Below are 134047 nucleotides of genomic sequence, written 5' to 3'. Positions count from 1 at the left end.
AGGCACCCGTGTGAAGGAGGAGTAGCAATGTCATTTAATTCTTTGGACTTAAATGCCAAAGGCACATACTGATCTATCAATCTCTTTTAATTTGTGTCAGCGAATAACTTCATTGGGCGTTCCCAATTTTTGTTGAAAGCAAATTCTTAGAAAATGGTGCTCTTTACCACCGAGCTCTGCATCCCTTCGTGAGGATTTGGCCTTCCCTGGTGCTATGTTCTTTCATGCTTGAGATGTCTAGAGTGGTATCTGTTTTCCTGGCTGAACTCAAACCAGAGGTCTCGGCGAGATTGAAGTCGTTGCACTGTGGGAGCACAGCACCACCCAGTAGGAACATCATGGGAGCCACAGTGCAATTGTAAATTTCTAGTGACCACATTAGAAAAAAATAAATAGGTGACATTGATTTTTAAATATGTTTTATTTAGGCTAGTGTATCAAAAATATTTATATTACTTGTTGGAATATCGTTTCAACAAGCAATATAAAATTATAGCAGGGAGAAGAGTGGTTTACTGGGAAGCTTGCAACAGTGAAGCAAGGCAGGCTGCAGAGGGGAGGGAGAAGACCCACTCAGAGCATGCCGAGTTTCGGACCCTTGTCAACAGGTGGCCGATATCTAACATCGCCTATTTCATCCTGGAGCTCCAGCCACCTCTGACCTCTTCCCTCCATACACAGACATCTCCTTCCCTGCAGTTTCTTGAATTTTGGTGCCCTCACCTTCTTCTCACTGCTTTCTTCTTAGCAATTTCCTTCATATCCAAAGTGCAAACTGCCACCTTTGAGCAGTGACCTCTGCATCTGGAATTGCAAGACATGGTTATTTCTGAACTCCAGAATTTTCAACAGCTCACTGCCTATTCCCATGCGGGTGCTGACATGCATCCAAAACGGAAATCAATTTCCTCTCCCAACCCTGAATCCTGCCCCTTTCCTTATGCTGGTCCCTCCTCCAATCAGCCATTTGTTCCTGGTGGTTCTGCTTCCTGAATAGGAATAACGTAATAAGTTACACATGTGAGCTCTGAAGCTGTACCACCTGGGCTAACCTGGTTCTGTGCTCACTAGCTGGTGACCTTCGACAGGCCATGGACGACTAAGCCTTAGTTTCCTCATCTATTAGATAGGACCTACTTAAGTACTGAGCCTCCTCTAGGGAGTTATTATGAGGCCTAAATGTCTGTGTAGTGCAGTGCTCCGAGGCACGTGGGAGCAGGGCAGCAGGAGCGCTGACTGTGCCCCCAATGCACCTGCCCATGTAGCCGCTAATGTCATAGGATTCTTTCGGTATCACTTCACCAGCTAGAAACCTCCGTGGCCAGCGGCGCCTCTGTTAGAGTTTTGCTCAAGCCCACTCGGCCCAGCAGGTTGTGCTCGGCTTGCACTACCGACCCAGATCCCATGCCTGCCAAGGGTGAGCCAGGTGCAGAGCAGCAAGGGGTATGTGAGCAAGCGAGCATGAGGTCCAACCACTGCGCATACCCAGCTATGCAGCTGCTGTGGTGGGGCAGGCAGCTCCAGGTGCCTGCACAGCTGCCGGCTCCATGTGCCTGCACAGCTGCCGGCTCCATGTGAGGCTGTGGCTGGACCACAAGTACCACAAGTGGCTTCCACTGCAGGCACCAGCATCTGGACAAGGAGAACGTGGTGGGGCTTACACCTGTAATCCCAACACTTTGGGAGGCCACAGTGGGCGGATCACCTGAGGTCTGGAATTCGAGACCAGCCTGACCAACATGGTGAAACCCTGTCTCTACTAAAAATACAAAAATTACCCAGGCATGGTGGCACTCGCCTGTAATCCCAGCTACTTGGGAGGCTGAGACAGGAGAATCGCTTGAATCCAGGAGACAGAGGTTGCAGTGAGCCGAGATCATGCCACTGCACTCCAGCCTGGGCAACAAGAGCAAAACTCCATCTCAGAAAAAAAAAAGAAAGAAAGAAAAAAAAAGAAAAAAGAAATACCTGAGGCTGGGTAATTTATAAAGGAAAGAAGTTTAATTGAACCACCCGAAAGCTCAGAGATGTCAGGAACCACAGCGACCCAAAGGGGGGTTACAGTGTGTCACAGCCCTGGCTCAGGGAGCCCCAAGGTCTGGGCTCCCAGAAGGGCCACAGCTCTTCTGTCCTTCTTATCACCCACAGCGTGGCGAGTGGGGGGTCGTGTTTCCTGGGCAGCGTGTTTCAGCTCATTTCTGTTACAGCTCTTTTGGTCCTGCTGCCCCACACTGGTCCACGACTCCTTGGCTGACCCGGCCCCACCACTGCTTCCCATGGCATGGGGTGGCCATTGGGTGCCAGCAGAGGGTGGGAGGGCTATAGCATTGTAGCTCTGGCTTGGGGAAACCCAAGGCCTGGGCCTCTAGAAGGGTCACCACTCTTCACTCCCTCAGTCAGGGAGCGTGTCACCACCGCAGATCAGCAAGCTAGCCAGGAGCCTGTTACAGCCATTTTGGCGCCCACCTGCAACTTGGCAAGCTAGCCAGGAAAGTATGACAGCTCCTTTTGCTCTCCCCATTCAGCAGGTTCCAAGTTCTTGTCCCATGTCCAGGAAGAATGAAGTTAGGCAGACAACTGGAGGGTGAGCAAAGCAGAGAACAGCTGACCAAACAGCTCTCAGTAGAGAGGAGACTGGAAGTGGGTAGCTCCTATCCACAGGCAGGTATGGGCTCAGAATGGAGGAAGTACATGTTGATTGGTCCATATGCAGGAGGAAGTGTGTGCTGATTGGTCCATGGGCAGGCCTGGAAAAAGCACCACTTGATTGGCTGAAAGGCATCAAGTAGGTTCTCTCTCTGGATCTCTGACTTCACCCAGAACTGGCATCCTGGCCCGGGAGCTTCAGGCTGTCCCTGGCTTGAAAGTGGGGTTTCACCAGGGACCTGCCCCTTCCCACCTAGGAACCTGTCTGTCTCCCGCTGCCATCACCACTCACGGGGAATGTGCCCTTCCCCAGCAAATAAACCACTCTCCTCTAGAACTCAGCTCAAGCTTTGCCTTATAGGGGTTTATTTCCTGAACCCCATAACCCTCATTGTAATGCAATCTCTTAGCCCTCTACCACAGGCCTCATTAGCTCCTCCATGTCAAGCACTGCGTCATCCTTAGTCCTATATCCGTGGCGTAAGACCTGGCACATTTTAGATGCTTGAAGAAAATATTTTCTGAATAAATGAAGGAATGAGGCATGAGATCATCTGTGTTCTTAAAACCTTACAATGTGGTTAATGAGAAAAGGTTTGTAGAATTAAAGTTGGACCACATGGCAAGGCAATATCAAACTAAGTTTCAAAGTATATAAAACTTGGCTAAAATATCTTTGATAAAAATATAATATCTTTTTATTTTTTTATTTTTTTTTTGAGACGGAGTCTCACTCTGTGGCCCAGGCTGGAGTGCAGTGGTGCGATCTCGGCTCACTGCAAGCTCCGCCTCCTGGGTTCACGGCATTCTCCTGCCTCAGCCTCCCGAATAGCTGGGACTACAGGCGCCCGCCACCACACCCGGCTAATTTTTTTGTATTTTTAGTAGAGACGGGGTTTCACTGTGTTACCCAGGATGGTCTCGATCTCCTGAACTTGTGATCCGTCTGCCTCGGCCTCACAAAGTGCTGGGATTACAGGCGTAAGCCACCGCGCCCAGCTAATTTTTGTATTTTAAGTAGAGATGGGGTTTCACTATGTTGGCCAGCTGGTCTCAAACTCCTGGCCTCGTGATCTGCCTGCCTCGGCCTCCCAAAATGCTGGGATTACAGGCGCCCACCACCACGCCTGGCTAATTTTATTTTTTGTATTTTGTTTAGTAGAGATGGGGTTTCACCGTGTTAGCCAGGATGGTCTCGATCTCCTGACCTCATGATCCGCCCACCTCAGCCTCCCAGAGTGCTGGGATTACAGGCGTGAGCCACCGCACCTGGCCAAAAATATAATATTTTTCATAGTGAGCCAAGCATAGGGTTTACAGGGTTTTTAAAGTTTAGTTTATTTTGAATTGCACAAGTAACACAATCACATGGTTCAAACTCACATGGCAAGAAGAGGTATACAGAAGAGTCTTCTGCCACCCCCTGGACACACAGCCCGCGGCTCCAAAGGAAACCATTGTTATCAGCTTCTCAGAGACCCCTTCCCTGCCTATATAAGAAAATACAAGATTTATAATTTAATTATAATAATTGCAACATGGAAAATCAACTAAACCAACAAGAAGTCATTAGCTAGGAACGTCATGGAGTCCTAGTTAAAATAACCATTTAAAAGCCAATCTGGGCAAAACCCCACAGTGCGGGGCAGCTATGAGGGCTCTGTCACACCAGCAGGGGGCCCAGAGGAGGGGTCTCCAGGGCCACACAGGGCCTGACCCAGCAGAGTGAGCCACTGGCTCCAAGAAGGAGAGGAGTCTCTTGGGCACATAGGAAGCTATATCAGTCTGTTCTCACACTGCTATAAAGGAATACCTGAGGCCAGGCACAGTGGCTTCCACCTGTAATCCCAACACGTTGGGAGGCTGAGGTGGGCGGATCACCTGAGGTCTGGAATTCGAGACCAGCCTGACCAACATGGTGAAACCCTGTCTCTACTAAAAATACAAAAATTACCCGGGCACAGTGGCGCTCGCCTGTAATCCCAGCTACTCGGGAGGCTGAGACAGGAGAATCGCTTGAATCCGGGAGACAGAGGTTGCAGTGAGCCGGGATCATGCCACTGCACTCCAGCCTGGGCAACAAGAGCAAAACTCCATCTCAGGAAAAAAAAAGAAAGAAAGAAAAAAAAAAAAAAAAAGAAATACCTGAGGCTGGGTAATTTATAAAGGGAAGAAGTTTAATTGACTCACAGTTCTGCATGGCTGGGGAAGCCTCGGGAAACTTACAATCACGGCAGAAGTGGAAGCAAACACACCCTTCTTCACAAGGTGGTAGGAGACAGAAGTGCAAGGAGCAAAGGGGAAAGAGCCCCTCATAAAACCATCAGATCTCGTGAGAACTCACTCACTCTCATGAGAACAGCACAGAAGAAACCACTCCCATGATTCATTTACCTCCACCTGGTCTCTCCCTTGACACATGGGGATAGTGGGAATTATGGGGATGACAATTCAAGATGAGACTGTGGGTGTGGACACAGCCAACCACATCAGAAGCTGGTGCAGAAACATTTTTTTCCTTTTTGCGGTTTTTGTATTGTATTGTCTCTAAACGTTTGAACCTGGGAAAGGTGGATGTGGATGTTTGATCCCACAAGTACAGTAACTACAGAAGACTTGAAAGGGCTCGGCAGCTGGGAACCCACATTGCCCCTGCCTGGGTGCTGGGCCAGCAGCCCCGCATCACCTCCTGCTAACCCAGGAGGCACAGCCACACTTAGGGAGAGCTTGGGAAGGGGTGGAGGGTGACAGCTGGGGGTGCTGAGACAGATACCACCACACCTGGTATCCCCAACAGCGACGGGAGGGGAGTGGGGGGGCGGCCGGGCTCTGCGGTGGCCTGTGTGGCCCGACGGTGAGGGGAGGGCAGTGGTGGGGCCAGTCGGGCTCTGCAGTGGCCTGTGTGGACCAGGGCCCTCTGGACTGCGTGGGAGCTCCTGTTCAAAGAAAGTGGTTTTCTTCCCCCTCTTAGGTTGTAATTCCTCTTTAACATGATCCCCGGTGTTTCAATAAAGGAATCTTCATACACAACCTGCAGTTGTGACCTAGGGAAGACTGCAGGGGCAAAGGTGAAGAGGAAGGTGAGCAGCCCGCCCCCATCCCCCGGGGGTCCTCGGGGAAGACAAGGCATGGGTCCAGGGATGCGGAGCTCAGGCATGGGGCGTGAGCTCAGGGGTATCTCCTTAGTGGTTACTCAAAGGAGAACAAGATAAACCGTCAAGGGCAAACGTTTTCAACCATGGCTGCCCATGAAAACTACTTGAGCTGCTTTAAAAATACTAAAGGCTAGGCTTCCTCCAGGCCAACTCAATCAAATCAATCAGTTCAACCAGGGGATACCCTGGGCGTTCATATTTTTTAATCTTCCCAAGTGATCTTAATGCACAGGTTAGAAGAAACTGATCTCAGAAAACATGTAAAAAGAGGAAACGTGAATGACTCAAGTATAAAATCAATAAAGCTGGCCGGGCGCAGTGGCTCAAGCCTGTAATCCCAGCACTTTGGGAGGCCGAGACGGGTGGATCACGAGGTCAGGAAATCGAGACCATCCTGCCTAACACAGTGAAACCCCGTCTCTACTAAAAAATACAAAAAAACTAGCCGGGTGAGTTGACGGGCGCCTGTAATCCCAGCTACTCGGGAGGCTGAGGCAGGAGAATGGCCTCCCGGGAGGCGGAGCTTGCAGTGAGCTGAGATCCGGCCACTGCACTCCAGCCCGGGAGACAGAGCGAGACTCCATCTCAAAAAAAAAAAAAAAAAAAAAAAAAAAAAAAAAAATCAATAAAGCTGAGGTTCCTGCCCCAGGCAGAACCTGAAACAGAATCAGACTGCGGGATGAGGAGCTCCTCAGCACCTGCCCAAGCCAGAAGTCAACGCAGGACAATCACTGTCCTCTTAAAGCTCACAGCATGACTGAGAAAGTGGACACAACCCAAGTGTCCCTCAACAGACAAATGGACAAACGCAGTACGATCTATCCTCACAATAGAATATGACTCAGCTGTAGAAGGAATGAAACTCTGACACCCCTACAGTGAAGACAGCCCTTCAAACATCATGCTCGGTGAGAGAAGCCAGACACAGAGGTCACAGATTGTACGACTCCATGTATATGGAATGTCCAGATGCCTCTAAAATCCACAGAGGCAGGAAGCAGATTAGGTGTTGCCAGAGACTGAGGAGAGCAGATGGGGAGTGACTACTAATGGCTGTGGTTTTGGGGTGACAAAAATTATCTAAAATTAGATAGTGGTGATGGCTGCACAACCTTGTGGGTATACTAAAACCACACAATTGTATGTTTAAAAGGGTAAATGTTATGGTATAAAACTGTATCTCAATAAAGCTGTTATTAAAAATCCACGGCCGGGCGCGGTGGCTCACACCTATAATCCCAGAACTTTGTGAGGCCGAGGTGGGCGGATCACGAGGTCAGGAGATCGAGACCATCCTGGCTAACATGGTGAAACCCCGTCTTTACCAAAAATACAAAAAAATTAGCCAGCCATGGTGGCGGGCGCCTGTAGTCCCAGCTACTCAGGAGGCTGAGGCAGGAGAATGGCATGAACCTGGGAGGCAGAACTTGCAGTGAGCCAAGATCGTGCCACTGCACCCCAGCGTGGGCGACAGAGCGAGACTCTGTCTCAAAAAAAAAAAAAATTCATGACCAGGCATGGTAGCTCAGGCCTGTGGATGGATCACCTGAGGTCAGGAGTTCGAGACCAGCCTTGCCAACATGGCAAAACCCCATCTCTACTAAAATACAAAAATTAGCCAGGTGTGGTGGTGGGCACCTGTAATCCCAGCTCTTCGGGAGGCTGAGGCAGGAGAATCGCTTGAACCTGGGAGGCAGAGGTGGCGGTGAGCCGAGATCATGCCATCACACTCCAGCCTGAGCGACAGAGCGAGACTCCATCTCAAAAAAATAAATTACTTTATTAAAAATAAATAAATAAAAATTCACCAGCATGAGTATGAATAGAGAGGAGCCAAGGTGGGGATTGGGACCTGGTGAACTGAGAGGGAGGAGGTGCAGTGCTGGTGGCACTGGGCACAGTCACGCCTGTATCCATGGGTCTGGCCTCGGGGACAGAGCCAGAGTCCTGGGTGGTGCCACAGGGCGGAAAGATGTCATAAAGCCTTCCTGAGGGTCGTGGTATCTAAACAGACGCGAGAACAGTCACTGTCAACCCTGAACAGAACTTAAACTCACTGAGTTCTTAAAACCGAAACGCCTAGCCCTCCCCAGACCAGTTAAGTCAGAATCTCTGGCGGTGGGCTGGACAGAGGGATTCCATCGTGTAGCCAGAGTGTACGTTTTAATCTGCCGGGGGCTTGAAGCTGGGAGAGGGGCCCGCCAGGCCGAGGGCGGCATGTGAGTGCCAGGCAAATGCGGGCATCGCTAGCATAGATCGCCAGCATAGACTGGCAAGGGGTGAAACACGCTGGAAATAGAAACTGCCACTGGGGTTCACACCAGGAAGCTGGGGTTTATTCAATGGGTGGTGGAATCTCTCTGAAGTATTTTAAGAACAAGTGTGACGTGTCTCTGAGAAATCCCTGGGGGCAATGGAAAGACGCACTGGGCCAGGTAGGTGCTGGTGGGAGGGACCCAGCCAGGCGGCCATGGGTGACAGGCGTGACTCCCAGCCAGGAAAGTCCTTCCTTGGATGCTGCACTGAGGAGTGAACTCTGGCTGCTGCCTCCACCTCACAGCAGGCAGGGTCTTCACAGCCACTGCACGCCCAAGACTGCTCAGACCAACGAACTAAAATGTCAATCTTTAAAATGCCTGAAGGAGACCAGGCTTGGTGGCTGACACCTGTAATCCCAGCACTTTGGAAGGCCAAGGCGAGTGGATCACTTGAGGCCAGGAGGTCAAGACCAGCCTGGCCAACATGGTGAAACCCCGTCTCTACTAAAAATACAAAAAATGAGCCGAGTGTGGTGGCGTGTGCCTGTAATCCCAGCTACTTGGGAGACTGAGGCAGGAGAATCACTTGAACCCAAGAGTCAGGGATTGGAGTGAGCTGAGATTGCACCATTGCACTCCAGCCTGGACAACAAGAGCAAAACTCTGTCTCAATTAAAAAAAAAAAAAAAAAAAAAAAGACTGGCTGCGGTGGCTCATGCCTGTAATCCTAAGCACTTTGGGAGGCCAAGGTGGGCAGATCACAAGGTCAGGAGATCGAGACCATCCTGGCCAACATGGTGAAACCCCATCTCTACTAAAATCCAAAAAAGGTTAGTCAGGTGTGGTGGCACGCGCTTGTAGTCCCAGTTACTTGGGAGGCTAAGGCAGGGGAATTGCTTGAACCCAGGAGACAGAGGTTGCAGTGAGATCGTGCCACTGCACTCCAGCCTGGTGACAGAGTGAGATTCCATCTCAAAAAAAAAAAAAAAAGAAAAAAAAAGATTGATAGTATACACTAAGCAATGATAAGAATTAATTAAGATAAATCCATACCTATGTAAGTTACAATGGAATTGTAGAACAGGCCGGGCGCGGTGGCTCAAGCCTGTAATCCCAGCACTTTGGGAGGCCGAGACGGGCGGATCACGAGGTCAGGAGATCGAGACCATCCTGGGTAACACAGTGAAACCCCGTCTCTACTAAAAATACAAAAACTTAGCCGGGCGAGGTGGCAGGCGCCTGTAGTCCCAGCTACTCGGGAGGCTGAGGCAGGAGAATGGCGTGAACCCGGGAGGCGGAGCTTGCAGTGAGCTGAGATCCGGCCACTGCACTCCAGCCTGGGTGACAGAGCGAGACTCCGTCTCAAAAAAAAAAAAAAAAAAAAAAAAAGAACATTAAGCTATTTTTTTTTTTTTTTTTTTTGAGACGGAGTCTCACGCTGTTGCCCAGGCTGGAGTGCAGTGGCGCGATCTCGGCTCACTGCAAGCTCCGCCTCCTGGGTTCACGCCATTCTCCTGCCTCAGCCTCCTGAGTAGCTGGGACTACAGGCGCCCGCCACCGCGCCCGGCTAATTTTTTGTATTTTTAGTAGAGACGGGGTTTCACTGTGGTCTCGATCTCCTGACCTTGTGATCCGCCCGCCTCGGCCTCCCAAAGTGCTGGGATTACAGGCTTGAGCCACCGCGCCCGGCCTTACATTAAGCTATTTTTAAAAGCCTAAAACCTTTCAGACAGAAAAGACAGATTGCTTAAAGAGGTGTGAATGATTTAATAATTACTGGGTGTGAAGATTATTACAAACAACAATCATCAACAGTAAATACCAGAAGGCAAGTGCTGGAGAAAAGTAACTGCCAACTCAGAATTTTATAACCAGCCAACTAGTTATTCAAGGAAAAGGGCAAATAAAGACATTTTCAGTCCTTAAAAGACCAAGGGAATGAGTACCCAGAGACTCTCTGTAAAGAATTATTAAAGAAGAAAAGTCAACTCAAGGAAAGGTATGGAATCCAGGAAATAAAAACAAGCACAGAAATCGCTGATTTGCACCCTGAGATATTATTAACAATAACTATAAAGTGATGATGACATTTTGCCTTGAAAAAGATTGGAACTAAAACTCCGGAAGAACACACACTGAGTTGTAGTGTCTATGGTCCTTTGTGTTTAGAAGGACAGATACTGAAAGACTTTAACCAATCAAATAATATAACCTGAAGCTTCCAAACAGCAAAGGAAAAAAATATATCAAACGCTATCAACCCAAAGGTAGGAAAGAAGAGCAAGGAAGCAAAAGAAAAGGTAAAAATAAAACATCAAGTAAGATCATAGAAATAAGTGTAAATATGCCACTAATCATAACTAATGTAAAAATATGAAATTCTTAATTTTAAAAAGAGATTAAATCAGATAACATAAATTCCAGCTATGTGTATCTTATTCAAGATATAATTAAAACAAAGCTGCACAGAAAGGTTGAAATAAAGGTGTGAAAAAATACCATTTAAGTACTAATTAATGGAAAGCTGGTATGGCAATATTAATATTAAACAATATAGAATCCTAGGCAAAAATATCTATGGAAAATAATGAAGGGATAATAGGTAATAAATGAAAAAAAAATCCATCAGGAAGATAAATTAATCATGAATCTGTATGCCCTTTACAACCAAACCTTAAAAATATGAAATAAAAAATGAAAAACTTACAAGGAGAAATAGATAAATTCTCAATCATCACAGCACCTTTTAACATATTGCAATCAGAAACTGAACTATGAAGCTACAAAAGATTAGTAAAGCTAAGGAAAAGATGAGTAACACAATTAGCTCGATTTAAAAAAATTGATAGGCTGTGTGAGGTGGCTCATGCCTGTAGTCCCAGGACTTTGAGGGGCTGAGATGGGTGGATCATTTGAGGTCAAGAGTTTGAGACCAGCCAGGCCAACATGGTAAAACCCTGTCTCTATGAAAAATACAAAAAAATTAGCTGGGCGTGGTGGTGCGTGCCTGTAATCCCAGCTACTCAGAAGGGTGAGGCAGAAGAATCGCTTGGACCCAGGTGGCAGAGGTTGCAGTGAGCTGAGATCGCACCATTGCACTCCAGTCTGGGTGACAGAGTGAGACTCTGTCTCAAAAAAAAAAAAACCCAACAAAACAAAACTATAGCCTCTAGCAAGGCCAACTAAGAATAAAAGAAAGGAGACACAAATTACTAATATCAGAAATCAAAGAGGGAACATCACTACAGATCCCATGGACATTAAAAGGAAAACCAGGAACAATGTTATGGTTACAAATTTGATAACTTAGATAAAACAGACCAATCTATTGAAAGATATAATCTTCCAAAACCGCACAATAAACAGACAATCTGAGTAAGTCTATAATCTAGTAAAGAAATTGAATCAATTAATAACCTTCCAAAATAGAAAGCACCAGGTCAGATGAGTTCATTGGCAAATTCTACCAAATATTTCAGGAAGAAATTATACAATTCTCTACAATCTCTTTCAGAGTAGAAGCAGAGGGATGACTTTCTAGCTTATTCTATGAGACTAGCATTACCCCAACACAAAAACCAGGCAAAGACATTACAAAAAAAGAAAACTATAGACCAATATCTGTCATGAACATAAATGCAAAAATCCTTAACAAAACATTACCAAATCTAATTCAATCTTGTATTAAAAATTATACACCATGCCCAAGTAATATTTTTTTTTGAGTCTTTCTCTATTGCCCCGGCTGGAGTGCAGTGGTGCAATTTGGGCTCACCGCAACCTCTGCCTCCCGGGTACAAGTGATTCTCATACCTCAGCCTCCTGAGTAGCTGGGATTACAGGCGTGAGCCAACACGCCCGGCTAATTTTTGCATTTTTAGTAGAGACTGGTTTTCACCATGTTGGCCAGGCTGGTCTCAAACTCCTGACCTCATGATCCACCCGCCTTGGCCTCCCAGAGTGTTGGGATTACAGGTGTGAGCCACCATGCCTGGCCCCAAGTGGGATTTATATCAAGTAAGCAAGGCTGACTCAACATATGAAGATCAATTAATGTAATCTACCACATCAATAGGCTAATGGAGAAAAATCACAGGATTATATCAATAGATGCAGAAAAAAGCAACTGACATTCATTCATAATAATAATTTTTTAAAACTCTCAGTAAACTAGTAATAAAAGAAACTTTCTTTTGACTGGGTGTGGTGGCTCATGCCTGTAATCCCACCACTTTGGGAGGCCAAGGTGGGCAGATCACGAGGTCAGGAGATCGAGACCATCCTGGCTAACAGGGTGAAACCCCATCTCTACTAAAAATACAAAAAATTAGCTGGGCATGGTGACACGCACCTGTAGTCCCAGCTACTTGGGAGGCTGAGGCAGGAGAACTGCTTGAACCCCGGGAAGCGGAGGTTGCAGTGAGCTTGCAGTGAGCCGATATCGTGCCATGGCACTCCAGCCTGGGCAACAAAGCGAGACTCCATCTCAAAAAAAAAGAAAAAAGAAAAAAGAAAAAGAAACTTCCTCTTATCCAGAGATGGTGGCACATATCTGTAGTCCCAGCTAGTCAAGAGGCTGAGGCAGGAGAATTGCTTGAACCTGAGAGGCAGAAGTTGCAGTGAGCTGAGATCACACTACTGCACTCCAGCCTGGGTGACAGAGCAAGACTCTATCTCAAAAAAAAACTTTTTTTTTTTTAAACATTAGGCATGGCAGTGTGTAACTGTAGTCCCAGCTACTCGAGAGGCTTAGGCAAGAGGATCCCTTGAGCCCAGGAAGTTAAGACTACATGAAACTATGTTTGTGCCATTGCACTTCAGCCTGGGTAACAGAGCAAGACCTTGTCTCAAAAAAAAAAAAAAAAAAAAAAAAAAAAAAAAAAAATCCATAGGAAATAAACGACAAAACTCTGATGACTGAAATCAAAGAAGAACTAACTAAATGGAGAGACAGGATTGATGCTACCATCTTCAAGTATTACTATAAAGCTATAGTAGTCGCAGTGTAGTACTGGTAAATGAAAAGATAAATAAATTAATGCAACAGAACAGAGCCCGTAAACAGACCCAAATAAATACAACCAACTAAACTTTGACAAAAGAGCAAAGGCAATACAGTACGATGGATGAACGATAGTTTTTACAACAAATGGTGCTGGAACAACTAGACATCCACAGGCAAAAAGTGAATCTAGACACACATCTTACCCCTCACAAAAATTAACTCAAAATGGATCATAGACCTAAATGTAAAATGCAAAATGATAGAACTCCTAGAAGCTAACATAGGAGAAAACCTAGATGACCTTGCGTGTGGCAACGATCCAACAGAGGCATAATCCCTAAAAGAAATCGTTTATACACTGGACTTCATTAAAATTTAAAACTTCTGCTCTGTGAAGGACAATATCAAGAGAAAGAGAAAACAAGGCACAGAGCAGGAGAAGATATTTGTAAAAGACACATCTCATACAGGACTGTTATCCAAAATATACAAAAAACTCTGAAAACTTAACAATAAGAACACAAACAATCCAAACAAAAAATGAGCTAAAGATCTTAACAGTCCCCACACCAAAGAAGAGATACGGATGGCAAACACACATATGAAAAGATGTTCCACATCATTATGTGTTCAGGAAAACAAATAAAAACAACGATGTTATACCACTGCACACCAACTACGATGTCCAGTCCAGAACGCTGACACCACCAAATGCTGGCAAGGAAGTGGAGCAACAGGAACTCTCCTTCACTGCTGGTGGAAATGCAAAATGGTGCAGCCACTGTAGAGGACAGTTTCCTTCTCTTCCTCCTCCTCCTCTTCCTTCATTCTTCTCCTCCTCCTCCTCCCTCTTTTTCCTTCTTCTCCTTCTCCTCCTCCTCTTCCTCCTTCTCCTCCTCCTCTTCCTCCTTCTCCTCCTCCTTCTTCTTTTTTTTGAAGGTCACTCTGTCACCAAGGCTGGAGTGCAGTGGCACTCCACTCAATAATGTCATAGCTCACTGCAGCCTCAACCTCCTCACTGGGCTCAAGCAATCCTCCTGACTCAGTCTCCTGAGTAGCTGAAGGCATGCCCCACCATGCCTGGCTAATTTTTAAATTTTCTGCAGAGACAGGTTCTCAATATGTTGCCCAGCGTTTCTCACTCCTGGCCTCAAGTGATCCTCCTGCTTCCTTCAGCCTCTCAAATAGCTGGGATTACAGTCGTGAGCCACCACGTTTGGCCCAGTCGGTGGTTTCTTACCTGATGAAATATATTCTTTTTTTTTTTTCCCCAGACAAGGTCTTGGTCTGTTGCCCAGGCTGGAATGCAGGGGTACAAACATAGCTCACTGCAGCCTCAACCTCCTGGGCTCAAGTGATCCTCCCACCTCAGCCTCCCAAACTTCTGGGATTATAGGTGTGAGCCACCATGACCAGCTCAAAATATACCCTCTTACCATATGATCCAACAATTGTGCTCCTTAGTATTTAACCAAAAGAGTTGAAAACTATGGCCACACAGAAAACGTGCACAGGAATGTTTATAGCAGCCTTATTTATCATTGCCCAAACTTGGAAGCAGATGAGCTGCCCTTTAGTAGGTGAGGTGGATAAGTAGACGGTGGCACATTCAGACAATGGAATATGATTCAGAACTAAAAAGAAATGAGCTATTAAGCTATGAAAAGACATGAGCTGTAAATGCATATTGCTAAGTGGAAGAAGTCGATCTGAAAACACCATATACACCGTGTGATCCCAACTATATGACATTTTGGAAAAGGCAAAACTATAAAAACAATAAAAAGATCACCCACGATGCACAGCCTCCCACTCACACACATGAGCACAGACGCACGCACACAGGCACATACAAATGTATTTGGCCCGTGAAGACAGAGCTCCCCCGGCACTGTCGTGCAAACCGCCTTGTACATAGTAGGTGCATGTTTCAAATGTTGCTGAATGAATGGAGAGCACTAAACAGTGTTTTGGTTCTATTTTATATTTTGAGAAAGTCAGTGAGATGCTTCACAGGTTGACATTCTCAAAGCAAGGGAATATGAGTGTAGAACAAAAACTTCCTAGCCAAGCACAGTGGCACATGCCTGTAATTTCAGCACTTCGGGAGGCCATGACAGGAGGCTGCTTGGGGCCAGGAGTTTGAGACCAGCCTGCACACATAGTGAAACACCTGTCTCTACAAAAACTAAAAAAGTAGCCAGGCATGGTGGCGTGCACCTGTGGTCCCAGCTACTTGGGAGGCTGAGGTGGGAGGATCACTGCAGCCCAGGAGTTTGAGGCTGCAGTGAGCTGGAATTCTGCCATTGCTTTCCAACCTGGGCGATAGAGGGAGATCTTGTCTCAAAACAACAAAAACAACAACAACAAAATAACAATTCCCCAGAGCTGTTTCCTACACTTGACCAGAAAGAATGAAAAGACTTTACATAGCTGTTCTGCCTTACAAAACATATTTTGTTAGCAACTGATGCTAGTATCTACATATTTAGAGAATTATGATGAGACACATCCAGTGCACTATCTCTGGGCAAATTTTTGGAAGAATTATTGCATAATAAATGATCCAAGAAGCTTATGCTATTATGTTTTAAGTTAAAATATTCATCTAGAGATGGACGTGGTAATGCACAAACAACTACAGTTTCAGCCATGCTTCCTTTCGGCCGGAACCGCTGTCTTCCAGTAATTCGCCAAAATGACGAACAGGAGGGGAAAGGTGAGAGGCTCCCGATAGATGTTCTCTCGGCCTTTTAGAAAACATGGAGTTGTTCCTTTGGCCACGTATATGTGAATCTATAAGAAAGGTGATACTGTAGACATCAAGGGAATAGATATTGTTCGAAAAGGAAGCCCCACAGGTGTGACCGCGGCAAAGCTGGGAGAGTCTACAGGGTTCCCCAGCATACTGCTGGCAGTGTTGTAAATAAGTGAAGGGCGAGATTCCTGCCAACAGAATTATGTGCGTATTAAGCGCTCTACGAGCCGAGATGGCTTCCTGAAACGTGTGAAAGAAAATGATCAGAAAAAGAAAGAAGCCTAAGAGAAAGGTGCCTGATTCAACTGAAGCTCCAGCCTGCTCCAGCCAGGGAAGCACTGGGTGTGGGAACCGGTGGGAAGGAGCCTGAGCTGCTGAAGCTATTCCTTGTGAATTCATGACATCATAGGTGTTACAATAAAATAAAATCAAAGACCTCTGGACTGTAAAAATGTTTGTCTTCATTGAGTAGAAGTGTGGCGTCCTCTCCCCTACAGAAATATTTAAACCAAATTGTAATTGTGTCCTAATTATGTAATATCTTTACTATTCAAATTTAATAGATTAAAATCTACTCTTGAAAGTTGTGAGGTGACTTATTGTGCAACGAATTACTCAATTGGTTAGAAAACGGCCAGATATTATTTATGAAATATCTGTACTGGTTTGAAGATTGTCCCTCTAAATCATTATGGAAGGAATTAAATAATTTACAAAAACATATATATATATAGTTCCAGCTACTTAGGAGGCAGAGGTGGGAGGACAGCTTCAGCCCAGAAGCTTGAGGCTGTAGTGAACTATGACCGTGCCTGTGAATAGCCATCACATCTCTTAAAAAAAATCATAGATAAAAAGCTTTCACCTTTCAACTGAGGGTTGAAGAAGCTTGGAGAATCATGGACAAGCGGAAGGGAATCTTGAGCCAAAGGGGTTGTTTAATAGTCAGCATTGTCAGAAAGGTTGCAGAGAAGCAGAGCACCCATCCACTGACGGGGGCTGCCTGCAGGGAACAGGGGGCCCCGAGAGCTGTACCTTTAGTTTGTTTAACTAGAGAAATGGTCATCAACAGTTGTCTTTCAGTGTAGAGACTGGAGTTGGACTTTGTAGGCCCTGACTGTGTCCATGTGGGCCACGGTGATCCTATGCACTTCTCTGTAAGACTGAGTTAGCCCCGAGGCAGCGCCATCATCCAGAACCCAGGCCATCAGCCTGTACTCCCCACTCAGGTGAGATTTAGATTCTAGGAAGCTGTGAGCATGTGCTGTGTGCATGTGTGTGGACTGTGTTGCGTGTTATACTGTTGTGTGTGTGTTGTGTTGTGTGTCCTGTTATCATTGTATTGTATGTATATTGTGTTGTATGTGTGTAGTGTCTTGTGTGTTGTGTATATATGGTATAATGTTGTATTGTTTTGTTGTATTTGTGTGGTAGTGTGCTGTTATATGTTGTTTTTTGAATGTGTGGTATGTGAATTGTGTATTGTGTGTAGGTATGTTGTGTGTATATTGTCTGTTGTGCACATGTGTGGTGTGCTCTGTGTTGTCTGTGTGAATGTGTGTGATGTGTATTTTGTTGTGTGTATTGTTTTGTGTGTATTGTGCGTTATGCATGCATGGTGTGTATATATCATTTGTGTTGTGTGTCGTGTCTGTAAGAATACGTGTGTTGTGTGTTGTGTGCATATTGTGTGTTGTCTATGCATGTGGTGTGTGTGTGATGGTTCTCATGAGAGACTGGGAACTGAGACCAGCCTCTGCTGTGTCTGATCCAAGTGTGGTTCAGACTCCGGTCCCTGTCCCTGTTGCGGGAAAGCCTGTGGACACTGGCATGGGGCTGCGGCGTCACCCGGCCTGGCCTGTGGACACTGGCATGGGGCTGCGGCGTCACCCAGCCTGGCCTGTGGTGCCCTTGTGGTTATGGAAATAGAAGGAGCCAGGCCTGGACAGGGGTGCCATCCACTGCATGCTCCGTGAACTGCAGAGCCCAGGTGTGCATGCTGGGTGCAGATGAGGCCTCCACTGTGGGCCTAGAAGTCCTTCCTGCCCACAGGCCTGGGCTTGCAGGCAGAAGACATGGATGCAGCTGTGGTCGTGGGTGTGGACTTGGAGGTGGGCTGGATGTGAAGCCAGAAGCTGGCCTGATTTGGGCCTCATCTGGTATCAATTATTTCTTTCTGTATTACGCTTCACTGACACCCAAGTCTTCAGTCAAACCTTGTTAAAAGGCACCATGTTGCTTCTCACAAACACAATGTTGAATAAAAGCAGCCAGACACAGGAGAACCCACTGAATGCTTCCACTTACATCAAGCTCGGAATCTGACAAAACACATCCGCAGGGCGAGGCGTCAGGAGCACAGTGACCCCCGGCAGGGCAAGGGCAGAACCAGCAGGGGCATGAGAAGGTGCCTGGGGCTCTGACGTTGCTCCCTCTTCTAGGTGCTGGTTACACGGGTGTGCTCGGCTTGGAAATTCATCGAGGCGGTGAAATGGGATTGTGCACGTTTCTGTCTGCACCCATGCTACCGTGAAGAAAAGACACTGCAGGGCCTCATTGTACTGTGGAGAATGAAGGAGGCCCCAAAAGGCCAAGTGGAGCCCTGGGGGAAGTCACTGGGGAAACACAGGCCCAACAGATGCATGACCTCAAAAAGGTGGGGGTAGCCAGGCACAGTGGCTCATGCCTATAATCCTAGCACTGTGGAGGCCGAGGCAGGAAGATCACACGAGCCCAGGAGTCAAGACCAGCCTAGGCAACGTGGCAAAGTCCCATCTCTACAAATATTTAAAAATTAGCCAGGTGTGGTGGTGCATGTCTGTAGTCTCTGCTACTAGGGAGGCTGAGGTGGGAGGATCACTTGAGCCTGGGAGGTTGGGGCTACGCTGAGCTGTGTTTGTGCCACTGCATTCCAGCCTGGGCAACAGAGCAAGACCCTGTCAAAGAAAAAAAAAAAAAAAGGCAGGGGAGTGCAGGGCCTTGTTCTTGGACAAATGAGTGGCAAATGCTAGAAGATACTGAATAGCCAGGTATGTGAGGAAGGAATCTGGGGTTGGAGAGGGGAGAGGCACCTTGGACAGTTAGGTTGGTGAAGCTTCATGTCTTAAATGATTTGAGGATTTGAGTAGAAGAGAAAGTGTAACACTGTTGTCGTCCTAACCTAGTGGACAAGGCGGGGAGGTTGCCACATTCTGATAGAAGGTGAGGACAGAGAGTGGACGTGGTGGCTAACGATTGTCCTGTGAGACGGGCCAGTGCTGTCCTAAGTGCTTTCCAGGGATGACCTCACTTTATCCTCAGTTCTGCCTTTGAGGTAAGGACTACAGCGATTCCTGCTTTGCAGAGGGGGAAACGGAGGCAGAGAAGTTACTTGACTTGCTTCAGGTCCCGTTGGGCAGAAGCGGGGCTTGAACCTGGGGGGTCTGACTCCAGAGCCATGCTCCACCCCACTGGGCCTCCCTGTTTCCCAGACTTGAGGTCCTGCAAAATGGAAACGTAGGCCATCTGGAGAGGTGTTTCTGTTTAGAGCCTGACATGTACACAAATACAAAAAGGTGACTTTATCCTTAGTATTTCTTGCAGGGCACGTTGGCTCACAACAAATTATCTTGGAAAAAAAAAAACATCTGACAATGCCTTAATTTCTCCTTCATTTGAACAGCTGCTGCCGACAGGATTCTTGGCTGACAGCCTCTGTGAGCACTTTGATCCCTCATCCCTCTGCTCTGGCCTCCAGGGTTCTGATGAGAACTCAGCAGTTCACACTGCGGAGGGGATGAGTCTTTCTCTAGCTGCATCGTCTCTTTCAGCAGTTTAACTAAGATGTGCCCGGGTGTGCCTCTTTCCAAATTAGCGAGTTTTTGCCCATTATTTCTTTCCATGTTTTTACTGGTGCTTCTCTCCCTCCTCCCCTTCTGGAACTCCCACTGCACGTATGTTAGGTCCATTTTTCTCTATTCTTTTTGTTCCTCAGACTGGATATCTCGACGGACCCATCTCCAAGTTTGCTGATTCTTTCTTCTGTCAGCTCAGATCCATGGGTGAGCTCCTCTAGTGAATTTCACATTACACTTATTTACTTTAAACCCCAGGCTTTCTGGTTACTGTTTTTGTAATTTCTCTATATTGATCTTCTCCGTTTTGGTGAGACATCATTCTCATACTTTCCTGTAATGGCTGACATGATTCCCTTATTCCTGCGAACACGTTAAAAGTTGATTCAGGGTCTTGTCTTGGTCCACATGACGTCCAGCACCACGACTTCCTTTGGGGCAGTTTATCTACCTTTTTCCTGTGTGTGGCCCTTACTCTGCTGTTTCCTTGCATGCCTCATCCTTGTTTCATCGAATCTGGACATTTAAGATAATATAGTCCAGTCTGGCCAACACGGTGAAACCCCATCTCTACCAAAAATATAAAAAATGAGCCGGACGCGGTGGCGGCGCCTGTGGTCCCAGCTACTCGGGAGGCTGAGGCAGGAGAATGGCGGGAACCCGGGGGGCGGAGCTTGTGGTGAACCAAGATGGCGCCGCGCACTCCAGCCTGGGCGACAGCGCGAGACTCATCTAAAAAACTAAAAAATAAATAAAGATAATATAATGTGGCAACTCTGTAACAAGATCCCTCTGCCTCTCCCGGCTGTTGTTGGTGATGGTTGTCACTGTTATTGCTTTGTGTTTAGTAACATTCTTGGAGTCTCTGGAAGCTGTGTTGTCACACGCTGCCTCTGAAGCCTCTGCTGCGTTAGCTCACGTGCCAGCTAAGGATTGGAAGGATTTCTTCGAATACTTCAAACCAGTTGGTCTCCCAACTGGTTGCCAAGGGGCCCTGTGTATGTGCTGGGTGCCTTCAACCTTCCAGCAGGCACCTCACAACTCTCTCTTAGCCTTCACTTCCTGCTTGCTCAGAGCCTCCACGCCAGCCAGAAATGAGAACTCTTGGAGGTCTTTCCTGGGGATGTGCACAGCCTGGCACGTGCATGTGTCTAGCACTCCAGCAATGCCAGAGTTTTACAAAGCCCTCCGTGGACAGTCTCATCCCCTAGGTTTTCCTTTCAAAGTGTTGGGTTGGCCTCTTGTTTGTCGCAACTGCTATCACTGCCTCAGGCAGCTGCCATGTTAAACAACTGCCACCGATTTTCTGGATCAACAAACCTGGAGATAGAGTTTTCCTGGGAGCCTGAGAGTTCAAGTAGTAACAATTCCCTGGGGATGGAACTTTTGGAGGGCAATAAGCTCTTTCTTTCCCCTCAGGAGGCAGCATGGCTGCTGGTCATCTCTGCTATTGTGCTTCTAAGGCTGCTGCTGTATGATTTTTTCCATATTTTTCAATAGCTATTGGCATTACCATATACAACACAGAGATTTGTACATCCAAATATTTTCCAGATTTTTTTTTTTTTTTTTTGTGATGGAGTCTCACTCTGTCGCCCAGGTTGGAGTGCGGTGGCACGATCTTGTCTCACTACAACCTCTGCCTCCCCTGGTTCAAGTGATTCTCCTGCCTCAGCCTTCCAAGTACCTGGGATTACAGGTGCGCACCACCATGCCCAGCTAATTTTTTGTATTTTTAGTAAAGACAGGGTTTCACCATGATGGCCAAGCTGGTTTCGAACTCCTGACCTTAAGTGATCCACCCGCCTTGGCCTCCCAAAGTACTAGGATTACAGGCATGAGCCACCACACCCGGCCTCCAGATTTTTTTTTTTTTTTTCAAGAGATAGGGTCTTGCTCTGTCACCCAGGCTGAAGTACAGTGACACAATATAGCTCACTGCAGTCTCAACATCCTGGGCTCAAGAGATCCTCCCATCTCAGCTCCCAAGTAGCTGGAACTGTAAGTGTGCACCCACCATGCCCAGCTAGTTTATTTTTATAGAGATGAAGTCTCACTCTGTTGCCCAGGCTGGTTTCAAACTCCTGGGCTCCACTGATCCTCCTGCTTCAGCCTCCCAAAATGCTGGGCTTACAGGTGTAAGCCGCCGTGCCAGACCTCCCGAAACGCTGGGTGTACAGGTGTGAGCCGCCGTGCCCGGCCTCCCGAAGCGCTGGGCGTACAGGTGTGAGCTGCCGTGCCCGGCCTCCAGAAGCACTGGGCGTACAGGTGTGAGCCGCCGTGCCCGGCCTCCAGAAGCGCTGGGCGTACAGGTGTGAGCCGCCGTGCCCGGCCTCCAGAAGCGCTGGGCGTACAGGTGTGAGCCGCCGTGCCCGGCCTCCAGAAGCGCTGGGCGTACAGGTGTGAGCTGCCGTTACAGGTGTGAGCCACCATGCCCGGCCTCCAGAAGCACTGGGCGTACAGGTGTGAGCCGCCGTTACAGGTGTGAGCCGCCGTGCCCGGCCTCCAGAGGCGCTGGGCGTACAGGTGTGAGCCGCCGTGCCCAGCCTTCTTTGCAGAGTATTATTATTGGGATTTCCAGGTAGACAATCTTGTATCTGAAAATGAGTCTTTGTAAAAATTTAGAGATAATCTTTTTTCCTTTTATATTGTGTTGCCCAGGAGGTTGAGAATAACAGTAAACAATGGCAGACTTCCTGGGTGTTTCCAACTTTCACGTCTCAGTTGTTTCTCAGAGGAGGATGCCCTTGGCTTTTTCTCTCAATAGTATCCATCTGGCTCAGCAGTATCTACTCTTTAGTCATCACTAAAAACTGTTAGTAGGTATACATCTTTTTTTAAAATGGAAACTTGTTAAAAGAGATGAATTATATATTGGTCTGCCAAACGTATTTATTTCTTGAGACAGGGTCTTGCTGTCTCGCCCAGCCTGGAGTGCGGCAATGCAATCATGGCTCATTGCATCGACTTCCTGGCTCCAGTGATCCTTCTGCTCAGCCTCCCGAGTAGCTGGGACCATAGGCATGCGCCACCATGCCTGGCTAATTGTATTTTTGGTAGAGACAGTGTTTTGCCATGTTGCCCAGGCTGCTCTTCAACTCCTGACCTCAAGTGATCCACCTGCCTTGGCCTCCCAAAGTGCTGGGATTACAGGTGTGAGCCCACTGCCAAACTTTATACATTTATTCAACAGACATTTGGTTTACCATGTGCCCAGAACAGTGATAGGCGACCAGGTAAAGATTTAAATAAAACTCACATAATCTCTGCCCTTGAAAGTTTATAGTCCATGTAGGAAAGTTTTAAATACAACTAAATTGTAATTATGTTAAATGTGGTGAATCAAAGTAACACAGGCCGGGGTGGTGGCGTAGGCCTGTAATCCCAATACTATGGGAGGCTGAGGTGGGGGGTCCTTTGATCCCCCTACTGCACTTCAGCTGGGGCAACTGAGCAAGAACCTGTCTCAAAAAAAAAAAAGAAAGAAAGAAAGAAAAACAGAAAAAAAGAAACACGTGATGCTAAAAAAACTCACAGGACACTGAGATCAACTTTCAACTGAGAAGTGATGGGGAGTGGATGTGAGCTGGGCCAGTCATGGTAAGAGTCTGTGTGGAGGTGCTAGGGAGGGGAGAGGAGCAAGTGTGGAGGTGTGGGGGGCGGGGGGAGAGACAACTGTGGAGGTGGGTGGGGGAGGAGCAGGTGTGGAGGTGTTGGGGGGTTGGAGCAAGTGTGGAGGTGCTGGGGGTTGGAGCAAGTGTGGAGGTGCTGAGGGGGTTGGAGCAAGTGTGGAGGTGCTGGGGGGGTTGGAGCAAGTGTGGAGGTGTTGGGGGGAGGAGCAGGTGTGGAGGTGCTGGGGGAGGAGGAGCAGGTGTGGGGTGCTGGAGGAGGAGCAAGTGTGGGGGTGCTGGGGAGAGGAGCAGGTGTGGGGGTGCTGGGGAGAGGAGCAGGTGTGGGGGTGCTGGGGGAGGAGCAGGTGTGGGGGTGCTGGGGAGAGGAGCAGGTGTGGAGGTGCTGGGGGAGGAGCAGGTGTGGGGGTGCTGGGGGAGGAGCAGGTGTGGGGGTGCTGGAGGAGGAGGAGCAAGTGGGGTGCTGGGGGAGGAGGTGTGGGGGTGCTGGGGGAGGAGCAGGTGTGGGGGTGCTGGGGAGAGCAGTTGTGGGGGTGCTGGGGGGAGGAGCAAGTGTGGGGATGCTGGAGGAGGAGGAGCAAGTGTGGGGGTGCTGGGGGGAGGAGGTGTGGGGTGCCGGGGGGAGGAGCAGGTGTAGGGGTCCTGGAGGGAGGAGCAGGTGTGGAGGTGCTGGGGGAGGAGCAGGTGTGGAGGTGCTGGGGGGAGGAGCAGGTGTGGGGGTGCTGGGGAGAGGAGCAGGCGTGGAGGTGCTGGGGGGAGGAGCAGGTGTGGGGGTGCTGGGGAGAGGAGCAGGTGTAGAGGTGCTGGGGGAGGAGCAGGTGTGGGGGTGCTGGAGGAGGAGGAGCAGGTGTGGGGGTGCTGGAGGAGAAGCAGGTGTGGGGGTGCTGGGGGAGGAGCAGGTGTGGGGGTGTTGGGGGGAGGAGCAGGTGTGGGGGTGCTGGGGGAGGAGCAGGTGTGGAGGTGCTGGGGGAGGAGCAGGTGTGGGGGTGCTGGGGGGAGGAGGAGCAGTTGTGGAGGTGCAGGGGTTGGAGCAAGCGTGGAGGTGTTGGGGGAAGGAGCAAATGTGGATGTGCTGGGGGGAGGGGCAAGTGTGGAGGTGCTGGAGCAGGTGAGGTACTTGCAGGGAGGAGCATGCCTGGGGGTGTTGAGTGGCAGTGGGCGGGGCCGTCTGTGGGCTGTTGAGTGGGAGTGGGCGGGGCCGTCTGTGGCACTGGTCAAGGTATGGTGGATAGGGGTCCCAGTGGAAGAAGAAACTCAGCCTTGGGAGCCAGGAAATGCTCTTGGTCTTGAGCAGCGGCACACAGCCGAGTGTGATGTGTCTGAAAGATCCCCTGGCTGTTGCATGGAAAATGGGGCAGGTAGGGGAGAAAGACTGAGAAATGGAGAGGGATGGTGGCTTGGACTGAGGCAACAGAGTTGAGGTGGACACATTCTCCAGTTAGGGCTCAAGGACTTGGTGCCTGCACGTGGGCTGAGGCAGTGGGAGGTGGCTGGTGCTGTCCGGGTCTCAGCTCCAGCACCAAGACAGATGATGGACAGACAGACGGACGAAGGGTGTGCCTTGAGGTCTCCATGTGACACAGAGGATGGGGGTGCAGTGGGATGAACTGGTCCTGAGCTCAGAGAACATCTGTATCAGTGACATACATCTGGAAACCAGGGTATTGATGGTATTAAGAACACCACATAAAAATAAAAAGTGATCAGAACCAAAACCCACATTATGCCAATATTGAGTCTGGTTGGAGGAGAAGACAGTGAAACCTTGGGAAATGGCGGGTAACGTGCAAGGAAAATACAGAGGAAGGCGATACAGAGGCCAAGGAAGGATGGCCCACAATCAAGGAGAAAGGAAGTGCACGGTGTTAAATGCCGAGTGGCTACAAGGAAGAGCACAAGGGCTCCACTCAAGTCGACCCCGACCACCAGTAACGAACGCAGCAGGAAGGGACAGTCCAGTATCACCCTCAGTGTGTTCCAACGTTCAGGCGTCTCGGCAGCCCCCGCGGCACTTCTCAGCGCCCTGGTTAAAAACACATTTCAAGTCTATTTTTTCTACACGCAATTATCCTTTAGAAGAGCTGTTTTCGACATGCAGAGTATAATGTGCTGGGCAGAGGAGAGTCACACTGAGCTGGGAGCAACAGGAAGGATGTCAGCTGCTCCGATGTAGCTGCTCGGAAAATGCGAGTGGAGACAGCAAATGAAAACAGTGCATGGCGTCTCCTTTCAAATTATCTGACTGCACACTGAACACCTCCCTTCAAAAGACACAGAAAAAACAAATCACGAGTGAGCTAACGTAAAAGTTTTATTGAATAAATACATGCACTGTCATGTGAAATTAGTTGAACAGAAAGGACATTCTCTACTTTTTAACCTGCACCCCCCACCGTTGTTCTCTATTTGCAGTGGGGGGTCCAGCTGGAGGTGGAATAAATGCGGCAAACACAGAAGAAAACACACAGCTACACACAGGTCTGCATTTGGCTTAGGTGCCTGAAAAAGAAGGGCCGACCTCTCGATAAAGAATGTCTGTAAAAGGAATTTTTACCGTGCAGAATATACTATCATGGTAAATACAGTTACAAGGCTGCTTCTATTTTATTTATTTTTTGAGATGGAGTCTCACTCTGTCGCCCAGGCTGGAGTGCAGTGGCGCGATTTCAGCTCACTGCAACCTCCACCTCCTGGGTTCAAGCGATTCTCCTGCCTCAGCCTCCTGAGTAGTAGCTGGGATTACAGGCGTGCACTCCACCACCACGCCTAATTTTTGTATTTTTAGTAAAGACGGGGTTTCGTCATGTTGGCCAGGCTGGTCTTGAACTCCTGACCTCAGGTGATCCGCCCACCTTGGCCTCCCAAAGTGTTGGGATTACAGGCATGAGCCACCAGGCCCAGTCAGCTGCTTCTGTTTTAATCTGAACTTGGAAACACCTTCCTACTTTTTAAGGCACAGGATCAGGATAAGAACCCACACGTACGAGCTAACAGAGCTGCACTTCAAATTTACCAAGTTAATTCATTTTTCCCTTCATTGGCTTGACTCAAGGTAGAAAAGTTAAAATTCCCTTTTCTTAGATAAACTAATTATTTAAAACTGAAAATTAACATTCTGAGAACTCAAGAGTGTCTGACATCACTGGGATCCTGGAGTGCTGAATGTGGCCTCGAGGGTGTCTTCTCCCCTCCACCTCTGGGAGGTACTTCAGTGCCTCAGAATCACCCCCTTTCCTTCTTTCCTTTCTTTCAAAGAGAAAGGAGACGGCTGCTGGAGGCCAAGAACCTCCAGGCACTCAAGGCCCTGGAGACAGCGCTTCCGACTCCACTGCCTCAGGGCAGGCACGGGGCTGCTTAACCTTCCTCTGGGCTTGTACCTTTAATTGTGTCTACTCTGCCTAAGTGCTTAAATAAAGCCTTCCATTAAGCAAAACACACCCGGAGCGGGTTACACACAGGACTGCAGAACTCAGATGGATGGGATGCTGGTAAAAATTACTGGCATGCTACAATTTCGATGAGTGCTGCTTCTTTATAGATTACGACAGAAGACTTTCAACAGACCTGATTTTTAAAAAACTTTCAACAAATCTAATACTATGGGAAAGCAACTAGATTTAATGTTATTACCTGTCTTCCATAAATACCATAAATGTTTTGTGTGCATACGCGTACATGTGTGTCTATAAAGGTACTGATATGCTTCCCAAATAATCCTATATACTAACATTGGAAATGGTTTATCAAGAGGCTTTACAGTCAAATGTCATTCAGTAGGAGACAGACTATACTGGTCTTTATGATTACATGAAATATGCTGTGAAGCTACAGACTCATTCTAAGTAAACCCATGGTTCAAAGTAGAAATTATAAATGGAAACAAAATTAAAATCTGTTAGAAGGGAGGGTGGGGAGACAGCCACCGGCCAAGGGTAGGTTACAAATGGAAGCAAAATCGAAATCTGCTAGAAGGGAGGGTGGGCAGACAGCCACTGGCCACCGGCCTCCGTCACAGGCACTTCGGTTTGTTTGGTCACGTGAGTTACCCACAAGTTGTGTAGTTCCATTAAACAAGCTAAGAGCTCCAATTTAAATTACAAAGCTCTATTTTCCTTAATATATTTATACATAGTTTTAAGATGTTCTCATGGCTATGGAAGCCATTTTCAGCATACAGCTTATAATATACACTTAATCATCTACATATGTGCATCCTTTCTTTACAGACACTGCAACAGAGCCTCACCTCACAGGAGGTCTGGGGGACTCTTAAGTACATAAACATGCTTTTAATAGTCTAAACAGAATAAAAATTGCATAACAATATCCCAATATTAAGGTTAGTCACGGCATAAAGTGAGGCAGCCTGGGAAGTGACTGCTGAGAACAGCGGGGGCCGGGCTCACAGCTGTGGTGCCCCCAACCCTGGTGGTGGCCAGTGCACATTGGCTCACACGTCCCCCATCCTATGTGTGAGGTCACGCTGGCTGCTCCTGACTATAACGAGATCGAGCTTCCAATTTTTAATGCAATATCCTGTCTACTCATCCCAATTTACCTCACAAGCTTTAAAAGGGCAGCGTGCACCTTCCTTTTTTTATAGGCTGGGAAAACATTGAAAATTAACCGCTCATGACTGACTATTTGACAATAGCTTAATTGCTAACATGGAAAGTCTGTTCTTATAGTCTAGGAAAAGTACAAGGTGTCTGTATACTGTTTCATGAGTAAGTTACAACAGCAATTAAAATAAACATAAGATTTCATTTTTATATAAGAAATTTCAGATTAGTATGATATATGAACCATAATTCTCTTAATATCTTATATTACTCAGTTATAAAACATTTTTCCTCATAAGCCCTTCAACTTCTCAGTAATACATCCTTATATTTATGAAAATGTTAATATTTTGAATACTTTATTTCATCATTCATAATGGGCAGAAACATACTAACATTTAATAATCTTTCAGCTTTTTAAAAAGAAACACCACAAAATAGGTCACTGAGAACTTTTTGCCGCAAAGATGAAAATGATTATTTGTCACAAGAATTTAATAAGTTTTAGAAGAAAATATATATATTTCCTTGATCTATTCCTTCTGAATTTAAACCAGCATGTAAAGATTATAAAAAATATAGAGTCTATTTACATAGCATAGTATACCTCAGTGATATATAAACAAGGCCATAGTAAAGCACAGACACATCCGGCCCCTACGGACACAGCTGAGCAGAGTCCACAGACACAAGAGCTACCACCACCCTATTGCACGTTGTAGGAACTGGCGAAACCCTAGAGGAAATCCAACATATAAAATTTAATGCTAATATTGGCCAAATTTGCCTAAAATGTCAACAACTTTATAAAACTATTAAGGTATGTATAACTAAATCCATGAAATTATAAAAATAACATTGGTACGTCTGTGACGGGGTGTTCCGGGCAGAGGCTGAGGAGCTATGCTGGAGGACCCGTCCTGCCTGGTGTGGCTATGTCATCACCTGAGGCCTCGTCCCGTCTTCCGTGAGGTCATACCTGAGAAAGACAGTGACAGGAAGGTGGTGACGGACACAGAACCAAGTACGAAAAGCCTGTCAGATACGTGTCGGGTTCCGCCACTGTCTGTGGGGGACACTACCCACCGGGCGGGGAAAGTGTTTTAGCTACATGCTGGGGTTCTCTGTCTGTAGCAGGGACACTCACCACTGGGTCCAGCCTTTGGCAAGTTCTTCAGATGCCAGAGCAACCAATACCTGTGGGTTTTAAAAAAATAGTAGTTAAAGTAGGCTGGGCTGGGGGCACTGGCTCCCGCCTATAATCCCACCACTTTGGGAGGCCAAGACTGGAGGACTGCTTAAGCCCAAGAGTTTGAGACCAGCCTGGGCAAGACAGTGAAACTTTGTCTCTACTAAAAATTAAAAAAAATTTATCTGGGCGTGCTGACATGCGCCTTGGTCCCAGCAACTCGGGAGGCTGAGACAGGGATTGCTTGAGCCCAGGATTCGAAACTGCAGTGAGCCATGATCGTGCCACTGGACTTCAGTCTGTGCTTCTAGAGACCCTATCTCTAAATAAATACACAAATACATAAAGTAGGCTAAGGCGATGTCTTTTAGATCTTTTACCACTTCTTCTCATCTCTCTCATCTTCTGTCTTCGTCTAGGAATATGGACTCTCCTATTTTGAAGGCTCTTGTTTTTTTAATCTTTTCTACCCCTGTGAGCACCTGTAAGTTATATGGCTGAGTACATCTAAGAAATTCTTCATGCAACCAGCAGTCTTAAAATTCAGCTATGACAGAATATCAGTGGAGACGACTCACAGGAGCGTTGGCCCACGTGCCCTCCATGGCAGCACAGCTGACGAAATGATGCCTGGGACTCAAATCTCCTCCTCCCTAACTGAACTCTACTTTCATTCTTAAATAACACACCCACATGCCAAAGTTAAATGTGAATATGGACAAAGACTAGAAGAAATTCAGATAAATAAAGCCAATGAATTTCAGAAAAAGAGCAGAGCCGTCAGTTGAGGAGATGGAATTGTAAGAGATTATTTTCCTTCAATGTGATACTTGAACAAAAATTTGAAGACTTAAAAAAAAATCTTCAACTAGAAGTTCATGGTATTAGTATAGTTAATGAATCAATAATCTGAATATGTAAAAACAATTAAAATAACTTAAAATATTTTCAGAAAGCACAGATGTTTTATTGACTGTCTTTATAGCCCACGATTTATAAACAAGCACTGACCTCGTAAGTTCACCCTTTCCGCTTGCACAGATACGGTCTCAACACTGCACTGCAGGTAAATGTTCAATTTTACAAATCGCAGGATTTGTTTGGCACTTACTTTGCCAAGGAGCCCTTTGTCTTTGGACAGGAAACCGCCGCTGTTCTTCACGGCAACGTCGAGTGTTCTCCTCTGCACCTCTGGTAACGAAACACTGAAATCAAAGCTGAAACAGGAAACGAGAGCCTTACTTAACTTTATCCATCATTCTGTTGTATTTTCTCATAACTAAAAATGGCATTTCTGCTCATGAGATCATTCCAAATGTCATGTTTATTTTTTATTGTAAAACTGAGTTCTTCTACCTAATGTTTTCATCTGGCATTTCAGGAAGACTCAAAAACCAACATTTTTTTTTTGTTTCCCACACATAAAAGAAGGCTCTGGCACCCACAGATGTCTGGGTCCCACAGTCCCTGGCTCACTCATGGGTGGGTGAGGAGCGTCTCTGAACATGTCTGACTCTTCCTGGGGGTTAAAATATGGGATAGTGTTGACAGAACAGCAGTTCCAGAACAGCCCACTCACTCAGGCTTTCCAGCCACCTGTTCAGTCTTCAGGCCCTATTCCCACCCTCTCCAATAAAAAAAGTACACGCCTGCAGCTTCGCAGGAGGGACAAGGCCTCCAAAGCCCTTGTGATGCTCAGCCAGACGCTGCACTCAGTAGCCTGCAGGGCGTTCTCCTGGGGGCTGGCGGGTGCCTGCCCCAGGCCACAGTGCTGGAAACCCAGATGGGCAAGTGGAGTCCCCAGATGCTTAAATGCCTCGAATGGATAGGAGCACTCTGCACAACCTCATCAGGGGCTGATGCAGGCCTGCCAGTTTCTGATGTGTGTTTTACATAAAGCTACTTGTATGAAAGTACAATGAATGCGGAGGATGTTTAAAGATGCAATGTAAACTGAATTAGCAGATAGCGACACCATACAACTGTATTATTATCATTTCCCAAAACATGGGTGGGTTTCGAAGCACCAGGGGACAATTATGTAAGATACCAAATTGGTACAGATTGGCGGCTCTTTAAGTGGGGGCCAATGACCCCTGGGGGGGTCTCTTGAGACCCTCTAAGGACATTGCCAAATCACCCTGACCACAGAAGCAGACTCCAGCCTCTCAAGCCAGACCACTAAAGAGATGAGCAAAAATGCAGAATAATATTATTCTTTTCATTATTATGTGTTTTATTTTTGGAAATACAGTTGTTTTTTCAATATGTCATACTTTAAGATTGTTGGGGCTTATGTTATTTTAAAACAAAATTAAAAATAGATGTATCCTTAAATTTTCAGTTTTAACTGATAACATAGTTAAGTGTCAACAGACAGAACCCCCAAAATGTCAAATAGAACCCCCAAAATGTCAACAGACAGAACCCCCAGAATGTCAAGATACAATCCCCAAAATGTCAACAGATAGAACCCCCAAAATGTCAACATAACCCTCAAAGTGTCAACAGATATAACCCCCAAAAATGACTTCTTCAGGGCCATCAATAACTTGATCTTTATTTAACCACTAGTCTCCGTGTCCACAGGGTTATAACTTGAATTTACTATATTTAGAGCTTCTACATAAAGGCCAAAATGCTTATTTGAGACGTATGTTTGCTGAAATTTGGTTTCTGACTGAACTTCTCAACAGCTGATTTATGTGCTTCGGCCATTCAAAGGCACCATTTAGGGCCTTCTTAATCTGCCACTTCAACCAGGCAGTCTATCTGCGGCTGGATAAAATATCGTACCTTTGATCAAACACGGGATTTAACGTTTTCTTTGATACGTGTGTTTTCCTCCTTCCTGACCGCCTCTTGTCTGGTAATAAATACATGCGGACGTAGGGGTCAGAGCCGTCTTCAGAGAAGGCAATGAGGTTTCTTACAAACCAGAGGAGACAAGGTATTAGGATCAAGAAAAAGAGAATTAGCAGCACATTCAGATGTGCTTTATCAAGCTTTTATTTCGTGTGTATCTAAAAACTGAGAAGTAACAAGGAACAGAATGTGCGAGGTGCTTTTGCCTCCCCTGATGGCTGCCTGGTGGTGTCTCCCAAACTCCTTTCTTAGTGGCTTTCTCAGCGGTGACTTCGGCCTTCATTTCTCGAGCCCAGAGTTTGGAGGACGTTCTAAGTCCTTGGTCTCTGCTTGTAACAGAGTGATGGCTGTTGTTCCACAATGCTTCTGCCATTTTCTCTCTCAGCCAAGCAAGCCAGGCCCCCAGGAGACACCCACAGACCTGCCTGGGCTGCTCGCCTCCACCCCACAATGCCTACTCCTCCAGATGGGGGCTGCTCCTTTGCCAAACGCGGTCAAGTGCCCAGCTGCACGGGCCCCCACATTCTTCGCTTGCTGACTGACCCCAAAGTCTAGTAGGGATTGTTTTGCTAGACTCCTCTCAAACAGTATACCCCACGGTCATTATCTTAGTGGCAAGAATATACGAACTTCTCAAGAGTGATGTATTGAACTCTACAGTTATATAATCCTTCTAAACGGTACTAATTTTAGTTTCCTATGTTTCCAACAGCTACTTATAAGCTCCAAATTTTTATATCGTATTTTAAACCACTAACGGGACAGAGAAAATGGCAATAAAAGGAAAATAGTTCATAAGCCCACAGTATCATTGCTAACCAAATGCAATTAAAGCAAGTCACCTGACTTTATACTTATTAAAATAATATAACGAACAAGTTAAAATAAATTTTTCCTGATGAGGCCAGTCATGGTGGCTCATGTCTATAATCCCAGTGCTTGGGAGGCCAGGAATTAGAGACCAGCATCTCCACAAAAAAATTAAAAATTAGCCAGGCCCGTGGCTTCCACCTATAGTCCCAGCTACTCAGGAGGCCTGGCCAACATGGTGAGACCCAGTGTCTACTAAAAACACAAGTTAGCTGGACGAGGTGGTGCACGCCTGTAATCCCAACTACCCGGGTGGCTGAGGCAGGAGAATTGCTTGAACCCAGGAAGCAGAAGTTGCAGTAAGATGAGATCGTGCCACTGCACTCCAGCCTGGGGGACAAAGTGAAACTCTGTCTTCAAAAACACACACACACACACACATATATATTCCTCCTGCTCTAGGCTACACATTTGTACAGTACGCTACTGTGCTGAATACTACAGGCAATTGTGACATATTTATTTTTTTTCTTTTTGAGACAGAGTTTCGCTCTTGTTGCCCAGGCTGGAGTGCAATGACGCAATCTTGGCTCATAGCAACCTCTGCCTCCTGGGTTCAAGTAATTCTGCATCAGCCTCCCTAGTAGCTGGGATTACAGGCATGCGCCACCACACCCGGCTAATTTTGTATTTTTAGTAGAGACAGGGTTTTTCCACTTTGGTCAGGCTGGTCTCGAACTCCAGACCTCAGGTGATCCGCCCACCTCAGCCTCCCAAAGTGCTGGGATTACAGGCGTGAGCCACCGCACCAAGCCATATCTGTCTATTTAAATACATAAAACGTACAGTAAAAATATGGTATGATCTTAGCGGACCGTTGTACTTCGGGAACCAAAACGTCATGTGACACAGGCAGTGTTGACACCCTTTATGAGCACCGTCTGTGGAGGTTTAATTGCTTTGTCCTTTCTAAATGAAACATAAATGGATGTTTGATAATCCCAGAGGTGGGTATCTGCATCATCCTATCCAGCATCCACACTCGGCAGCAACGCAGCAGGCGCGTGGCGACCCCAGCCCCCACCTGCAGGCATGCACGACCACGATGAGCTTGTTTCTCTGCGAGCTGTGCCGAATGGTCAGCTGGATCTGCCCCAGTGGAGACTGTCCCAGGGTCGTCCCACTGTGGGAAAAGAGCAGAAAGTCACCAGCTTGCCTGAGACTGGAGAACGTTGTGACTCATTGGTCTACTGTACAAAATAAGATAATTTCTATTCATTTAGACAAAAAGAAGTCAAATTACCCATGAACTTAAATATAATTTGAAACTTCTGGGTACAAGTCAAACAGATGAATATTTTACTTGAGGCCTCAATATAAATTAATTATTCAAAACTGACAGTTGTGGTTTTTTTTTTTTGAGACGGAGTTTTGCTCTTGTTGCCCAGGCTGGAGCGCAGTGGTGTAATCTCGGCTCACTAACCTCCACCTCCTGGGTTCAAGCAATTCTCCTGCCTCAGCCTCCCGAGTAGCTGGGATTACAGGCACCTGCCACCAAGCCCAGCTAATGTTTTGTAATTTTAGTAGAGACAGGGTTTCACCATGTTGGCCAGGCTGGTCTTGAATTCCTGACCTCAGGTGATCCAGCTGCTTCGGCCTCCCAGGCGTGAGCCATAGCATCCAGCCAACTGACAGTTTTTTAGTTAGGGTCCTGAGAACTAAAAATAAAATCCTAAGCCCCCACCCCCCTCCCACATGAGTAGACCCAGGGGACCCCAGAGAAACCTTAAACACTGAGTTCCTGACCACAACAGGACGGGACGTTATTTATACCCACTCCCTTCGCAGCTCAGACGCAACCACTGACTGGCATTAATGCTACAACAGAGATCACAAGGCTGAAGGAACAGACTCTTTGTGGCAATAAGACACCAAACTACAAAGACGACCTGGGGCCATGCCAGGCAAGGGTAAGCCTCACACCCAACACTTACAGAATCAACTGGGTTCTACCAACCACCAGGCGTCTCTTTCTCCAGCAGCTAAACAAGCACTGGCCTCGAGAGCAGCAGTGTTCAAGCAATCACAGCCTGTCCTGATCCAGAGGCTGACTCACTGACCGCTGCTTCACTGGCACTAACTGCAGCTTTGAATGACGAGCGGCTGACTTCAGAACTTCCTCCTGATGGCCGACCCTGACCACAGACTGCTGCTGGCTGCTCTAGAGAGGCTGGGCACTCTGTGGCATTCCCAGCTCCTCCTGGAACCTGCTGAGGACATGCGCTCCGCACAAAGCTCCTGCCCTACCCTTCCGGAGATGCTTCCGGACTCAGAGAGAGGCTGCACTTCCCAACCTGTCAGGCTGGCCGGCCTGCAGGCTGCAACCCGCTAAGGAATAGTCTCCTTTCTAAACGTGCAGATCTTATGATTCACCAAGTGAGCACCCGAGGTTGAAACCACACAGTGTCCTTAGTACAAGCGTCACCTCTGTGGTCCTTGTTAAGCAGTTTCTAGCCTGTCCTACCCGAATCTGCGTGTCCCATCTCAAAGCCTCATGCAAGTCACGTGCTCTCTTCCCATCTGAGACTGCAGCGCCCTTCCTTCCATTTCTCTCTGCTCAAGGATGGAACACAGACCCCCAAAATGACAACCGGTCTTGTTCAGTGGCCCCTAAGATCATTTCTACTTCCCAAATTGAGCTCCTGAGAAAAAGTCGTTCCTTGTTTAAAATTCTATTTCCTTCTGGAGCAAGAGAGAAGGAATGTTTTCTTCTTTCCAAAATAGTAGACGTGAGAAAGCATGAAAGAAAAAAGTGTGGCTCAGAGGAGGGTGGCTGTGCAAGCCCCACAGTCTGCGTGTGCTTTTTCTAACAGCTCAGAAGCAAACATGCTTCCACCTTTGCCTCCGTTTGTTTTACTATTTTCTTATCACTCGACACACCTCTTATAACTCCACACACGGAGAACTATTTCAAGGGTCAATTTTGTTTCTTCCACCTAGAGGAAAAGGTTAACATCTGAAGCTTGTGATAGCTACAGATGACTTTTTCCTCCTTATCCAAAGAAACCCTTCACACACCTATAAGTCACGGGGCTTAAATAAGGGGCCAACACAGACATCCAAACACAAACCCAAGAGACTGTGCGGCAGCGATGGGATCTGACTGCGTGAGAAGAGCAGGTTCTGTCCTCGCACAACGGGGAAGCCAGGGCTTCTCCGGGCCACAGCGAGGCCTGCAGGCCAGCTCTGCATCTGTCTTCCTGGCAGGAGCCCAGGCACACAGCAGCGTCCCGGCGCTGCCTCCTGTCTTTCCTATTGTGAAACCTATTACTCCATCACGTTTTAATCTTTAAATGACTAAATCCTAGAAAACCGCAGGTTTTATTTCCAAAGTCCAAGACGCAGTGAGCACAACAGCAACACAACCTTTAGTGCTTTCAGTTAACACAAGATGACGCCTCCCTCCCACAAGCACGCCGGCCTCGTGCTCTGCTGCGTTTAACCCACTCCCCCAGGGTGGGCGGCACGTGCTCTGCTGCTGAGAAACAACATGGCTGCACTTAGTTACTTTTCCAGCTGCCTCAGCCGCTGCCGCAGCTCCTGGGTGGCGATGGGCAGCGAGATGTCCGAGGCGATGCTGGGGGTGGGCTCCTTGGCCGAGATGTGGCCTGGGGAGGCCAGGAGGCTGGAGGAGCTTCTGCCCAGGTCGTGCAGCCCCTGAGGGCCGGCCTCAGGGGGCTGGGCCTTTTCTTCCACACCAGGCTTATCACTGCCCCCAATGACTGGTGTGGATGGAGCTGTGTTGCTGCCGCCAGGGCCTGGAGACCCAGACATATGAGATTTGACGGATGTTTTCCTCCCCTCTTTGGACACAGAGGGCCGTTTGACTTGAGCTGAGTGTTGGTGGTCGGGAGGCCTTTCTCGCTTTTCCAGATGGAGCACCTAGAGGTGGACACAAACACAAACATTAAACTTGGTGACCCTGTAACATCCTAATACTGGAACAGCTTGGGATGTCTTTATCTGCAAACATTTCTTTAAAACTTAGCTCAAACTTTTTTTTTAAAGGAAAGTTTAAGTAACCAAAGTATCACTTCTGTGATACAAACACCACTTTTTCCCCTAGAAATGGGGAGACTCGCTAAGCTGCACAGGCCGGAGTGCCATAGCTGTCCACAGGTGTGACCATTGCGCACTACACCCCAAGCTCCTGGCCTCAAGAGAGCCTCCCGCCGCAGCCTGCTAAGTAGCTGGGGCATCGCACCTTCAGGCTCTGGTGGCAGCAACAGGGTGGTGGCAGTGATAAGCCTGGACGGTGTGGAAGGGCAGGCCACCCCCTTGAAGCTGACCCTCTGGTGCCACACAACCTGGGCAGAAGCTCCTCCAGCTTCCCCAGGCCACGTCTCAGGCAAGGAGCCCCCCATGGCACTTCTGTGTATTCCTCTAGTCTCTTCCGTTTGCACATATTTCTATGCAATTGTGGGAAAACGTTTTTACTTCAAGAGCCCAGAGTCGTGTTTCCTCAACAGAAGACCAAATTCCATATTCAATAAAGGTGGTTTCCACCCAGCGTCCCCAGAGGAAGGAAGAAAGTCCGGAACCCTTGCTATCCAGCAAGATTACCCTAAACAACCTGGCATGAGTGCAGGAACAGGGGTACCCGCAGGACCCGGGGTCTCCCAGTTGCTCCTGTGTGAGCACAGGAGCAGGTGGTACCCAAAAGGCCTGCGGTCTCCCAGTTATGTGGTCCCTGGGCTGGCTTGAGCAGAGTCTACACCTTGTAAATCATTCCACTCTGGGGTGACTGTGATAGCTTAAATATTTTTTCTGGTTTTAGGAAATAACGCCGCAGTGAACATCTTTATGTTCCTGGTCTCCCCACACTTTGTATCACAAAACAAGAGTCAGGTTTCTAGAAGAAAGGCCAAGGAGCCTTCAGATGAATGGCTCCGGGATGCCGCAGCTCCCTCTGGAGAGGTGTGCAACACCCCCAGTCTCTGCCGGGGGCAAGGAGGCTGTTCCCATTGCCCTCTCAACAGAAGTCATTTGTTTTAATTTTCTAAAAAAGCTGGCTCTTCATTTTAATTTGCATTTCCTTGATTCATGAATTTTAGTGTTTCTCCATATGTTTGCCAGTTTTACTTTCAACATTTCCTTAGCTATTTACAAATGAATCACCGTTTATTTTGAACAAAAAGTATTTTTTTCCTGTAAGTTCTACTGTCTCATGGAGTTTTATTAAATTATCTCTTCTGAACAACCTTTGAAAAGTTAAGACTCAGGAGAAAACCTTGTTGATACCAACAGTAACACTTTCTGGGCCAAAGGATAACGGTAAGGTTGCTGGGTTCACAGGAAAGTACTGTGAGTAGCTGTGGGCCTGCTCAGGCAACCTGGAAATGTGGCCTGTTCTATGGCTAAGTCCTAGCCTTTGTCTTCTCCCCGGAGCCCTCTGATACCCAGCAACAGTGTCTCCTCCCTGCACCGGCGCCCTCCTGTGGCCCAGAGCTGCAGCCGACACAGACCTTTCTTCACCGGCCTCATGCCCGGGGCCCACAGGTATCCCTGCCAGCACCGGCCTCCCCATCCCCTATGGTGTTCACTGCAGGACGACACAATACCCAGAGGGCAATCTTCATCTTGATGGTGCTGTTTGGACCCGAGTTACTGAGCTGGAAGCGCTGGTTCAGGGTCATGTCCTCACTGGTAAGCAGCTGGCTGAGGGGGACCTTCAGGTTCCCCAGGGAACACTGGTGCTGCTCGTCTCTGACCTGCAAAACACAGGGTAGAAACACTGGCGTAACTAGGATCATGTCTGCAGAACCTTTCTACGTTTTCTAAGCTCCTGACCTTTTGTTCTCAGAGATAGGAACTTAGAAAATGTAGAAAGGAGCCAGGTGGGGTGGCTCACACCTGTAATTTCAGTACTTAGGGAGGCTCAGATCACCTGAGGCCAGGGGTTCGAGATCAGCCTGGCCAACATGGAGAAACCCCGTCTGTACTAAAAATACAAAAAATTAGTCGGGCGTGGCGGCACGCACCTGTAGTCCCAGCTACTTGGGAGGCTGAGGCATGAGAATCACTTGAACCCGGGAGGAGGAGGCTGCAGTGAGCCGAGATTGCACCACTGCACTCCAGCCTGGGTGACAAAACTGTTTGAAAAACAAACAAACGTAGAAAGGTCCACAGACAATATTAGTCTGTAAGAAAGATATTTTTAAAAACCCAAACATATTTCAGTCATATTCTCTTAAGTAGTGTTTCCATAATGATTAACATGGTACAAAACCTCTCCCGAGAAAGACACAAAACACTGTTAACAAGCAAAAGATCTGCTATTTCCTCATTATAGATCACAATGAGCACAGAAAGAAATAATGTAATAATAACAAATGAGAAAAGCAATAATGACAATAATGACCAATCGGTTAGGAGAACCCTGGGTTAATAGGCAATAGTCTACCTGTCTTTTAACCCCTGGGAAAATGGTGGCAATACACATTCATAATGATATATAAAGTTTCTACTCATGACATTTATGGAGACAATACATTTCAAAGTGCCTTTTAAACCTTCTCTATTCAAAATCCACATTAAAGAAAATTTATAGCATTTGCTTTAAATGCAAGGTAATTTTCCTATTAAAAAAAAAAATAGAGGCAGATCTCACTATGTTGTCCAGGCTGGTCTCAAACTCTTGGCCTCAGTGATCCTCTCATCTCAGCCTCCCAAAGTGCTGAGATTACAGGTGTGAGCCACCATGCCCAGCCTCTTTTTCCTGAATAATAACCCTCCACATTATTTCTGTAACAGGAATTATTCCTGTTAGATGGCTGTAATAGAAAATAATTTAATCAAATAGAGTAAGAACTCTGAAGGTTTCTCAGGCTATACAAAAATGGTCAGAGAAATTAACCCATAGCTACTCAGGAAAACCTAAAAGCTTGATTGCTTGTTTCTTTTTAAACTAAACTATAATCACAAAAGCAATTTTAAATGAAATAACTATGACAATGTTTGTAGAACTTTAAAAGCTATTTTTAAAATCCGAAGTCCAGTAAGCATAGATTATTTTGAGAATATATAAGTGCACTTTATGAAGGAAAAACCAGCTAGACAAAACACAAATCCTTTTGTACAAAACAGAATGTAAAAAAGTATCAGGTTGCTGCAAAATTAATTGCAGTTTCAATGGCAAAAACTGCAATTACTTTTGCACCAACCTAATAAAACGACCAACACAGAATAATGAGACAGGGCCAGGCAAGCCCAGAATGACCAGGTCTCCTAGGCCCAGCTGTTCACACACACCTATCAAGAGAGGTTCAAGATACAAGAAACAAAAACAGAGGCTGAGAAAAAATATAAATTCAGAGATTTAAACACCATGCTCTTCATACCTGATACAAGAAGTAGTCTGAGAATTAGTAAGGTCCCAGAGGACCTGAGCAATGCCACCAACCACCCTGACCTACTGACATTCATGAGATACTCGCCAACACCAGAAAGGCACACAGCCTACAGGTGCATGTGGAGTGTGTCCTAGCACAGGCAGTGCTCTGGGCCATAAAGCTGGTCTCAAACATAAAAGGGCTCATGTCATACAAAGTACGTATTCTGATCACTATGGAATGAAATTGGAATCAATAATAGAAAGATAAAAAAAAAACCCAAAACATATGGAAACTAAGTAACACACCAAAATAACCCATACATGGGTCAAAGGAAAAAATTGAAAGGGAAATTAAGGAAATAATAATAATCAAAAGGAGACATCAAAAGAAGAGAAAACAAAACCACAAGTCAAAATTTGTGAGATGTAGCTAAAGCAGAATTCAAAGTGAAATTTATTGGAGTAAATGCCTACATAATAAAAACAGAAATGTCTCAGGCTTCTTCTTTAAGAAACTAGAAAAACAGAAGCAAACAAGACCCAAAGTGGGACTGAAATTATAATGATCGTAGTAGAAGTCAATGAAATAGTAAAAGAAAAGCAATAATGACAATTAAATAAAAAATTGGTTCTTTGAGAAAATAAAATCAATAAACATCTTGTAAGACTTATTAGGAAGAAAGAGAAGACAGGCCAGGCACGATGGCTCATGTATGTAATCCCAGCACTTTGGGAGGCCGAGGTGGGTGGGTAGCTTGAGCCCAGGAGTTCGAGACCAGCCTGGGCAATGTGGTGAAACCCCGTCTTTACATACACAAATACACACACACACACCCCCCTCCAAAACACAAACATTAGCTGGGTGTGGTGGCATGCACCTGTAGTCCCAGACACTTGGGAGGCTGAGGCACACATACACACATACCCAAAACACAAAAATGAGCTGGGTGTGGTGGCATGCACCTCTAGTCCCAGCCACTTGGGAGGCTGAGGCGGGAGGACTGCTTGAGCCCAAGAGGTCAAGGCTGCAGTGAGCCATGACTGCACCACTGCACTCCAGCCTGGGTGACAAAGTGAGACCCTGCCTGAAGAAAAAACAAAAAGATTTATTAATAAAGCACCAATAATAAAGACAATGTGATACTGGCATAAAAACAGAAATACAGAACAATGGAACAGAAGGAATTCCAGAAATAGACCCATACATATGGGCAACTGAGTTTCTGGAAAGTTCCTAAGCTAGTAAGTTAGGGTAAATAATAATCTTTTTAACAAAGACTAAACAACTGCACAACTGCTGAACAACTACACGGCCATATATAAGAAAAAGAGGCTGGGCACAGTGGCTTGCAATTGTAATCCCAGCACTTGGGGAAGCTGAAGCGGGAACATCTCTGCTTGAGCCCAGGAGTTTGTGACCAGTCTGGACAACACTGTGAGACTCCCATCTCTACAAAAAACAAAAAAAATTAGCCAGGCATGGTGGTGTCTGACTGTAGTCCCAGCTACTCCGGAGGCCAGGGTGGGAGGATCGCCTGAGCCCAGGAGTTTGAGGCTGCAGTGATCTGTGATTATGCCACTGCACTCCAGTCCGGGTAACAGAGTGAAACTCTGTTCTCAAAAACAAATAGGCCGGGCGCGGTGGCTCAAGCCTGTAATCCCAGCACTTTGGGAGGCCGAGACGGGCGGATCACGAGGTCAGGAGATCAAGACCATCCTGGCTAACACGGTGAAACCCCGTCTCTACTAAAAAATACAAAAAACTAGCCGGGCGAGGTGGCGGGCGTCTGTAGTCCCAGCTACACGGGAGGCTGAGGCAGGAGAATGGCGTGAACCCGGGAGGCGGAGCTTGCAGTGAGCCGAGATCGCGCCACTGCACTCCAGCCCGGGCGACAGAGGGAGACTCCGTCTCACAAAAAAAAAAAAAAAAAAAAAAAAAAAAAAAAAAAAAAAAAAAACAAATAAAGAGGCGGGGTGCGGTGGCTCACGCCTATGATCCCAGCATGCTGGGAGGCCAAAGCAGGTGGATTACCTGAGGTCAGGAGTTCAAGACCACCCTGGCCAACATGGTGAAACTCCGTCTCCGCTAAAAATACAAAAAATTAGCCAGGCGTGGTGGCACGCACCTGTGATCCCAGCTACTCAGGAGACTGAGGCAAGAGAATCACTTGAACCCAGGAGGCGGAGGTTGCAGTGACCGAGATCGCACCATCGTACTCCAGCCTGGGCGACAGAGTGAGACTTCGTCTCAAAAAGAATGAAAAATTAAAAAAGAAAACCCCCCCAAATGTCTTACAAATTCAGTATTCAGAAGACAAATAACCTAATAAAAAAGACAGGCAAAAAAACTGAATAGACACTTCACCACAGAAAATATACAGACTAACCAAGCATAAGAAGGTGCTCAACGTCATTAGTAATGACACTGAGACCACCCGGAAATACTCCCATATACCCACTAACAGCACAGCACCGGATCCGGAAACACTCCCATCTACCCACTAACAGCACAGCACCGCACCCGGAAACACTCCCATGTACCCACTAACAGCACAGCACCGGACCCGGAAACACTCCCATCTACCCACTAACAGCACAGCAACGCACCCGGAAACACTCCCATCTACCCACTAACAGCACAGCAACGCACCCGGAAACACTCCCATCTACCCACTAACAGCACAGCAACGCACCCAGAAACACTCCCATCTACCCACTAACAGCACAGCAACGCACCCGGAAACACTCCCATCTACCCACTAACAGCACAGCACCGACCCCGAAACACTCCCATCTACCCACTAACAGCACTGGACCCGGAAATACTCCTATCTACCCACTAACAACACAGCACTGGGGAGACGTGGGGCCAGCTCGACTCACATGTACTTCGGTGGGAATGTAACGTGGCACAATCTCTTTGGAAAACAATTTGGCAGTTTATTAAGAAGTTAAACATCAACCTGCCAATATGCTCCTGGGCATTTTACCCAATAGAATGAAGGCGTATGTACACACAGTCTTGTATGTGATATTCACAGATTTATCTGTAATAGGTCTAAACTGGAAAGAGCCCAATCTTTTATCAATGTCTTATTCATGGGTAAATGGATGAGCAAATTGTGGTATATCCATAAATACTACTCAACATAAAAAAAAGACAAACTGTGGATATATGCAACAACACAGGTAAACCTCAGAATAATTATCACCACAGAGACAACAAGAGTACATACTGTATAATTCTATTTATATAAAATTCTAGAAAATGTGAACAGTAATCTACAGTGACCAAAGGCAGGTCTGTGTTTGCCTGGGGCTGGGGGAGGTCCGGGTTACAGGTAGAACAAGGGAGCTTAGGGGACGGATCTACCGGTTGTCCTGATTGTGGCAATGGATCCCCAGGTGTATACACGGGTCACAACTCGGCAAATTGTACACTTTAAATAGTCAATGATATTTCAACAAATTGGTTAAAAAATGCAAATAAAATACCTCAACTTCAAGGTCCTGGCGCTTGGGATTGTGAATGAAGAAAGTGAAGTTTTCCTCCCACACTGGTTCATTGGTTTTGTATCGAATCTGGAAGAAATATCCAATTAGCTCTGTGACATTTTCTGTGGGAAAGGGCTACTCATTTTATGTGTTTAGAAGCTTAGAATGAAAAATAAAAAGAAAATAAATAAAACAAAAAACTAGAAGCTTAGGTTGACCTTCATTAAATTCCAAGACATGTATTTGCGGGTACACACTATTATATATTGACTATGGACGTGTTGAAAAGATAACGAGACGGTCTAAAGCATTTAGAGTGTGTCATGAGGCCCCGGCTTGTGTGCCCACAGATAAAGGCTTCGTGTGCGTGGCCTGGCCTCGGTTCTGTAATGACTTCTGAATCCATGTAATAGCGCCTCCGCACTGAGCGGGGTGCTGCACCTGGGCATGTCTCTAACACCGTTAACAGTTCAGTGAGTGACGGCCTCTAAATTTGGGTATTTCTTTTTTTTTTTTTTTTTTTTTTTTTGCGGGGGTTGGGGGACAGAGTCTTGCTCTGTCACCAGGATGGAGTGCAGTGGTGCAATCTCAGCTCACTGCAACCTCTGCCTCCCAGGTTCAAGTGATTTTCCTGCCTCAGCCTCCCAAGTAGCTGGGACTACAGGCACACATCACCATGCCTGGCTAATTTTTTTTTTTTGTATTTTAGTACAGACAGGGTTTCACCATGTTGGCCAAGATGGTCTCGATCTCCTGACCTCGTGATCCGCCTGCCTCGGCCTCCCAAAGTGCTGGGATCACAGGCGTGAGCCACTGTGCCCGGCCTAAGTTTTGTATTTTTAGTAGAGATGAGGTTTCACCATATTGGCCAGGCTGGTCTCGAACTCCTGACCTCAAGGGATCTACTCGCCTCGGCCTCCCAAAGTGTTGGGATTACAGGCATGAGCCACCACACCTAGCCGCTAAAGTTATTTTTTAAAATGAACAGTATATTTCTTGCTATTTCAACTAGCTGGTTATCTATCGAATGACTGATTTAAGAAAAAAAGAGATGAAAAGCCCTGGTCTTGATGCCCACACTATCACACAACTGAATGTGTTTGCAACCTGGTATCCCCAGGTGAGACGGCAACACGGACAACACCCGCATGACAGGCACCAATGCTGAGTCTGGGGGCCAGTGCCTTACCTTGCTCTCCTGGGCCGTGTGCCCAACTGACATCTGGACAACAGGATTTGGGTTGCTGCTTATTTTCTTCCCTGACTACCCAAAACAAACAGAAAACAGACAAAATAAACAAACACATTTTGAAATGGGTCTTAACTAAAAATGAAATTACTGGCTTATATAAGTAGTCATTTTTATTTATCTCTGATACTTAAGGGAATATCTGAAACAATTTAATGGGAAAACATATGCTACACACACCCCAAACCATAACTACAAAACTTTCTTTTGCACACAAATTTTAAAGGTTAGGGCCTGGTATTTTTATAGCCAACTACTTTGGAAAACTGAATCTTCTAAAAATTCTTAATGTTAATTACAGTTTTCGAAAGTTCTTTTATTTACAAGGATAACGAAAACGAATAAAGTGCAATTAATGGAAACCAAAAACCTTGAGGAAAGACAAATGTAAAAGAATGTAAAATTCAGAATATTTCTCTGGTGGGAATAAAAATAGTATAGCGTGTCAGATATATGGTTTTATGTTCTCAACTTAGCGTCTTCTGTTTGAGCATTTTTAAGCTTTCATATATCAAATCTTGCTTACCAGCTGCTAAATATTTTTGACTGGAAGAATAAACATCAGTTTAGAATCATATTAAAATTAAGCAGATACAAATATGAAGAAAAAATTCAGGAACAGGAAAAACGGTAAGAAGTGTACATGAGCACAGAGCTGATAGGAGAAAATAGTGAAACAGCACATACGTGTGACATGAGGTTTATTTATAACTTAGCCCCACAAGAAGATGCAGTTAAATGTCTGTGTTAGTGGAAATTAATTAGAAGGTTACAAAAATGTTTTTGAGTTAAATAATTTTAGAGTCAAACCTCAACACTACAGCAATGTCAGAAACAGGTGTCAAAATCCTATCATTATCGAAAGAAATATTACTAGCTCAAACCTACTGCGATAATCTATTTTCTGGTTCATCTTTCGGATGTGAATTCTGCAAAATGAAATAAGCACTGTTAAAAAAGTTTTCAAGGCTACAGATTACTGTGGCAGAGAATACTAATTTTCCCCCTAAGTTAATTTTCTCCTTTTTCCTTTAATATTAGAATTCCCAAGTTTTAGCTGAGCACAGTCCTCTGTAAATAAAGATTTTGTTGGCGAACCTCCCTCGCAGTCAGGCACGGCCAAGTAACTAAGTTCTGGCCTCACAGGAGGCTGTGTCCCCTCCGGCCGGAGCCACAGGTAGCTCATGGCAGACCCCCAGGCCAGAACCCCCTGACTTCAGGGGAGATGAACTACTGCTACTTCTAAGTCAGTTCTATTGTCACAGATACAGAAGCCAAGGCTGCTCCTTAACTAATAATATAAACACTTCATCTCTGAAAAAGTGGTCACCTGTTCCTAGAGATTGACTGCATCTTGTCAATTTTAAAACGGATACTTTTTCCCCCCAACTTTCTAACATCTCTAAAAACAGAATGAATCTTAAATCGATAATATACACCTTTCTGGGGAGGCTGGCAGTAGTGAGAGCTGTCGCTGCCCTAACCAATTTATTTTGCTTCTATTTGCTGTTTATACCTGTCAGTGATATGATAAAACTATTTATCCTAAGCCTAAAATTCTCCAAGTATAAAATAAACACTGTCAAAACTTAACGGCATTTAAAATCTTAGTGGTTCATAAAATAATGATGTATCTTAAAATGGATGATGTTTTCAATTCTATGAAATAAGGTTAAATCATTAAGTTTTCTACTACAGTGCAATATTCAAAATACATCAGCACAAGTCAAAGGGACAAAGTATAATAAAAATATAAGGGTTAAGTCAGACTGTCTTGAACTTAAACCTCAAATCTATTTATCACTTGATTATTGAGACCTAAATACTGCATCTATCTGAACCTCAGTTTGCATGTTTACACAATGGGCATTTTTGGAATCTAAATTAGCTGATTTAATAACATATCAATTATAATATAATTATCCTAGCTACACTGGGTGCTTTCGTATGTATTATTTTATTTAATGTATTCAACAATTCCATGAAGAGGATACTACTCCTTCTATCCTACGAATAACACAACAGAGTGGATGAAGTGTCCTGTTGGAGGTCACACTGCTTGCTGAGTAGTTGGGGTGCAATTTAAATACAGTCTGATTTCAGGGCCTTCAGCCTTAACGTTATGTTCTCAGGTAGCAAAGAAGAGTCTTGATGTAATTCCTTCCAATGTTCTGGAGGGCGCAGTTGTTTCAACTACTGTGCTAACTAGTACTCCACAGGAGGAACCTCTACTAACCCACACCTTATCTCCCTGGCACAGGACAAAGTGAGGGTTCGCAAACACCACACTATAAAGCAGACTCTGCCAGTCTCCTGCACTTTTGAAATCTAACTCATTTTTTCCAGATGAGACTGGATAAAAACAGTTCCTGTTTCTTTAGGACAGACAGAATTTTCTTTAAATAATTACATTTAAAATTCTCCACATCCTCCCAAAATTAAAGCCTAAAATGTTCAAAGAAATTAAAGAAAAAAAAATAAAACATTAAGTCCTAAGAAAACTTTTTAACAATTTGCCAGAGAACACACATGGATGTCATATTTTAGGGAGTGGAGCTTAGTTTTCAATAGACCTCATTTAATGAAATTGAAAGCTTCTCAAAAGATCTATCACCCAAACCCAGCAGCACCAAAAGCCATGACGTTGGTGACTCAGAGACGACCCTAACTCAACATATTGGAAGAGGTGATATTAAAATGCATATTCACAGTTCACAAGGCATACCTTTAAGTCATGATTTAAACATCAGTTAAGATTTTAAGTAGAACTTCTATATCACAATTTTCACAAATTCAAATCCAATTAAAATAGATATTTAAATCACCTTAGAGTTGCCTAAGGCCAACAGGAAAATAATCTAATTTGTCATACAGTACTTTATAAAATTTACCTTCAAAGCTGACTTAAATTAGTTCTAACTACTAATTATTGGATAACAAAAGTAAGGTCTCTTCCGCTAGACAATTAGTTACTATATAAATATGGGAGGTAATTTGCCAATAAACTTATGAGACAAAGTATCATCTCTTTCAATATGTTTTCATTAACTCTATGACCTGAAGGGAAAACAGTTTACCTTTAAAGCTCTCTGAACTGCGGTCTTCTTCAAGACATCAGGGTTAAATTCTAATGGGTTACTCTTTCAAGTCAGAAGAAAACGAATACGCCAAGGGTTAATAAAACATGCAATGAAGTTTATGTAAGGTTAAAGACATGAGAATTTATGGGAATAAACAACAAAAATCTTTAAACAAAACCACTAGAATTACACAAACAACCAAACGCCATCTATAAAATTCCTTATGCCAAAGACTTTATCTTAGAATGAACCTTTAATCCATGAATATCAAAAGACAGCTCCTTATCCCCTACGACTAATATTCTTTTACTACACCCACCCTCTTGATTCTTTGTGATTTCAAAAATACAAGAGTGGGACTTTAGGAAAGGGTTCTATTTACTATTCTCTGCTGAATAAACCCCTAAAATGCCAATCATAATGAAAGGTTTTATTTGAAGCACAATCAATGGGCCACAGCCACCCAAGTCACTCTCAGGCCAGGTCAGGTCCTGGAACAGCTGCTGAGATGCAGCTTCCCAGCCACGCCCAGCAGAGGAGCTACTCCTCTCTGCTCCTTGTCCTTTTCAGGGGTAGAAGTCAGGCTGGCTGCATCCCCACAGAAGCTTCTTGGGCTCTAAATATAGTCCTATGATTATGGGTTTTATGTTTACTTTTATTGATTTTTTTTTCCAATTTGTTAGTTTCTTGCCCTCAAAAGGACAAGACTGAGTTGTTTTGCAAGCTCCTTCTAGGACTAGTATTCAAGATTAAAGAATTTATCATTTTAGTTGTAATTAACTTCAAACTTGTGACAAGCTGAACTGAATGTTTAATTTTTTTTTTTTTTTTTGCTAAGCAAAAGATTTTATAATGAAGAAAGATGAATAACTAGCCTCTCAATCTTCCATGACTGGCAGGCTGGGCCAGGAGAGAAGATGGAACATGTGGCCAGGCAGGAATTCACATGACCCTAAAGCTGCTGGTGGAGCTCTCAAAAGTCCCTGGATCTACTGTGTCCATATCTGGGTGGAGCCTGGACAAGCGCATCCTTCACACACTTCCCAGGGGCTCATACACAATGAGGATGGGAACTCTGCTGCCCAGAAGGACTCACATTCTTCAGATATACTACAAACCCTTCCTGAAGCTCACTTTTGGATAGATATGGCCTGTACCAAAGACACTTATTATTCTAACATGCATCAAGTAAAGTAAAACAAGGAGACAGGCTGTGGCGTGTAGGTAGGGGTTGCAGAAGAAGCTGTGTAAGGTGGTGGACAGCTGTGTGGCTCTGGGGATGAGGCAGACTAGATCACGCAAGTGCTTCAGGCAGGTGCCCTCTCGGGAGGCCTCTGGAGTTACCCATCTTGCAGCCATGGGCCACTCACCATCAGGAAGCAGTGGGAGCCACCTGTGTTTTTTGTTTTGTTATTTATTTATTTATTTTTTTAAGATGGAGTCTTGCTCTGTCACCAGGCTGGAGTGCAGTGGCGCCATCTCGGCTCACTGCAACCTCCACCTCCCGGGTTCAAGCGATTCTCCTGCCTCAGCCTCCCGAGTGGCTGGAACTACAGGTGTGCACCACCACACCCGGATAATTTTTTGTATTTTTTTATTTTTTTTTTAGTAGAGATGGGGTTTCACCATGTTGGCCAGGATGGTCTTAATCTCCTGACCTCGTGATCCACCCACCTCAGCCTCCCAAAGTGCTGGGATTACAGGTGTGAGCCACCATGCCCAGCCTTTTTTTTTTTTTTTTTTTTTTTTTTTTTAAATGACAGCCAAAATAACTTGCACAAAGCTCCTAACATCATTAGGCCTAGGGGCCTCCACAGTGGTGGCTATTATCCAGCTAGCACTGTTATGTTTAAGGCATCAGTGCAAATACCACTCATCTCAGATGAATTCCATATACAGACTGATGAATCTATAAACTTAATAAAGTGACAATAAATGCACTTTGCACTAGGGTGGAGTGGACAGGAGGCGCCAAGCACCCAAACTCTGGGCCCACGCTGAGTTCCAATCCCAGCTCTGCCACGCACTGACCCCGTACCTGGGAATCTCTAGTCTGTGTCATCTGGGTTCTTGGTGTCTTAATTTCCTTATCTGTAAAGTGATAATGAGGGTCTGGGGATTAAACATGTAGCACCCTGGGACCCCTGCCTGGCTCCTGGAAAGTGCTCAGTAAGTATGCTGTCATATCAGGCTTAAGATGCCAAAGCTGGCCACCATAAGTCAGAGAAAGTCCTTCTTGTTCAAGCCTGAAATTAAAACCCAGGATTTCATCAAAAGAAGGAGGGCAAAGAGTCCACACTATGAAGAGGTCGTTTCCAGCCTGGGAGAAATTCCTGTTGTCCTAAGTTTGCAGATGGGGATCGCTGGTGGTAATGCACTCCTGGAAGTGGGATTCAAGGTGCTTTTGAGCAGGTAGGAAGTAAGACAGCACTGGGTTGGTAGCCATCAAAGCCTTCACCAGTGACAGCAAGGGTCTCAGCCCTCTGGGGAGAACTGGGGAAGCACTGATCTGGCTTCATGTTGAAACCCAATGGGTGGAGAAAAAGTTCAAATTTGTTTTACAGAACATCTTAGGTGATGCATATGTTCTAATAAGGAAGTACACTGTGCAACTTGGATAATGCTGCAGGAAAGCTGATTTTGGTAACCCTCCTGATACGAGGTCAGAGGTATTTCCTTTCTGCAAAAGGAAGCGGTTGCAGAATGGGAAAAAGCAACTTGGAAAAGCTATTGGAGATAAACTAACAGTTTACACAGTGGAGCTATCTTGTCATGTTTATACTAGTCTATGATGAAATTTTCTGCTATCACCAGAAGCAAAAAATTATTTTCTTAAAAGTAACAGAATATGCTGCTATTATGTACCGCTGACCTCATTTTGACTTTAAAAAGGCCTTAGACATATATGAGTAGACAGCCAGAGAGACCACATGGTTACCATTTACTATTGGTGTGACTCTGAACAGCTTACCTAACCCTTCAGGGTCTTGATTTTCCTCATCTGTAAGATAGGGCAAAATACCTGTTCTTCCAATGAGAAGACTTGGACACGGGGCAGGGAACATCACATACTGGGGGCTGTCAGGGGGTGGGGGGCTGGGGGAGGGATAGCATCAGGAGAAATACCTAATGTAAATGATGAGTTGTAAACCAACATGGCACATGTATACCTATGAATTGAACCTGCATGTTGCGCACACGTACCCTAGAATTTAAAAGTAAAATTTAAATAAATAAATAAACAAAATACCTGCTCTTCAAGTTTTGCCCCTTACTCTTCCCCTACTTTAAAAAATAAGAATAGGCCGGGCGCGGTGGCTCATGCCTGCAATCCCAGCACTCTGGGAGGCCAAGGCGGGTGGATCACGAGGTCAGGAGATCGAGACCATCCTGGCTAACACGGTGAAACACTGTCTCTACTAAAAATACAAAAAATTAGTCAGGCATGGTGGTGGGCGCCTGTAGTCCCAGCTACTCGGGAGACTAAGGCAGGAGAATGGCGTGAACCTGGGAGGCGGAGCCTTGCAGTGAGCCGAGATTGTGCCACTGCACTCCAGTCTGGGCAACAAAGCGAGACTCCGTCTCAAAAAAAAAAAAAAAGAAAGAAAGAATAAACTGAGAATGCATAGGGAAATCCTTTGGAAATAGAAATGAAAACTCTACAAAAATGCAAAGCGCTATCAATACTCTATTAAAGGACAACTGGGCTGTAAGAATCTCACTGTCGATTGGATGAAGTCTGACCTTCTAGGCTAATGACTAAGACGCTGTGGCCCCCTGTGGCTCTGAAGCAGGTGAAAACGGCTCTCTACTGAAAACACAGAGAACAGAACAGGAATCCAGACATACAGACCACAGGCAACATATAATGAGATGGGAACAAAGATACACTTAATTATCCACTCCGGGAAGTTCTTTATGTGTCTTAAAAGAAAGTGAATCACAAACTTAATAGTTTTCTCCTCCCTTAGGAGCTCTGGGTAAACCATGTGAGTGAAGGCAAATTTTTATTTAAAAAATGGGTGAATTTCTATCTTCACGTGACCATCCCCAAGTGAACTGAGAGTTGATTACACAGCAGGGTTTTCAAAGAAGGCCCTAGTTCCGACTCTCGCGTGTTTGATCAGGCAGGGATAGCAGGCCAGGCATGGTGGCTCACACTTGTAATCCCAGCACTTTGAGAGGCTGAGGCGGGTAGATTGCCTGAGGTCAGGAGTTGGAGAATAGCCTGGCCAATATGGTGAAACCCCGTCTCTACTAAAAATACAAAAATTAGCCAGGCGTGGTGGTTCGTGCCTGTAATCCCAGTTACTTGGGAGTCTGAGGCAGGAGAATCACTTGAACCTGAGAGGTGGAGGTTGCAGTGAGCCGAGACTGCGCCACTGCACTCCAGCCTGGGCAAGAAGAGCAAAACTTCATCTCAAAAAAAAAAAAAAAGGAGGCGACAGTAGATTTTAAAAGAGTTTTGTGAAAGTTTACCAAAAAATTTACATCTCACATTGAGATGAACCACAAGAAAATGAATTTTAATCATTATGGCTTCATTTCTTCCTCAGGAGAGGTTTTTTTTTTAACGAGCCAGCAGCAGCTGAGGAATGGAGGACCGCTTCTCTACTTGCCACGGTTGTTCATCTCATGGTCAGATGTTCTCTCCAATGTTACAACAGTGTTACAGTTCATAAAACAAGCACAAAATAAATAAATACACAATAATTAAAATCATGCAAGAAAATAAAAGCATGCGACATCAGTCCACCGCCAGCCAACTGCGTTAGAAGTTCCAGTCCACATTCTGGCAGTTTCCAAACAGACAAAGGAAGAAAGAACCCCGGAGGACTCACAAATAGTGCTCTATAGACTGAGGCGGTATTTTCACAAAACACTAGTCCCGACGCTCGCCTCTCTTTTAAGTAGCCACACCCAAAGTTTCCCTCGTAGATGCTCTTAGGGCAGTGGAGCCAGGGGAGAAAGCAGAGAATGGTGGATTGTAGTCAATGAGAGCACCAGGAGCACCACAGACAGTGCAGAGGCAGAGCCAAAGAACCCCACAGCTCGTGGGACGCCCCATAATCCAGCGCTGGGCACGCCACGGCTCTGCAAAGATCCTTTGCCTCTGACGGCCACAGCACATTCCATGCACAAAGTGCCCTTTTAACAGAAGATCAATACATTCTCTTTGGGTTGTTTTTGTTTTGTTTTGTTTTTTTGCTTATGTGACATTATTCAAATTTCAATTTAATGTGACAAAACGCACAGTTCTAAAGAGGCCTAATCCTTTGTAGCCAATTCACTGATGCTATTCTCTCTACCCTAACATAGAAACACTTCCACCAGGCATTACGGAAGCCTTTACAACAAACATTACCATGGCTAAAAGCAACAATTCTACTGTATAGAAATTCTGTGGAAAGATTAAATACGTAATGAAATAACTTTTTCCAAATTGAAATCGTAACAGATAAAGTCACAGACTTTAGACTGGAAGACTGATCAAATACCAAGGTAAATACTTTAAGAGAAATATAAGAATTCTTTTAGGAAGTTAAAATCGGTCAAGAAAGCTTCATTGAAATAAACAGTGCAATTATATACAATTACATACAACAAAGAGTACAATCACATCACATCCTCCCAGTATGAAATATAAGTGATCAATCATATCTTAATTGTACATCATTTTAAATAAAATGCACTGGTGCACAAATATTTACTTCATTTCTGTGCAAAGCTCAAGGAAATGCACAGTTCTCAGAACGTGGAAGGTGCTGGAGGAAGCCAAGGGTGTGCATCTCGTGAACTATGGAGTGTAGTCTGACCACGGCAAGGCAAGACTACAGGGGACTGAAAGGCTGATAACTTAGGTCCAGGGTGTGTGTTGAGAAGGGAGTTAAACGCTTCTTTGCCTTCTTGTCTATCTCCCTGTAAACACTGACAAAGGGAGACAAGACACAGGAAGACAATTTATGTACAAATGCACTTGGGGGATGAGTATTTACTGTAGAGAGGCATTATGCAATAGACAACTGGGGGAGGAAAGAAACTTCTGCACCGGGTGGCAACAGTCTTTCTTCCAACAAAAGTGGCTGTGGACATGATGAAATAAAGACTGAGTGCCTACTCAACAAGTGTATGGGCACTCCAAAATCATCAAACAGGATGACATGACTAAGGACCACACCACTATCCTCACTAGCAGGGTTGAAGGTAGGATGACGGGAGAACACACTATACCTCACAAGATTGAATTAGTAAGATCTTCCTTCTCTGTGGTTACAGTTATTACCTATAAAATGATATTTTACAGTTTTTCTCCACGAATGAACAATTCTGATACAAACAAAAGTATATGCTTCTAGGCAGAGTGTCTTGTATCTGGCAGTAGGTCATTCCGAGACATGGCTTCCTTTTGTTCTGCAAGAAACATCCCAGGCACCCAGAGGCCGGCTCGCTCGTACAGCAGCACCGTTCTGCCACCTAATGTTTACCCCAGGGATTGCCAAGGCCCAGCAGCTCACGCACGGCCCTGCGACAGCCAGGATGAGTCTGGATTTTGTAATCAGAGCTGCTTCATTTTATTCCCATTCCAAATAGAGACAATTTCCATCCTAAGGCAACCAAGTTTTAATACTTAGTGATTTTCTAAGGAGTTATCTTCTCCTCTTAACCACTATTCATCTTCTTTTCCTATATACTGGATAAATCCAGCTAAATGTATAAACAGAAATGTATGTACTCCCAGAGCAAACACTAACTTCTCCCTCTCCACTGCCACTCTCCTGCACTTGGATGTGAAGTGAAAACACACGACGAGAACAGGTGACACAGAGTGCTGCCAAAGCAGTGGTTACGAGCAAGAGCAGTTGCTGGGAAATAAGCACCCAAAGGTGTTACCACTGTGTTACCTACCGGAAGGTTCCTTGCTGAATCCAAGTACAAGATCAGCAATGCAGAAGAAAGACCATCGTTGGCTTGGTCTTTGTCAGCTCTGATGTCTGTTAGCACCTAAAAGGATAGGAAAAAAGCCTTAGCAGCCATGTTTCCACAGGATTAGAGACCGTTTCTGTCTGATTGTATCATGTTGATTACGCTAAAAATAAGAAAGGTGAGAAACCATCCAATCCATGCAATAGAGACAGAACTAAAACAATAAATACCTTTTAAATAACAAGACTATTATTCCATATGTAAGTCAATTAAATGAAGCACTCAGGTGATTTCTGGCTCTACAAATCCCTGCACTTTAACAAGCACAAAACCGAAGATCTGATAAAACAGGCATGAATGACCTACACATTTCATTTCTAAAATTCCATTATCTTTAATTTATCCCTGATACTATTGTACTGACTTAATACACAATAAGGAAAATTACTGCTATAACTGCTAAAAAAATCAAGTAGCAACACAACTGAAAGAGACCGATCTCAGTTATGAGGAGTAGTTGGTTAGGTAGTTTTCAAGAGAACACACTCCACAGCACCTTATCGAGGTTTGATGCATTTGGCATTAACGTGAGCCACTCCAGTCTCAAGTGTAGCTTCCCCTTGGGAACCTCGTCCAGAGTGAACCACTGAAGAGAAAAAATGTTTATGTTCAGCAAAAGTTCTGAATCAAAAATCCAAATTAAACTCAGTCTCTACAAATGTTCCATGCTGCTCACTAACCGTGAGGCATCCACAGTTCTCAGTAACATGAAGGCTGAGCCTCACCATATCCAGCTCTACGCTGTGGGTGCCAGTGACCGCACGTTTGGAGGTGATGACAGCAGCAGGGGTGAGCAGACCATTCTAAGTGCTTTACACGCACCAACCCCTCGACCCCAACGGAAACCCTAAGCAAGTACTAGTATCATTCCTAGTTTACACATAAGAATTCAAATGTTTTCCAGCACTATCTAGAGATAGTAAAGTCTTGTATGAATAGACTTCTTTTTTTTGAGATGGGGTCTTGCTATGTTGCCCAGGCTGGGCTCAAGTGATCCTCCTGCCTCAGCCTCCCCCACAGCTGGGACCACAGGCCTACGCCTGTGTCTGCAGGCAAGCATGCTCCACCAATGGCATTTAATGGAATGTACAGGACAAGAGATAATACAACATTGATTCCAAATACTGAATTTCAGTATCAAACGATTTAATCCGCTTGTTCTAATTCATCACTCTATACTAATAAAATAGTATACTCTTGTATCAGCTTAAAAGTCACAAAATAATTAATCAAAGATGCTCCTCAAACGCTAAGTGATAGACGCCATGAGCAGGACTATCCATCCAGTGCCTGGCACACTCAGGAAAACAAGATGTCATGGCCAATGAATGCTGAACACTCAAGGCAGGGAAACGTGTGATTATGAAAGCAGCAGAATTTAACATTTTTGTTTAATTTTTCTTCACTTATCTAAATCTTACCCATCTTTTAGAAGCCACCACAAATGTTTTCTTTTTGATTCTTTTTATTCTGATAGCAATAAAATGGTGGAAATCGAGTCTCCTTGCCATGAATTCCCACTGTCTCTACAGGCATCTCTCACGAGAGACGCCTCACTGGCCGCACTGTGCCTTCTCCAACCACCTGAAAATCTCCATCACTAGGGGGCATCTTGCACATCCCTGCCCTTACTCCTGCAGGGAATTGCTTGTTTGTCTGCAATAACGTCAGTTTATGCTTCATATCCGTAAGGATTCCCAGCATATGGTAGGTACTCAACACGCACCTGAATGGACTCTTAAATTTCTTTCTTTCATTTGTTATTTCTAAAAGGCCTAAATTCTTAGTATTTGTGACGTAAATGCCGTTCATGTCATACTAATTAGGATTCCTGCACTGTGTGATGGTGAAGGGGTGGTTCGTGGCCGCTCCGGCACAAGGCAGGGACTCAGTCAACAACTGTCAATAAACCAACACTCCAGGGAAACTTACTTCATCTAAAAGGCGCTCCTTTTCAACTTCAATGAGATCAATCATAAGACTATAAAAATAACAATATGACAACTTTAGAACATAGAAACACATTTCTTACGGAAACAACTTTAGAACATAGAAACACATTTCTTCCTGAAACAACCTTAAGCATTTGTCTATGAACAAGCACTCCAGAAATGCAACATAACGCTAATAATTTATCAAGGAACAGACTATTCTTCCACAAGCTTCCTCCAGCTCACCCCCAGTGTCAGGAGAGTAAGAGTGAGGTGGAGTTTCTGTGAGCTCAGAATACTGAGTTTGACCCAGCTGAGGTTAGAGTTGTAAAACAAAAACACAAACAACTCATCTTCCCTACAATGTTATATGCATCAAAAAATGTTAAAAGCATCTCAACCCTCTTATTTTATACATCCTCTCGGTAGGGTTGTGTGTTACTGTGGATTCCTCACTTGCACAGTGAACGCTAACCTCACCTTCCCCTACCCTTGCTTCAGGCTCTAGACCCACGTTGCACCGAGCCCAGTGGACGCCCTTGCATCGAGCCCGATGGACGCCCTTACTCGGTGCGTCCGAGAGGAGGCCCATTCCAGTTCCCCTAAACCTCCTGTACTTCCAAGATTGGCACCACCCGAGGATGCCAGATACAACTAGATGGCACCTGATCTATCCCTGTCCGGCTTAAAATCTCTCAACTGTTCCTAGTTGTCCTAGGAAGTCTTATGAACTCTGAAGTCAGGCCATAACATGCAAGGCCATTCTTCATGAGGTATGAACCTCTCCAATGTATTCTATCCTGCATCTTTGTTGCCACAATTAATTCAGTCAAATAGTAACTTAATTAGGTTAAATTAGAAATAATTGATATTATTAACAAATGGTGGTCAAACAACCATTTTAAAAGTTTATTTTTAAAGCTATACTAGTTGTTCAATTGAAGTGAACAAATCAATATTTATTTTCCCAATGTGAATTACTATATCCTGAAAAAATTAATCCAGCAACTCAAAAAACTTAAAAAACCCATTTTTGCAATCTGGAAGAGAACTCTCCACTAGAACTCAGCACGGGGGAGGTTCTGCACGTAGCTATTAAGCCTTGTAAAGAAAGACAGTGCCCCTCAGAAAGAGTTTTTAATTTATTTAACTTTAATTAACTTAAGGCTAGTGGCTGCTGTAATGGACAGCACAGATCTAGCAGATTCACTTCTCTTAAATGTGAAACTTTTAGGAATCAAAATGTTTTAAGAAATCCAAGGTGAAACAATTGTTGTATCTAAGAACCATTTAATGAATATATAACAAGCATATAAATGTATTTTAAAACATATTTTTGATTATTTAAAAAAAAAAAAAACCGACCCCATGCCCTCCTCCAATAATCACGAAGGGTTTTAATTACCTTCCTAAAAAGTCATCCTTGTCCGGGTCCTCATCAAAGAGCTCAATCTCTAATTCCTGTCCAGGATGTTCGTACACTAAAGCCTGAAACATCAATGGTGAGCAGTTAAGCGCATTTTTACTAATAGAGTCATACACGGAGTATGATGACTGATGACTGTGGTAAATATGACCATGTACTTTTCTCTCGTGGTAAATCCTTATTTATTTATTTATTTATTTTTGGAGATGGAGTGTCGCTCTGTCGCCCAGGCTGGAGTGCAGTGGCACAATCTCGGCACACTGCAACCTCCGCCTCCCGGGTTCAAGCGATTCTCCTGCCTCAGCCTCCCGAGCAGCTGGGATTACAGCATGTGCCACCACATCCAGCTTATTTTTGTACTTTTAGTAGAGACAGGGTTTCACCATGTTGGCCAGGCTGGTCTTGAACTCTTGACCTTCAATGATTCACCCACCTCGGCCTCCCAAAGTGTTGGGATTACCAGTGTGAGCCACTGCACCCAGCCAGTAAATTCTTTTTAGAACACTTATTTTTTTATTGTCAAGTCACACACACCTCTTGATGCGGGAGGTCACTGAAACACCTGCCACACAGTAACAGTCTACTATGCTTGTTTCTAGGGATCCCGGACCGTGTCTACTGCGCTTGTTTCTAGGGATCCCGGACCGTGTCTACTGCGCTTGTTTCTAGGGATCCCGGACTGTGTCTACAGCGCTTGTTTCTAGGGATCCCGGATTGTGTCTCAATAGGTCAAGTTCAATCACTCCAAAACAAGGTCATGGTATGTCACCACAAGCTTGGTGCAAGGCAAGAGACAGACCAAAGATCCAGGACACATCGCTCTAGTCCTGAAGTGGCTCCACTCAGATGCTATCTTGGAATAACCACAAGTTGTCTGCTTAGCACCACTCAGGGTAAGAAACTGGCAAGAGACCAGACTGACAAAGGAGTCAGGGAGAGGAAACCAGTGGAGTATAAACCGTACGACTGTCCTGAAGGGCAATTCTACAGATATATCAGTCCTTTAAAAACTGGTGAAGTGTAAATCACGCGACTATCCTGAAGGGTAATTCTACAGATATTTCAGTCCTTTAAAAATGCATAACTCTTGATCCAGCAATTTCACTTTAAAGAGCTTTTATCTGGGGAAAACTTGGCTGAGTGAAGAAAGAGACACTCACATTCTACTTGTACAGCACTGTTTGTAATGCCGACCTGAATGCCCTAGGCCTCTCTGGGTAAACAGATGAAGGTGTCTATTCAATGGAATGGTTATTAAAAATCATGTAGATCTCTATTCATTGACATGTGAAGATGTCCTAATTTTTTAAAAAACTTGCAAGGAGGTATATAACTAACCTCATTTTTGTGTTTACTGCATTAATAACTGCACATAACATTTTATACTTAGAAAGACAAGCTACTCACGTTATGAAAAATATTTTGCTGATCATTTAGTATGATAGCATTACATAATTAAGGTTTAAAACATTACCTGTTGACATGACAAGAATGTTGTGTAGTAGGGAGAGAAGGTACGACACTTTTTAAATTTGAGAAATTAAACAAGGAACATTGAAATGATGGCCTAAATTAGCCACAGTCCCACATGACCATGCTGGAATGAGAGCTTGGCCACCCCGCTCAGGGCTCAGCCCACCGCCCCAGCGACACAGCGGACACGACACCCTACCTCATAGACTTCATTCCACTTTGGACTGAGGTTCTCCTTGATGACTTTGCTTTGGAAGATTTGGTTGCCAACTCTAATGATTCCATAGGGGTCTGACTTTCCTTTGACAAGTCCCTTAAGGTAAGTGTCTTTCCCCTGAAGGTCCTGAGCTTCAATAAAATGTATCCTTAGAACACCCTGAAAAGAAGAACAAACTGAAGTTTAGACCCTTGGCTGGCTCGTTTAACTGGCGTGGAAGATAGCTACGTGTCTGGCTCTGTCTCAAGAACTGGGCATGCAGAGGGAACAAAGACCCTCCTCTGGTGCCGATTACGTCCCAGCAGCAGGGAAACGCAGTAAGCATGTACAGGAGAAGCAGGTGCTGAGAAAAACAAGAGCAGGGCAAGGCAGCAGTGCCCGGGTGGGGCTGGCTCAGAGGAGAACAGAGGGGCTTCTGGAGTGATGACCCCTCCACAGAGACACGAGGACGGGCAGCCCCACGCGGCGCTCCTGGCAGAGGGATGCCGAGTGCAGAGGACCCAGCACAGCACTGTGCTTATCTCAAGGAGGCTGGTGACACAGGCCACCAAGCTGTACTAGATCCTGGTGCTACAGTGAGTAATAACACGAGAGGTTGTATCAGACCTGTCACTAAGCATTAGACATGCAGTAACTATGCTGTTCCATTTTTAGAATAATCCTATGAAATAGTGTCATTAAACTTATTTTAGAGAGAAGAAAACTGCAACTTTGAAATATGTATTATTCATAGACTTCAAACATACTCTTGGCCAGACGCGGTGGCTCACGCCTGTAATCCCAACACTTTGGAAGACTGAGGTGGGCAGATCACTTGAGGCCAAGAGTTCAAGACTAGCCTGGCCAACATGGCAAAACCCCATCTCTACTAAAAATACAAAAAATTTAGCCAGGCATCGTGGCACATGTCTGTAGTCCTAGTTACTCAGGAGGCTGGGCTGTAAGAATCACTTGAACCCAGGAGGCAGAGCTTGCAGTGAGCTGAGATGGCGCCACTGCACTCCAGCCTGAGCGACAGAGCAAGACCCTGTCTCAAAATAAACAAACAAACAAACAAACAAACATAGTCTTTTCCCTAAAATACTGTTTTATTGATAAAAGAATAAAAAATTCCCTCTTATTTCTTCCAAGGCAAACAAAGATGTTCAAGTCACCTTTTGGTAGGAAGCATTCTGCCCCTACAGATCCTTTTATAAAATTACAGAGTGATGGCCGGGCGCGGGGCGCGGGGACTCACGCCTGTAAGACCAGCACTTTGGGAGGCCAAGGCGGGTGGATCATGAGGTCAGGAGATCAAGACCATCCTGGCGAGCACAGTGAAACCCCGTCTCTACTAAAAAACAAAAATTAGCCAGGCATGGTGGTGGGCCCCTGTAGTCCCAGCTACTCGGGAGGCTGAGGTGGGAGAATGGTGCGAACCCGGGAGGCAGAGCTTGCAGTGAGCCGAGACTGCGCCACTGAACTCCAGTCTGGGTAACAGAGCAAGACTCTGTCTCAAAAAAATAAATAAATAAATAAATAAATTACAGAGTGATATTCCTCATTCAATCAGCACAGGAATACATGTCCCTCCACAGAGGAACACACTTCAAAAACTCGAAGCAGCTCTTGTTTATATTTTCATACGTCTAAAGCTGGGATAATCTGGCCACATCTATTGAGGGCACTGGCTGTTAAGCCCATGTAGCTAAGGGCAGCCAGATCCAGGCACGCTCAGGTGCTCACCTGTACTCAGAGCATGAGAGACTTAGGTGCAGAGGAGCACGAGGATTTCTACATGTAAAGGGATTCCTACATTTCCAGAGGTGAGAGTCAGAAGTTAAGGAAAAAAGACATTCTTTTCTAATATACAGCATCACATTAAAGCTGTTGAATGCCAATGATATAACCAATTTGAGCACCAAATTAACTGGCATATTGTTACTTTTAAAAAATATAAGGATGCCTCTGCGTGTCTGTTAACTTGTGCACCATTATTTAGATCTAATTAAACCAGAAAAAGTAAAAAGGCATGAGGAGAAAGCGATCTGCTTCTACTTCAGCGAACAACAACAAAAAAAAACAATATACCCACTGAAACAAGACCAACTTACCACGTCCTGTTTCAGTAAAAATAAATAACGTGGTGTGCACTGCTTACTACAGACACCACCACGATGGTAATGCTCACTTGGCTTCTGGAGTCCAAAGTCCAGGTAGACTAAATAGACATGGGATCCAACACCTGAGTGACTGAAAAGCTCTCCTTAGCCCATGTGAGATCCTTCACTCCACCCACCCCTTCCACAGTCAGCAGAAGGAATCTCATGTTCTTGACTACCTTGCAGGTATTTATTTCGTTTGCTCAAATGAAGGTGACATCAGTATCTGCAACCAGCTGTGTGTGCGGTTGCTGTCCCATTTTACAGACAATGAAACTGTGGCCCAGCTACGCCAAGTAATGTGCCCACAAAAGCAAAGCTACAGCTAAACTCAGGAGCTGCGACAAAAATCTAGTTCTGTTCTTTCCATTTTATCCAGGTCAGCTGTTATATCAGTGCTGCTTCTACCAGGTTACTCATTAAATGGCTTCAGAGGCAACGGAATTCTAACAGCTGAGAGAAAATATACGAATTATTATACGAAGCTCTCATCATGACTGCCAGGAACACTGGTGCCTGTCCATTTTAATAAAAGGGCTGTCCATTTTAATAAAAACAAATGCAGTATGTGCGTCTGAGGTAACTAAGATGTCTGTGCCATGTACCTCTGCAGATTTAAATCTCTAGCGGCCCCTCTGAGGAACACAGCTCTGGGGGGAGAACCATCCTGCTGTCTCTGCGATGAGCTTCAGGGTCAGCGCCCATCAGTCAAGTCTCTTAAGGAGAGTGGCGGACGAGCAACAGTCAAGGCATCAAGACCCATGTGGCAAGCTGGCCGCTGGAGACACAAAGAGTCACGGCACCCAATGCCACACCCACAGGCAGCCAAGATCTGTCTTTCAATGTGAGTGGATGCCAGGACACGCTTACCTTTGGTACAGGAAACCGCAACTGAGCTATTTGAACTTCACTGACAAGTGGAACGGTGATTCGATTGGGAAGCACCAGATAATTTGATATCATATCCGAAATGATAGTATCTGATAAACCACTGTTCGTCGGGAGACAAAAAGAGCAGAAGGACCATCAGACATGCGAACACTTCTCTCAACACCGACAACAGACTTACCACGAATATGATGTAATGTCCCACTTATTTACAGAGTAGGAGTTACCTCATTTCTCCCGTGCAGTATTTACAACCCTCATTTCAATACTTTAGCTGTGATACTACTATGGAGACTATGATACAGAATTTATTTGTAGAACACAAGGTAAAATTCTAGTTATTGCACAAGTAATTGTGGTTTTTGCAAATAAAATGGCAAAAACCACAAATACTTTTGCACCAACCTAATACACTTCATAATTTCCTAAACAACATTTAATGTATTCCTACTTCATCGCAGATTGTATACTTATTTACTAAAATACACTTCATTGACTTTTTTAACATAAAATATTTCAAACATACATATATAAGTACAGAGAATAACATTCACTGGCCCATTCTTGTTTATACACACACCCCATTTCTCCATTATTGTATACTCGCCCCCATTGAAGGAGAACTTACTTTGTTCTCCCTTATCCATTATCCAACACTTTGAGTATTGAACACATTAATAATTTTGAAATACATCACTGCACAGCAAACTAAGTAAAGTGAATACAATTGCTTAGGCTAAAGGAAAAAATATACTTGCTTTTTTTTTGAAACAGAGTTTTGCTCTTGTTGCCCAGGCTGGAGTACAATGGCATGATCTCAGCTCACTGCAACCTCCAGCTCCCAGGTTTAAGCAATTCTTCTGCCTCAGCCTCCCAAGTAGCTGGGATTACAGGCACGTGCCACCATGACTGGCTAATTTTGTATTTTTAGTAGAGACAGGGTTCACCATGTTGGCCAGGTTGGTCTCGAACTCTTGACCTCAGGTGAACCACCCGCGTTGGCCTCCCAAAGTGCTGGGATTACAGGCGTGAGCCACCATGCCTGGTCAAAGATGTACTTTTAATATATCTTTTTTGGCCAGGCATGGTGCCTCACGCCTGTAATCCCAACACTTTGGGGAGGTGAAGGTGGGAGGATCGCTTGAGCCCAGGAGCTGGAGACTAGCCTGGGCAACACAGAGCGAGACCCCCTCACCTCTACTTAAACAAACAAACAAACATATATGTATCCTATTCTCTAGGGTAACCGTGAGAATTAAATAATGCGTACGTGGCAGCACTTTTAAAAACATTTATAAACGTTAAGTTTCATTGCTGTATAACACCTTTACCTGAACTGTGAAGTTGCAAAAGTACTTTGCTTCTCGCCAGTAAAGTTTTAGATGCTAAAATTATTAACATAAATAATTACAAACTAAAATAACCACTGAGACAGTGATAATCATGAACGTTCAACAAATAAAGTCCAAGCACCCACTGCAGGACAGTATCCACATGTGATGACCCAGCACCTCAAGGACTTTTCAGTTTAATATGGAAAAAAAACTTGAAAAGCCCCCCAAAAGAAAAACCGTATATAACACTACTCTACTTATGAACAGGTCAGTTATTCAGACAGTTAATACTCCCACAGAGATTCGGAGGGCTTCAGCCAGCAGACGCAGGCTGTGTGTTCACCATGCAGGGGCAGGACCCACCCACCTTTCTCCCACACAGACTCCCGGCCTCGGAGGCCACAGCAGCTGACAGAGCTCCCTGGGGGGGGCCCTCGCTGTGCCTCCTCACCCCACCACGCCCCGCACGGCCCTGAACTGTCGGGGTGTGGATGCTGCTCCCCTAGGTCTCCACAGAAGCGTCTCCTGTAGTGGTTACTTTCTTGGGAGTCACTATTTCCCTGTGTGTCCTTCGGAACCACGACTGCTCATCGCCTGTATTTTGTTTCCACCATAATCTTCGCCCTTCTCACGCCTTCAACACTCAGCTCAGAGCAGCGTATCAAAACACAGCAGATATTTAACAGGGATAGCCCAAAGTCATGGTGCAGTGAAGGAATTCAGGCATTATTCTTACACTACAACGCCTGGGGTTTCTTTTTATAATCAATTAATATAGCATGTGGATGCTCATTTTATAAAGATTGGTACAAGATTTCATTATGTTAAGTTCATATTTATTTTTAAAATTTCTTTCTTTTTTGAGACAGAGTCTCACTCTGTTGCCCAGGCTGGAGTGCAATGGCGTGATATTGGCTCATTGCAACCTCCACCTCCCGAGTAGCTGGGATTACAGGCGTGTGCCCACGCTCAGCTAATTTTTGTATTTTTATTAGAGATGGGACTTCACCATGTTGGCTAGGCTGGTTTCAAACTCCCGACCTCAGGCGATCCACCTGCCTCAGCCTCCCAAAGTGCTGGGATTACAGGTGTGAGTCACTGCATTTGGTCTCATAGTTATTTAATAATCACTTTTATAACCTAAGAGTTGCTATAGCTGTGATTTATTTGATAGACTCAGTGAGAACTAGTAGCCCCAATTTTACATACATACCTATTAAATTTCAGTACATAACATTTATGTAAACATAATTGTATTATATAAAATCGACATAATTGTGTATAAATTATGTATATCTATATATATAAACTCAGAAGAGATATTTTTACATCTCCCTTTTATACAGCAGCCTATTTTTTGAATGGTGTATGTGTATTTATCTGTTATATAAGGATATATTTTTAATGACATAATTCTATATATAGGAGTATATTTTTGTATTACATATATAAAATTTACATAAAAGACAAGAGGAGCTGGGTGCAGTGGTTCATTGTATTACATATATAAAATCTACATAGAAGACGAGAAGCTGGGTGCAGTGGTTCATTATATTACATATATAAAATCTACAAAGAAGAGAGAGAAGCAGGAGCAGTGGTTCAAGTCTATAGTTCCGCTACTTGGGAGGTTGAGGCAGGAAGAGCCCTTGAGCCCAGGGGGTTGAGGCCAGTCTGAGAAGCATAATGAGATCTCTCTCTAAAAAAATGAAAAATAAAAATAAAATTGCTAGAAATGACTACTGTATTAAAAACAGCCAACATATAGGCCGGGCGCGGTGGCTCAAGCCTGTAATCCCAACACTTTGGGAGGCCGAGACGGGCGGATTACGAGGTCAGGAGATCGAGACCATCCTCGCTAACACGGTGAAACCCCGTCTCTACTAAAAAACACAAAAAAAAACCTAGCCAGGCGAGGTGGCGGGCGCCTGTAGTCCCAGCTACTCGGGAGGCTGAGGCAGGAGAATGGCGTGAACCTGGGAGGCGGAGCTTGCAGTGAGCTGAGATCCGGCCACTGCACTCCAGCCTGGGTGACAGAGTGAGACTCTGTCTCAAAAAAAAAGAAAAAAAAAAGCCAACATATAAATTATTAAATTGAATGGAGCTATACATGTATGTATCTCTGTATTTACGTGTGTATGTGTGAATGACTTTTAAATAAAATGAATCAGGGATCAACTTCCCCAAACTGCAGGCTTGCCGAGGCAGAAGACATTCTTCGACTTTGCCCTTTCAGGTTGCCAGTATTAATACAACGCTATTTACAGAGTAGATGCTCAATAATGCTGTTTTATTTCAGTACTCCTGTGATACTGAAGGGAGGCAAAATCAAATACTTTTTTCTACACTGATGTGTGTGAATGTTTGTTCCATTTGGCTAAACAGTATCTACTCCCCCTACTTCTAGTGAAAGTTTTTGCTTTGGGGGATACCCCCATTCATTGGAGTTTTTTCACACAAGTTATCCATTTCTTTGCCTTCTGTAGGAATGTCCTGGAGATTGAAACCTGATCGTCGGGAGTCGCAGGAATCTGTCCAAGGGTGGTCTTTGCACACACAAGTCAGGCCAGGACCTAGGGGGAAAGGCGACTAAATCCGCAGACTAAAGGCTTATAGCTGCAGGCACAGCAAGAGCCTGCCTGAAAACCAGCCCACAAGGGACACGCCCACTCTACATGGGTCAGGAACTGGAGAGAGAGCCCTTACGGTGCCAACATGGCTCCATCTGAAACCCCTCAGAGGACACGTCAGCACTCCAGCTGCTGAGCAGGAAACAAGCACAGGCGTGTCCCATGCACGAGCAGCTGCGACCAGCTCAGAGCAGGCAGTGGGCGCCCATTGTTGGAAGAGTGAATAAACTGCTTTTTGAAAATATTATTTACTGGCCAGGCGCGGTGGCTCATGCCTGTAATCCCAGCACTTTGAGAGGCCAAGGCGGGCGGATCACCTGAGGTCAGGAGTTCAAGACCAGCCTCACCAACATGGCAAAACCCCATTTCTACTAAAAAAATACAAAAATTAGCCGGGTGTGGCAGCATGCGCCTGTAATCCCAGCTACTTGGGAGGCTGAGGCAGGGAGAATTGCTTGAACCCAGGAGACGGAGGGTGCAGTGAGCTGAGACAGCAACACTGCACTCCAGCCTGGGCAACAGAGATTCCATCTCAGAAAAAAAAAAAAAAAAGGAAAGAAAAGAAACTTACTTATTTACCTACTTAAGACCACTTGAGTCAGGTTTGTTGCTTGCAACCAGAATCTTAATGAACTCTTTAACCAATCTTTTAAAGTCGTGCTTTCTTTCCGCAGATCTTTTAAAGATCACAGCAATTTTCTGTATCCAGTAAACTACAGCACCTAAAAAGGACTTTTATTATGACTGTGCTTCAGATAATTAAAGTCCTAATTTTTCCCTAATAATGAAACAAAACTCTTTAGAAAGGCCATTTCAGAGGCATAAACAAATATACGGGAATAAAAAAATAGTCTGAAACCAAGTTTCATAATTTTCTAAACTATTTTAGGAAAAACAAATCACACTAGAAAATATCCACTAGAAACATATAACTTTAACCCAAAGGTGATGTGTTTTAACTTTCAAAAAAACCGGTAAAGTCAGCAAAAGCATTTAGAGGCTGTAATTTCAAAACTTCCTATTTGGGGGTGACCAACAGGTCTGCCATCCACAGCCCCATGCACTGTTTCAGGTAACAGGACCATGGTAACTAGAATGACTCCTTGTCTCTGAGCAGGGATGCACTCTCCAGGGCCTCAGATGCTTGTTACCCAACGTTTTTCTCCTGTTTTAGACACTAGATCGCTGTGTAATAATGAAAGGACTCCCAGTGAAATGATATGGAACTTCAAGTTCCTCACCTCTCACACTGAAGAGTACTGGCAAAGTCCACACTGTCCCCAACCACTTTCAAAAAGGAATGGAATAAAGGTTTAAAAAAAAAAATGCGGAAAGGGTGGGGTAGCCATAGGCTGGAGAGACCCTGGAAAGCATTTCCTTTTAAAGTTTCCTTTATTGTTTCTGAGAAGATAAAAAAAAAAACAAAAAAAACAAATTGGCAAACTGGTTTACAAAATATTAAAAGGCCTCTACTTTTCTAAAATGCCAAGGCCAGCAAGACACCTTGTGGTGAACAAAAGCAAATGAAGACTGAGTGCTCAGCTGGCACTCCAGAGCCCTCCTGCCCTGGCCCATCACTTCCCAGCAGCTCCCTATGGGCAGAAGGAAGCCCCTGTGCCTCTGCTTGTTTCCACGACGGCCTGTGGAGAAGGCACCCATTCACCTGGCAGACGCAGGTCTTAACCATTCTCACACTATTGTCAAGACATCGAAAATGCACAACACGCCCTCGAATGCTAAGCCTTGGGGACCAGACATGAGACTTACTTCAATCCAGGGATATCCAGAAGATTCGTCAGTCCTGTCCAGTTAATTTCTAAAAGCTGTTTTAAAACAAGGGCAAAATATTAAGATCCAAACAATTTCCAATTATCAAATCAGGTGCACACAGACTTGTCTCTTTATAGACAAAATGTGTTAGTACACAACACAGACTCACACACTTCATCCTTCGTGATATATCAAGGACACCTCTCTTTGGTAGTACGTGGAGACCTGCCTCTTTTTGTTGTTTGATAATGTCACAGTTTTTGCTAGTAAAATCGTAAAATAATTTATTTACCCACTCTCCTGTGGATGGACACTTAGAATTTTGACAGTTTCTCTTTATTGTAATTACAAATAATGATTCAGGGAATGCCTTTTTACATACCTGTTCTTGTATACATATATAGACTAGCATTCCAAGAGTCAGATTTTGGGGTCAAAGGCTTATATTCACTTTTTTTTTTTTTTTTTTTTTTTGAGACGGAGTCTCGCTCTGTCACCCAGGCTGGAGTGCGGTGGCCGGATCTCAGCTCACTGCAAGCTCCGCCTCCCGGGTTCACGCCATTCTCCTGCCTCAGCCTCCCGAGTAGCTGGGACTATAGGCGCCTGCCACCTCGCCCGGCTAGTTTTTTGTATTTTTAGTAGAGACGGGGTTTCACTGTGTTAACCAGGATGGTCTCGATCTCCTGACCTCGTGATCCGCCCGTCTCGGCCTCCCAAAGTGCTGGGATTACAGGCGTGAGCCACCGCGCCCGGCCTATATTCACTTTTAATGTCAATAGATAGTACCTACCTGCCCTCCAAAAATACTGTACCCATTTACATTCCCACCCAAAGTGTATGAAAATGTCCTTTTCACATACCTCACCAAAAATAATACTAAAACCCAGCCTATCTGGCAGTTAAATAACGGACTTTATCATTGTTTTACTTTGTATTTTCCAATTAGCAGACCGTGCTCTACCCATTCATTCGACATCTGTGTTTATCTTAGAATAATTCCCATACAGTTAACTAACATTCCATTAAGTAGATGTTGGTTGGTAAAAACTATTGATTAGAAATACTGCTTTTCCTATTATGTTCCTTTAACAGCACATAATAAAATTACTTGTGCTCCATATTTGTAGAAGAAATTCTAAGTAAAATTGCATGATCTCAGTCACGCATATAGCTGAGTAACAAAACTGCTTGAATCCCTTTTTGCTTGCAAGCAAATATAAAGTGGAAGAGTCAAGATTCTTACAGATAGAACTAAAAAAAAAAAAAACCAAAAATTTTTAAGACCTTGAAAGGCTAAGATTTCTCAGTGTAACAGAAATGAGATATAAATACAAAAATTAGGGAGGAAAAAATAGGCAACTAATCTTCAAACTGGACTGCAAACATCAGTATCAACCTATGCTTTACTTCCCCCTTAAAATAAATGTTTTTCCCTAGTCCACCCATTGAACCACCTGGCTAAACCTCTACATCTAAATCATATGAATATATTTATAAACATTGACTGAAGAGCTCATTTTCCTTTCTCATTTCTCTCACAGAACTTAAAAAGGAACAGGTACTCCCTGCCACAACAAAATATTCTGGTCATACAAAAATACCTGTTATGAGGAAACTAAGATTTAAGAGGGCATCGTAACAGGATTCTATCATTTAGTTCTGAAGGTTGTTACTCCTGATCACAAATCTACTTCAGGAAATAAGAACATATCAAAGATGCAGCACAGAATCTTGCACTCGACTCAGGTTCAAATGCAAGCACCTTGCACAGCGCACCATCAGAGGATCCCCAATGGTGACTGTTCCATCCGCAGAGCCAAGAGACACAGGAGCCACGTGAACTTCAAGAAAGGGCGGCTGTGTCAAGGAAAGCGGCAGGTAAGCATCTAAATAAAATCAGATGAGGCCATTGTGGTTAAAAGAACAGTAAAGAGAATACAATTCAAAGATGCTATTTAATAAAGAAATAAAGAATTTTTCCTACACAGCCATGCCTCGGCGATATCGTGGGCTGGGTTCTAGAGCAGTGCAGTAAAGGGAATATTGCAACATGTGAGTCACACACATTTTTTGGTTTCCCAAGGCATACAAAAGTTATGTTTAAACTATAGTCTATTAAGTGTGCAATAGCATTATATCTTTTAAAAAATGTACATACCTTTATTTTAAAACACTGTATTGCTAAAAAATGCTTACGATCACCTAAGCCTTCAGGGTGTCACAATCTGGCTGGTAGAGGGTTTTGCCTCAGTTTTGATGGTTGCTGACTGACTAGGGTGGTGGTTGCTGAAGGTTAGGGTGATTGTGACAACGTCTTAAAATAAGACAACAGTGAAGTTTGCTGCACTGACTGACTCTTCCTTTCAAAAAAGATTTCTCTGTAGCATGCCATGCTGTTTGACAGCATTTTACCCACAGTAGAACATCTTTCAAAATCGGAGTCATCCTCTCAAACTCTGCTACTCCTTTATCAGCTAAATTTATGTGATATTCTAAATTGCTTATTGTCATTTCAACAATGTTTGCAGCATCTTCACCAGGAGTAGATTCCATCTCAGGAAACCACTTTCTTTGTTAGTCATAAGAAGCAATTTCTCATCCTTAAACTTTGATCCTGAGACTGCAGCAATTCAGTCCCCTCTTCAGGCTCCACTTCTAACTACAGTTCTCTCGCTGTTTCCATTCCACCTGCACCTCCTTCTTCCACTGAAGTCCTGAACCCCTCAAAGTCATCCATGAGAGCTGGAATCAACTTCTTCCAAACTCCTGTTAATGTTCGTATTTTGTCTATTCTCACGAATCACTGGTGTTTTCAATGGGATCTAGGATGGTGAATCCTTTCCAGGAGGTTTTCGACTTACTTTGCCCAGATCCATCAGAGGAATCACTGTCTGTGGCAGCTATCGTCTCACAAAATGTAATTCTTAAATAATAAGACTTGAAAGTTGAAATTTCTCCTTGATCCCTGGGCCAGAGAATGGAGGAGGTGTCAGCAGGCAAGAAAACAGCCTTCAACTCCTTGTGCACCCGCATCAGAGCTCCTGGGTGATCAGGTGCACTGCTGATGAGCAGTTATGTTTTGAGGGACTCTTTTTTTTCTGAGCAGCAGGTCTCAACACTGGGCTTAAAATACTTGGTAAACCAGTGTGTAAAAAGGTTTGCTGTCATCCAGGCTTTGTTCTTCCAGGTATAGAGCACAGGCAGCATAGATTCAGCATGATTCTTAAGGGCCCCAGGCTTTACAGAATGGAAAATGAGTGCTTACTTCAACTTAAAGTCACCACCTGCATTAGCTGTGACAACAGTCAGCTTGTCCTTTGAAGCCTTGAAGTCAGGCACTGACCTCTCCTCTCTAGCTGGGAAAGTTCCAGATGGCATCTTCTTCCGGCAGAAGGATGTTTAATACACATTGAAAATCTGTTGTTTAGTGGAGCCACCTTCATCAATGATCTTAGCTAGATCTTCTAGACAACTTGCTACTTTACCTTGCACTTTTATGTTACGGAGATGGCTTCATTCCTTGAACCTCACCAACCTCTTCAAACTTTTCTTCTGCAACTTCCTCACCTCTGTCAGTCTTCATCGAAGTGAAGATAGTTAGGACTTCGCTGTGGATTAGGCTCTGGCTTAAGGAAATATAATGTCTGGGCTGATCATCTCTCCAGGCACTAAAACTTTCTCCCTATCAGCAAGAAGGCTATTTCTCTATCATTGGTGTGTTCACTGGAGCAGCACTTTTCTCTTCCTTCAAGAACTTTTCCTTTGCATTTACAATTCGGCTGTTTGGCACAAGAGGCTTAGCTTTCAGCCTGTGCTGGCTTTCAACATGGCCTCTTCACTAAGCTTCATCATTTTTAGCTTCGTTTCTTTTTTTTTTTTTTTTTTTTGAGACAGAGTCTTGCTCTGTTGCCCAGGCTGGAGTGCATTGGTGCCATCTTGGCTCACTACAACCTCTGCCTCCCAGGGTCAAGTGATTATCCTGCTTCAGCCTCCCAAGTAGCTGGGACTACAGGCATACGCTGCCACGCCCAGCTAATTTTTTTTTTTTTTTTTTTTTTAAGTAGAGACAGCTTTTCCCATGTTGACCAGGCAGGTCTTGAACTCCTGACCTCAGGTGATCCACCCAGCTTCTGACTGAAAGTGAGAGGTGTGCAACTGTCTTTCACTTGAATACATAAAGGCCACCGCAGAGTTGTTAACTGGTCTAACTTCAATATTGTGTCTCAGGGAATAGGGAGATCCAGGAGAGGGAGAGATAGGAGAACAGTCGGTCAGTGGAGCAGTCAGAAGATACAACATTTACCAATTCACTTGGCTGTTTGATATGGTTTGGCTCTGTGTCCCTACCCAAATCTCATGTCGAACTGTAATCTCCACGTGCCGAGGGAGGTACTTGGTAGGAGGTGATTGGCATGGGCAGTTTCTCCCACACAATTCTCATGATAGTGAGGGAGTACTCGCGAGTTCTGATAGTTCTACAAGTGGCTGTTTCTACTGCACACTCTCTCTCTCCTGCCACCATGTCAGACGTGCCTCACTTCCCCTAAGTTTCCTGAGGCCTCCCCAGCCATGCAGAACCTCAAGTCAATTGACCCTCCTTTCTTTATAAATTGCCCGATCTCAGGTAGTATCTTTACAGCAGTGTGAGAATGGACTAATCCGCCCTCTTACACGGACGTGGTTTGTGATGCCCCCAAAATAATTACATTAGAAACGACAAGGATCACTGACCACAGATTACAGTCACAGACATAATAATAACGCAAAAGTGTGAAATACTGCGAGAACTGCCAAAACATGACACAGAGGCATGAAGTGAACACATGGCACGGACAGGCTTCTTTATCACAGGGCTGCCGTAAACCTTCAGCTAGCAAAAACACAGTATCTACCAAGTGCAATAAAGCAAAGGACAATAAAGCGAGGTGTGCCCTGAACACTTTCATCTTAAATGTCGTGGTCATATTTTATACGTCAGTCCTGTTACTTAAAGAAAAAACCACCTAGCGTAGTCTTAATAGCATTAAGGTACAATTGTTTTATCCAGGAAGTTTTGGGAAACAGAATTAATAACTCTCTTAAGAGCATTTTTCAATGTCATTATCTTTCAAGGAGAAGTCTGTAACGTAGAATACTTGAAATTTATGTTATAATGAGATTTTAATATGTTCCAAGCAGCTATGTGGTATTTTTGGACTTGTTAAAATATTTGGGTGAGACAAGGACTGACTTTAGAAAAAGTCAGTATAAAGCTAATTTTAGTTGGTGATTTTGGACCTGTTAATATATTTACATGAAACAGACACTGGCTTTAGTCAAGTTAATTGTATTATGGATAAAAATGTAAAAAAAAAAAAAAAAAAAAAAGATAAATGTAACTAGTTGCAGGCTACTAAAAAAATGTACAAAGTGGATGGAGGAAAATAATGAAAGAATCTCCTCCTATTCCTGAAATGTCACGTTCCATATTATTATTCCACGTGGCAATCTGAAAACCATTTCCATCAGCAGTGTTAACATCCTACTCACTTCACCAGAACTGCAACCCAGAATGATGGCACTGTCTCTCCAGCTAACTGACTCATCAGGCTTTTGCAGGATGCAATGCTCTTCCTCACCAAGATTCAGAACCACAGATCCGAAACATGTTCACAGCTGATGCAAGAAACCTACTTTTTTATATCGTGTATAAAGGTGCTATGAAAAATGACACCACACCATGTGACTGGCTGGCCTCCAGTTTTTTTTTTTGTTTTTTTTGTTTTTTAGCATGCTCCCAAGAAAAGTATCTACTTGTTTAGATTAAAAGGTATGTTTCTGTTTGAAGGAACAGAAGATGTAACTTTACAGCTGACAAAACCGCTAGCCTCCTGTTAACATGAAGACTTTAAAGGCCTGGGAGGGGACTGACATAAACGTTTTGCTAGATTGTAAATGATAAAAACTGCCCAAAGTTGGCAAGTAAAACCTCCATAAATGGGTAGTATTAATGCTCTTCTTGTAGGCAAACTATCTAGATAAAACTTCCTTAAGGCTATCTAGAAACCTGAAAGGTGGCTTTTTGACTATCAAAACAAAAGATCAAAGCCATCAAATATAGGAAGAAGTTTCTATTTATAGCAAAGAGCACAAAGGGCTATGGGAGTAAGCTCAAAAACAAAGCAAGAGAGCCAGGTGTGGTGGCACAAGGACTGCCTGCGACCAGGACAGTGAGGCTGCAGTGGTGCACTCCACTTTACGATTCTTTCTGGGAACAGTCACTGCACTCCAGCCTGGGCAGCACAGCAAGACTCCATCTCAAGAAAAAAAGAAGCCAAATAGACATACATTTTGAAAATTACACATAAAACTAGGTTAAAAAGTGGGTCTTCAAATTTAGAGTTAGTCCTAGAACTGAGAAAATCATTTATTTTAGTTTCACAGTGAAGAAAACTAAGACCTAGAGGAAGAAATCTTATCTGTAACTTTTTGCCTTTCACAACTAGATAAGCCAAGGACAGAATGAAATCCTCATCTTTTCACTGGACCCACATGGGACATTGATTTTTAAGGACGGCTGTGCAGCTGGCGCTGCGGCCCCTTCTGCTCTAAACCGACCAACCTGCTCCTGTCTCTGATGTGTCTCATCTTGCTCACTGACTTCTCACTTGCTTCGAAGTCTCTCTCCGTGGAATGACGGGCAGACAGCCCCAGCTCATATTTGCTTCTAAACCTAGCGACCTTGACTCGGGTATTTGCTTACAGAGGCTGTGCAGAGCTTATAAACAGGGGGTTCCTGGCCCTGGGGTGGGGAGGGGCAGTCCTCTGCTGCACAAGACCCACAGGCACAAGACATTTAAATGGTCAGCATCCATCTTGGTTTCTGCCACTAAATGGCAATAGGGGCCCCAGACCCCATTATTGTGACACCCTAAATATCCATTTCCAAATCTGTCACTGAGAATGACTATCTACGAAAGAGACCATTCAAGAACAAAGTTTCTAAACTTTAAACTACAATTTGGGAGATTTTAGAGAATAAATTTCCATACCAGAGGCATCCCTACAAAAGTTTCCATTTTAAATATACTCTGGCTTTTATTTTCCTCACGAGTAATACGGGAACAATCCCATCCTGTGGGGACTAAGTCTGACAATGCACAGAAGCCATGAGCCTGGCTCCAAGCCCGTCGCCTGCGACCGCAGTCATTACCTGAGGGCTTCCTTCCCTGGAAATCCCTTTGAGCAATTAAGATCTTTCTCGCCACTCTCAAAGACTAGCACATGTGCCACGTAAGCATCACAGTGAACATTTACCCTTTTACTTTTGAAGTTCTGCCCCACTTTAATCTCAGATGAGAAACCACCTATAATCAAAGCACAACTGACCAAACATAAACCAAACAAAAAGAGACTATTTCTGACCACTTGTCTTAGAATCATTTCAGAAAAACAACTTCATTATTTTGTCTAAAACAGAACCTCAAAAAGAATATTAACTATCAACGACAGAGTATTAAAAACGCAAAACAAGGCAGTTTTAGTATAAACTTGTCAGGCAACGGGGGGCATGCCAGCGTAGGCCTTGTTGAAAAGACAGATACATTTAAGTGCTGCTGAAGTTCAGAGAAACTAATCGTCAGGGAGGGAGGAGCAGGAATTGTGGAAGGAAAGGACTCTGCTGGCTTTTGAAAGGAAGAGAGATTTGAATGCAAGAAAGAAGGTGCCAAGCAAAGGGGTCCCCATGTTGAAGGTACTGAAAGGCCTTTCCCTGGGCATGGGGAACGGTGAAGGACCAAGAGCCAGAGGCTGGAATGACGGACGGAGAGAGTGGGAAGACAGAAGGAGCACATGTGTGTATGAGAATGTGTGTGAGGGGAAGAGTGTGAGAGGCTAAGTGTGAATCTGTGTGAGAAACAGGGACAGAGAACTAATGTGAGAATGACCGTGAGGAAAAATAAGTGTGAGAATAAGTGAGAATGAGTGTGTGAGAACATAAAAGCAAGTGTGAGAACGAGTGTGAGACAAAACATGTGAGAACAAGTACAAGTGTGAGACGAGTGTGAGAACAGAGTGTGAGAGGTGTGAGGAGCGTGAAAGAACACGCGTGAGAGTGAACAAGTGTGACTGAGGACGAAGTGTGAGAGTGAACTAACGAGTGTGAGAACAAAGTGAGAGGTGTGAGTGTGAAAGAACAAGTGAGACCAAGTGTGAGAGAGAACAAGTGTGACTGAGAATGAGGTATGAGAGGTGTGAGTGTGAAAGAACAAGTGAGAACAAGTGTGAGTGAACTGAGTGTGAGAACAAAGTGTGAGGTGTGTGAAAGAACAAGTGTGAGAGTGAACAAGTGTGACTAATGAAGTGTGAGAGTGAACTAACCAGTGTGAGAACAAAGTGAGAGGTATGAGCGTGAAAGAACAAGTGAGAACAAGTGTCAGAGAGAACAAGTGTGACTGAGAACGAGGTGTGAAAGGTGTGTGAAAGAACAAGTGAGAAGTGTGAGTGAACGTGTGAGAACAAAGTGTGAGGGGTGTGAGGAGCGTAAAAGAACAAGTGAGAACAAATGCGAGGTGTGAGTGTGAAAGAACAAGTGTGAGACTGAACAAGTGTGACTGAGAACGAGGAGTGAACTGAGTGTGCGAACGAAGTGTGAGAGGTGTGAGTGTGAAAGAACAAGTGTGAGAGAAAGTGTGACAGAACAAGCTGTGAGAAGTGTGCATGGGAAAGAACAAGTGTGAGAGTGAACAAGTGTGACTGAGAACGAGGTGTGAGTGAACTAACGAGTGTGAGAACGATGTGAGAGGTGTGAATGTGAAAGAACAAGTGAGAGAACAAGTGTGACTGAGAACGAGGTGTGAGAGTGAACTAACGAGTGTGAGAACGAAGTGTGAGAGATGAGTGTGAAAAAACAAGTGAGAACAAGTGTAAGTGAACAAGTGTAAGTGTGAGAACAAAGTGTGAGGTGTGAGGAGTGTGAAAGAACGACTGAGAACAAGTGTGGGTGTGAAATCTGAGTGCTGAAAGTATGAGAATGTGTGTGAGAACGAGTGTGAAAGAACAAGCGTGAGTGTGTGAGAATAAAGTGTGAGGAGGAGTGAAATGAGAACAAGTGTCAGTGAAACAGCAAGCATGAGAAAATGTGAGAATGACTGTGAGAACTAGCATGAAAGTGGGAGTGTGAGAACAAAGCGAGAATGAAAGAACATTGTCACACACCTGTGTGAGAATGAATGACAAAGAATGAGAACATGTGAAATAAGTGGGTGAGAACAAAGGAAAACATATGAAAGAACAAGCGAGTGTGAGAACAAGTGTGAGAATGGGTGTGAAAATGTGCATGAGAACAAGAAGTGTGAGAACGAGTATGGAAGCTCAAGCATGTGTGAGAACAAGTGTGAAAATGTGTGTCCGAGACAACAAATGTGTGAGAATGAAAACGTGTGAGAACAAGTGTGTGAGAATGAGTGCGGACAAGTGTCAAAGAACAAGTGTGAGTGTGAGAGCAAGTGTGAGAGAGAACAAGCGTGTGGGAAGGACAAAATGGGTGTGTGAGACAGGGAGGCTCCGAAGCCCAGTCTGAGGTCCACACGAGGGCATCACGGAGAAGCCACCAGCAGGGCCCGATAAAGGCCTGGCTTTAGAAGGCGCCTTTGGAAAAGCAACTAAAATTAGCGTGCCCCTCCTTCCCCACTGACACGTGCCTCAGGATGCTGGGAGCCTCCGCCTCTGGAGGATTGAGCTATTTCAGGAAACTGAAAAGCCAGTGGAACACGCATTTCCAAAGGACAGGAAGTCACCTCTGAGCTGTTGTGACTCTTCTATGAGAAACAGAACGTGTACCGTGGTCCATGATCAGAAAGCAATGTCAGGTTTCAACTGGAACGACACAGATGTATCCACGTATTTCATGAACAGCACAGGTGCCCCTCTTCTCTCCACGTTCTGTAGTCCCTCTTCTCTCCACGTTCTGTAGTCCGTTGTGATGGGTGTGGTAATGTTTACAGTTCCAGGGCAGCCACTGGGCACCTGACCACGTGCTGTATGCCTGGCGTCCTGGCTGCATCCAGCTCCACAGTTCAGAACAAGAATCACCTGGAAAGTCTGTTGGAAATACAAACTCAGGGCTCCCACCTTTCTCCAGTTTTTTATTTAGCGGATCTGGGCTGTCAGTAAAGTTCAAAAATGTTTTTCTTATGTTTGTAAGTCCCAGGACTTCTGAGAGCTTCGTTCTTGACCACACAGGAGAGCTGACATCCTGAGCCACCAGCCAGCCTGAAATCCCTCCCTCCAGGCAGCTCCGAGGGAGGAGAGGCAGGAGTGAGCTGAACTTGAAGGAGGACGAGTTCCCCCCAAAACAAGTGAGATGACTCCAGCCAGATCCTAATGAAAGGCCACAGGCCAAGTGTGGGTGAGCCAGAGAACCACAGAGGTGTGCATATCACGTGGCGGCACCTGCATGCCCGGTGTGCAAAGACAGCCTCAGGGAGGACACTGCCCATCGGGAGGAGCCCGGGAGGAGGCAGCTGCCACCGTAGAAGGGCACAAAGCAAGCCCCACCCCACCTTCCACCTTAAGGGACAGAAGCCATGGGGGAGAAGCACCTTGAGGACCCACTGCAGCTGGGGAGAGGTCCCTTAAGGACGTGGTAGGACAATGTCCCAGGCCAGTAGAGACCCTGTATTGCTGGGGCAGGTGCAGGCTCTGTCCTGCAAAAGACCCGCCAAAGACACAAGGCACAGGGAGGAAGGGGCAGGGTCTCTGGGAGAGCTCTGGCCCCAAGACTCAGGATGGACCAGGACAACAGGAAGCTCCTCTGTACCCCCTCTACTGGGGGTGGGCAAGACTGTCCAAAATAATACAAACATCAAACCCAGAAAGTCAGATCCCAGAAAGTCGGAGAAAACAGCAGGATAAATACTGCAAAAACTCCCAGTTACGAATGTGTGCTCTGAGTCTGTGGATGTGCCTGTGGCCCTGACTCTGGAACTCACTGCAGCCTCATCTGCAAGGTGGTAAGAATGGGCTTCAGGGAGCCCTGTTCAAACCTCCTACCCACAGCTGGTCCAGGGGTGGGTATTTGATCCAGCTGGAATGGGGAGGGAAGAGGAGGGAGAGGCCGAGGATGCAGGAAGACTCAATGCTTTCTCTAAGTGCTGGCAGGCATGCTATTCCACACGTGGACTGCATTACCAGATGAAGCTAGTCTCAGAGGAAGAGGAGAGCGAGCAGAGGTGGAGACAGTCACAAAGGCTTTCAAACTCCTGGTTCCATTCTGTTCCTGAGACTCAACTGCAGTCCCCTGTACACATGTCATGAGACACCAATCTATGCTATTTTTATTTTTTAAATAAATACCTCTCCTTTTTAATCCCCATTTCCTTAAAGCACATCAATTTCTGGAGTCCTTGGCTAATAGGATTCAATTTCTTCTCATAACAGAAGACACTGTTTCCATTATACAGAGGAAGAAACGGAATCTATGGTTCAAAAGATGCCAGCAGGCAGCACCTCCGCATTGGGCTTGAAGCCCCCGAACGTGGGTGGATGAACATGTTTGGGGTAAGCCTAGGACCTCTACTCGAGGGATAAATCTGAACAAGACTAAGGGCTCTGAAACACCTCTAAACTGTATGCTGCCCAACAACTACCCCGTGAGGGTGCCTCCCCGTGCACAGCCAGTGGCAAACACGTTGTTCCAGTTCTTATCAGAACACTTATCCAAGCTTTTCTCCTTACCGGTAATTCACCTCTAGTGGCCGGGTGCGGTGGCTCACGCCTGTAATCCCGCACTCTGGAAGGCCAAGGTGGGTGGATCACCTGAGGTCATGAGTTCAAGACCACCCTGGCCGACATGGCGAAACCCTGTCTCTACCAAAAATACAAAAAAATTAGCCGGGTGTGGTGGTGGGCGTCTGTAATCTCAGCTACTCAGGAGGCTGAGGCAGGAGAATCACTTGAACCTGGGAGGCGGAGGGTGCAGTGAGCCGAGCTTGCATCATTGCACTCCAGGCTCGGCGACAAGAGTGAAACTCCGTCTCAAACAAAAAAAAAATCGCCTCCAGTGTCAGGACTAAACCTACATGTAGGAGAAATATTTAATTTCTTAAAATCTGAAGGTTACTATGTGTTAGGTATTGTACTAAGCAGCTTACATTCATTGACATTTAATTTTCAGATTTAATTGTGTGAAGTAGGTATTACTGTCATCCCCATGTTACAGATGCGAAAACTGAGGCTTAGAGAAATAAGCTGTGCGAAGGCTACAGTAAGAGGAAGAACTAAGAGTGGAAAACCAGGTTGTCCAACACACATCTGTCACTCAACCATGGCACTGTGCTGCCTTCTTCACCTACACTCCAACTTCGTCACTTCAGCAATGTTTAGGGTTTTTTTCCTTCAACAAGTTCTACATTATAAAAACTAAGCAAGCCAACAAGTAGAAAAATGTATAAAGGTTTCGTAAGGGTTTCTAAATCATCCAAACAGTAAAAAGAAATTTAAAAAACCACAAAATAAAAACCCTTCTGGAAATATCTTTCACCAGGATAAGGAGGAATTTCTTGGCAGCCAGCAGAAAACCCTGTTCTCATATTTTCCAGTAAAAGAAACTGAAAAATTTCCTTTTCACTGAAGCACACGTTTGATGACTTTACTCACCATATAAGGAAATGAGTGATTCTGCACTTTTCAGCCCCATCCTTCTTTTCTGAGCACTAAATTTCATTTGGAAGTTAATATGTTATTTTAAAAGTACGGTCATCTATGGAAGATCCAAACTAAGAGCACTATTAAATTTTGAAGAAGATTTAAAGATTTGGATTTTGCTACATTCTGCCACTTTTTAAAAAGGTCTTTCTCTAAATTATTAAAAATGTCCCTGGCTAAAGATGGGTAAGTTAAAAATACTTAGCAGTTTGTTAAGATTACTGAGGTTTTTTTGGTCACTAATGAAGCTGGTTTCTTAAACATACTGGACCTTTAATAACTGGTATGTGAAAACAAACAAACAAACATGAATTTTAAATCTTATGAATCTCTTAACTTCCTGAATAGTAAAATTTAATTTTAACAGTAAAATTTGACAGAGATGACCTAGGAGTTTTTGGTTGTTCCCATGTTTCGTGTACTTAAAATCGATTCAAAATAAGCCCATTTATTTCAGTAATAAGAAAATCAGAACAATTATTTTATTCATAACAGAAAGTGATGACACTTAATTCTTTTGTTTTTATACAGAAAAAGTACAACCTGTAGTAAACTAGTTTTTGACAGGTGTATATAAACCCGTATTTTAAAAGCCAAATAATAATTTTTAGTAAGTTATTTGAATCAAATTATATGAATTAACATTCCTACTTTAAATTACATATGATGTTGAAGGTACCTACATGCAGGACTCATCAATGGCACATCTTGCATCATTCATTTACCAAACTCTAAGGAGACAGTTATGATCCTTGCTTTCAAAGAGCTAACAATAACTGTGCAGAAATTGCTGAAAGTAAGTGAAACAAAAGGGGTGAAGAAAGCCTTCTGTGGCAAAGGAAAAGGCACAGGCAGGGAGTAGTGAGGTGTGGGTTGATACAGACAACCATATGGGCAGTGTGCACCTGGAGAAGATGACCCAGACCACAATGAACACGGAGGGCAGCTAAGGGAGACGCTGGCCAGAGGCTACAGGTGCCCAGAGGAGGAGGAAGGAGTCTGTTTGGCAGGAGTAACAGTTCTGTTGTCTTGGTTTTGTGGGAAATAACAAATAGTATTTATTAACAAATAATAAATAGCATTAAAATAGTATTAACTTTAAAAAAACAACAACAACACAGTATACGTTCAGCATCCCTAATCTAAAAATCCAAAATGCTTCAGTATCAGAAACTTTTTGAGTACTAGCATCATGCTCAAAGCAAATACTCACTGGAATCTAACGCAAATACTACAAAACCTGAAACACATCTGGTCCTAAACATCTCCAATAATATTCAACCTGTATATGAAACTGTATGTACAGTTCATTAAACACATCCCAAATGAGGAAGGAGGTGCATGCAAGTGACGGTAGCCCTTATCTCTGGAGGGGAGAAAAGGGAGGTTTACAGGTTAGTCTTCTCAACAAAGTGTTCAGGAACATGAGCACTGTATCAGACTAAACTGGATCTGTATCCAGGCTCTTATTAGTTGTGTGACTTGGAAAAATAAGACTTTCACAATCTCAGTTTCTGAACAGTAAAAGAAAACAACGTTAATATTTAGCTATAGAGTTATGAGGATTAAATGAGCAAATATCTATAAATCATATTCAGTGAGGTGGTGAATAAAATGTGAGCTAAGACCTACACTTCTGAAGAAGTCCACGTTTTCAAATTTTTGTAACATTTTTATAATCAGGAAAGAGAGCTGTTTATCAGGAGATAAGCTATCAGTTAAGGCACAAAGAAATACAAAAAACTCCCACAAGATTCATGCAACAGAAAGGGACAACAGCGAGTTGATAAAATTTTGTTTCTCCACTTTATACATTCTTCCACGGGTATGTATTTTTGTCACCGAATGGGAAAATAAAAATGAAATAAATATTGACTTACTGGTTTCCTAAGGAAGAAGATAGACAAAGCTCCAACTAAGGGCATATCTCCAATCAACGGTTCCAGAATCACCCGCATGGTACCATGAATCTAAACTCAAACAGGAAACCAAAATATGTAATAGAAAACAATTCTCCTGGGCCACTTAAGGAGTTTGCTCGCGCATCTTAGTAACTTTTGAGCACTTGACTTCTTATTTCTCTCAACTATGACCTACAGTTAAAAACTGAACGTCAAAAAAATTCCAAGCTAGAAAAACTTCCTAATTTTCTTTCTGAATACAGCTTAGAGAACTTTAGAAAACTGTAAAATTAAAACAAAAACCAAAAAACTTACCTGGATACTTTTCACACCAGCTCTACAAAAATATCGTTTGATCTCCAAATCAATCTCACAATTTCCTACAAAACTAACAAAGAAAAAATTCTGCATTACATAATGTGAGTGAAATGAACTACTCTCTTCATCACTATAGACCTGCAAGATGTATAATCTGAATAAAATGATAGTAAAGCAAGCAAATAGATTGTAGGTAAAAATAGTAAAATATGGCCCATCAGATTATAGTATTTTACCGCTCCAGGTCTTCAGGCTGTTATCAGATCCAATACTGCTCTGACCTTGGGAGGAATACTCCCAATCAATCAATCAATCAATCAATGGTTGTGGTTGTTGTTGGTCTTACATATAAAAATCTTAACTAAATAGAAATGTCGATGTTCAAAAGAAGATGTAAATAACAAACTGCAACTTCTGAAGCAGACTTTTGATGCAATGTAGTTTTCTTTACCTTATAAATCTGATGTTTAAAACATTAAAAAGTTTAATTTTATTTCACACAAATAAATTTCACATCTTGCTTCCCAATCATGAAAAATCTCTCAGTGCCCTAGGCCTCTATGACACCAAAGACTAGAAACAGTGCATCTGTTTGGGGCCTCAATTTTGCTCAATAAGTAAGTCATTTCAGATATTAATATGAAACAAACATAACGCTATAAGGCAAGATATGCATCTATTTTTAATATAAACATGAAATGTCAAACACTTTTTGCGTGGGTTAGTGTAGGACCTGCCCCGACCCTCGGCCCTGGAGGCAGGATGTCACACTCTGACCTGACAACGTCTGTGGGGAAGTTTGATAAATCCTAGAAAGGGAATGTCTAAGCAGATAAGCAAAATAGTAACGAAAGGAATCTGGAATAAGTTTCTTCCAGTATTTATTGTCCTGGTATTAACGCCAAGGCCTACAGATTCTTCTCATTGAGAATTACTCTCTACATAGTTGGTAAAATCACCAATAACCTGTTACAAAACTATAAAAAAAACTTTCCTTTTCTTCATTCTATGACTTGATCATTTTCTTTTCTTTTTTTTTTTGAGATGGAGTCTTGCTCTGCTGGCCAGGCTGGAGGGCAGTGGCGCGATGGTGACTCATCACAACAGCCGCTATCTGGTTCAGGCCATTCTCCTGCCTCAGCCTCCCAAGTACCTGGGATTACAGGTGTGCACCACCATGCCCAGCTCACTTTTGTACTTTTAGTAGAGATGGGGTTCCACCATGTTGGCCAGGCTGGTCTCGAACTCCCAACCTCAAGGGGTCCACCCGCCTCCGCCTCCCAAACTGCCGGAATTAACAGGCATGAGCCACTGCACCTGGCCTTGATCATTTTATTTTCTAATACTTTTCAATTATTCCTTCCCCATCTCTACTGCCTGCCAATTTAGTTAAAGTGCTTGTCTGGAACTCACAACAAAGCAGAATGCATATTTGTTCAGAGACATAAATCTGAGCGGGACACTCGGCACATGTTATGGGGGCTAACCATGAAACCAGACTGCACCTTCAGAATGGCGTCCACTGACTGACGGACTCAAACTTGCTCGGTGCTGGCGACACTGGATAAGCGCACAAGGCTCCGACCCTCATGAAGCCTGGTACCAGCCCAGTGGGCCACCCTCCTGGAGGTGGACCGTCCTCCTGGGGCACAGCCTGACCTGAGACATACGTGGGTGTCCTCTTTTATTCCACTGATGACAATGGTGTTTGCCCTAGCACCAAATATTTTAAAGAGGCAGATTTTTCCATATTAGATTAAAGAAAGTCTATGCTTCTTTCTGAAATAAAGGTAACTTGGTACCAACTTTGTACATTCATTATATTTAAATACTTTGGAAACTCAATGACCACTTTAATAAAATGATCTTTAGTAAAGGATCAAAAAAAGCACACAACTCTGAGCTGCTAGACACCACGTGTTGTTCTGAGTGCACAGTACTCACTGGGCACCACACACAGTGTGTTGTGAGGCCCCACGTGGAGCAGGAAGCCCTGAGCAAGCTCAAGGAAGAACGAGGATGAAAGACAAGAGAAGCCCACTTTTGAGCCACAGCCCAGGGGACACAGCGAGACCCTATGGGGGGTGTGGGGGGAAGGAAGCCCATTTTTATTATGCTATGCATGGTAGCTGGCAGCTCTTCAATTTCTTTGTTTTCCAATGTAAAACACTGTATTAAAATACACAAAAATTTGGCAGGGCATAGGTGGCTCACGTCTGTAATCCTAGCACTTTCGGAGGCTGAGGCAGGTGGATCACTTGAGGTCAGGAGTTTTAGACCAGCCTGGCCAACAAGGTGGAAACCTTGTCTCTGCTAAAAATACAAAAATTAGTCAGGCATGGTGGCATATGCCTATAATCCCAGCTACTCGGGAGGCTGAGGCAGGAGAATTGCTTGAATCCAGGAGGCGGAGGTTGCAGTGAGCTAAGATCGCACCATTGCACTCCGACCTGGGTGACAGAGACTCCGTCTCAAAATAAATAAATAAATTAATACCCAAAAACCTACCCTTATAATCATTTTTAAGTGTGCAACTCGGTGGTACTAAACACGTCCGTAACATGCAACCGTCACCACCAGCCATCTCCAGAACATTTTTCAACTTGCAAAATGAACACCCTTTCCCCATTAAACACTAACTCCCCATTCCTTCTGCCCCCAGGCCCTGGCAACCACCATTCTGCTTCTGTGTCTATGAGTTTGACTCCCCCGGGCACCTCACACAAGTGGAATTACACAGACGCTGTCCCTTTGTGTCTGGCTTGTTTCCTTCAGCATAAAGTCCTCAAGGTCCAGCACGTGGCAGCCGGAGCAGGAGTCCCATGTTTTTAAGGCACACAGGCATATAGGCCACATTCTGCTTATCCATTCATCGGCCCACACAGACTTGGGCTGCTTCCACCTTGTAGCTATTGTAAAAAATGCTGCTAAGAATGTGGTTGTGCAAATATCTGCTCAAGTCCTGGCTTTCAATTCTTTCAGGTATGCACGCAGAAGTGGGATTTCTGGATCACATGGTAATTTTACGTTTAAGGTTTTGAGGAACTGTTTCCACAGCAGCTATACCATTTCACATTTCTACCAACAGCGCACAAAGGTTCCAATTTCTCCACATCTCACCAACACCTGTTATTCTCTGGGTTTCTTTTGATAGTAGCCTTTCTAATAGTTGTTAGGTGGTATTTCATTACCGTCTAGATTTGCATTTTCCTGATGGTTAGTGATGGTCAGTATCTTTTCACATGCTTACTAGCCATTTGTGTATCTTCCCTGGAGAAATGTCTATTCAAGTTCTTTCCACATTTTTGAATAGGGCTGTTTGATTGTTCTGTTGTTGAATTTCAGGAGTTCTCTATATATCCTGGATGGTGACTGCTTACTGGATTTATGACTATAGGGAATGCATTAAATCTGGGATTGCTTTAGGTAGTAGTAACATCTTAACAAGATTAAGTTTTCTAATCCATTAATTAAGATAGAATGTTTTTCTATTTATTTGTACCTTCTTTGATTTCTTTCAGCAATATTTTAGTTTTCAGTGTACAAGTCTTTCTCCTCCTTAGTTTATTCCTAAGTATTTTATTCTTTTTGATTCTATTATAAATGAAATTGCTTCCTTCATTTTCTTTTGGGATTGTTCATTGCTAGTGTATAAAAATGCAATTGATTTTAGTGTGTTCACTTTGTATCCTGCTACTGTGCTGAATTTATTTCTTAGTTCCAAGAGTTCTTTTTTTTTTTTTTGGTGGGATCTTTAGGGTTTTCTACATATGAGATCATCTCAACTGTAAAGAGAAAGATTAATTCCTTCCAGTGGGTGCAGTCACTCATGCCTGTGATCCCAGAGCTTTGGGAGGCCAAGGTGAGTAGATCGCTTGAGCTCAGGAGTTAGAGACTAGCCTGGGAAACATGGTGAAACCTCATCTCTACAAAAAAAATACAAAAATTAGCCACACATGGTGGCATGAACCTGCAGTCCCAGCTACACGGGAGGCTGAGGTGGGGGGACTGCCTGATTCTGGAAGGTCGAAGCTGCAGTGAGCCAAGACTGCGCCACTGCACTCCAGCCTGAGTGATAAGGCAAGAACCTGTCTCAAAACAAAAACAAAAACAAAACCAACAAACCAAATATATACACACACACACACGCACATAAAATGTCTTTCTTCCTTTCCAGCCTGGGTGCCCTTTATTTCTTTCTCTTGCCTAACTGCTCCAACTAGAACTCCCAATACTGTGTTGAAGAGAAGTAGTGAAAGAGGGCATCCTTGCAGTTGGTCCTGATTTTAAAGAAAAAGCTTTCAGTTTTTGACCACTGAGTAAAACTTTTTTTTTTTTTTTTTTGAGACGGAGTCTCGCTCTGTCGCCCAGGCTAGAGTGCAGTGGCGCGATCTCGGCTCACTGCAAGCTCCGCCACCCAGGTTCATGCCATTCTCCTGCCTCAGCCTCCAGAGTGGCTGGGACTACAAGCGCCCACCACCACGCCTGGCTTATTTTTTTTTTTTTTTTTTTTTAAATTTTTATTTTTTTGAGACGGAGTCTTGCTCTGTCGCCCAGGCTGGAGTGCAGTGGCGCAATCTCGGCTCACTGCAAGCTCCGCCTCCCGGGTTCACGCCATTCTCCTGCCTCAGCCTCCCGAGCAGCTGGGACTACAGGCGCCCGCCACCGCGCCCGGCTAGTTTTTTCTATTTTTAGTAGAGACGGGGTTTCACCATGGTCTCGATCTCCTGACCTTGTGATCCGCCCGCCTCAGCCTCCCAAAGTGCTGGGATTACAGGCGTGAGCCACCGCGCCCGGCCGCCTGGCTTATTTTTTGTATTTTTAGTAGAGACGGGGGTTCATCGTGTTAGCCAGGATAGTCTCAATCTCCTGACCTTGTGATTCGCCCGCCTCAGCCTCCCAAATTGCTGGGATGACGGCGTGAGCCACCACACCCAGCCCACTGAGTCTAATGTTAACTGTGGGGTTTTCTTATATGGTTTTTATTATGTTGAGTTAGCTTCCTTCTATTCCTAGTTCATTCAGTGTTTTTATCATGAAAGGGTATTGAATTTTGTTAAATGCTTTTTCTCCATCAACTGAGATAATCACATGATTCGGTTTTTTCCTTTTAATGTGGTGTATTACATCAACTAATTGTTGTACGCTGAATCATCTTTGCATTCTGGGAATAAATCCCACTAGGTCATGGTGTAAAATCTTTTTAATATGCTGCTGAATTCAGTTTGCTAGTATTTTGTTAAGTGTTTTTTTTAATCAATGTTCATAAAGAATATTGGTCCATAGTTTTCTTGTAGTGTCTTTAACTTCTTTTTATTTAACACATTTTATGAATGGCAATTATCGAGGCTATTAGAAACTGAGACCCAGAAGGTAAATAATATTTGGATGTCTAACAAGAACTCCAACCGACAGCAGGTAAGACGTGTGCTCTCTGTATCCTCCACCTTACAGGTGCAGCTAAGTGACATTACACGCCATTAACCATGACACAAATACAACAAATAAAAACTTACCTAATCTGAAGGTCCAAAATAATTTGCCTTTTGTCTACATTTTCAGTATATACCTTAACACCATTGATCCTGAGGGGCTGAAATAAGAAGTAGCTTATTTTAAAATACAGAGGTTAAAAAAAAAAAATCAAACCTTGTAACACAGCATAGAGATAAAGAGAACAAGCTTTAAATTTCAGACTACAACAGGAATTAAAATTCTGCCTTCATAACAGAGTGCGGCTTGATTTTCAGCTATTTAACCCCTGTTCCTCAGCTTCCTCACCTGTGATCTGCAGAAAAACAATGGCCTCTGTTTCATGAGATTACTGTGAAATTAGGCGACAAAATAAATGTCAAGACAGTAGAGCATGCCTTGCCCACAGCAGTTAATAAGCACTGGGCATGACTGCTGTTGTCAGCACATGTAACGATACATATGTGCTCTTTTCAAGCCTCTTACTCTCGTCTCTTCGCATCTAACTTGACCCTTTTCCAGTACTCCATCCTAGTACTACCATGTTTGAAACATAACTTCCTTTCATTTATTCTTTATGTCTCAAAATTTTTCATTTCTTAAGACTTTCATGTCCCGGCGTGACAGCTCAGGTCTGTAATTCCAACACTTTGGGATACCAAGGCAGAGGATTGCTTGAAGCCAGGAGACTGAAACCAGTCTGGGCAACATGGTGAAACCCTAGCTCTACAAAAAGTAAAAAAAAGAAAAGCTAAGATGGGAACGCACGCCTGTGGTTCTAGCTACTTAGGAGGCTGAGATGGGGTGACTGCTTGAGAGCAGGAGTTTGAGGCTACAGTGAGCTATGATTGTGCCACTGCACTTCAGACTAGGCAACAGAGTGAACTCCCATCTCTTAAAAAAAACAAAACAAACAAAACGCTGGGCACGATGGCTCAAAGCTGTAATCCCAGCACTTCAGCAGGCTGAGGTGAAACAATCACTTGAGCCTAAGTGTTTGAGACCAGCCTTAGTGGAGACCCAGGCATGGGGACACGCACCTGTAGTCCCAGCTACTCAGGAGGTTGTGGTAGGGGGAATCCCTTGAGCCCGGGAGGTTGAGGTTGCAGCGTGTGGTGATCACGCCACTGTACACCAGCCTGGGTGACAGAGTGAGACCCTGTCTCAAAACTGAAAGCAGCACCTTACTTTTAGAGTACTACTGCTTACTCTGACAAGTTTGAGTGTATTAAAACCACACCTCTCACCTAGCTGTCGAACCCAACTCTAAGCCTTTACCTGAGAGTCTAGACACCTCCTATGCTCCCAAGTTCCCAGGCTTTTTCTTTATGGCACTAGCTAAGCCATGTACAGACTGCACTAAAAATATAATCACCACATTATGCTAATAAGTGAAAATGGGGCAGGCATGATGTACATCAGATAACATACTCCCCAAATGACACTGAGATGAAGGGACCAACCCCACTCCAGATGACTGGGCATTACCTAACGAAGGACAAACACCAGAAGGCAACACTGCCGAGCTGCCCGAGGTCTTGGTCAGCACACAGTCTGGCCAAGGGCCCTGCACAGGACTCCGCATGCCATTCTATGCGTCCCTTCATCAGAAAGCCTGGGTTTGCCACTTGTAAGACATTGGTACAGTAGGTGAAAATGCCAAAGTTATCTTTATTGAATCAGTACTCCTCTTAATACTCTTGCTATTCTCCAAGGCCTTCTTATTCAGCTGGTATCAAACTTAACGTGTGTGTGAAGGAACTCAAACATAATTAAATTATTCCTAAAATAAACCCAGGTGAGCTTGGAATTTTAAATATCCACAAACATGAACATGCTGTAACTTAGGGCATAACAGGCTAAATGTGGCCCTTGGCCTGACTCTACAGCCCTGGAGCTAGGATGGTTTTCACTTGGCTAAAGGGCTGTGAAAGAAGGGAGGGAGAGACAGCAGAACAGTGTGCCACAGAGACTTAAGGTGGAGTCAGAGCTAAAACATGTATGACTTGGCCATGTACAGACAGAGCATGCAGCCCCTGCTTTACAGCATTTAACTTGTCACTGGGATTTTAACCTGCACTCACACGGCACTTTAACTTGTAATTATGTTTTTCCCCATCTGTGGTTACCATTTTAGGTGTTGAAGGTAAAGTCAACACTGAAAACGTACTACAGGCATCCTGTGTAGAGACACGGGCTCGTCCTGCAGGCGTCCTGTGTAGAGACACGGGCTCATCCCACAGGCGTCCTGTGTAGAGACACGGGCTAGTCCCACAGGCGTCCTGTGTAGAGACACGGGCTCGTCCCGCAGGCGTCCTGTGTAGAGACACGGGCTCGTCCTGCAGGCGTCCTGTGTAGAGACACGGGCTCGTCCTGCAGGCGTCCTGTGTAGAGACACGGGCTCGTCCCACAGGCGTCCTGTGTAGAGACACGGGCTCGTCCTGCAGGCGTCCTGTGTAGAGACACGGGCTCGTCCTGCAGGCGTCCTGTGTAGAGACACGGGCTCGTCCCACAGGTGTCCTGTGTAGAGACACGGGCTCTTGCACAGGATGGCCACGCCTCAGGCATGCCACAAGAAAAGCAGCAGCACATACAGGCAGGTGTCACATGTAAGGCTGCACAGGAGGCACTGGGTCTGGAGTAACTGCTTCTGAGACAGAGCATTCTCTGCACATAGAAAGTCAGCTCTGACGGAGAAAGGTGGCCAGCACCCTGGAGAGCATGGGGTGGACACGGGTGCCCGCTAACAGGTGACAAATACACAGTGGCCATGCCAGACCCTCCTGCAGCCACATCTATCACAACCCTGAACCACACCGTGCGGGGATGTCTGTGTGCTTACTCTGCTGTGCGTGCACCAACATGTGCGGACTGTGTGTGTGTTTATAAGAACTCTCACGTTCTGAGTCTTTAGGCATATAAAAAAATGTTACCTTGGACTGTTGCTACTTAAACACTGATTTAAAAATATAAAATAAAAAGAAAAACTTCCCATGATCAACTAAATGTACACTTGAGGCTTTTATGAGAAGTGGTATTAGGAAGTAGAGCTTTCCTTTTTACATAATGTGACTCCGTTAACAAAATTCGTCTTTCCTTCCACCTACGTAATGAATGGTGTACCTACCTTACCAGCATTAGAGTCATTAGTTTTGTTTTTTAACATCCCGAGAGGGGTAAACACCTTAAACATGTCAATTACTGCACATTTAGCATGAATTCACGTATCAAACTCTCTCACAGGAAAGACTACTTAAAACTAGCGCGAAAAGGGCGTGCTGACAGAAGAACATGGAGCAGAAAGACACGTGAGGGGAAAAAAGTCAGTGTTAAAGAGAAGCCATGCGACGGAGGCTGACATGGCCAAGAGAGCACCTCGGACAAGAAGGCAGCAGGACGGCCTCCCGGCAGATGGGAAGGGGCAGTGAGGGTTAGAGGGAAGCAGGACGGCCTCCCGGCAGAGATGGGAAAAGGCACCGTGGCAGGAGGCAGAGCCTGAGTGACAGAGACGGGAAGGGGCACCATGGGCGAGAGGGCAGCAGGACAGCCTCCAGACAGAGATGGGCAAAGGCACCATGGCTGGAGGCAGAGCCTGAGTGACAGAGATGGGAAGGGGCAGTGAGGGCAAGAGGGCAGCAGGACGGCCTCCTGACAGACGGGAAAAGGCACCGCGGCTGGAGACAGAGCCTGAGTGGGAAATGCAGGTACACCCGGTAGACCTTCTTGGTGAACAATTTTCCTCAGAACATAATTTGAAGCTGTCTGGTTTTTGAAATAGGGTCTCACTCTGTCACTCAGGCTGGAATGCAGTAGTGCAATCATGGCTCACCAGTCTCGACCTCCTGGGGCTCAAGTGACCCTCCTGCCTCAGCCTCCCGTGTAGTCCGGACCACACACGTGCACCACCACACCCAGCTAACTTTGAAACTTTTTTGCAGAGACGGGGTCCCACTTCGTTGCCCAGGCTGGTCTCTAGCTCAGGTCTCCCAAAGTGCTGGGATCATAAGCATGAGCCACTGGGCTCATTGAAGTTGTTTAAAAAACATACATCCAGCTAGTTGGGAGCCTGAGGCAGGAAGATCACTTGAGCCTAGGAGTCTGAGGCCAAGCAGGGCAACATAGTGAGGCCCCCGTCTGAAAAAAAAAAAAATGGAAAGAAAATGTGTTTTTTGGCTGGGCGCGGTGGCTCACGCCTGTAGTCCTAGCACTTTGGGAGGCCGAGGCGGGCGGATCACGAGGTCAGGAGATCGAGACCGTCCTGCTAACATGGTGAAACTCCATCTCTACTAAAAATACAAAAAATTAGCCGGGCGTGGTGGCGGGTGCCTGTGGTCCCAGCTACTCGGGAGGCTGAGGCAGGAGAATAGTGTGAACCTGGGAGGCGGAGACTGCAGTGAGCCAAGATAGTGTCACTGCACTCCAGCCTGGGCGACAGAGCGAGACTCCGTCTCAAGAAGAAACAAAAAAAAATAAAATGTGTTTTTCATGTTTTCACAGCAGTCTGACTGTGTGCACATGTGAGGATACTTAAGAGAACACCACTGACCTGCTGGCCCACGTCGACCTTCGTGAAACTAAAGGTGCTGAGGTGGGTGTTTGCTCCCCGCACAGCTGGTTCTATAGTTTCTCGAAACAACTTCTCTATAAATTGGCAAATGAAAGGCCACATGTGTTTTACAGTCTGGAAAGGAAAAAGAACTCAGTGTAAACAAAATGCTATAATGCATGACACACACGAGTGCTCGTGAGAAACTCTCGCAATGGACCAAACCTGGTTTTGAAAATAAAGAGGGGGGAGGATCTTCTTGTTATGCAAAATCAACATGATCTAAATTCTAAAAAGTTATTAGAAAAACCAACTACTGATTACCTAATACGTTGCAGGAACTAGTTATTCTGGTTAAATATTCTGTGTAAGTATGTCAGCACATGTAAAGATTTCTAAAAGTCCTGTGGTTTCAACTTGTTGCTGAAAACAACAGTAATATTTATAGTTCTTCAACTGTATAAATATTAATAAGCACCTATATTTTTAATGACAAATGAACTTCCAGCACTTTAAAGTGATCATTATCAACATCTGAGTTCACTGTGTAGCCCTAAAGATGCACGAAATACAGAGATAAAACAGATCTAATTCAAGGTATACTGTTCTAAAAACATAACCTTTAAAAAAATGATTGCTGGCTGTGTGCAGGGGCTCACGCCTGTAATCCCAGCAATTTGGGAGGCTGAGGCAGGCGATCATCTGAGGTTGGGAGTTCGAGACCAGCCTGACCAATATAGAGAAACTCCATCTCTACTAAAAATACAAAATTAGCCGGGTGTGGTGGCGCATGCCTGTAATCCCAGCTACTTGGGAGGCCAAGGCAGGAGAATCACTTGAACCCGGGAGGTGGAGGTTGCGGTGAGCTGAGATCGCGCCATTGCACTCCAGCCTGGGCAACAAGAGTGAAACTCCATCTCAAAAAAAAAAAAAGGATTGTTATCGATTATTCAGTTTCTTGTAAGTTATTTCTTTCTTTGTAATGTTTCTTAAAACTTATGATTATTATAAAATAGATTTGAGCCCTGGCTGTTCAGAAAAGAAGACACATGGCCAGAGATATAAATATGCACATGCCTATACTTTTCTCAAGTCAAAGAGACAGTTCTCACTCTCTGGAAAGAAAAGAAATGCATTTGTTATGACTGAGGTCTTTGGGGAGCAGAAGCCAACCCACTAAAGTCCAAACGAGCTCAAATGTTACCAACATGCAAATTCCCAAATATGGAAAGATGGTATCTCATCCTCCAATTCCACTGATAGACGGTATTTGGTATACTCTAATCTTACCTTATTTAGCCATTCTGCTCTTTCAGTGTCTGGAAAATGAACCTAGGAAGAAAATACACACATATGACTTATTAACTCCCAACAACTGTAAATAAAATGTCAAGCAGGCAATTTCATATTCCCATCATATGTCCTATGTTTACATGATGCTTCTTTAAAACACTCTGCTCTAAAGCTTTGGAAACTGGTCTCCAAGGAGGGAAAGTGAAATGTATGGCACCCCAGCTCTTTACATTCTGAGAACATGATGAGCAGAAAATTCGAGTGTGGAAAATGCCATCAGAGTCTTCCCTGCACCCCACTGTCCAGAGGAAATTCACTGGAATCTGAAACATCATAGATTATACAAAACTGACCTTCACCTTGTTTAAAAAAACATGCTTCTAGTTAGTATATTATCATCATGTCCTGGAAATTTAGGCTGAGCCTCTACCCTGCCCAGGTCAGCCATGGTGGCGCAAACCTGCAAGTCCCAGGTACTTGGGAGGCTGAGGTGGGAGGATCCCTTGAGCCCAGGAGCTTGTCTGCAATGTGCTAGAATCATGCTTGTAATTAGTGCTGCACCCTAGTCTGGACAACATAATGAGACTCCACAAAATAAAGTAACAAAATATAAACTAAAATAAAATTCACTCTTTCCTTTTGCTTTTCTCTTTTGGCCCAAACCAGCCAAGAGACACTCTTCCTTACTTGGCTCCCCTCTGTCCCGTCTCCCACCTTCACCCAGATGGGGATCCCCCTTAAAATTCTGCAGGGAGGGCCTGGATACTGGAGAAGGGTTTGTACAGGAGAAAAGAAACCTATTTAGGGCCAGGTATGGTGGCTCATTCCTGTAATCCCAACATTTTAGGAGGCTGAGGCGGGTGGATTACTTAAAGCCAGGAGTTCAACACCAGCCTGGCCAACATGGGGAAACCCCGTCTCTACTAAAAATACAAAAATTAGCAGAGTGTGGCGGTACCCGCCTGTAATCCCAGCTACTTGGGAGGCTGAGGCAGGAGAATCGCTTGAACCTGGGAGGTGGAGGTTGTAGCTAGTCGAGATTGTGCCACTGCACTCCAGCCTGGATGACAGAGGGAGAGTCTGTCTCAAAAAAAAAAAAAGAAAACCTATTTTAAAAAAAAGGGGACTGGGCGCGGTGGCTCACACTTGTAATTCCAATATAGTGGGAGGCTGAGGCAGGAGGACTGCTTGAGGCCAGATGTTCAAGACAAGCCTAGGCAACATAGTGAGATTCTGTCTCTAAAAAAAATGGTGGTGCACACCTGTAGTCCCAGTCCCAGCTACTCAGAAGCTGAGACGGGAGGATCACTTCAGTCCAGAAGTTCCAGGCTGCAGTGAGCCATGATTGAACTACTGCTCTCCAGCCTGAGTGACAGAGTGAGACCCTTTCTCTGGATTGAAAAAAAAGAGAAAGAATATATTTTCTCTGCCATTGGGGCTAAAATAAAACATCCTTGGCCAGGCGCGGTGGCTCACGCCTGCAATCCCAGCACTTTGGGAGGCTAAGGCGGGCGGATCACAAGGTTAAGAGATCAACATGGTGAAACCCCGTCTCTACTAAAAATACAAAAATTAGCCAGGCATGGTGGTGTGCGCCTGCAATCCCAGCTACTCAGGAGGCTGTGGCAGGAGAACCTGGGAGGCGGAGGTTGCAGTGAGCCGAGATCGTGTCACTGCACTCCAGCCTGGGACAGAGTGAGACTCCGTCTCAAAAAAAAAAAAAAAAAAAAAAAAAAATTAAGGGGCCATATAGTTTTAAAAATATCGTACACATATGCATGTGTATAGAAACATGTTCTAATGTAAGTTACACATGCTAATAAATGCACAGAAAAGAGGTCTGCAAGAATATGTACGAAACTAGTAATGAGGAAACTCAGCTCTTACATTTCCCTCTGTATTTCTATGCTTTTGAAATCCTTATAAGCATGAACTAATTCTGTAATTTAGGATTAAAATTAAGAAAATGTTTCTAATACAGGAGTACTATTTTTATATAACAAATGACCAAAATTATGTGAAAGTGCAATTTTCATTAATTAAACCATATTTTAATGATATTAGATGAAAACGATACTTGGAAACAGGATTATCTTACACCAAGTAATCTACTCCAAATTTGATTTGTAAAGAAAAATGTTTTGGAACACCAAGTTTTAAAGATAAATATCATAAAATGACTCCTGTAAAAAATGTTCCAAAATGAAAACATTCTTCCTTCTCTAACATTAGATTTCTCTAAGTTTACTGGTACTTCTCAAATTTGGTCTGACAGTATGCTAGTAAAGTCCTACTCATCCTGTCATCCTTAACGCCTGAGCAACACCTTAAAGCTAAACATACCAGTACCAGAATCACCTACAGAATTATACTTATGTAATAATAATAAAGCTTCTCTACTCAGTCATATATCACAGCAAAAATAAGGTGAGTTCTGATTTTATTAGTCACTGGGCCGTATTTAATCTCCTGCACATGTGTTGACTGTTCTGTTGAAGAATCTATTTATCAAGCACTTCCTCCAGATCCAGCGGGAATGAGACCTGCTGCTGTCCTTGGAGGCTTGTTGCTGGAGGAGGGGCTGGTGTGGGAGGCGTGGCCGCCAGCCAGGGAGGGAGAACAGTGCCGGCACAGGAAGGAGAGTCCGCTGCTGCCTGGAAGGGTCCATGGAAGATTCAGAAAGAGGCCGTAGGCCAGGTGCTGTGGCTCACGCCTGTAATCCCAGCACTTTGGGAGGCCAAGGCGGACGGATCACGAGGTCAGGAGTTCGCGACCAACCTGGCCAGGATGGAGAAACTCAGTCTCTACTAAAAATACAAAAAAATTAGCCAGGCGTGGTGGTGCACACCTGTAGTCCCAGCTACCCAGAAGGCTGAGGCAGAATTGCTTGAACCCAGCAGGTGGAGGTTGCAGTGAGCTGAGATTGCGCCACTGCACTCCAGCCTGGGACTCCGTCTCAAAAACAAACAAACAAACAAACAAAAAAGAAAGAAAGAAACTAGCCGTATAAGAGCTGGGGTTGGCCAGGTGTGAAATAACAAGAAATACATATATTTGGTCTCTGCCCCTAGTACCTAACATAGAACTCCTAAAACCCTTTGTAGGTAGGAGTGCTAGGAGAATCTTTTGTTCTAACATTTGGTCTCTCATCCCTGATTCCCCATACAAAGGTACTAAATCTCTTGGAATTTCTTGGGTAGTAGGAGCACCTTTTGTTCTAATGAGGTGTCTCTTGGTGGGCTCCTGGACAGCCTCAGGATGGACAGGAGCATGGGACCAGCACCCACGCCTGCAGTGAGGCAGTGATGGACAGGAGAATGGGTGAAGCCGGCACCCACGCTTGCAGTGAGGCAGTGACGGACAGGAGCATGCAAGGAGGCGGTACCCACGCCTGCAGTGAGGCATTGATGGGCAGGAGAGTGGGAGGCGGTGGCACCCATGCCTGCAGTGAGGCAGTGACGGACAGGAGCATGGGAGGAGGTGGCACCCACGCCTGCAGTGAGGCAGTGACGGACAGGAGCATGGGAGGAGGTGGCACCCACGCCTGCAGTGAGGCACTGATGGGCAGGAGCGTGAGAGGAGGCGGCACCCACGCCTGCAGTGAGGCAGTGACGGACAGGAGCATGGGAGGAGGTGGTACCCACACCTGCAGTGAGGCAGTGATGGACAGGAGTGTCGGAGGAGTCGGCACCCACACCTGCAGTGAGGCACTGATGGGCAGGAGAATGGGTGAAGCCGGCACCCACACCTGCAGTGAGGCAGTGACGGGCAGGAGCATAGGAGGAGGAGGCACCCACGCCTGCAGTGAGGCAGAGTTGCAGGAGGAGCATGGGAGGAACTGCCGGTAGTGCCCCATTCTGTTCTGGAATGAATAGAGAAACCCTCTGCCCAAATAAGGTTTGAATACAAGTGAACTGGCTTGTGTTAGAATTTAACTGGCTTGTGTTAGAATCTAGCTGTCTCATAGTAGTGGTAGCCCAAGACATTCAATAGTTCTGAGGTTTTCGTTTATGAGTGATGATTCCAATGTGCCAAAGAAAATGAGAAAGAGAATATATCAAATTTGAACAAAGTAAATCTGTTACCAAATTTTAAAATCTGTTCACTAAGTCAAACTCTGCTTCTCACTAATACATATTCATAAACATTTGCTTATGTTGCATAAAACAGAATCTAAAGTAGCAAAAACATCACAGAGAAAGACTGGGACACACAGGGATCACAGAAAACACAGTCCTCAGTCACATAGGAACACATATTCAGTTTTAAATCTTATCTTTCGGCTTAAAAAAAAAAGACTCAAATCTCTTTTAAGTTCTAATTATAAAACAAATTTCTATATTTATATTATCTCCATGAACTAGAAATAATCATTGTACGATTATTCAAGTTTCTATTATATTTGAGTTGACACCCTGCAAACATCTCTTTAATGTTACCTTTTAAAAGAACAAAGGCATATTTTAGATTCTGATATGCTGCTGCTATTACCAAAGTTGTTTTGTTTAGAAAAATTAAACCAAATATACAAAGAGCATTTAACTGTGCTCCAGGAACTCTACATACAATATTTTGTTTAATCCTCACCAGAACCTCTGAACAATTAGTGGCTCCATCTAACAGACAACAGAATGCCTTGGGGGAACAGGTAGAATAAAGAGATCCAGACCCAAAGGACTCCAGAGGCCTTCCTGTTACGCCACGCTGAAGTATACAGGATGGAATTGACATAAACGGTCAAAATTTTCTTGCCAATTAAATCATATTCCTCCCATTTCCAAACATAAAAAAATTGAAAGCTAACATTTAAAACAAAAATTTAATAAAAGGAATGTCTTTCTTCAAACAACATTCTCCTTGAAGACCAGTATTAACAATCACTGAACTTGCATAGGATTTTAGTGTTCATAAATTCCACGTCCTATGCACGATATAAGCATTTTTCTTTTTTTTTTTTTTTTTGAGATGGAGTCTAACTCTGTCACTCAGGCTGGAGTGCAGCGGCAGGATCTCAGCTCACTACAACCTCCGCCTCCCAGGTTGAAGCAATTATCCTGCCTAGGCCTCTGGAGTAGCTGGGACTACAGGTGCCCGCCACCACAAGTGGCTAATTTTTGTAGTTTTAGTACAGACAGTGTTTTGCCATGTTGGCCATGGTGGTCTCAAACTCCTGGCCTCAAGTGATCCATCTGCCTCGGGCTCTAAAAGTGCTGGGATTACAGGCATGAGCAACCTACTGCACCAGGCTGATACAAGCATTTTTAATTACAAAAAAAAAGTACAGCAGGCACTTGACAAGGAACGTAGAGGCCATTAGCATTGGCCGGGCACGGTAGCTCGCACCTGTAATCCCAGCCCTTTGGGAGGCCGAGGAGGGGGGATCACGAGGTCAGGAGATCGAGACCATCCTGGCTAACATGGTGAAACCCCGTCTCTACTAAAAATACAAAAACTTAGCCGGGCGTGGTGGCAGGCGCCTGTAGTCCCAGCTACCCAGGAGGCTGAGGCAGGAGAATGGCATGAACCCAGGAGCGGAGCTTGAAGTGAGCTGAGATTGCGCCACTGCACTCCAGCCTGGGTGACAGCGCAAGACTCCGTCTCAAAAAAAAATAAAAAAAATAAAAAATAAAATAAAAAAATTCCATTAGCATTAGTAACACTGAAACATGCAGTAACAATTCTGCTGACTCATTCCTTTTTAAAAATAAAAACCTAGAATAAGTTTAGACAGGTAATGTCTCAGAAAATATTAAGAAAGATGCTATACCTGAGACATTGCTGATTTAATACCTTTAAGGAAAATTTTAAAGATAAATGGATAAAATGATTCTGTTAGAAACAAAATGCCACTAAACATGAAATCATGAACTTGCCAATCAAGTTCATTTATTCAAGATTCTTCCTCATTCCAAGAAGGATTTGAGCTTTGCTCAATGCTGCGTAACGCTTTAGGCACTATTTTAAAAAGGAAAAAACAAAATACACAAAATTCTTACTGGAAGCAATGGCTGGTTGCAGGGAAGAATTCTTTCCCTCTCTTAGACCACAACTAAAGGGGAAGGAAGAAGGAATGTGAGTCACTGGCACAGCAATCGAGAGTGTGCCCTGGAGCAGGCCCCACCAGCACAGGTGGGGTCCAACCCCGCCGTGCCTCAGAAGGCACCTAAGTGACAGGGTCACCCGTTCATTGGCCATCTGAAAACACCAACCTTCCTACACCATGTGGCTAGTTCTACGTTAAGCCTATGAAATGAAAAAAATCTAAGCAGGTAGCTTTGTTTCCTTGTCTAAAATCAACACAATCTCAAAAATGGAACAGATAAGGCAAAAAGGACAGGAGAACCACGGTTCTACAAGAACATGAGACGCCTCTTATTAGTTACATCACAAGAGTAATCAGAAACTGGTTTCTAGAAGCTTTTAGGAAAGCAACACACCTTTACTTAGAAGTGCTCAGCATAGTACAGGTTTACCTAAGCAGATGTGGCCTGCATTCAAATAATTCGGTCTGGGGAAACACTAAAAACGTTAAATATTTAAAATGTTTTATATTGTTCTCTCTGCATATGAATTAAAGTCAGCGCAAATGGTCAGAAAGACGTGCAGAAAATTAAAACTGCCCAGAAAATTTTGGTTCACACTCAGCACAACCAAAGGGAGTCCAAGGTTCTAATACACACAGAGGTGGGGCCCATGAGAACCCAAGGCCCCATTCAGTGCTTTCCAAGAAGACTGGTGCCCTGTACTGGAGGGAAGAGAAGCACTTCTGTGGGGCCTGGGGAAAAGTAACTCAGAACCACGTCTTCATAGTATCAGATTATCATGAGAAAAAGTATTAGGGACAATATTCCTGACAGTGGACGAGACTTCCAGGCACACGGCGTTTACATGTTTAGAACTGTAAGGCACGAGGATCTGATGGAGCACTTGTTACCGCTCCACACCAGGGGGGATCTCTGCTCGTCCCCACAGCTGGGCTGCTGAACTTAGCAGGAGAGTGACTTAAATATAATTTGGTACCAACACAAATTTGTGCCTTCTGATCTTTGTATAATCAAATATCTACTCATCTCCCAAACTATCTGTCCCTCCTCAAGATCCTCAAATCCTACGTGCCCATCTCCCGTCTTCTCTAGAGACTTTGGTCAGTATTCATGGAAACTGAAAAAGCAGGTCAGAAATCTTAATAATTAAATGGTATTTTTTTCAAAGATACTAGGATGCTTTATCCAAATAGTTGCTTCTACAAAGAAAGTATTCAAGGTTAAAAAGGTAGAGAGGAATCTAAAACATCTGTCAACCTTGTAATAAACTGTCACAGTATGGTCAAATTACTACTTCGAATAGTAAAAGGAAATTGTACAAGATAACCATTTTTATCTATTTCTAGTCTACATAAAAAGCAGGCAATCAATTAATTCACACAGTAAATAAAGCAATTGATCTTTTCCAAAATCCACAAGATTGTAATTTTCTCTGTGGTTTACGGGCTTCGATTACTGCAACAGAGTAACTGGATACCCCAATGCTTTGGTGCAATGACAATGCTTAAAAATCCATCTGTTTAAGGTCATTTCTTAACAGAAAGCACTTTCAAAATTCTCCCCAGGTGCTTTGTACATTAATGAGAAATTTCACTAGGAAATCCGAAAAGACACTAACGTCCCTGAAGTTTTTAACTGAGACCACACGTAGTGATCACAGTCACTCCTTGACTTTCTCACCACAAATCCAACGGTGTTGTCTACCACAGCTATGGCAAATTTTTGCTTTCTTATGACACCTAAACCCTTAACAATTTAAAATAAGGACTCTTGCCACGACAGGGATGATGGCTGAGCCTCAGCTGTGACCACCATGGGCCCCAGGGGCACAAGGCTCTTCTGGGCTGAAGGTGGACGGTGGCAGCCGAGTCGGCGCTGATGCACACTTCGTAGGAGGCACTGGCCTACAGGGCTTCCTCACTATATCTTCATTATACAAGTGACCATCATCTATTTTGGTAGATCAGAAAACAAAGTAAAAGAAAAGTTTAAAAACTAGGTTCATCCGAGCATACCTTTCGTAACAAAGCTGTCTAAATCACTTAAAATCCAAGTCTTAGTTTTAATTAATAAGAGAACGTACCCTGAATTTCATATGTTACATCTGACATATACTCTTCCTCTATCCATTTATTTTTTAAAGGGGTTAAGCCCCCTTTTAGTGCATGCGTGAAATTATAGGAGAATTTAAGCCAGGACTAATATTCAATGGCAGAGTTAAAATAGGGACGCCTCACAGCTTCTACTCAGGAGAACAACAGGGTATCCCTTCATGGAAACACTAATATCAACAGACTTATTTACACATAAACACATGGCCATGAAGAATATTTTTCAAAGATTTGAACCATGTTCTCACAAAATTCTAAAGTCCTTTAGACATTTTCCTGTCTCTGCTAAAAGAAAGAAAAGTCACATAATTATTTGATAATCGTGATTTAAGCTGAAGTCCTGGCATGAGTTACATGAACATAACAAATTAAAACGAGTCCAAGGGTAGGAAATCTGTCTTCTCATCTCCTTCACTAAAACACCTAAGACAATCTGGTTGTTTTTATTTTAAATTTAAATCAAATGAATATTAATTCAAATATACACGCTTATGTTTTAACTGGAATGGATTAAAAGATAGATGGGCAATTGTAGCACTGAACTAATTGCACATATTCTGTACACTATTTAAATGAATCCAGCTTTGTGTGACTATATATATAGTATATATAGTTTATTCTAATATATATGAGAAACTATATGAGATTGGAAAAACAGGGTTATTTGAAACCCTGTCTCTATTAAAAATACAAAAAAATTAGCCGGGCGTGGTGGTGGGCACCTGCAGTCCTAGCTACTCGGGAGGCTGAGGCAGGAGAATGGCGCGAACCCGGAAGGCAGAGTTTGCAGTGAGCCAAGATTGTGCCACTGCACTCCAGCCTGGGCGACAGAGTAAGACTTCGTCTCAAAACAAAACAACAAAAAAAGATTTACAGAAGTGACTGGAATACTAAAAATCTATCTACATGGATTAAGAAGTAAGATCGGATTTAAAATGGATCTGTGAATTTTACGTTTTCAAGAAATAAGTTTATATATCTCCTAGCAGCTTAACTTTATTCTCATGCAGATAGTAACTATCGCGACTTATGAGGAGGAGGTTGGAAATGTACCACCCTAAAACTTACTGTTTCCTTTTTAATTATTTGTTTGTACACAATGAAGAAACAGTAAATAATCAGACATGTGAAAACACTAGTACTTTTTTCCTGAATATGATCATTACCTTCACTGGATGTTTGATACCAAGGTTCTAGAACATCTTTCCCAATTATAGCCTGTGTGCCTCACTGCTGTTGGATGTTACACATTCCCCATAAAGGGTCAGACAGGAGATATCTGGGGCACTTGTGGGCTGTGAGGTCTCTGCCACAACCACTCAACCACAGTTGGCGTACAAACCAATGAGCACGGCTGTGTTCCAACAGAACTTCAATATGGTCACTGAAATTTGAATTTCATAACATTTTCACCTGCCACTTTCTTCCAGCCATTAAAAAATGTAAAAGCTGTTCACTGGCCACAAAAACAAACAGGAGGCCAGGCCATGAGCTGAGGCTTGCTGCCCACTGAGCAGGACGCGCACACCCGCAAAAGGATGGCGCCACAGGATGGGGCCGTCCAGCCTCTCTCCAGAGAGCAGACCCCACAGCTCCAGGCGCAGAAAAATGTCTGCCACACATTCCTTTTTTATTACAAATACCCCAAATCTTAAAACTGGGGTAAAGAGTTTGAAAACCGAACCCACTGACCTCCAATTTGTTACCTACTACAGAAATCCCCTACTTATTGGCAGTTCCACGTTCTGTGATTTCCATTACCTGTAGTCAACCAAGGTCAGAAAATATTAAATGGAAACTTCCAGAAACAGTCAGTTTTAAACTGCATGCTGTTCTGAGTAGGGTGATGAAATCTCACTCCGTCCCGCTCGAGACACGAGCCCCGCTCTGTCCGACACGCCCTGAGCATGCTCCCGCCCACTCACCTGTGCTGTCTGGATCGTCACCTCAGGTGCCGTGGGATCACCGTGCTCGTGTAAAGTCACCTTTACTTTACTCAATAATGGCCCAAAACACACCAATAGTGATGTTGGTCATTCGGATATGCCAAAGAGAAGCCATAAAGTGCTTCCTTTAAGTGAAAAGCTGAAAGTTCTCGACTTATTAAGCAAAGTATCATACCCTGAGGTTGCTAAGGTGTAAGAACACATCTTCCATCTGTGAAACTGAAGGAGGAAAATAATTTCATGCTAGTTTTGCTGTCACATGTCAAACCTTAACATGGAAAAGGCATTAAATTTGTGGCTGGGACCTGGCACGGGGGTTCACACCTGTAATTGCAGCACTTTGCCTATAATCCCAGCACTTTGCCTATAATCCCAGCACTTTGGGAGGCTGAGGCCAGCAGATCACTTGAGGTCAGGAGTTCAAGACCAGGCTGGCCAATATGCAAAATCCCACCTCTACTTAAAAAAAAAAAAAAAAAAAAAAAACCTGGTGTGGTGGTGGGCGCCTGTAGTCCCAGCTACTTGGGAGGGGCTGAGCCACGAGAATTGCTTGAATCTGGGAGGTGGAGGTTGCAGTGAGCTGAGACTGCACCATTACACTCCAGCCTGGGTGACAGGGAAAGAGTCTATCTCAAAAACAAAACAAAACAAAAAACAAAACAAAACAAACAAAAAAAATAAGCAAATAAGTTTGTGGGTAGAAGACAAAACAGTTGTTCTGATTGACAGCAACTGGGTTTGGCACTATCCTGTTTCACTGGGGGTCTTGAAAAATATCCCCCACAGATAAGAGGGGGCTACTGTAGTAAACTTTGGATCACATTAAACCAACTAAAAAATGGGCAAAAGTGGCTGGGCGTGGTGGCTCACACCTGTAATCCCAGCACTTTGGGAGGCCAAGGCGGGTGGATCACGACATCAAGAGATCGAGATCATCCTGGCCAACATGGTGAAACCCTGTCTCTACTAAAAATACAAAAAGCTGGGCGTGGTGGTGGGTGCCTGTAGTCCCAGCGACTCGGGAGGCTGAGGCAGGAGAATCACATGAACCCGGGAGGCGAAGGTTGCAGTGAGCCGAGATCACACCACTGCACTCCAGCCTGGCGACAGAGTGAGACTCTGTCTCAAAAAAAAAAAGGGGGGTTGGGGGCGGTGGGCAAAAGTATTTGTATATAAACACTTCTCCAAAGAGGATATAAAAGTGGCCAATAAGCACATGAAAAGATGCTCAACATGATCAGTTAGAGAAATATAAATCAAAATCACAATGAGATATCACTTCATGTCCACTAGGATGGTTAAAATACAGACAATGTTAAATTAAGTTCAGCCTAAAGCTGTCTCCTTAACATACTGTAAGTTTCAGCCTGAAGGTTTCCTAACTGGATGTGTGAAGAGACTGGAGCCTACTCTTAGGCCAACCATCAGGTTTTGGCCAATCACAGGCAGCCAGCTGTTCAAACCACGTCCAAATAAGGCAAATGCAGAACTGCAACCTGGCTGGCTGTTTCTGTAGCTCACTTTCTTTTTTCTGCTCATAAACGTTCTTCCACTACATGGATGCACTGGAGCCTCTTTGAACCTATTCTGGTTCAGGGACTGCCCAATTCGTGAATCATTCTTTGTTCAATTAAACTATGTTAAACTTAATTTGAGATTTTCCTTTTAACCACAAGTTTTGGTGAAGACATTGGGAAATCGGAACTCTATTTGATGCCAGTGGTAACGTAAAATGATGTAGGCCCTTTGAAAATCAATTTAGCAGATCCTCAAAATATGTAAACATAGAGGTACCATATGACCCATTCTACCCACAGGTATATACGCAACAGAAAGGAAAACACACATCCACACAAACACCTGTACATGAAAGCTCACAGCAGCATGATTTATATTCGACTAAAAGTCGAAAAAGCTCAAAGGATCATTACTCGGTAAATGGCTAAACAAAATGTAGCCTTTTCATACAACAGAATTATTTGTCAATACAAGGAAAGGAAACACTAATATGTGTCACACTGTCTAGTAAGTGAAAGAAGCAGGCTGGGCATGGTGTGTCTCACATCTGTGATCCCAGCACTGTGCAAAGCTGAGAGGCAGGAGGATCACTTGAGCCCAGAAGTTCAAGACCAGCCCAACACAGTGAGGCTCCATCTCTACAAAACATCTAAAAATTAGCTGGGCATGGTGGCGCATGCCTGTGGTCCCAGCTGCTCAGGAGGCTGAGATGGGAGGATCACTTGAGCCTGGGAGGTAGAGGCTGCAACGATCACGTCACTGCACTCCAGCCTGGGTGACACAGCGAGACCCTGTCTTGAGAGAAAAAAAAAAAAAAAAGCTCATCGCAAAGACTACGATGATGTTGTAATATTTCATTTACACGGGATGTCCAGAACGTGTCCTCCTATAGAGACGAAGTGAATTAGTGGGTGGCTAGGGTGGGCATGACAGGGAGAGCAGTGGAGCGGTCTGAGGATTGAGGGCTGATGGGTATAGGGTTTCTTTATGGAAGACAAAAGGTTCTAAGAAGAGATTTCGGTGATGGTTGCACAATCCTGAGAATACACTGTAAAACAGTTAATTGTATAGTTTAAAAGGCTGGATTGTATGGTATGTGAATTATAGCTCAATACAGCTGTTAAAAAAAATAAAAGGTGTAAGGCACAGTGGCTCAAGCCTATAATCCCAGCACTCTGGGACGCCAAGGTGGGAAGATCACTTGAGCCCAGGAGGTCAAGACTGCAGTAAGCCATGACTGCACCACTGCACTCCAGCGTGGCAACAGAATGAGACTGTGTCTCTCAAAAAATGAAAATTAAAAAAATTAAAATTAAGAACAAAAAATAAGTATCTCAATCTATAAAACACATACTGCTTTTACCATGGCCCATTTATTTTAATCAGACACTTCCCCAAATAATAACAGAACCAAATAAGTAAAGCCAGAGGACCCAAAGTAAATCAGTGGCCTAAGTCAGAGCTCCTTGTTCGTGGCTTAACCAACCAACAAAGGTACTCCAGTGAGCTATTTGGTCCTTAAAGAGCCCATGGCTCAGCTCAGTGATAAATGAGGGGCAAAGTCATTCCACTGTGGGTCCCAAATTATCTGCCAAATTAGTTAAACACTGAGAAATACATCAGAATGGAAATATTTGTTGAGACCATAAAGATGAACTATGCACGTTCACAGGGACACACAGGCGCCTGAACACAAGCTCCCGCACACCTGCACAGGAACACACAGGCGCCTGAACACACGCTCCCGCACACCTGCACAGGAACACACAGGCATGAACACAAGCTCCCGCACACCTGCACAGGGACATACAGGCGCCTGAACACAAGCTCCCGCATACCTGCACAGGGACCACAGGCGCATGAACACACGCTCCCGCATACGTTCACAGGAACACACAGGCGCCTAAACACAAGCTCCCGCACACGTGCACAGGCCGCCCAGCTCACACACACACCTGGAAACGCTGCAGGATTCAGGGGAGGCAGAGACCACAGAGCGGGGAGTCAACTTTCTATGGCTGTTCTCCTTCTAGGTTGTGCTACAAGAGGGTGAGATCCAGAGAAATGTGGTTGGGATTCAAAGAAGCCAACAGCGTTTATGGACGTCTCAGGAGATTGGCGGGACAAGAATTGGAGTCTGGGTCAGCTAAACAACCAGAACCTGAGGGGCCAAGATCCCTGAGAGAGGGAAGTAGGAAGAAGGGTACAGTCTCTTTCAAGAGGAATTCGCTGAATTCCTAAGCTACCCAGGGCAAGAAGCTGGACTCGAAGGAGCAAAATAGAGCTTTTGGCAAGCATGCTGTACTGAGAAAGCACAAACTGGACTTTGGGACAGACCAGGGGGCACTTAGGAAGCACTGCAGACTCCTAGTCACAACATCTGGAGGGCTGGGCCTCAGAGCACGAGGATCAGAGGCAGCCAGAGCTTCCCCTGCCACACAGCCACAGGCCGGCTCAGAACCACTCGGGAGAGGCCAGCCTGCACCCGCCCTGCCTTCCAGAGGATGGGGGAGCCTCTCTGGAGAAGTACACGCTTCAGAGCAGGGATGGGCTTGGGCTGGCTCCTGCTCACAGCCACGTCGCTGAGACTGCTAACTTCTGACGTGTGAATATTCCCACCATGGCCAATTTCAAGCTACCGAACGACTTAACTGAATGTGGAGGTGGAAGAAATGTACGACATCATGTCAAGGTGGTACCAGTCAGTCATCAGGCAGATGTAAGTCAGAGCCACGGTGACTTCCACTTTACATCCACTAGGACAGCAACAACAATAAAAACAGAGAAACACAAGTGAGGGCAAGGATGTGGAGGAATTCAACCTTCGTGCATTGCTGGGGAGAATGTAAAGTGGTACAGGCATTGTGAAAACAGTTTGGCATTCCTCAAAATGTTAAACACAGACCCAACAATTCTATTCCTAGGTATATACTCAAAAGAATTGAAAATGGGTATTCAAACAAAAATGTGTACACGAATCGTCACAGCAGCACCATTCACAACAGCCAAAGGGTGGAAACAACTCGAATGGCCATCGTGGATGAATGGATAATCAAACTGTGGTTCAGCCATGTACCGGAATATTCAGCCTTAAAGAGATGATACACTGGTATATGCCACAATGCAAATGAACCTCAAAACTATGCTTACTGAAAGAGGCCACACATAAAAGATCACACACATATTACATGCCTCTGTTTACAGGAAATATCCAGGACAGGTAAACCCACAGAGACAAAGCAGATGTGGCTGCCATGGGTTGGGTGAGGGGAAACAGGGTGTGACTGCAAATGGGCACAAAACAGGGTTCCTTTTGGGGCAGAGAAAATGTTTTGGAACCTGAGACAGGTGATGATTACACTACAGGTAAAGGTACTAAACGGCACTGAATTGTGTCCTTTAAAATGGTTTTATGTTATTTGAATGTATTGCAATAAAAATGAAAGAAATGAGCTATCAAGAAATGAAAAGACACAGAAGAACCTAAAATGCATATTTCTAGGTGAAATAAACCAATCTGAAAAGGCCAATACTCTATAATTCCAATATATGACATTCTAGAAAGGGCAAAACTGTGTAGAAAGATCAGTAAGCACAGGCAGACGGAGAGGAAGAGTGGAAGCACAGAAGATTTTTAGGGCAGCGAAACTATTTCATACGACACTGTAATAGCTGATACATGACATTATCCATTTGTCAAGATCCACAGAATGTACAACACAGAGAATGAGCCGTACTGTAAACTGTGGGCTTCGGTTAGTATAAAATATATCAAACTATGTCTGTCTCATTAGTTGTGACAGACATAGCAAAGGAAACTGTAAGAAGCGATGTGGGGGCTCTGCATTATCTGCTCAATTTTTCTGGAAATCCAGAATTGTTTGAAAAAATGAAGTCTATTAATGTAAGAAAGTGAAAGGGAAATAAATACCTTTCCAGACAAAAATTGAGAAAATCCGTTGCTAGCAGACTTGCAGTAAAATAAATACTAAAGTTCTTCAGGCAGGAGGAAAATCATGCCAGACAAAACGTGTAACAGTAAGAAGGAAACAAAGACCAAGGGAGAGCACCTCTGTTCCTCGTCCCGATTACTCTCACAGATCAAACCTGTTTTAAAAATATACGTTCCTCGTCCCGATTACTCTCACAGATCAAAACTGTTTTAAAAATATACGTTCCTCGTCCTGATTACTCTCACAGATCAAAACTGTTTTAAAAATATATGTTCCTCGTCCCGATTACTCTCACAGATCTAAAACATTTAAAAACATACATTACTTGTCCCGATTACTCTCATATATGTAAAACATTTAAAAATATACCCCGGTCTGGCTGTCACCTCCTAACGTACTTAAGAATGCTAATGGTACATAAACTTAAAACCCAGAGAAGCTCCCACCAGCTAACAAGGTAGTGGGTCATTCACTTGCATTGGTTTTGCTCTTCTGGGAACAGTAACCCGCCACCACCCTGGCATCTCTGGTGCCTTCCGCAAGCACAGGTTTTATGAGCTGGGCCCAGCTTTCAGGGCACTGAGTATGGCCAGGAGGGGACACCTGACTTCTACTGGGGTGACCGCAGAGTCTCTCAGACCTTAGCCCCTCCTCTGAAAAGCAGAAATGACATATACTTCTCTTGGGGTTGTAAAAATGACTAGATTAGATGGGGCCAAAATCCCCAGTGCCTCCTCTACTGCCATCAAGAGAGAGGAGAGAGCATAGAACGCACCGCAGTGCACAGACCTCACAGGTCAAGGGCTGCCTGTGCTCACCTCTGACATTAGCAGAACTTGTTTCCTTAACTTTAAAACAAAAGTGGCAGGTGAGCTGTGAGGTTTCAATGACTTCCATGTCAAGAGTTAGAAGACAGCCTGCAATGAGCGCTAGGCACAGTCACCGTTTGTTTTCTCATGTGATTTCTGTTACACTCCTCCAAGTGCAGAGAGATAGCCCTTGTGAAGCTATCCACACAGTCTTCTTCCTCTCGCTGGCCTGTCACCTGTCTCTCCAGTGAGGCGCTGGCTGCTGTTGGGCTGAGTCCTCTTGGAACTTCCTTGGGTTTCTTATACCAACGTTAAAGACTGAAGTAATCTCCCACCCCAGCCCCAGCCTCAAACTACTGTTCCTATTGTTCCAGCATCATTTCTGCACCCTGGGGTTGTTGTTTACATTCCCAGCTCACTCATCTATCCACCTTCCTCCCCAAAGCTATTCCCCTGACATTCAGGTGCTCCCTCCCCCTCATGCTTAGATCTGTGTCCCCAGTCCCTCTGGATATCCCTGCCAAATGTATCTTGCTAAACCCCCGTTTTAAAACTGGACACATCCCTCTAGTGGATATCCGGATGCTGCCCTGTGTCTAGGGATCAAGCCCAACTCTTCCAGTTGTGTAACCTACAGTGCTGCTTCCTATGGTCATCTCACTTCCCACAGTTCCTAACCTTTCTTCCCACTGCACAGCTCCTCCTCATTCCACCTCTGAAAGAACACACCCTACCTCAGACACCAGGGCTACAGCCAAAAATGGAAAAAGACCTCGGTATTGAATCCAAGATGTGATCAATTATAAGCTGCACTATGTGCCACTAAGAGCACCGTCCATTAACAATAACACACCCTTGTAAAACAAAACTGATTTCTGAGATGTTAAGGCACAGGGAAAGTGCTGGAACTGAGCCTTCCTAGCTCCTGAAGACTCCAAGATACAGGGTAGTGTGGGAAGCTGAGTAACAGCCCTCGAAAGGTGGCCACGTCCTAATCTCTGGAGTTTGTGAGTGTCGCTTTATATGGCAAAAAGAACGTTGCAGATGTGATGAAATGAAGGATCTTCTGGGGCGGAGGATTATCCATAGATAATCCATAGATAATCCATAGATCCCTAAATGCCATCTCTAGGATCCTTAAAAACGGAGGAAATCCAGCCTGGGCAACACAGTGAGACTCTGTCTCTACAAAAAATTTTAAAAATTAGTGAATTCGCTTGGTGTGGTGGTACAGGCCTGTAGTCCCAGATACTCGAGAGGCTGAAGTGGAAGGGCTACTTGAGTCCAGGAGGTCGAGACTGCAGTGAGCTATGATCACACAACTGCACTCCAGCCTGGGTGCAAAGAGCTCACTGCAGCCTCAACCCTTGTCTAAGGAAAAGAAAGAAAAGAGGGAGGAACAGAGGTTTGACAAAACAGAAAGCAGAATGGCCCCATGAGGACGGAAGCAGCTGCTGGCTCTGAAGGAAGAAGAGCCTGCAGCCATGGACATGGAATGCGGCTGCGAAGCCAGAAAAGCAGGAAAAGCTTCTCCCCAGGAGCCTCCAGCATGCACACCCTGCCCACCCCTTACTTTTAGCCCAGAGGAACTGATTTCGGACTGCTGGCCTCCAGAATCGTTAAAAGGTAAGTGTGTTGTTTGAAGCCACCAAGTCGATGGCACTTTGCCACGGGCCCTAATGCATCAGCCATGTCGTCCTTTCCCGACTGCTCCAGCAATGACACTGACATCCACGGAGCATTTCTTCTGAAACTTTGCCTCACACACGGCACCATTCGTGAATAAGTAAAATCAATTCTTTCTACTAGTTACTGGATAAATTCCAAGATCTTTATATGTGTGGAAAAAATAAGTAGGAAGAGCATTGTTACTTCGTATTGGATTATATTTGGGGTTTTGGTTTCAAAATTCCAGCACGCAGACATTAATGTAGACGGTGTTAACAAATTTTAGATACGCACTTACTAGCCATTTAAAGATTTGTAGCACAAATGAAATAAATTAATGATCTCAGTAGGCAATTCACTTCTAATTGTGTATGAATATCAACACCAGCTTTATATAACATTTTACAAATTGGGTACAAAGTATAAACCAAAAGCAAAATTCTAAGCTCCCAACTATCTGAATAGCTCCTCCTCTCTGCCAGGAGCTTTCCAAAGTTAACCTGTAAAACTACTTCAGACCATGATGGGGGGGCGGGGCGTCGGACACACCTCATTACCACCGACACAGACCTTAAGACTGACAGACTCTAAGTCTGACAGGAAACATTTACCATCTATTCTCTCTGAAGCCTGCTACCTGGAGGCTTCATCTGTACGATAAAACCTTGGTCTCCACAAGGTAATCCAGACATTCCTTTCTATTGATTCCAGGTCTCTAGATAGTAACTTAACCAACTGCCAATCACAAAAAACTCTGAGTCCAGCTATGATCTGGAGCGCTCCCCACACTAACCCGCTTCCAGCTGTCCCACCTTTCTGAACCAACGTACCCCCTTCCAGCTGTCCCACCTTTCTGAACCAACGTACCCCCTTCCAGCTGTCCCACCTTTCTGAACCAACGTACCCCCTTCCAGCTGTCCCACCTTTCTGAACCAACGTACCCCCTTCCAGCTGTCCCACCTTTCTGAACCAACGTACCCCCTTCCAGCTGTCCCACCTTTCTGAACCAACGTACCCCCTTCCAGCTGTCCCACCTTTCTGAACCAACGTACCCCCTTCCAGCTGTCCCACCTTTCTGAACCAACATACCCGCTTCCAGCTGTACCATCTTTCTGAACCAATGTACCCCCTTCCAGCTGTCCCACCTTTCTGAACCAACGTGCAGCTTGCATGCATTGACTGATGTCTTATGGATCCCTAAAACTTACAGGTCAACCGCCTTGGGCACAAGTCTTGAGACTACGTCACCAGCATCCTTTAGCCCTGGCAAATAAAATACTAAATTAATTGAGACTTGTCTCAAATACTTTTGGTTTACAGACAAAACTAAATGCTTTAACAAATATGTAACAAAGTCTCATAAGAAAATGGAAGGTGAAAGTATCACTCAGATTAATAATTTTAGCAATTTGATACTGGTTCTCGAAACGTGAGCAGCATAACCAAAAACTAGCATATAATATGTATTCCAGTATAATATTTATGGCATGAAGCAAGTTAAATAATGTTCTCCTCCCACATCACTGGATTTATTTTCTACACAGCCACCTTACTCTGGGAAACTTAAAACGTGTCAATCCCTCAGACATAAACAGAAGGAAACAACTCCACATAGAATACACATTAAAATTAAACTATTACAACTGACCCCAAAATAGGATGTGCACTTTCAAATTCCCACTTTTTAGTCACTAACCAGCACTTATTCACACAAGGAAGTTAATGAATATTTGAATAATTAAATGTTGTATGCACAAAATGTAAAATTAACTATCATTATCTACGGCATCAGGGTGACTCCTGGAAGTGGAGTCAAGAAAGATCAGACTTGTCCTTGGAACAATATTTGTTTTAAGTAAGAAGATACACAGCAAATCAAGACAAGGAAGAGGAGTGACAACGTAGGCTCCTTGGATATTATTTTAGGGATATACAGAGAGGAAGAGAGAGAAAGTGAAATTTTAAGGCATACACACTTGCAAGTGTTAATAATAACAAAGCATTATGGTAGATAAATTCTTAGCAACAGTGTAAACAAACCACAGTGGAACAGAAACAAAGAAAAACCCCGGGGCTCATCTGTTCCATTTCAGCAGCAGTGGGGGAGGGAGGTGGCAAAGGCCACACCAGGACTTGCCTGCAAGCGGAGCACTGGTCACAGCTGTGCATCTCCGGGCCTGTGACTCAGATGGCTGACCCGAGGACATGCCTCGCTGCCCACCCATGTCCAGTGTGCTCACTGGCCTCTCCCCATTCCAACCTCACAACCGCAGCACAGAGTCAGGCTCAACCCCCATGAAACCGAAGAGGAAACAAGGTTCTAAGAGTTGTGCCTGACTCACCCAAGGGCAGGGAGTTAGGAAGGGGTGGGTCTCAGGGCGCAACCCACACCCACCAGAGCCAGAGCCTGAGCCGTGGGCTCTGCGAGATGGTGGGAGTCTTAAAGCTAACCAGAGGCCAGTGGCCACACCTCAGCACACCCTACAGGGATGAAGGGCAGCCCACTCACACGGGCACTGGCCACATGATAGGTCACGTCCAGGCAAGGACACACCAATTCAGCAAGTCATCACGGGAACCTCAAAGTAGCCATCACTCAATTGTGCTACACGAAACCACTGCAGTTAAAAATACTTGTAACTGTTAGCAAACTTTAATATACCAACACAGCACAGGGGAAGAAAAGCAATCCGAAGTTGTGACTCATTATGGAGGGAATGCTTTCTTCCAAAGGTTATTCAGATAAAAAGAGACAGGGATAAATCTTCTGTCTTTTAACATCATACCATGCAAAAACAAACACTGCCTTCCATGGCCAGACTTTTGCTTATACAATTATCACGTCAGTCTAATGAATTCAAAAATAATTCATATATCCTAGACACAGATCTAATAAATAACTCAAGTAAATACGTTTTCATAACTTAAAAAGAGCAGGAAATTAAATATCTCAAATTCTATTTTTATCTCTTCTCATTATATCATATCTCACAATCTAGTTTTTCAAATGTCTATCAGACATCATTTAAATAAAGTCTGGTAGTTCCACAAGACAGATGATATTGCAATAGTCAAAGTCATATTTCTGAAGAATAACATAATATCCATAATATAACATTTAAGAAAGGAGGATACTGTACACACACACATATATCCAAACATATCATTAAAAGATTAACAAAATCCACAAAATGTTGCTAACGTTATCACCAGTTAGTAGAATTGTAGGTAATTTTTTTCTTCTTTATTCTTCTCCAAAGCTGCTTCTTCAGTGAGCATACTTTCTTCTTTAAATCAGAAAAAATATGTTTTTGAAACCTGTCCAGCCATAAGAAATGAAGAAAAATACAACTGCATGTTCATTAAATATAGAAAGATAAAGGGGGACTTCACTGTGTAACTGAATAAATTTAAAAAAAGAATCAAACTCAGTTTCAAAGACAATTTTACAAGTAATAAAGAAAGCACAATGAAAACCATCATACTAGTATTTCCACATCTGCTGTTGGTGTGGTTATCACTAATGCCAGTATGCAATCACCAGGCACAAAACTAAAGCTGTTATCCGAAAGGACACTGCTGCTGCCATACACAAGTGGATACACGAGTGCACGTGGGATGCACTTCTAACTTCGTATTGATACTTTCATCTAGTCACGGCTGCAATCCATTAAACCCTATTCAATTTATACTTTTCTACCAACTACCATTATGGATGGTTTGTTATTATGAATGATCTTTTTCATATATTTTTTCCTGGATTTTAAAAAAATGAACATGTATTACTTTTACTAGAAGAATGAGGGAGAGTCTAGAGAGATATAAGGCAATGGATAAAACATTTCAATTATAAGGAATAAGTTCAAGACATCTATTGTACAACACTAACTATAGTTAGCAACAATGTAATATATTCTTGAAAAAATCACTAAGAATAGATTTTCTAGTGTTCCACCACAAAAACATGGTAAGCCCATGACATAATGCATTTGTTAATTAGCTCGATTTAGCACATTCTACAATGCATACATGTTTCAAAACATGTTGAACCCAATAAAAATAATACTTTTATCAGTTAAAAAAATAACAATAGCCAGGTGCAGTGACTCACGCCTGTATTCCCTCCCATGTCTTCGGGAAGTAGACCGGGAGGATCGCTTGAGCCCAGGAGTTCAAGACCAGCCTGGGTAACATGGGGAGACCCCCTGCCTACAAAAAATTTTAAAAATTAGCGAGATTAGTGGCACATGCCTGTAGTCCAAGCTACTGGGAGGCTGAGGTGGGAGGGGTGACTGAGCCAATAGGTTGAGGCTGCAGTGAGCCATGACTGTGCCACTGCACTCCAGTCTGGGCAACAGAGCAAGACCTTGTGTCAAAAATAAATAAATAAAAAGAATTGAAAAAAACCTACCAATTCATACTATGACTAATGCTAGGATTAAACAGATTTGTTGTGTTATTGCAAGCTAGTAAATTTCTGAGTTTAAGGCCTTGTCTCACACCTATTTTGTGTCACTAGCACCTAGCACAGTACCTAGAACATAGCAAATGCCTAATAAATGTCCATAAATTCATCAAGACTCATTTTTAATCCTTACATATAAATTGGATTAGTTTCTTAAAATATGATCCAGGAAAAAATTCACAAAAATAAATAGTTTGCTTTAACAAACATTACAGAACTTTAAAAACAGTTAAGAAAAATAAATGAAGAAAAAAATCAGTGACAGGGTGAAAGACTCTGGAAAAACCTCTGTAAATAAAAGATGCTTTATGGAAAAATGATCCCATGCAAAAGACAACTACCAGCATATTCACCATCTGTGTAAGAACTATGCCCCACCCAATTCCAAAACAACAGAAGGTGACTCAGTGTTCAAGACACAATAAGATCATTGAGAGTAAAAGAAGATCGTCTGTTTGAAGAAAAGTGCGACAGGTACTCCCAGCTATTACAGCAGTACAGGGCCCAACAATCCAGCAATCATTTTGGCTGTGAGTTTTCTGGTAGCTACAGCAAGAATTGAAGTATACTGCATTGCACAGTAGCTTTCCTTTTCTGATTTCACAAGCTTAGATCTGAACACATCACTACTTTCACCCCCTGTCATGTCCAAACTCTGTCTGAAAAGTACGACAGTAATCACGCCCACATCCCTGCACCCTGTAAATCAGAACTGCCCTGAAGGCCTGGGCCAGCCATCCAGAAGGAGCACTTGTACTCCTCACCCGTGGGGACCTGGGCAGGGGTCTAGTGGGACCACTTCCATTCCTCACTGCTGGGACCAGAGTAAGTCCCAAGCTGAGCGCAGCCTTCTACCAGGTGGAGGAGTTACAACCCTATCAGAACTTCCATGGAGCTCCCTCCAGATGAGACGGCCCAGAAATCTGCCTTTGCAACTGTCCTCCACACGCTCGTACCGTTGCCACTGAACAGAAGGCCCCATACCCTTCAGTAAGAATAGAATGTCTTCCCTAACATGTCCGTAAGTTTATAACACACCCCCTTACTTACCATCAAGCCCTCCCTGCCCCTTTCTTCTGAACCACCGTGACAGGGCGCCATCACCACAGCCGCCTCCCAGGTGCTTGTTCTAACTACTCTGAGAAGAGTCTAAATATGAAGACAGGATGACTTCTTACACTTTTGTTGGCACAACACTCTGCATACAGTGGGTCCTTACATCTCTAAATGAAGATATAAAATTCCTCCGAGACAGAATTGTCACGAAAACTAAAAAAGATAATGACTTGCCAAACCACAACAAAATGCAAAAGACCACAAAAGACCACAATGTATTATATAATACGTGATAAAATTATGTTCTGATAGAATATACCTAGTATAAAACAAACCAATCCATAAGCTAAACTACTCAAACACAGGTGGTGACTATATACTGATACCTTGAATCACAGTTACGAGTTTGGCATAACTCACAGAAACAAAGATTTAAGGTTTTCATATTTTTGAAACATGATTTCTATTGTTATGCAATTAAAATTAATATTTGTTTAAGCCAATATAGTACAGTATCAGTGTTTAAAGGACTATTATAGGCCAGATGTGGTGGCTCACACCTGTAATCAGAGCACTTCGGAAGTGCTGAGATGGGAGGATCACTTGAGTCCAGGAGTTTGAAACCAGCCTGGACAACATAGCAAGACCTTGGCTCTACTACAAGGATAAAAAATGTTCAAATAAGTTTATAAAATTAAAAAATAAATAAAAATAAAGTAATATTAGAACTGGGTACAATGGTTCACACCTGTAGTCCCAGCTACTCAGGAGGCTGAGGCAGGAGGATCCCTCAAGCCTAGGAGTTCGAGGCCAGCCTGGGTAACACAGTGAGACCCCAGCTCAAAGTAGTATTAGGTTTAAGTTAAAAACATTTACCTAGTTAAAAACATTTAGTGTACTCCAGCCTGCGCAACAGAGCGAGACTCCATCGCAAAAAAATAAAATAAAAATAGACACTGGATTTTTTTTTTTTTTTTTTTAGAGATGGAGCGTCTCTCTGTCGCCCAGGCTGGAGTGTAGTGGTGCGATCTCAGCTCACTGCAAGCTCCGCTTCCCAGGTTCAAGCAATTCTCCTGCCTCAGCCTCCCGAGTAGCTGGGACCACAGGCACACGCCACCACGCCCGGCTAATTTTTTGTATTTTTAGTAGAGATGGGGTTTCACCGTGTTAGCCAGGATGGTCTCCATCTCCTGACCTCGTGATCCACTGGCCTCGGCCTCCCAAAGTGCTGAGATTACAGGTGTGAGCCACCGCGCCCAACCCCTGATGTCTATATTTTTTAACAGTGCTATTGAGATATAATTAACATACTAGTCAATTCACTCATTTAAAGTATACAATTTGATGGTTTTTAGTATATTCACCACGCCTACTTCAAGGTTAAAGGCTGTGACCAATGAGGAAATCATGAAAGCCCACAAGAAAGATCACAGGTTCACCAGGTCTAACAATAACACTGTTCCACAGCTGATCTTCACAGGATGGAAATTTATATTTATGAATACGTACTTATAAAATATATTATAAGTGTATATATTCATATAAAGTATTTATATTTCAGTCCTAGCTCCATATCCTCCCATCCTTAAATGTAGAATAATACTAATCTTAATAGAAGTTTTACTAAATCCACAACATACAGGCTGATGGATGCATATATCCTAAATTTAAATCTATTTTTTAGCTTAAACTAAAAGCCAGATATTTACTGCTTTAATTTTAGCCATCTTGGGGGATTAATGTTCTAACTGAATGAGGCTCTCAGACCACAGAACTGAAGCAACACAACGGTCACATCCTTTCCCTTCTGTGCCGCAGCCGCAGTGTGGGTGTAAACAAGAAACCCCAGGCAGCACCCTCATCCTATCTGCAGCTACGACGAGGACTCCAACACTTCTTCAACCACATGATCGCTTGGATTCAGGTACTAAAGTAGCACTTGTTTAAAATAGCGAAATTGTGGCTCCTGAATTAGCTATGCCAACTATTTTCAGTTACAAGTCTTCACAACATTTTATTAAAGTATTAAGTGAAGATTAACACGAAGAATAAAAAAAAAAAATTTGCCCTTTCTTTACATGAGACCACAGTGCATTATTTTCTTTTGTTCATTTGGTTCTCAGACTACACATACCATATTTTGGCTAGAGTTAAATTTTCCTGAACTTCCCAGAAGGGCAATGGGAAGAAAGCTCTCCCCAGAGAAAGCTTGTATACGAAAGTACAGAACAACATAACCAAGGAAGCTAATATGCTTTAATTCTCAATAATCCAAGTATGAGGTGATAAAAGACCGACTGTCAGAACAGTTGAGTAGTATTATCCATGACAGTATTATCCATGGCAGCCACAGAATCAGCATTTAGTGGCAATAATAAAAGCACGATAGAGTCAGACTTTATCCTATGAAGATCTAGTATTTTCAAATAAATAAAAATAGCAATGAAAAATTGCCCTTATTCATCTCTATAAAAACTCTTCAAGAATCTTCTTCACAGTCCTGAGCATGGTGGCATGCACCTGTAATCCCAGCTACTTGGGAGGCTCACGTAGGTGGTTTGCTTGAGTCTAAGAGTTCAAGACCAGCCTGGGTAACACAGCAAGAACTTCCTCTCTTTAAAAAATAAAAAAGGCTGGGCACGGTGGTTCACACCTGTAATCTCAGCACTTTGGGAGGCCGAGGTTGGTGGATCACCTGAGGTCAAGAGTTTGAGGCCAGCCTGACCAACATGGTGAAACCCTGTCTTTACTAAAAACACAAAAATAAGCCAGACGTGGTGATGGGCACCTGTACTCCCAGCTACTTGGGAGGCTGAGGCAGGAGAGGTTGTGGTGAGCCGAGACCATGCCACTGCCCTCCATCCTGGGAACAGATTGAGACTCCATCTCAAAAATAAATAAATAAATAAATAAACAAACAAACAAATAAATAAATAAATCTTCTCTTCACCCAGAGTAGTCTAATTGTCCAGGGCCCATTAACACTGGGTAGACATTTAAACAACAAAAAGCCCCGTCCTCAATTCATCCAGCCTGCCAAGTCTTTCCCCTAAACAGTTGGAACATAACTGTTTATGGGAAAATAAGTGAAGAAAAATAACACTTTATTTATTTATTTATTTATTTTTTTGAGACAGAGTCTGGCTCTGTCACCCAGGCTGGAGTGCAGTGGCGTGATCTCGGCTCACTGCAAGCTCCGCCTCCCGGGTTTACGCCATTCTCCTGCCTCAGCCTCCCGAGTAGCTGGGACTACAGGCACCCGCCACCTCGCCCGGCTAGTTTTTTGTATTTTTTAGTAGAGACGGGGTTTCACCGTGTTAGCCAGGATGGTCTCGATCTCCTGACCTCGTGATCCGCCCGTCTCGGCCTCCCAAAGTGCTGGGATTACAGGCTTGAGCCACCGCACCCGGCCTAACACTTTATTTTAAAGCTGTAGGACCAAACTTACAGAATTATCACAGTTAAGTGAAAGCCATTTTTCATATCCTAATAGCCTAAATCAGGAAGAGTATATATTTTTTCTCAAAGTATTAACACTCTTTATCTCATTTCCATATCCAGCTTCAGTTTTTACTCAGTAAGAAGAAAAGCTGCCAGTGAATATATACAAAAGTGAAGTGAGGAAATCAGTATCTCATTAATTCATGTTTTCCTATGTTTCCACTCTGCTATGAATTAATGGTTGTCAACGACATACTATGAAAATGAGTACAGTCTTTGGGATATACAAATATAGCTTGTTCAAGGCAAAATATCAGCCCAAAGTTCAGAAACCCCAAGAATCAATGTATGTATGGTAAAAATCAAAGTATTAGTAATATTGGCCAGGCATGGTGGCTCACACCCGTAATCCCAGCACTTCAGGAAGTCTAAGTGGGAGGATCCCTTGAGGCCAAAAGTTTGAGAACAGCCTGGACAACATGTTAAGAACTCATTTCTAGAAAAATAAAAACAAAAACAAACCCAAAGTGCAAGTAATATTGAAATCTTAACTTTTCTTATTCATAGTTTCTTCTATTATTGATGTGCTTTGACCTCCCCCCTCAAAACCCGTCACACAGCAGAATTTCAGGCACATTTCGAGACCATGCAACCTGCTGGTTTTATGATGAAAACAAAGTATATTATATTTTTAATAAATATCATAAAATAGATACATAAGTATACTTTAAAAGATATTTTTAAAATCTCTCTAAAACTGTGAACACAATCACTGTCAAGTTTCATGTGAATCCTTCAAGAAATGTCTTAAGCAACCTAGGCACATTGAAGTCTGTATGTGTGGGATTATGAGCTCAGGCACAAATTTGGAATCACAAGTAAAACATTCTGGAGAAAATATAAATTCTTCATGAGGTGAACACCATGGTTCATCAGTTTAAGTCACACAGATTAAAAACTCAAAAAGAATCTTTGGCTAAATTACATTTGTATTCTGTTTTTTTCTTATTTTTTTTTTGAGACGTTGTCTCGCTGTCGCCCAGGCTGGAGTGCAGTGGCCGGATCTCAGCTCACTGCAAGCTCCGCCTCCCAGGTTCACGCCATTCTCCTGCCTCAGCCTCCTGAGTAGCTGGGACTACAGGCGCCCGCCACCTCGCCCGGCTAGTTTTTTGTATTTTTTTTTTTTTTTTTTGAGACGGAGTCTCACTCTGTCCCCCTTGCTGGAGTGCAGTGGCCGGATCTCAGCTCACTGCAAGCTCCGCCTCCCGGGTTCAGGCCATTCTCCTGCCTCAGCCTCCCGAGTAGCTGGGACTACAGGCGCCCGCCACCTCGCCCGGCTAGTTTTTTTGTATTTTTTAGTAGAGACGGGGTTTCACTGTGTTAGCCAGGATGGTCTCGATCTCCTGACCTCGTGATCCACCCGTATTTTTTAGTAGAGACGGGGTTTCACCGTGTTAGCCAGGATGATCTTGATCTCCTGACCTCGTGATCCGCCCGTCTCAGCCTCCCAAAGTGCTGGGATTACAGGCTTGAGCCACCGCACCGGCCTGTATTCTGTTTTTTTTCTAAAAAAAGGAATTTCAGGCTAGGCACGGTAGCTCACGCCTGTAATTCTAGCACTTTAGGAGGCCGAGGCAGGCGGATCACGACGTCAAGAGATCGAGACCATCCTGGCCAACATGGTGCAACCCCATCTCTACTAAAAATACAAAAATTAGCTGGGCGTGGTGGTGCATGCCTGTAATCCCAGCTACTCGGGAGTCTGAGGCAGGAGAATGGCCTGAACCCGGGAGGCCGAGGTTGCAGTGAGTTGAGATCGTGCCACTGCACTCCAGCCTGGCAACAGAGCAAGACTCCATCTCCAAAAAAAATAAAATAAAATAAAAGAATTTCAGTTCTTCAATATGGCAGCAATTGCATCTGTTTATGTATCACAAGAAAACAGTCTGTGTGGCCAGGCGCGGTGGGTCACGGCTGTAATCCCAGCACTTTGGGAGGCCAAGGCAGGCGGATCACGAGGTCAGGAGTTCGAGACCAGCCTGGCCAACATGGTGAAATCCTGTTTCTACTAAAAATACAAAAATTAGCTGGGCGTGGTGGCGCGCGCCTGTAATCCCAGCTACTCGGGAGGCTGAGGCAGGAGAATCGTTTGAACCCTGGAAGCGGAGGTTGCAGTGAGCCAAGATCATGCCATTGAATTCCAGCCTGGGGGACAGGGAGAGACTCTGTCTTAAAAAAAAAAAAAAAAAAGAAAAGAAAATCTGTTTCACAAAGATTTTTAACAAGCGAATTTGATATTGGCCAATAACCAAGTTCTATGAAAGTCAGCATCATCACTTCCTGCAAATTTCAGCATTGATTACGTTGCTGTTTTGGTAATGGATGGTAATGGACTCTATTTTTAGCTACTTTTTAACATTATGCATCGTAGTGTAATATAGACACAAAATGTCACTTTAAAGTCCTTTTCCATTTCCAAAGTGCACCTCTTCTGTTCTTGTTTTTCCCACCTCGGTTCCTCTAACTTCCCGTTTTCTACACGACCCTCAATTTTTCCCACTGCTAGCAAAAAGCTGTACCATGCCAGTTACCTTGGTTCTCCAAATACGACTGTCCCTCATGCTCACCACGCATCGGCAGAACTGTGCATTCCCAAGTCCCTTACATTATATTCTTACTTCAGTTGCAATCTGTCGTCACAAAGTAGCATCTACTATCTTCTTGTCCTGGGCACGCCTCCTTTCTAATTCTTGTTTGCCATCTGTGTCATGCTTTACTTCTCACTGGAAACAGGGACCTTTTCTCCTCTAAGGGAAAATGACCCTTCCGAAACCCACTGCTGGCCACCTTCACCCCAAAGTTTACATTAAGCCTAATGGAAGCATCATTAAAATCCTCTTTCTTGCAGTGTGAAACTGTGACGCCAAGTCATGGCTAAGAAAGAATTAGGGAACGACCAGAAAAAGATATGAAGCCAACTCTTCGTGTCTATAGTCCATAAATATATGGGGTAAAGAATTGCCAGAGTTAAAAATGAAATAACACTATGACTCTTGCTATTGCTGCAACTCTTCCAAAACTTCGTGCCACACACACACATTCACACTGGATTCAGGTCGACCCCATATAAAAATGCTCAGTCTCACAATTATACTTGCAAAAAAGTGAAACAATCTTTCAATTATCTAATATCTCCACATCTTTCGGGAGATACTCACTGCCCTTGAAATGTGTCAGAAACAACCAAGACATGAGTGAGTCCTCTCGGGTAGAAGAAAAAGTTAACTTCTCCCCCACCAGCTGTCATTACATTTTTTTTAAACCGAGAGAAGGAAAAGCTGAAGCCACCTGGAGCATTTCCAGGCCGGCAGGGCGTTGGGAAGGAGCACGAGAATCCGCTGGGCGCTCTGAGAGCCGAACCGGCCGCTCAGGCCCCTAAGGAGACCCTGCGGGCGGCACCAGAAGGAAGCGCGCGCTCCGGCAGCGCCGCGGCCGAAGAGGGGCCGCCACGCCCGGTACCTGCCGCTGGCGCTCGGGGTCCGCAGGCCGGGGGAGGGAAACGGGCTTTGTGAGGAGGAGTCTCCAGGAAGCCGCGCGGGACAGCGAGGGCAGACGCGCCCAGGACCCGGAGCCTGGGCGGGCGGGGAAGCGGAGACCGGGGACGCCCGACTCGGACGGCGGGAAGGCACGGAGCACTCAGGACTCGGGCGGGAGCGGAGGGCGGCGGCCCCAGGCGGACAGGTTCGCAGGGAGTGGGCCGGAGGCTGGGGCGGGGCTGGGGTCTGCACTCGCCCGAGTGGGCAGGTCGCGGGCAGGGGAGCGCCTGCGTGGACAGGCTGGGAGTCGGGGCTGGGGGTCGGGGCGGGGCGGGGTCTGCAGTCACCTAGGCTGGCAGGTCGCAGGAACAGCGCCGGGGGTCGGGGCTGGGGTCTGCAGTAGCCCAGGCGGGAGGCGAGCGCCTGCCTGGACCGGGGTGGGTGGGGGACTACGAAGGCGGGAGTCGGGGCGGGGCTGGGGTCTGCGAACTCGCCCAGGCGGCAGGTCGCGGGAAGGGGAGCGCCTGCCTGGACGAGGAGGGATCGGGACCGGGGGCCAGGGGTCCGGGCGGGCAGGGGTCTGCACTCACCCAAGCGGGCAGGTCGCAGGCGCGCACCCCCAGGCGCACGGCGCGCTCCTCGTCCTCCAGCAGCGCCAGCGCGCGGCACAGGCGCAGGGCCTTGAGGCCGCGGCTGCGGCGGCACCAGGCGAGCAGGGCGAGCGCCAGCAGCACCCAGCTGAAGCTGAGCCCCAGGTAGCCCAGCGCGTACACGGGCAGCAGCAGCGCGAAGCTCCGCGCCAGCTGCGCCAGCAGCCCGGGCAGCTCCAAGCTCAGCACGCCCCCGGGGTTCTCAGGCGCCGCGCGGCCCCCAGCCCCGCCGGCGCCCGCCTCCGGGCCCTCGCCCCGGGCGCCGCTCATCGCCCCGCCGTGCCGCGCTGCCCTCCCGGCCAGGCGGGCTGGGTGCTCGCGCTGATCCCGGGCGGCTCAGCCCCGCGCCAGCGCCCCTCTGAGGGGACGCGATTCCGCCGCACGCCCGCCTCTTCCCGGGACGGCGACGTCATCACGCGGGGCGGGAGCGGCGTGGGCCTGAGGCTGGCACGTCACCGGGAGTGGGCGGGGTGGATGTGACGTCATCGCGCGAGGCGGGCCGTGGGCTGGGTCGATGTCTACTGGAGTGGGCGGGGCAGGCGCACGACGTCATCACGCGGGGCGCTGTGTCTCGGCTGGCGGGAGTCGGGACCGGGAAGGAGAATGCTTGTTGCGTGGGTCGGGCGCGCCTGCGTCCTCTCCGAGCCCCAGCCCCACAGGGCACCCTCCCCACTCGCCGGTGGCCTCGGAGCCCGCGGGCGGTTCTGGCGCGGCGTCGCGCCGCGGCGTGGGACTCCCGAGGCGGCTTCCGGGTGCGTGGCTGCGCTCTTCGAGGCGCGGGAAGTTGCCGTAGTCAAACCCGAAGACTGACCGGCCCTGGGAGCTGCTGGCAGGCGTGGGGGTGCGCGGCCGCTGAGCGCATCCGGGGTGGCGGGGGGATGAGAGGGCGGCGGCCCTGTTTGCGGTAACTCCCCGGCCACGAGGACCGGTGACGAGGGCGCCCGCCGGAGGTCAGACGGGCGTTGCTGGCGGGAGTCCTCCAGTATTTCTTCGGTGTGAGGTTGCGTAGCCAGTGTGCACGGTTGTGGCTTTTGCGCAGTCTCTCGGGATGGTCTTGTTATCCGGCATTCCGGCGGGAGAACGCTGCCGCTGTGGCCCTTCCCACCTTGCTTGTCAGGGTTTTAAACACGAACGTCTCCGTTGTGAGCCTGACAACTCTCACACAGTTCATTTGGCTTTAAGATGCCTTTAATCCCAAAAATCCTCCCTGAGGGGTGTGGTAGTGCCGGGCAAAGACCACCGCAAGCGCCCAAGGGACGCTGTTGACACCCGGGAACTCACCCCGGGCACCACGCGGCTTCGCCAAAGGTGTTAATACTGTGGCCAACTATTAATAGCCGTTTCAGACGACTAATTTTGGGCCTTGCCTGTGATTCCTGAGATCATTTTTCAGTTAACTCAAAAACACGACTATTGATCACTTTATTTTCCAGTGAATTCAATCGAGATAATTATATTTGTTTTGAAATCTCTTTCAAGGAAACTTCAAGCCAAACAGTAGCAAAGAACATCCTACTTGACTGTTTTTGAGCATATTCAGTGAATTCCAAGGAAATTTTCAGTGAATTTGTAACAGAGTAGGGCACTGGCAGGTACTGAATGAGTAAACAAATGCCCAGAAGAAGCAGGGTCACCTTTCCATGGGAATCTCTCTCCCCTCATTCCTGTGTCTGCAAAATTTTGTGTGCATATGTATGTGGAGATTATATCACATAGGTAAAACATTGCAGAGTCTAAACGCTCAACTCCAGGCAAGGGCAGTAAACCCCAAGCAAGAGATGGAAGTGGTTTCCTTTTTCTTAATCTTCACAGTCCCTGGTTTGCTGCAGCAGCAAATTATATTATGTAGATTGTAAATATGCGACCGGTTAATGCTCCTAACACCACCTTTCATTCAAAACTAAACCTCAACACAAAAGCAAGTAATTGCCTTGTTGACACAGAAAGGAGCCTGAGCTTTTCTTTTGCAGCTTTCCTCTACTGGAAAATTGTAGGTTCATATCCTACAAAGACTTGCATAAACATAAGTCCCGTAAAAAATTCTGTAATCCCAGCACTTTGGGAGGCGGAGGAGGGCGGATCACGAGGTCAGGACATCAAAACCATCCTGGCTAACATGGTGAAACCCCGTCTCTACTAAAAATAATGAGAAATTATCTCGGCATGGCGGCACGCACCTGTAGTCTCAGCTGCTCCAGAGGCTGAGGCAGGAGAATTGCTTGAACCCGGGAGGCGGAGGTTGCAGTGAGTCGGGATCGCGCCACTCACTGCACTCCAGCCTGGGTGACAGAGTGAGACAACGTCTCAAAAAAAAAAAAAAAAAAAAAAAAAAATTCCTGTGCCATGTGCCATCCAGTGGTTGACGCAAGGATAAACTAGAGAATTTCCCGTGTTGCATACCAGTCAGCCCGAGTGTCCTCAGCTTCTCTCTGTGAGTCCCGGGCTTCCAGCCACTCCCTGTGGTTAATTGCCTGCAGAAAGCAGATCGTAAGGCCCTACCACAGTTCAGTCTTACAGGTGTCCAGTCTGACTGCAGGTCCAGCTCGGCTCTTAGATTTTTGCTAACGTTATAACCCCTCAATCTCCTATGATCTTTCATGTCCCCTCCATCGTTTCCTTCTTGTAACAAGAAAAAGTCTTGTAAACAAGGAAAAGTGCTGCTTTCTCTGGAGTGTCATTCCGAGTGCTCCGGTGCACAGCTGCGAAGTTCCAGCCTCCTGGTTTCAGAGGAGAGTGCTGTCTTCTGCTTAGGTTCAACTCTTCCTGCTTTTGGGTCCTCCCTAACACCTCTAAATATGTCTCATTGTGGAGGATGGGAGCACGTGCTCTGCATCTCTTCCTTTTGGAGGTTATACCAGCAAATTAAATACACTGGGGACAGTGAAAGCCAGGTTTCTTGCTGTTGGAGAAGGTAAAAACATGGAAGAGGGAAGGCTAAAAAGAACACTGAGGAATTGGATTGGAACTGGAAGTGGTAGTATGAACTCATTTTTAAAAATATATACAGATAGATATAACGATAGTTGTATGTGTGTGCAGGCATGTGTAGGTATATGTGCATATAAACACAGAAATACTTTCTAGTTCTGTCTGCTGAGTATCTAGACACAATGGTACCCCAGTACCAATGATCACAGGTAGCCCCTGGATCTTAAATTCTAAATAAGATTTTCCAACAAAAGGAATCAGGACTCCTTGGAGAAATGGTTAATTTCAGGGCTGGAGTGAAAGTACAAGATGATCCTGAAATATTTTGTTGTTCAAGGAAGTGAAGAAGTGCTCAAAGATTCACAGATCAAAGGACATGGAAAGTAGCTGGCAGGAGTTCTTGCTGGTGAAATCTAGGACAATTTGAGCAACAAAACAAAGAATGATACTGGCAGATTACCAGTGAGTGAGCAAAATAGTCCACACTGATGTAGATAAACCAGTGATGAATGCAGGGAAAAGAATAGTGGAGAAGGGGAGGTTCTTCTTTATAGTAGAATGTGAACTAATAAATGGAGAAGGAATTACGAGAATAGAAATCATCTTTTACCAATCACTGTAGTGGGGTTGTTGCAGGAGTGAGCTATGAATGGAGGTTCAGGGAGGTAGGTGGAGATTTGATGAGGAATGAGAGTGGATATCTTTGTTCAGCATACTTTTCCATTACAAAGAGGAAAATTGAGACTTTCTGGTGGGAAACGCCAGCAGACACCAGCATGGCCAGGTCATGAGGCACCTGTCACCAGTGGAGAAAAGTTGAAACTGAGTCCCCGTGTGGTGTGCTGAGAAGAGCACACCCGCATGCCCGACACTTTTCTGCCAGAAACCATGGCCTCAGTCTAGCCTAGGGAATATCAGGCAGACCCAGAAGGAAGGCCATTCTGTTTTCTTTATTACTGTCATGAGCCAGGAACAATGGCTCACGCTTTGGGAGGCTGAGGCAGAAGGATCACTTGAGGCTGGGAGTTCAAGACCAGCCTGGGCAACGTAGTAAGACTCCATCTTTACAAAAAAAAAAAAAAATCTTAAAATTGCCCTGGCATGGTGGCATAAGCCTGTAGTCCCAGCTACTAAGGAGGCTGAGGCAAGAGTATTGCTTGAGCCCAGGAATTCAAGGCTGCAGTGAGCTATGACTGCACCACTGCAGTCTATCCTGAGTGACAGGGAAACCCTTTCTCAAATGAATAAATAAATAAATTGTCATAAGAGACAGGATGAGACTAAGAATTGTTCCAGATCGTATGAGACTGAGGAGATGTAACAGCGCCTTGCCATGTATGTTCCTGGGAGGTCCCAGACATGGGACAAGAAGTGTGGGCACAGTTGGTGAAGCTTGGGTGGGATCTATGGGTTGGACAATGTGTTGATACTGATTTCTCCATTGGGAGGATTGCGTAGTGGAGGTGATCCTTGTTTTTAGAGTATTTGGGGGGTGCCATGGTTTGAATGTGTCCCTTCCAAAATTCAGATGTTGAAACTGAATGGCCAAGGCCCAGTGTGGTAGCTCACCGGTAATCCCAGCACTTTGGGAGGCTGAGGCAGGAGGATCGCTTGAGCCCAGGAATTCAAGACCAGCCTGGGCAACACAATGGGACCCAGTCTCTACAAAAAATTTAAAAATTACCTTGGCATGGTGGCATGTGCCTGTAGTCCCAGCTATTCAGGAGGCTGAAGTGGACCTTGGCATGGTGGCATGTCCCTGTACTCCCAGCTATTCAGGAGGCTGAGGTGGGAGGATCACTTAAGCCCAGGAAATCAAGACCGCAGTGAGCTCTGGTCACATCACTGCACTCCAGCCTGAGCTACAGAGTGAGACCCTATCTCAGAAAAAAAAAAGAAAAAGAAACTTAGTGGTCAGTGTGATGGTATAAGGAGGTGAGGCCGTGAGGTGACTAGGCCATGAGGCTCCTCCCTGTGGATGGAGGTAGTGACCTTGCAGACAAGGTTTCTGGCCAAGTGAGCACTCAGCACTCCTCCCCTCACCAATACGGTGCTGTCTTGGAAGCAGAGGAGCCCTCACCAGACATCGAACCTCTTGGTATTTTGATCTTGGATTTCCCAGCCTCCAGAATGGTAACAAACAAATTTCTGTTCTTTATAAATTACCCTATCTCAGGTACTTTGTTATAGCAGCATGTGGGTGAAGGATTACCTTGGTGCCGAGGCAAGAGACTGAAGGCACAAACTGTTTCAGTATAATAAAGAAAATAGTTAAAATAAGAATAGTTATAATACAAATTAGATATAGAGATGATCATGGACATTATCAATCATTAGTATAAACATTAATCATTAGCTTTTACTATTACTCTTTGTTGTATTACTTATATTACCAAGGAATAACCGGCGGGTATAGGGTCAGGTACTGAAGGGACATTGTGAGAAGTGAGCTAGAAGGCAAGAGGTGGGCCCTCTTTTCACGCCTGCATAAGGGCTGCTTGAGGGATCCTTGGTCAAGTGGTAACAACAGTGCCTGGGAAGGCACCTATTACTTAGCAGACCGTGAAAGGGAGTCTCCTTTCCTTGGAGGAGACAGGGAACACTCTGCTCCACCAGCTTCTTGTGGGAGGCTGGATATTATCCAGGCCTGCCCGCAGTCATGCGGAGGCCTAAACCTCTCCCTGTGGTGCTGTGCTTCAATGGTCACACTCCTTGTCCACCTACATGTCCCTCCAGTACTCCTGGTTCCTCTTTGAAGTTCTTAGAAGATAGTAGAAGAAACAGTGAAAGTCTTAAAGTCTTTGATCTTTCTTATAAGTGCGTAGAAGAAAATGCTGACATATGCTGCCTTCCATCTCTGCTTCAGCTACCTAAAAGGAAAGGGCCCCCGTCCTATGATCACGTGACTTGCCTGACCTTATCAATCACTTGGACGACTCACCCTCCTTACCCTGTCCCCTTGTCTTGTATTCAGTAAATATCAGCACACCCAGACATTCGGGGTCACTACCGGTCTCTGCGTCTTGGTGGTAGTGGTCCCCTGGACCCAGCTGTTTTCTCTTTATCTCCTTATGTCTTTATTTTCTATAATCTCTCGTCTCTGTACACGGGGAGAACACCCGCTAAGCCCTGTAGGGCTGGACCCTACAGCAGTGCAAAATGGGCTAAGATAGGAAGTGGTGAATAATCATATTTGAAGCTCTTTCTCAAATGATTCAGAAAAAGACTAATGATAATGAATGTCTGTGTGTAGATAGATGATAGAGAAAAGTGGAGCAATATGTGAGGCTAGCAATGGGAGTCTGGGTGGTGGAGATAAGAGAGTTTTGTTTTTGTTTGTTTGCTTTTTTTTTTTTTAAGATGGGGTCTTGCGGCCAGGCATGGTGGCTCATGCCTGTAATCCCCGCACGTTGTGAGGCCGAGGTGGGTGGATCACCTGAGGTCAGGAATTCGAGACCAGCCTGGCCAACATATTGAAACCCTATTTCTACTAAAAATACAAAATTTGGTGGGTGTGGTGGTGTGTGCGTGTAATCCCAGCTACTTGGGAGGCTGAGGGAGGAGAACCACTTGAACCAGGGAGGCAGAGGTTGCAGTGAACAAAGATGGTGCCACTGCACTCCAGCCTGGGCAATGAGAGCAAAACTCCGTCTCAAAAAAAAAAAAAAAAAAAAAAAGATGAGGTCTTGCTACGTTGCCCAGGCTGGTGTTATACTCCTGGGTTCAGGCCGTCCTCCCACCTTGACCTCCCAAAGTTCTGGGATTTCAGGTGTGACTCACCACGCCCAGCCAGAGACAAGGGAGCTTTTTATACTTGCATATGTTCCCTAAGTTTGAAATTATTTCAAAATTTATTTTTAAAGCCCATATTTCAATCAAATGGCCAATTAAAAATGCATATTTGATTGAATCTCTTCCCTGCTTATAAAATACTTCCTTTTCTGAAGGTATGAAGTTAAAGCTCCTTAGTGTGACAGAGCTTTTCAAAATGTGACCAGACTTGTCTGGCCACAATTCCAGCCACTTTCCTATGTGGTGTCATGCTGCCAGTTATTCTCAAATCACTGGATATGGTTTGGATGTCTGTCCAAATCTCATGTCGAACTGTGATTCCCAATGTTGGAGATGGGGTCTGGTGGGAGGTAATTGGATCATGGGGGCGGATCCCTCATGAATGCTTTTGCACCATCTCCTTGGTGTTGAGTGAGTTCTCGCTCAGTTAATTCACGTGAGATCAAGTTGTTTGAAAGAGTCTAGGAACTCTCCCTTCTCTCTCTTGCTCCCTCCCTCACTATGGGACGTGCCTGATCCCACTCTACCTTCTGCCATGAGTAAAAGCTACCTGAGGTCTCACCAGAAGCTGAGCAGATGCTGGCACTATGCTTGTACAGTCTGCAAAACCCTGAGCCAATTAAACCTCTTTACTTTGTAAATTACCCAGCCTCAGGTATGTCTTTACAGCGACACAAAACGATCTAACATACCATCTCTGTGCCTGGACATTCTTCTTGTTGTCCTGTTGGTGAACTGCTGTTCACATTTCAAAGTCCAATGTGTGTGTGTCCACCTCTGGGACGGCTTTTGTGTTGTCTTCCTCCCCACAGCAGTCATTTCTGTACCTTGTGCTCGTCACTGAGATCACCCTATCTACTGAATACAGCTCTGCTTCTTTGGGCTTGTCTGTTTTTGGAGATGGTGGTCCTCAGGAGCCCCAGAGGCAGCCCTGTGCATATGAGGGGGATCCCCAGTATTCTTGGGGGAAGTTTGAATTTGATGGTACATATTAGAATCCCCAACTAAAGCCATATGTCAAGTCACAAGCTCCATTTTAGTTTTTATCAGTAATGAGGATGATATTTTGCGTGGCTTAGCAAATGCCAAATGCATGGGTCCTCTACTTGGGTCTTCTAAGGTGAAGTCAAGGTGTTGGCTGAGCTTGTTCTCATATGGAGCTCAGGATCCTCTCCTAAGCTCGTTTAGTGCATTG

The 134047-nt window shown here is 44.8% G+C and overlaps 1 protein-coding gene and 1 long non-coding RNA gene across 8 annotated transcripts; both read right to left on the bottom strand.

The window, feature by feature from the left end:
- Positions 1-25577: 25577 nt before the first annotated feature.
- Positions 25578-126493, bottom strand: LOC105474985 (extended synaptotagmin 2). Of its 7 annotated transcripts, none has more exons than XM_071094169.1 (23): positions 126073-126493; positions 94933-94974; positions 93643-93777; positions 89141-89217; positions 83622-83694; positions 83286-83375; positions 68719-68774; positions 62970-63090; positions 59941-60117; positions 58248-58330; positions 56844-56892; positions 55408-55497; positions 54834-54929; positions 47925-47987; positions 44788-44862; positions 43599-43685; positions 38332-38481; positions 36279-36652; positions 33795-33893; positions 31832-31963; positions 30147-30252; positions 28994-29043; positions 25578-28825 (listed from the first exon to the last, which is right to left on the bottom strand). In XM_071094169.1, the coding sequence occupies exons 1-23, from the start codon at positions 126400-126402 to the stop codon at positions 28780-28782; spliced, it is 2601 nt and encodes an 866-aa protein (XP_070950270.1). In that variant the 5' UTR covers positions 126403-126493; the 3' UTR covers positions 25578-28779. The 7 variants fall into 7 exon arrangements, with proteins under 7 accessions (XP_070950270.1, XP_070950269.1, XP_070950272.1 ...); XM_071094168.1 differs by lacking the exon at positions 47925-47987 and adding an exon at positions 52769-52870 and having other exon boundaries at positions 126073-126417; XM_071094171.1 differs by lacking the exons at positions 47925-47987; positions 126073-126493 and adding exons at positions 52769-52870; positions 115122-115295.
- Positions 64601-68712, bottom strand: LOC139362662 (uncharacterized). The gene is made up of 2 exons (XR_011621796.1): positions 67531-68712; positions 64601-66894 (listed from the first exon to the last, which is right to left on the bottom strand). It is a non-coding gene; the product is annotated as an uncharacterized lncRNA (long non-coding RNA).
- Positions 126494-134047: the final 7554 nt, after the last annotated feature.

This window comes from Macaca nemestrina, chromosome 4, assembly GCF_043159975.1.
Source record: "Macaca nemestrina isolate mMacNem1 chromosome 4, mMacNem.hap1, whole genome shotgun sequence".
Taxonomy (NCBI): Eukaryota; Metazoa; Chordata; class Mammalia; order Primates; family Cercopithecidae; genus Macaca; species Macaca nemestrina.
Note: the sequence above shows the minus strand (reverse complement) of the source record. Positions and strands in the feature narration are given on the sequence as shown.

What these genes read in the sequence shown, in the direction of transcription:
- LOC105474985 (XM_071094168.1), bottom strand. Translation starts at nt 126,402, where the DNA reads ATGAGCGGCGCCCGGGGCGAGGGCCCGGAGGCGGGCGCCGGCGGGGCT. An exon ending in AGGTCGACGTGGGCCAGCAG is followed by an intron (nt 89,218 to 93,642) that starts GTCAGTGGTGTT and finishes TTCTTATTTCAG; the next exon opens with CCCCTCAGGATCAATGGTGT. An exon ending in ACAAAGGGCTCCTTGGCAAA is followed by an intron (nt 29,044 to 30,146) that starts GTAAGTGCCAAA and finishes TAAAACCCACAG; the next exon opens with GTATTGGTTGCTCTGGCATC.